The sequence below is a fragment of the Alnus glutinosa genome, chromosome 11, assembly GCF_958979055.1.
Source record: "Alnus glutinosa chromosome 11, dhAlnGlut1.1, whole genome shotgun sequence".
In the NCBI taxonomy this organism is placed as follows: Eukaryota; Viridiplantae; Streptophyta; class Magnoliopsida; order Fagales; family Betulaceae; genus Alnus; species Alnus glutinosa.
In genome coordinates, this window is record NC_084896.1 from 8,955,502 (window position 1) to 9,099,680 (window position 144,179).

The following is a 144,179-nucleotide window of genomic DNA, read 5'->3' on the forward strand; positions in this document are numbered from 1 at the left end:
TATAGATAGACTACTATTGAATTTTGATCTAATAGTGATTTTAAGAGCCACATCAATTTAGAGGAATGAAGAACAAAAGGAAGATACAAAGATGATATGTAGCATCACTTGCCGCTTATATACATATTTAGCTTTAGATGACATAAGAAAAAGGTGTCGGCTGTTGGTACTCCCTTATCGGAATAGATTAGTTTATCATAAAAATTAAGTAGATCGAATGTATGGATTATATGTTAATGATGTTTATACATCTCGCATAAATGTAATAATTTTAGAAAGTGTTATAAAGTGTATGTCACATCTAAAAGGCAAGGAAAGAATTAAGCTCATATTCTACGGATTGTAATGCTCCTACAAATTGTGCAGCATACATAGAATCAGAATTATTATCACAATTGTTCAAAAAAAAAAGAAAATAGAATTCATATCAAAATTGACCATATCTACAAGGAAAGTATAAAGCCCATATTTTGACAGTAATAGGATCTTAGTATCCATTTCAAATAAAAAGTTAGAATTTAAAGTTGATGCATCTAATAGTGCATATGAAGTCAATATTAACACGTCTTTTAAAAAATTTGAATAATGTGAAATCATGTGCACCATTAAATTAGATGCATCAACTTTATATCATAACCATAAAATAGATAATATCCATTTCATTTATATGTGTATATATGTTTGCCTAATTAAGTATTGTTAAAAAAAAATTTTAAAAAAAAATAAAAAATTCTTCCTTTCATTACAAACTTTTTCTATATACTCGTGTTGCATTTGTTAACTCTTTGATTTCCGAAATTTGTTGGTCTTCAAAAAAGCTAGACAATTGCCGATTTTATGTAGATATAAATAGTCTACCAAGTAGGGGTGTGCATACGGGTGTATATTAATCGGCCGTATCTACTATTCGTTATTTGCACATGTGGATGCGGTTAGCAAAAACTATTACCCGTATATACTAATAGCGGTTTTAAGATATACGGATGCAGTTATTAATCGCATCTTATATACCCTTTACATATAATATATATTAAATTTAATAAATTTACCAAAACAATGTCATTTTGGATTAGGTATAGGTTATGTTTAGATTAGTTTGGTTGAATATGTTGCTTTTTCGAGTAACATTTGTGCAAAAAAGAAAAGTAGTGTGAAATCAAGATATTTTCAAAAGATTATAACTTAAAAAAATAATACAAGAAGTCAAAAATACTAAATATCGGCCTAAAATATTTTTTAAAATCATTTAAAATATGTCCTAATAAAGACCTAAAAGACTAAAATAGACCTAAAAGACCCATTACCTAATATGTGAATAGTAGATAATAACTACATTTAATAACTGCAATAACCACGTGGATGCAGTAAGTAAAAATATGATACGACTGTAGATATTACAAATAATCGCATCCACATGTACACCACACCCCTACTACCAAGTATCAACAAGCTTAATTAAAAAGAAACAAAAAATAAAAATAAAAATCCTCCAATTTAAGGAATAAAAGGGAATTAAAATATTCAAAAAAACACTATCCCTTTTTGTCAATCTCTTTTAGGTACATCATAGCATGACATAGAATATTGTAACAATAAAATCCCATGTTGATTCCATGGGATTGACAAAAGGGGATTGTACATCATAGTTGAAAGGATTTTTAGCAAGATCGACAAAAAGGAAGCATATTTCTTTCTCACAAGCTTAAAAGATATAAAAGGCGGTTGCTTAGCTCAAATTATTGTTAAACAGTTCATAAAGCATGTATGGAAAGCTTAAAAAATATAAAAGGCGGTTGCTTAACTCAAACTATCGTTAAACAGTTCATAAATCAGGTTTAGATGGAAAAAATTTCTGAATTTATCTGTGATATTATTTTATCAAAGCAATCTATTATGTTTCTCTAATTGAGTTATAATAGTGTTACTATATATATATATATATATATATAACACTTTAGAGACTGAATTAAAATAATAATAATAATAAATAAATAAAAACCCAAAAAAAAAAGGTGTGAAAATAAATAAAGTCAAACCACGTTCCTACCACCTACCACGGCGCACCAATATCCCTTTCAATACTCCTCAAAAGTCCGGCACCTCTGAGTTCGTGCACCACTTTCCCGACCGCTGATTGCTCGGTCCTCATATATTTCTTGCGTTCATACAAGTGTATGAAATGTTGCCGTTTGGACCACTTTCGGTATGTATGAAGTATTGCTTGTACGAATAACATTTATGATCATTCTTTAAACTAAGGCCACTAGTTTTGAGTAAATTTTACGAAAAAGCCATTTAGATGAGTTTATGATTGGTGTACGAGTGATTCCCACCATAAAAATGTCAATGGTTTGCCGTGTAAGATCACACAACGGTTACAAAATGGTGCATTAACAACCATGGAACGACAAAGGTTGAAGTAATTATGTAATTTATATGTGCTTTTTAACTATTGAGATTAACAACCACATTAGTAATCATTGCAAAGACATGGAGGTGAGAGAATCGATGTGTTACGAGTCTCCATTGCTTGGCAATTTGAGTTGGCGAATCGGGTTCGTGTCAACCTGACTAACCCGCCAACATGGTTCTGCCAAACTTGAACCCGAACCGATTAGTATTCGGGTTGGAGCTTGTGACCCGAACGCGATCCGATTGTGAACTGAGTAACCCGAACACGACCCGATGAACATGATTACTTAATGGGTCGTGTCAACCCAACACAATCCGATCTTTTTGAAAAGATTTTTGAATGCTGTTTTATGATTTTTTTTGAATTAGACCACTAGCAAATTGAAAACCACTAATCAGACCACTAATCAAATTGAAAACCAATAGCAAGTTAGCAACTTTCATCAATTAGCATTTTCCTAAAACATAATTATAAATCTGATAATCATATAATCATTAATCAGACCACAAAAGCACAAATTAATCAAATTGAAAACCAACACTGCAATACATCTATTTGCAAACTCTCATGATATCATCAATTGGCAATTTGACATTTCCTAAAATCAAAAACCAAATCACATCTCCATTCTCCAAAGCCTACTGCCTAGTCTGCCTCCACACAATCCAAAAAACATTTGAATTAAAATAAAATTTGAATATACAAACATGTATTGAAAATTTGAGAGGAATACAAAAAAGCAAATCCTAAGCTATTCCTCTCAAATTAAACTTAAGTTAACTAAACATAACTAAAAAATTTCAAAATTTAACAAAAGCTAGCAAACAGAATTCAGTTTCAGTCAACTTGTAAGGGTAAAACAAAACCCATAATCAACAACCAAGAGTCTAGTAAAAAGTTCTAAATCCCCTTACTCCTCCCCTCCCCTTTGGAATTTTTTTTAATGATTAAAAAATAGGATTGATGTGATATAAAGTTGAAATAATTTATATGGAAAAGTGAAAAAAAAAAAAATTGTATTGTAGTGAGTTTTTTATTTAAAAAATAATTAAAAAGTGTTGATGTGATATAAAAAGTGAAAAAAATTAAAATTTTTTGAAATTGATGTTTTTTAGGAAAAGTGAAAAGAAGTGGAGGGGAGGGGAAAGGGGATTTCAACCATGGCCAAAAAGAACGCATCCACATATAAGCCAATATCAAGGAATATTAATAGAATTTGCTCTTGATGAACTTGGAATATCATTGGAATTGAAATTCAAAGTCAAAATATCTTATTCAGGCTCATCCAACTTCATTTGTGTCAATTCTACATCAAAAGATAAGAGGAATTAGTGTAATTAAAAAATAATATAAGTTAATGAAAAAAATAAATATACAAATAACAAATATTATCTTTCTCTTCATATAACCAATCATAAGTGCATACTAGTGCCTCAACAATATCAGGTTTGAGCGAACTCTTATAATGATCAATCACACGTCCACTAACACTAAAAGTGGATTCCGAAGCAACAGTAGAAATAAGAATACTCAAAATATCACAAGCCATAGCAGCTACTGCAGGATAATGAAATTCATTTCCTTTCCAATATGAAAGAAGGTCAAAATTTCCTTCCGTATCATTCATCAACCTAGGTTCATCCAAATAAAGTTCTAATTGATTCTTATTTGATTGAACATCCTCCCCGCCACAACTAAAATATTCCTACAATTAAAAAAAGATAATATAAACATAATTTAATAAGTAGTTAGGAGTATATATACTAAGTTACTAACAATAGCTCATAAATCATAAAATAAACATATAACTTTACCTTCATCGTTGAGAAAGTCCGCTTAACTTGTGGTTGGTGTACTTGGGGATCAACACGTCTTGGTTACCAAGAAGTGTGGTGCTTGAAGATGTAGTTGAGGAATCACCATACTCCATGAAAAGAGAGACCAATTTATCACAAATGTGTCTATACTCTCAAGAACTATTAACTTCATAAAGCTTCAAATAACAAAAATTTATAAGTTGAAGCTTGTAATGAGGATCCAACCTACACTAAATTCTGACCAATATTTCTCAAATTTAGAGAGCATTTGTGTTGCCATTAATCTCTTATATTCATCTTCGCTCTCAACTTCTTCCTTCAAGGTTACATAAATGTCAAAAATCACAAGAAATTATAGGTTGACTGTAGGATATTTGGTTCCAAAAAACTCACATGTAGCATGATAAAAGGAAGCCAAAAACAACATATATTAGTCATTTTTTCCCACTCAAGTGCAGTAGGGCAATGCTTATAGTTTGAATCAATCATCTCTAAATAACTAAAAGCACGCCGATAATGAATAACAATCTCAAGCATAAGATATGTAGAATTCCATCTGGTTGGCACATCTTGTCTTAACCCCTTTTTACTATCCAATGACATTTGATTTATAGCCTGAAGAAAATTTTGTTTTCTCAATTATGATCCTCTGACATACTTCACACTATTACGAATCTTTTGGAGAGCAAAATCAATTTCTTTCAAACCATCTTAAACTATCAAATTAAGAATGCGTGCACAACAACGAATGTAAAAGAACTCACCTTCACAAAGAAGGGCTTGTAAGCATAATATATATATATATATATAAATAAAATGCTATTAAATTAAATAAGCAGCAGAATTATAAATACCTTCAGCCATATCTTTGTTCAAGCGAGACGAAGAAAATTTTCTACAACACCAAGAATTCTGAAAAAAAAAAAAAAAAAAAAAAAAAAAAAAAAAAAAACAAAATTTAGAGAGTTCTTCTGGCCTATGCATATGAGTGTGCCAATAGATGGATACACAAGGCTCTTAATATATAGGTAGGCCATGGACCCTCGTCATCAATTGGTTAGCTGATTATTCTCCTTCCATCAAGGAGACTAAATCAGAAATATTAATATAAAAAACCGTTTTGATTTCATGTAACTTAATGTGGAATAAATCATATTAAATCTTTATATTAAATAATTACCGTTATGATAATTATTTAAATTCCAACCGTTACAACAAATTAAATGTGTCTAAGGGACACATATGTAATTTCTTACATTCTCCCACTTGGCCTTTATGACACATATAATTCCTTATGATGTCCAGTTCTTCAATATGATTATCACTTTATTTATTCTAACCATTCATGAAATCCTCCCACTCACATAAAGAATACTACACATGAATCATGACAGTAAAACTTTATATAATAAGTCGTTACTTCCATGTATTACATATAAAATATTCCCTAAATGAGTACTATATGGGCAATCAAACTTTATGAATAAACTTCTCATAAGTTATTCGAGTCCAATTTTAGTTTTATCCCCATGGATAATATAACAAATGTGCACAAAACTTTATTAACAATAACTTGATGTCTATAGACTTAATTAGAAAGAACTAGGTACAAAAAGAATCAATGAGTCTCATATGCTCCACATGACTTTTAAACAGCTTTACCGGTAAACCATTAGTCATAGGATCCGCAATCATTAATTCAGTACTAATATGCTCAATGAGCACGTCATTCCTCTTGATGTGCTCTCTCACACGAAGATACTTGATGTCGATATGTTTACTTCTGCTTCCACTTTTATTATTCTTAGAAAAGAATATGGTAGCACGATTATCGCAGAAGATCTTGATTGGTCTCGCTATAGAATCGACAATTTTGAGACCACCAACAAAATTTCTCAACAATAATGCCTGCGTAGTGGCTTCATAGCACGCAATAAATTCTACTTTCATTATAGATGTAGTAACTATAGTTTGCTTGTTACTCCTCTAGGATATAGCTCCTCAAGCCAAGAGAAAGATATACCCTGAAGTAGATTTTCTACTATCTACACATCCAGCAAAATCTGAATCTGAATACCCAACCACCTCCAAATGGTCAGTATGTCTGAATGTCAAACCGTAGTCCTTGGTTCCTTGCAAATACCGCATGACTTTCTTTGCAGCTTTCCAATGTTCCATTCCTAGGTTGCTTTGATATCGACCCAGCATTCTAATTGCCATTGCAATGTTAGGTCTAGTGCAAACTTGTGCATACAATAGACTGCCAATTGCAGATGCATATGGAATGTTCTTAATCTGCTCCTATTCCAATGCATTTCGGGAACATTGATCATTACTGAATTTGTCTCCTTTAATGATAGGTGCTATAGAAGCCGAACAGTTCTTCATTCTGAATCCTTCCAAAACCTTTTCAATGTAGGCCTTTTGAGACAATTTTAATATTCTTTGTTTTCTGTCTCTGTGAATCTCTATGCCAATGACATAAGAGGCTTCACCCAAATCTTTCATTTCAAAATTTTGAGAAAGGAACTATTTGGCTTAATGCAGCAAACCTAAATCATTACTTGCAAGTAAAATATCATCTACATATAGGACTAAAAATATGACTTTACTCTCACTGACCTTAAGGTATATACATTGATCAACAAAGTTCTCAATAAAACCAAATGAGGTAATAACTTCATGAAATTTAATATACCAATGACGGGAAGCTTGTTTTAGTCCATAAATGAATTTATTTAGTTTGCAAGCTTTCTAAGTGTTATCATCAAAACCTTCAGGTTGTTTCATGTAAACCTCTTCTTCAAGATCCCCATTCAGAAAGACTGCTTTCACATCCATTTGATATAACTCTAGATCAAAATGAGCTACTAATGCCATGATTATCCTAAATGAATCCTTCTTGGATATTTGAGAGAAAGTTTCATGATAATCAATGCCTTCCTTTTGTGTGAAACCCTTGGCCACAAGTCTAGCTTTATATCATTCTACATTACCAGAAACATCCCTTTTGGTTTTGTAAACCCATTTGCATCCTATGGCTACAACTTTCTCTGGTAAGTCAACAAGATCCCAAACTTGATTTTTATCCATGGATTCCATTTCTTCCTTCATGGCATTTAACTATAATGTGGAGTATTCTCCACTCATGGCTTGTAAAAATGAATTTGGATCATCCTTAGGCCCAATATCAAAATCAGACTCTTTGAGGTATACAATATAATCACTAGAGATTGTTGGTCTAATTATTCTAGAAGATCTTCTTAATCCTACTTCCTCCTCATTTTGAGGGGATTGAGTAGGTTCAATATGAACTTGTTCCTCATGAGTTGACCGTTCTGAAATTGATTATGGTTCAAGGGAATCTGTTTGGATTTCCTTAAGCATAATCAAACGTCATTTAGATAAAAGAGCATTAGTCAACTCTTGTGCTTCCTCTAATTCAATCGTTTGAGGATAAGCACTCCCACTATGTTCAAGATCCTCTAAGAATTTTGCATTTATAGACTCAACAATTCTAGTATTATTAGAAGGACAATAAAAGCTAAATCCTTTGGAGTTGACTGCATAGCCGATAAAATGACCGATGGTTTTCCTTAGGTCTAACTTCTTTATATTTGGATTGTAAATCCTCACTTTAGCAGGACAACCCCATATGTGTAAGTGATTTAAACTTGGTTTCCATCCATTCCATAATTCAAAAGGTGTCTTAGGGACAGCCTTGGATGGAACCCGGTTTAATACATACATAGCAGTTTTTAAGGCTTCACTTCATAGAAATAAAGGTAACTCAAAATTACTAAAATAAAGGTAACTCAGAATTACTAAGCATGCTCCTTACCATGTCTATAAGTGTGTGACTTCTTCTTTCTGCTACACCATTTTGTTGTGGTGTGCCAGGCATTGTGTATTGAGCAACAACGCCTTCTTCTTCAAGAAATTGCGCAAATGTACCTATCATTTGTCCATTTTCTATGTACCTTCCATAGTACTCTCCACCTTTATCAGATCTTACGATCTTGATTTTCTTTTCGTTTTGTTTCTCTACTTCTACCTTATAGGTCTTGAAAGCATTGAGTGCTTCAGCCTTATCATTTAGGAAGTAGATATATATATATATATATATATATATATATATATACCGTGTATGGTCTTCAATAAAAGATATAAAATATCTTTGACCATTTAGGCATGGAGTAGGAAAAGGTCCACAGATAACTGTATGTATGATTTCAAGAATCTCAGAACTCCTTTTGGCACCTTTAGTGGTCTTGTTGGTTTGCTTTCCCTTTATGTAATCTACACAAGTACCAAAATCAGTAAAGTCAAGAATTTTTAAGACTCTATCATTTACTAATCTTTTTTTTCTCTATATGGAGATATGTCCCAATCTCCTGTGCCATAACAAAGCGGAGTTCTCATTCACAAAGCTCTTCTTTGTGTGAACACTAGAATGCAATGACAAATGATTGTTTTCAAAGTTTGGATCTAGATCAATTTTGAAAAAACCATCAATTTTGGCTCCACTACCAATAAAATTTCCACCTTTAAAAATACTAAAGGTAAAGTTTATAAACCAAAAACTAAAACCAATAATATCAAATTTAGAAACCGAAATTAAGTTTCTAGAGAAGCATGGAATAAAAAATACATTTTCCAAATCTAAAATATGACCAGTTTTCAAAATCAATCTAATGGTCCCAACTGCTTCCGCATGAGAAAACAACTTATTTCCGGAATAGACCCGTTGCTCATTGCTTGTTCCTTGCATTGTATTAACAATATGGATTGTAGAACCAGAATCAATCCACCATGTATTACAAGGAGCCTGAACAAAAAAAGATTCATGACATACTAGAAATATGATATTACCTTTCTTTTCAAGCCATCTTTCGTACTTTTGGCAATCATTCTTCATATGCCCCACTTTCTTGCAGAAGAAACAAGTATCCTTATTGTCATTTTTCTTGTTTAACAACTTGTTATCTTTCTTGAAATGCGGGGCACTTTTGCCTCTTTTACTCTTTCCCTTATCATGAGTAGCCACAAAGTGAACACTTTGTGGTTTCTCATGCTTTAGCCTTTCCTCCTCCTGAACACACATGATCAGAAGTTCATTCACTGACCATTTATCTTTATGTGTGTTATATGATATCTTAAAAGGAGTGTACTCAGTCGGGAGTGAGTTCAAGATGAAATGAACTAAGGACTCGGAAATATCAACCTCTAAGGGCTTCAGTTGAGCTGTCATGTCCCTCATTTCCATAATGTACTCTCGCACACTTCTGGATCTGTCAAAGGTTTTACTCGAGAGTTTCTTTATTAGGGTGTTTGCCAATGCCTTATCGGAACTTACAATTGTTCCTCAACGGCCCGCATGAACTCTGTTGCCTTATTGCATTCAGGGATAGAACCCCTAATGCCCTTAGTTACGTGAGACTTCATAAACATGAGACTTAGGCAATTAGATCGCTCCCACCTCTCATGCTTTGTAACTTCTAATGGCGTACTTGTATCCGTGAGGGCGGGTGGTCCGTCCATATAGAGCGTCAAATCAAGTTCTAAACACCCCAAATAGAAAAGTAAATTTTCTTTCCACTCAGAAAATTTTTTCCCATTAAGCATTGGAACAGTACTTTCTAGAATAGCAGTAGTAGAAATAGCTGCAATAATCAAAGAAAAAATTTTAATGCTATGAAATTAACTTTATTTTAAATTAACCAATGCCAATTTAATAGTAAATAGTAAATTTCAACCTACCTGTGAGCAAAGGTTGCATCACACATGAAATTTACCCTTTATTAATAAGACTAATAAATTTAAACATTAATTAATAAAATTCTCCGTACCTGTGGGCCTAAGAGAAATTTTATTTTTAATATTAAATTTGTTATCTTATTCTAATTAAGTCATAAAAATAAAAACTTCCCATGTGGGGATAAACAATTAAATTTATGAATTAATTACATAATCGATGTTAATTTTTCTTTATGAAGTTCATGTGTATAACCCTGATGTAATTATTATTATAAAATTAGGATATTGTGGCTCTCCCAAAATTATTATAATAATTACGACTTCATTAACATCTATTAACTGTATAGATGCCTGTAAATAGTCCCAGAAATAAAACAAACCAATTTGAAAATGTAGTAAACAGAATTCTCCAAGGTACAACATTAGTGAGTTCCCATGAAAGTAAGGGGGGTCACAATGAACACTCTTAAATCCCAAGACTTTTCTTGCCAGAACTTTCCTAGATATTGTATTCTTGGATAGTACTGTAAACATACACCAACATAAATAGTATTGTTAATTATTCTTAAGTCTAGGCATCAAACAAATAATATTTAAACAATATAATTAAAAATTTAATTATATTCCTAAGTTCAAGTATTAAAGAAACAATAATTTTAATACGGAATAATGTAAAACATAATAGAAATGAAATTGTAATATCAAGACATAATAAATCTTAAACAATTTAGAAAGCCCGAGTTCTAAACCCCACACCACATAAGCAATTTCTTTTATTTTTAATTCTGGATGGGCTGCTAGAAATGGGTTGGGCTTTTGGGTCAACCCACTTAATGACCCAGTTTTTTTTAAAAAAATTGGATCAGGTATCTTGGGTTTCTCAATTGGGCTGTGTTGGATTTACCTCATTGGGCTGGCTTATTCGGGTCAGCCCGCTTATAGACCCAAAATTTGCATGAGTCGGGCTGGGTCAAGTTCCATTATTGGGCTGGCCCATTCGGGTCAACCCCTTTAGTGACCCAAAATTGCATGGGTTTTAAAAAAAACCCTACTCGAATTTCCAACCCATTAACCCAGAAAAATACCCCTTTGACCCAATTTACTAGAGCTCTTGCGCCGTCTCCTACTTCCTTAGTTTTCTTTTTACCGGACCCCGGGCGTCGGCTTGCTGCCGCCTTATGCAACAGCCTTGATGGGCCACTGCTTAGCAGCAACAGCGACCCAAATGGGTCGCCGTTGGTTTAGGAACCAGGTGGCCCGTAAGAGCCGCCAGTCCCAGTGATGGGGAAAGCCGCTAGAAGCGGCCTCTCCTTCTTCGATCGACGCCGGTCACGACGGGCTGGCGCCTACCGTATGCCGGTTGATTGAAGGAGACTATTCTACCATCGGCGCCTACTATATGCCGGTGGTAGTGAAGAGATCGGGCAGTGGAGGTTTCACGGCAGTGGATCCAAACAATAATTCTACAGTGTTTCCAGAATATGTGTGTGAACATTATTTCTTTAGTGCTATTTAACTAAATAGGCTTTACAGCGTGCAATTATCTAGATAATTTCAAGACAAAACAAGCTCGGTTTCTGTGCACAAAATGGTGTAGTTTTCATGCTTTACAGTGTTCATGCTTTTCTTAAACAATTTAGACACATGTAAAACAACAAAACAATACGTGAGATGAACAAAACAAAGGTAAATTTATGCACAGAAAATTTACACAATTCAACCAAGAAGAATTGCCAAAAACTAAAAGTTGAACAAATTGGCATAGAGGCTGGCTCTAATACCACATGTAAGCATAATATATATAAATAAAATGCTATTAAATTAAATAAGCAGCGAAATTATAAATACCTATAGTCATATCTTTGTTCAAGTGAGACGAAGAACGAATAAAATTTTCTACAACACCAAGAATTTTGAAAAATAAAATAAAATTTAAAGAGTTCTTCTGGCCTATGCCTATGAGTGTGCTAATAGATGGATACACATGGCTCTTTATATATAGGTAGGCCAGGGACCCTCGTCATCAATTGGTTAGCTGATTATTCTCCTCCCATCAAGGAGAATAAATCAGAAATATTAATATAAAAAGTCGTTTTGATTCATGTAATTTAATGTGGAATAAATCATATTAACTCTTTATATTAAATAATTACCGTTATGATAATTATTTAAATTCCAACCGTTACAACAAATTTTTTGGAACAAAATTTAGAGTTACTTACAGACATAGATTCCTAATTTCTAGATATGAGCATCTGCCCAACATCATGAGTGTTTCTCCTCGGGCAAGTGTTTAGGTGACACTTCAAATTTCCAATTCCATACGTACTTGGAGCCAGGTATATAGTACTACACAACTTGCATTTTGCCTTTAACTTCTCACCCTCCATATCACGAATGACATCAAAATGTTGCAAAACGGCTGAAGTCCTCATACGCTTGTGGCACTTTTTATCTTTCCTTGCACAAATAGATTCATCTTCTATTGTAGTCAATTCAACCACATCATTGTCAAAGTCTCTAACAATATTATCAATAAGCACTTCGTTACTCATCTACACACATCATTATTAGTAAATCAGTTCGCCAATCCAAATTAGATAGTACATAAAATCTAACTCACAAAAACAACTTGGAACTTAAAAGACTAATAATTTTACCTAAACTTGATCTTAATCCTAATTCATGATTGGACACAATCACACAAGTCACACAATAGATGAGCTACTCAAAATACATGGTAAGCTTTGTTGGAATCCAAGTGATCTAGACAATAGAAGATGTACCGAAATTAATGAGAGACTAACTACATCATGTAATGTAAGCAATCATAATATTGGGTTATAAGTAAGAAGTAAATTTATGATTTGATAAAAAATCTTTTACAACTTAACCACACGGTCCACACTCATCATGCATGTATGCCATTTATACTTTCTCTATACTTCTATTAACGTTTTGAGAATATGCAGATGAAAAGTCTGTAGAAGTTGGATTCATGTCCTATTTTTGCCTTAGAAAATTAAAGCTCTACAGCCTTCAATAGTAAATAGAAATCACCCAACCAATTTCAGCTTCAAACAATCCTACTACAACATCAACATCAACAAAACAAACCAACATTAAACCACTTCTCAAAGCTTAGACATAAATTCCTCAACAAATACCGTCTCAAGAAATCAAATAATTTCTACTAACCGTCTTCCTTGAGGTAAAAGATTAATAATTCCCAACATAATAACATCTTCAAATCACACGGTTTCACGAATTGGTAAAAATTATCCTTTTATTAACAACAAAAAATCAATTCAGAGCTTAAAAAGTCAAATTTTTTACTTTCTATTTGATTTTCCTTAGGTTTCACAGGAACCCAATAGAGGAACAAAGATTAACGCACCTGTAATCTGTCGATCGATGATCAGTGAATGAGGCGTCGTGGTTGTGTGTGAGCTTAAAAAATCACACGGTTTGGACCGAAGTCACCGAACTGTGAAGGGCCTGACTGAAGCTAGGTGAGACCGTGAGGCGTCGTGGGGCCTGGGCTCGTGGTTGCTTGAACGGTGGTCGACGGGTGAACGTTTGAACGAGTGAAATAAGAAAGGTTGAAAACTGAGTTTGAAAGTTGAAAGTTTGGAACTAGGCAGAGGCAAGCAATGCATGGCTAGGGTTCCGTGATCTTTCTTGAAGTTTCTTTTTCTTCTTCTTATTTTATTTTTTATTTTTATATATATAACCGTGTTATAATTGTGTTAGCGGGTCAACCCATGGGTTGACCCGCCATACACGATTATAATCGGGTTGACCCGAACCCGATAATATCAAACCCAAACCTTGTATTTTCGTGCCGGATTCGCGAGTCGTATCAAAAATTACCAAGCTTACCATCCTACGACTGAAGGAGTCTTGCATAGCATTACTGGTAGACCATGGCTCCAACCAGGGTGTTTCATGACTTGGCTAATAAGAAACAATCTTAAGTAGGGAAAGACGTTCCTTCTCCGGATTGCATTAAAATCACCAACAACTTGCCTTGTCTTCATTAGGACTTTAAGTTTAGAATAACTTAAAAGATAATAAGTTATCTTTATTGATAACATTAGAGTTAAGATTATGATTATAATTTAAATGTTAGAGATAATATGTTATCATTATTATTATTATTATTTGAAAACAATATGTTATCCTTATTGATAGAACTAGAAGTTGTTTATTCTAATTAGTTTTTTTACTTCTACTATGCATGTAAGTGTCTATTTAAAAACACCATAAGTTCATTAATAAAATTAAGCAAAAAACTAATATTATTAAGCTATTGAGTTAATTTTGGAGGTGTTAGGGTTTCTCGAACTCCCTTTATTTATCCGTTACGTGCTTAAGAAATTAGGCCCATAGCATAACATTTTCCAATTTTCATCTTAGAGGTAGACTCCATTTCAATTGAAATTGAGGTTTAAACCTCAATTTAATCTTTGCAATCTTTTGTTTCAAAGAAAATCACCACAATACCTTCATTGATTTTCTTTTCGCTTTTTGAGATGACTCATCAACCCCACCCATGTTTTGCTTCCACTCAACTCTCTGCATGCTGTACAGATTTCTAACTTTTCTTTCTCCTTCCAAAAAGACAAACAACCATTAAGTACAACAGGCCGAGATCTTCTCATATGCAAGCCTTAACTCTCTCATGTACTTCTTCACCTTATATGTGTGCTTAGGCAACGACACTTCCGGTCGAAGCAAGTCATTGACGAATCCAAACAACCATGTAAATGATGTTTTAGTCCATCTACTTATACACTTCAAATGATATAAACCTACAATAGCACGCTATGTTTTGTGCACCCTTCATATAGTGGCTCATCAACATCTTTTAACAAATTATTGATTTTAGTGTACAACTTTAGTTTACACACCCATTTGAGACATACCTTCATATGCTCAATGATCATGCATGGGAAAACATCATGCAACATGGCATCCTATTAGAGCCTTCATGTTTTGGCTCCATATTAATAGGGGCATTAGTAGCCAAACTAGAAGCAGTTACAATTTGTTCCCTACGAGCATACCAATATGAGTATTCCTCACAAACCCTAGTTGTCATCAAATGGTTGTACACATTATTGTTCATTTGTTGCGAACATATATGTGAACTAATCACATGAAAAGCAGCAAAAAATTCACAATGTCATGCTTCATGATAAACATATATAGCACCAGTTTTTTCAAAACATGGAAACATTCATGTGTATTCTTGAAGAAATCACATACCTTGGTGAGTGGAACTTCAAGAACGGTTTTGGGATGGAGTTTGGAGACTAGGGTTCGCTCTCAAGACCTCTAGGATATTCTTTTCAATTATGATTTCGTAACCAAAGAGTATAGGCTTTCATACACAATGCTATTTTAAAATACATGTGAATCTTAACTAAGGAAGGACTTGGAAACCAAGTCTTACTTGAACGCCCATTAACATGCCTATTATGAGTATTACTTCTTGTACAATTAGGTCAAACTTTAAAGATAATTATTAGCTTGAGGAGGGAGCTAAACAAAAAAAAAAATAGTACTAGCTTCAATGGACTTAGGACACTTGTCATGTCATGACTTATTCTAGGTTACCATTAATGACAACTTATTTCACTAAAAAGTTGTAATTGCACTCTAGTATTTATTTTGATTAATTAAGAGCCCCATTAACTTCTTATAAATACATTTGACCCCTCCATGAAATATCATAGTGAAATTAAAGTCAAAATAAATTTACTATTATTTTATTTCACTATCTCTTAATCATTGAGTCCCCGATTTAATTTCTTCATTATTCTCATACTCTTGAAATCATAATTCATTGAGTGAATTTAATTTTAGAAACTCCTCACTAAAATACCCAGGCCCGAGATTTAGAATATTCAATTTTCATTAAATGTAGGGTTAATTGATATTTTAGTACTTGCAGTAAGGCGCATTATCAAATGACTGCATCGGTTTTAAAAAGTCTTATAAGTGGTACCAGTCTTGAGTCTAAATACTGAGATGGTAATTCCGTCCATATATTTAATGGAAAAACACGTCAATACCTTTCAGAACATGACACATATCCCATACGGCTTATTAATACTATTTAAAAATTAAAAATATATTAAGTGGCTGGCAACCCTATTTAACCATTTGGGGGTGGCTGAACTACCTCTCAGTGGCTATGGGGCTGGTTCAATCACCCTTAGACTGTCCGACCACCCCCACAACAAATGGGCGTGGCTCAGCCACCCCTCAAAGGCCTTGAGGGGTGGTTGAAACCACCCCTGACTAGACGATGGTCCACATGACAATTTATAATTGGTTTGAGGTGTATACGTTGAAATTATGGACGAAAGTAACATATCATATTTAGACTCTATATAAGATTCACTTGTGATACTTTTTTAAATCGAGGCAGTCATTTGATAATGGGCCTTACCACATGTATTCAAAGCCATTTAATATTACACATCTCTTTGGTTTCAATTAAAATGATTATGAATTCCATTTTGAAAACTAGTATTTCCACAATAGTACATGTGACCACGTAACACATAGAAATTTTGACCGTACAAGATCTCCCTCCTAAATGTATCAAGTGAGCTACACCTCACTCACATTTGAGTTCACAATCCTCTAACGGTTGAGAGTCGATGTTATAAATAGTCATGAATTTAAGTTATTCAATCGGTAATAGTTTATAAAAATAACAACTCACGTTGTACAAATTAATGTATTCCAACCACACCAACATATCAACCAGAAGTCTCTACTTCCATTATTGATATGTTATAGTCTTACAAATGGGATGTCCAATCCCATTGATGACAATGAACTAGGATTTTTAAGTCACAAGATATTATGGTTTAGATCTTCTGTGTGATAATTTCATTAACACACTTGAACCATATTCAATGTGACTTAAGACAATAATTACATAAATGTTAAACAAACATATATGGATATGTCAAATGTTCTAATTTATCTCAGAAAATAAATAATTTTATTGTTAAATAAAAATGTCACACAAAATAAAGGGTCGCAAGGAGGAAGGTGAAAAGAAACTCTTAACTCGAAATCCCCCTTTTTTTCATAAGTAATTAACCCAAATAAGACGGGAAGCCTAACTGACATAACTACAAGTCTACAAGTGATAAAGACATAATCTGTAGTCCAATCAAGAGCAAAGGAACAAAAGAAAAGAAAAGAAAAGTAGAAAGAGCAAAATATGATTACGAAATAACAATCACGCCAAGCAAGAAGCAAATTTACCCATATACCAAAACTCAATTAAGTTAAATGACAATGTATTTGAGCTTATATATATATATATATATATATACACATACTAGAATAAGATGTCCTCCAATTAACATTGATGAAACTTAAACCTAATTTCGTGTATACATTGATGAGATTATTTCTAGATCAAAACCATTTAAAGAAATCCGTAAACAGTATAGATAGACATCTTCTAAATTTTAATTTAAATTAGTAAACTCAAAATTGTTTATTTCTTTATTTGACTTTAAATTGTGAATAAAAATGAATATCTAGACAAATCTAAATTATTACATTGTTCTTTCTTATATAAGCACCCCTAACATATTCATTATCTTATAAGATTATTACAAATTGTCACGAATATAGATAAAAATAAATGAGAACCAGTTAATATTGCTACGATGCTGCCCTGCTCTTGTTAATTTCGAGAAACATTAAGTCAGATCACTTTGTGTACCCACTCTCGTCAATTAAACTCTAGACCCATGCAAACACCCTCCACACAGATCAAGTAAGATTCCGACTTCTCCGGTGGTCATGACCCCAAATAATTGTCTTTCTAGATAAAGATGCTGATAACCATATGTACTTAGATAATAACCTACTAAAGTTTACAGAAACTATCTAATCCATTAGCAGCCTAGAAATATAGGGAATTGTTTCATTTTGAATTATCAGGTTCACAAAATAGTGAAAGATTCAGAAATAATAATCATAATGGAAGGGATACAATTGTTTCTCTTCCTGAGCATCGAAGGTAATGTTATTCATGATGAATTGGAAAAGAAACAAAAGATCATATTCAACATCTGCATTACTCTAAACCAAGAGTTTTAAAAATAGATGAAAAAACTGGGAGTTTGAGAAATTGAGACCAACTCAAGACATATCTAACCAGGTTTGCACCTTTCAGAGCAAGTCATAATCCATTTAAAACAAACCCGCAACAAAAGATGCAAGTTAAAAAAGCTATAAACCACTGACTTGTATTATAATAATAATAATAAAAAAAAAAAAAAAAAAAAAAAAAAAACAACAACAACAACAACAACAAAAACAGAAATACCTAGATGGCAAGATCTTATCTAGTTAATTTGAAAATAACAGGAGAGATTTCAAAACCGTAGAAATTCTAGATGACCTTAATTCCCAAAAACACAATGGTGAATCAATACGTACAACAGCTATATTCTGAGATGGACACAATTTTTCTACAAGTTGGGTTGTAGGAAAATTTCTCCAACCTAGTCTCTAAAAGTGTCATGTGTCCCTTGTCCATTAGGCTTCACAAACCAAAAGATTAGAAAAGATCCCATAAACCACAATCATATTGTAATCAACCTAGAGACTTTGGTAGAAGCAGAAATCAAAGTTCAAGCTTCATAAAGGAAGTTACCAATTCCAACTTCAAAAGTCAAATAAAGTCGCATAAAAAAGGAAAAATTGGCAGACTATTTATGGTGACGAACTCAGAAGGCCTTGTATTTTCTGCCCTTGCGGATGAGAATGAAGGAGAGAACAACTTCTTTACAGATCCCTTCCCATCATGCTCTCAAGTAACCATTTGAGATATTATCAATATCTCCCCTGCAAAAACCAACAACCAAACGTCATTAACATTGCCAGAGGACATCACAATTTCACTTTTTTCTGATTAAAAAAGAGACACTCAAGTACACAGAAATGTACAGGACAAATTAGTAAACACGACATTGGAGACAACATGAAACGGTTGACTTCAACTAGACTTGCCCTAAAAGTACCTTTTTTTTTTTTTTTTTTAAGTAAATGAAATTTTATATAAAGAAAAAAAGCGTAAGGCGCCCCTCTAAGTACACTGGAAGTATACATAAGGAAACGCCTAAGAAGGCAAAGAAAAACGAACAAGAAAATCAGAAAAGCTAATAGACACGGGTGGCAAAAAAGCCTCCGTCCAAAGATACAATAAATGTAAAAACGATGCAACAATATTCTCCATGGAATTCTCAAAGTCTTCAAAACACCTAAGATTTCTCTCCTTCCAAACACACCGAAGAATGCATATAGGCACCATCTTCCAAACTGCAGCACTCCTTGACCTACCCGCCTTCCACCAACAAGAAAATAAATCGACAACTCTCCTAGGCATAACCCAAGACATACCAAACCGAGAAAAGACATGATTCCACAAAGTAGAAACCACATCACAATGAAGATGAAGGTGGTCCACAGTTTCCTCGTCTCTTTTGCACAAGTAGCATCTATCCACAATGATGATCTTTTGCTTCCTGAGATTATCCGCTGTAAGAATCTTACCAAGAGCTGCCGACTACGCAAAGAACGCCGCCCTCGAAGGAGCCTGAGTCCTCCACACACTCTTCCAAGGGAAACGACTACCCTCACCGCCGGCCAAGGAGCTGAAATAGGATTTAACCTTGAACATCCCTTTCTTGGAAGGGACCTACCTAAGCCTGTCAGCACGATCTCTACTCACCATGGCTAAATGTAACACATGAAAAAAGTACCTTTGTTTAAGTTGAAATTTTTTGGTTCAAGGTCAGCTGACTCAGCTCCAGATATAATTCACAATTCCCCAACATAGCAATGATTGCAGATCAACATCAACTTCTAATTCTGAGAATTTACTAAGATACTCCAGAGATTTCCCAAATGAGATAGTATGTTATCTTTCAAATGTATATTCGATGCTATTCTTTTCTATTCCAGCTTTCTGATGAAGATGGTGGACAAGTTACCCTTAAATGTTGATATAACATTCTTAAAGGAGAATTGCTAAATTGATCCATGTGGTTTCACCTTGAGACAAGTAAATCTCTGATGTTTCAAAATGAACAAATAACTCCCTGTGGTATGCCTACGTAACAAATAAGTCCCTCTACAAATTCCGGTCCTTTTTTTTCTTTTCTTTTTTCGGCATGGTCATTAAGAAAAGTACAAATTTACCCTTAAGTGAAAATTTATAAAATAAAATAAAATGAAAATGGAAGAGAAAAAAAAAAGGTTTGGAGACCACCCCAAAGGCCGACCAACCCATGGCTATGGTGCTCATCCACGTGCATGCGCTATGGCATCGACATGGGCTCCAACCGCATTCCATTCCCCAACGCCCACAATCCCAACTCTGCCCCTCCCTCCATGGAGGCCTCCCAGTGAAAGCTGGAGGATGATTCCGACAATTTCAAGGCCACCAATGCCACGACCCTGGCCCAACCCCCCTTCAAAATCCACATTGTGAAGGATCACAATGCTGAGCAACTGTGCCTAGAGGTGGAGTGCCTAGGGCTCAGCGCCATGGTCATGGGGAGCTGAGGGTTCGGGGCCTCCAAGAGGGCGGCCAAAGGGGGAGGGCATGGGTAGTGCCAGCACTATTGTGTGCACCACTGTGTGTCACCCACCATGGTCGTGCACTATCCGAATGAGGAAAGGAGTTGTGCTCACGTCTTGAAGATCACCGACCAGGTGGAGTTGCGCCCCGTGCCCCAACAGTCAAATCTGGCCCTTTGAACCACCCCCATAGCCATGGGATAGTTGGCCACCAATAAGTTAATCTTGATTTGCTTTCAATGCAATCAAATGGCCAGAATTTGAATGGAGAGACTTATTTGTTAAGTAGGCATACCACATGGAGTTATTTGTTCATTTTGAAACCCCAAAGATTTATTTGTACAAAGTCAAACCACAAGGGCCTGAGTCTTCTAACTAGAATTAGCATTATAACATTTTTTTCTCTTTGTTTTTTTTTTCCTAGTTAGCATAATACAAATTTCTGTGGAGTTGTTTGGGAGGCAAATCACTTTCAATTGAACATTGAATTGGGAAAACTAAAGCAACCAACAACATGCACCAGACCGAGGAGTCCCAAAGTTCGGGTAGGCATAAGAGAAAGTTAAACAAATACCATACTTTTAGACTCCTAAATTGATAGTTTTGAGAGATTCCACCAAAAGAATGAACTAAGGCTCCATAAAAAGGTATAGTCTGAATTCAGAGAATGGAAACACCTTTCTTTCTATCCTTTTATGTTCTAAATGTTTGCATGGAACAATTCATGAGTTATGTAGCTTTCTTCTCTAGAAGCTATTATTAATATTCCTACCGAGATACTTTCTTGTGCATGAACATAATCCAATCAAGAGGTTTTTACTCTACACCCATATTAGCAGAGGGAAAGAAGTACTATGGCCCTGTTTGGTAACTCTTGTGCAGAGATTTTTTTTTTCCTACTTTATATAACATCAATCACATTTTATTCCTATTTTTTTTTTAAAAAAAAAAAAAGAGAGAAAAGAATCCTTTTAAGCAGTAAATTAAAACAGTCTCAGAATTTCTCTCCTGCTCTCTCCCTCTTTCGACGAGTGAGAGCGCGTCAACCGGGAGTTCGCTCTTTCCTTTCCATCGACTAGCCTCTCATTTGTTCTTTGGGGCTAGAACTTTGTTCTGTCCGATTTTTTGGGTCGCGTTTTGCCATAGGGGCGTAAGCCAGTTACCATTTTGGTTGGGTGGGTTTTTTCTTCCGGCGACGATGTGAAGCCTTGACGTGGCCGTTGTGTTTTGGGTGTGTCGCGAGATGGACAAGCGATTTATAGTAGAAGCCAAGACTTTTGTCTTTTCGATTTTGGATGGGGCATCGGTGTTGAGGGTGGAGGAGAAAAGAAAAAATTCTCCTACGAGGTCGTCTTGAGCTTCCAGTGTTTCGAGTGGCTTGTGTCGATGATGGAAGGGCTTTTGGGTTCCCTGGAAGAGCAAGATTTTGTCAAGTCATTCAGGGAAGGGCTGAAAGTCTTGTTTGTTCAGATAGGTGGCAACAAAGCTGGCCGTTTCTTAGAGGCGACAGTTTTCAGGATGGGTGGCAGGAAACGGTTCTTTCTGATCCCTGAGGGTAGTGGAGGATGGGAATGGCACAAGTTCTTAGGCGAACTGAGAAAGACGGTAGATTACCTCTCAGCCATGGTGGGTTGCAGACTCAGGTCATCGTCTGCGTTGGAACAGAAGGTTGGGAAGGTAGAAGGGACAAGTTTGGGTTTGGTTACGAAGTGGACGGGGCTCTCTTTTGCGAAGGTGTTGAGGTCGAACCCGATCACTGCCGTGAAGAAGGTGTCTAGCGTGGGGGATCTTCCTTCCAGATTGAGGGATTCGCCGGTGGAGCCGTGTGATTTTCTTCTGGTGGTGAGGTTTGCAGAGGAAGACCAGAGAACGGCGGTAGATTGCTATTCCTTGGAATCTCCCTTGCTGGATCCTCTGGACAAAGACCAAAATCACCGACCGCTAGGCAAGAAGTCTCTCCCAAGTTCGAATTTGAATTTCAAATACTCAAACTTGCGTACGTGGAAACAGTTGGTAATCAGTTTCAAATTGGCCATGGGCCGAGCTGCTGGGAAGTTTCTGGGCCGGTTTTTCTGGTCTGGCTTGGGTTGGAAACACACAACTATTGGCTTGGGCCGGTTTCTGCCGAGACCTAGAGCCTCCCGTTCGGAGTCAGCCTCTGGGAAGATGTTGGGTCTGCATTTTATTGGGGGTGGGCCAACGAGGCGTTTGAGGATTGGCCAAAGCTTGGATCGGAAACGCACAGGTTGTCGTTTGGATCAGTTTCTACCGAACTCCAAAACCACCCGTCCGACAAGAATCATTTCAGAGATGTCGCTGGAATCAGCTTCTGGGGAGTTGTTGGGGTTGCATTTTACTGGGGGTGGGTCGACAAGGCATTCGAGGACTGACCCAGTGGGAGTGGGTCCGGACTCGCCGGTCCCTTTGGGGTGTTCTCTTCGGTAGATGACCTCGTCGTCGACAGCTATTGGGATGGCTCCTTTTTTGTCTTCTTCTGGGGGTGGGTCTAGTGGATTGCAGGTGATTCCGGTTGCTTCAAGTCGTTTTCCAGCCTCTATAGTCTCCGAGTTTCCTCCATCGCTGGCTCTGGATCCTGATTTTCCGGCGGCTCCGACCCATTCTCCAGCTGTTGTCTTTAAGTTCATTCCGTTGAGGCCACTTCAGATTCCTCAACCCGGTTTTGCCCCTTCGTCTCTTGCTAGAGCGGTTGGGTTGGGAGAGAAGTTGCGTTCATCCCTCCTCGTGGTGGTTTCTAAGCCTTTTCAGTGTTACTACTGGAGAGCGAAGGAACTAAGGAAAGGGCATTCTGTGAAATGGAATGATAAACTATTTTCGAATTCCTTGGAAGCCATGAAGATGTTTGCTGGCTGTGCTGTTAAAATGGTTACGATTGCAGAGCCTCTAGTGATCTAAGAAGGGGATTTCTCAATCCTCGCTCGATGGTGCCAGTTATTTTCACATCGCTGCAGAAGGTCGTCGAGCTCAGGATGGTTGGACCTTCCTCCCCCCTGAGAGATTGCCTATCTCCTTTTTCTCCTTATTCTGCTGAAAGAAACGGATTTTTCCAATCTCGAAATTGGCCTGTCGATTTTGATCATAATGGGGAGATTGTGGTTTGGGAGGAGGACGAAGATTATTGGGATGGTTTACCCTCGGATTGGGCTTTGGATGGTTCTTTTGAGGAGGAGGCCTTGGCTATTCAGGACGCCATGGAGGAAGATTTTTTGCGAGAGAAGATGATAGCACGCTAGAAGTCAGAAGGCAAGAGGGACCTACTAAATCTGCAAAGCTCCATAAATTATGGCAACGCTTCAGTTTCCTCTTGGCGTAGTAAAGGAAAGGCCCGCATGTTGTAGGGTTGTGTGCTTTGGTGGGCTGTGGGTTATCTCTCAGGTCTGGGTTTTTTCTCGTGTCTGGTTGGGCTCTTTTGTGGGTTATTTTGGGCGTTATTTCTTGTTTTCTCTCAGTTGTTGCGGGTTAGCTTTTGGTGTTTCTTGTGTATACTTCATGTGTACCAAGGGGCGCCTTTACACTTTTTTAATAAATCTTTTCTTACCTATCAAAAAAAAAAAAAGTAGAAAGAAGTTTGATTTTATTTTATTTTTTTTGACTTTTTTTGGGAGAAGTGAAAAAAAAAATGGGGGAAGCAGAGGGGGTTTATCAAACAGGGCCTATATCTCATAAACAAGTTGAAACAAGGAAAAAAAGTGCAAGCATCTATGAAGAACATTCACCACCAAGTGTTCCATAAATAAGCCTTTGGGTCTTTTAGGTCTCTCTCTCTCCCGTCTCCCTCTCAACAAAAAACCCTTAGGTCTCTTCTCTGATAACGTCAAGTGAGGAGGGAGGAGAGGCTCTCGTCTCCTCCCTCCTCATCCCTATCCAGTCTAGGCTAGTGTTTTTTCTTCTTCTTTTTGGTCTTTTAGCTTTGGGTTTCTCTACATCTTGGGAGTAGATCAAGGGTGGTTGGGTTGTCTTCCGCATGCACGCGCCCTGCCCAAGGCCTCACCAGATTGTTCTGGTCTTAATGGTCGATGTCAGTTCTGTGGATGGCCGCCACACTAGTGTGTGTGGCTGATTGGTTCTTTTGCATCTTGGCATGTAGATCTACGATGTTTGGGACCTCCTCCCCGTGCACATGCCTCACCGGGGACTCCGCTGTGTTCTAGCTCTACCCCGCCGTCGGCGCTGCTGCGGGTGGCCGCCATGCGACGTTCCGGTGTACATAAAAGAGAGTTTCTGAAGCTTAGGAATTAGATCTAGAGTGTTTGAGACCTTTTCACCGCGTACTCGCCACCACCATTGCAGTTTTTTTTCCCTGTAGCTCTGGCATTTCCTTTGTATTTTGAGTTTGCTTTATATTTTGGCTTCCGTCGGCTCGGGTTTTGGGTGTCTTATGTGGGTTTTGGGCTTGTGGGTGTTTTTTGGGAGGGTTGTTGAGTTGGGGTGCTTTCGTGACAGGTTTGGGTGTTTTCGAGGAGGGTTTTGACTAGGGCTTCAACTATTTTTTGGGATTTGGGTTTCACATGGGTTTTAGGTGTTGTGGGTGCTTTCTGGCCGGGAGGGTTTGACGGGTTGTTTTGCTGTTTTTGGGTTTTGGGTTTGTAAGAGCTGTATTGTATATTGACTGTGTAAGTAGGGGCACCCTTACTCTTTTTCAATAAAGTTGCAACATTACTTTAATAAAAAAAAGGTTGAAACAACAAGGCATATGAGATGCTCCAATAAAAGTAGGAACTTCAATTACACTTGATACTCACCACTGCCCTTCATAATTGTGTAATAACTCTTCCCTTCAAACCATGTGTTAGGATCTAAGTGTCCCACATGGTTAAATTGCAATCTTAACCATGTTTATATAAGCTCTTGTACAACCTCTCTTTGCAAGCCGGGTTTCAAATGTGAATTCTACCTGAATTTTATATCATTTGGTATTAGAGTCAACCACGATGTTGAGTATGGGATCGGACGCAGGTCGTCGAGTATGGATCGAATGGGTTGGGGCTTTGTGGTCAAGTCGCCGAGGGGGCATCCTATAAACTAGATTAAAATGTCTTAATACTATGTAAGACATAGTATTAAGACATTAAATATTGATAGATGTGTGAAGCTGCCAGAAGAGAGAACTATCATCGAGTCAGTGTCAATAGAGTGGGCTGCCGTGGACGTCGGTTGCAAAACGTGGTAGTATATTACAATCTTAAGTGTCCTACATATCTTAAGTGAAATCTTAACCATGTATATATAAACTCTTAAGCACCCGCCCCTAACAAACCGGTTCTTAAGAGTGAGTTTTACTTGAAGTTTGTATCAATTTGAAAGGCTTTGGGAAAGGTTATTCCCATCAGTAGCCTATAATTACCATTTCATTCCAAAAGAAATCTTTTTGAAACTTAAAAAGTATGTGGTGAAGGCATTACATGGCAATTTTATCACGCCCTCCAGCTCAATATTAGATTGTAAAGATAATACTCTGTAGGTCAAACTTCCAAATTAGTTACTAAAATAGGAATGTCTTACCTGGTCACTTCCCGTTGGTCCTCTAGGTGCATAGGTCCTTTGCTCTCCTTGCCAGTTCCTCTGCTCATCTTGTGAGACCCTTTGACCTTCTCCATGCCCTTGGTAACTGTGCTCATAGCCAGAACTTGCTCCCTGCCCAGAAGCTCCAAATGTTTCCTGGCCTTGATATCCAGCTGCTCCATGACCATAAGTGCCATCCTGTGAAGGACCATAATTCCTATTGGCTCCCACAAAATTCCCTTGTGCAGGAGGTACATAACGACTCTGATCTCCTTGGGGGAAGTTCCTTTGTTGTTGGGGAGAATAATCTCCCTGCCTCCCTGGATTGTAGTTGCCCTGATATGGAGGTATTGGATCTCCCCTCCCTGACTGGTAAGTACCCATTCCTCCCGGGGCAGAATTCCTGCTCATGGGCATAGGATCTCTTCTTTCTGCTGGTCCTGGTGGAGCATAATTCTGTTGTGATGGATAATTTTGTGGAGCCCCATGGTTCCTGGTCATGGGCATAGGATCTCTTCTTTCTCCTGGTCCTGGTGCGGCATAATTCTGTTGTGATTGATAATTTTGTTGAGCACCGTGGTTCCTTCCATCTCCTGACACCTGGTAGTCATTTGAGGGTCTATATTGCTGAGTTTGACCTTCGCGGCCATATCTGCGATCACGGTTTCTTCCCTGCTTCCAATACTGAACAGGGGGAGGCCTGGGTATAATTGTTCCATTTATGTATTTATCTCCTGGTAAGTACAGTGCATTAGTCTAAGTAAATAATTGAATGCCCAATATGAAGGTAGCAGCTCATTATTTTTACAAGAGTCAAAATATACACCATAACATTACAGGATTAATCCGTTTACAAACTGCAAGTATTCTCTAAATAAAGAAAACATTGATGTCAAAAAAATCCTACCTCCATACTCCTTGTTTACCGGATCTATGTAAGAATCAGGCAACACAAAAGTAACTCCAGGTAAACCTGTTTAAAACAAAATGGAAAGTCAGCACCAGTACCAAATACCATTTTTAATTGTGATATCAACAAAAACAGTTACCCTGAAATTTGTTTGATTCTTCTTCTGTCATCACAACCTGAAAGCCCTCATATGTTGTTGTACTACAAGCATAAATTCTCTTTTTCGCCTCCTCCACACTGAATCATAATATAAGAATAAGAATAACAACAACAACAACTAATGCAATCAGCATGGGCACTCCAAACCATCAAGCTCCAAACATCATAGGTACTTTGATGTACAAATCAGAGAAATGCCCAGCAAGAAACTTGAAGCTTTGACATAAAGCCATTCACCAAAATATGAATAACAAGAACATTATAGCTTATTACACCGTGTGTTATGAGAACAATCTAATAATATGTACTTTACAAGTGATGTAGAAAAGAGCAGAAACTATCCTACCAAAAAATTCTTAAGTTCAGATCCTTTTTGTTTTTTTAAAAAAAGTTGGACTCCCAATTATTCAGAACTTACTTGAATCATATTTAGGGGCCATCGTAATCTCATACATCCTGCTATTCTCTATGTACTACTCATGATAGATAGTCAGTGGTACACCTCAAATTATGGAAATGATAGTGATTATCTTTTAGCCAATCATCTCTAGCCACAAAACAAGGAGGTCCAACGGGTGAGGGACATTTGTGCAAAATTTCAAATCGCCTACAGGCCAAGTGATTAGCACATCTCAGTGCTATTTCAGATACATATTTTTTTTGGATGGCTCACACAAAGAAATGTGGGCTAGTTACGCGTGTCATGACAAAACAACATACATTGAGGTGTTCAGACTCCAATGGAGAAGCAACACCAAAAAAGGTATATATATAGGCCTTACAAGTATATACATTTTTTTTGATAAATATATACATAGATATATGAATAACATATATTTATGTCACAAACAACAAAAATGATCATCTTAGAACTCAGGAAGACTAAAGTCAACCTTCTGAGCAGTCCCCAATTCAGCTATTGGGTTAATTGGGGTAATTCTCTAGAACATTTCAAAGAAAACAGAATAGAACATGAGAACAAAGATTATCTTCTATACGCTCACCATTCTCATAAACCACATTACAACAAAACGTTAAGGAAAGAATATCCCAAAAGAAGAAAGGAACCACATATTCATCCCTTTTAAGTTTCACACTGTTTGGGATTCAAGAAAACAGATTTCCACTCATCTGACCAAAAACCACGGTTAGGCTTCATTGGAGTAAGTCTTCGATTTTAGATGACACACAATATCGAGAACAAGTTAAATAACTTTATACAAACTGAGCATGGGATAAGAAAATCACTCAGCACCTTATATTCAAAACCCTTCGTTCACAAAACGCAACAAACTCAAACACCATTAACATCTCATTCATCACATTCTTTACCTTTTCCCCAATTTCTTCAGACATCAAACAGAGGGTAAGAGTGAGTGAATGTGTGTGTGTGTGTGTGTGTGAGAGAGAGAGAGAGAGAGACCTGATGTTGAGGCCCGTAGCACAGGTCTCCTCGTAGGCCTGGACCATTTCCTGGGGGGTGGGCCTGTCGTCTTTAGGGAAAGACATAACGATGAGCCAGTGGTTGTAATCACAACCTTCGAACAGTATGGTGTCCGGGCCTATATCTTCAGTATTGTTGCTGTTGTAAGTTGAGCGGGCCGAGAAGAGCGCGACGGTCGTCGATCTGAAAGGCCGAGATTGGACAAGAAGAGCCCAGGGGTGCGATGGCGTGGACGTTGACGTCGGGCCCTGTAGACGCGAAGATTGTAAAGCGGCAGTGGAGATTGCAGGAACTGCAGACAGAGAGCGGTGGAGTGTGGAGAGCGAGGTTAGGGTTCGGCGGAGACGGAGAGAGTACAGCGCCATTGCTGGTGGTGCTGGTGACACCTTGGGGCTTCAGACAGAGACAGCGCGCAACCGGGGGTTAGGGTTCTGAGGGTTTTGGGGAGGTTTCTAGAGAAAAGGGAAATGAGGAGGGTAGCTGATGTGTGCATGATTCGGTTGTACGTTTCTGGATGAGAATAATAAGATTAACAATTATTTTAAAAAAAAAATAATAATTTTGTTGTTTTTAATTTTTATTTTATTTTATTATTATTCAAAAGAGGAAAAATGTGCTACAGCCTACAGCGGGATCATTTTCACTCCTAGACCTTACAACAAGCTGGTTATTACAAAATTTCCTTGGCAATTTGGAAAATATCTTAAAAAAATAAGGTTCAACAAGCTCTCTATTATTTCTTTATTTTATCTCTCGTCAATATCTCGCTCTAAATCTAGCGCACAAGTTGAATACGCTATTGAATTTGTTTTTAACATTTTCACTTTCTATTCGCGTCTTCCACTTTTCTCTTTCGCGCTTTAGTTTTTCTCTCCTCTTTAATGCTTCATCACTCTTCCTCTTCCTCACTCTCTCTCTCTCTCTAGAGGTAAAGGCACGCAACACACTCTAGCTCCATTCGAATATACGAATCTTCTCCTTTCGATTTCTCCTCTTCCAAAAGCTCTTCTTAGATTTTCATTTTTAAATTTTCTGTAAATTGATGATTAGCAAACCAGCTTGTGATTTGTAGCGGAACCCATGAACCCATACATTGCAAGCTCCTCTCTCTCTCTCTCTCCATTTACATACCCTATTTCTCTTAAATTGTTTGATGTGGGCTTCTTGGGTATGCCATATTGATTTGAGTGTTTTGGAAGGGTGCAGCCGATGGATCCAAATACTCTCCAATTCATTAGAACTAGTTGATGGCTTGGGCCAAAAGAAAGCCACATTGCCACCAAAAAAAAAAAAACCACCAGAAATCCTCTACGTACAGCTTGCTGATACCCAAACTACGTCACCAATCACATTCTTAACAAATATATTTACAATTTATGTGTCGATCTTTTCTGGATTTTGTTTTCTGTATAAATAGAGGAAAAGAAAAAGGAAAGTAATTAAGGAAACTCAAATTCATTAGCAAACTCACACACACATCCATTCACGTACTCTCGATCTCCAAGGTCTCTAAGATGGTTTTGATATTTGTATGAGCAATTACTTGAAAGGTCAGTTGGGATTTTTCCAGTTTTCCCAAATTTGTAATTATGTGATCGATTTTGCATTAATTGGTAATATTTGTTTATCACATGTTTTGCTTTTGCTATGAAATGTTTGTTGGGCCCAAAAGAGAGGTATTGTTGCTGTGGGTCTGAAATCATGATCAACTACCTACAGATTCAATGCATTGATTTCTTTTCTCTTCATGTATTTTCTCAACTAGTAAATTAAAGAGAGGATAATGAAACAGTTTAATTTTCAATTTTATGATATGCATGTTCATGTCTAGATTTTGTTTGCTTGCATATATAAATTGCGATAAAGAAAAGGAAAGTAAAGAGAATTTGATTGTGCTTATATTGTTGTTTAGAGATCAAATTAAGTTATATTCGTGTATAGTGGTTCAATATCAACCTCTGTAATGGACTTCAAATATGAAATGAAATCTTTTGAATGAAACTTTTACCTTTTAAATCTCTCTTTTCTGATCATAGCATTTGTAGGAGCCTTTTACTTTGATATTCTTTTCTGCAATCTTTTCAAGTCATCTGAGGAATAGACTATTTTGAATGCTCTTTTCCTTTGGATCTTCTAACTTTGTCGTGGTATCCTTTCCATAACCCTTTCGGGTCATTCGAGGAAAGGATTTGAACCAATTCATCATCTTATCCTTCGGAAACCTCCAATCGGGAGGTTTCAACCCTTTGTATCCTTTCCCTAGCCCTTTCGGGCTGTTCGAGGAAAGGATTCGGACGGATTCTATCTTGGATGTTCTTGTCCTTCCGAAAACCTGCAATCCTGCCGTCGTATCCTTTGTTGGACTAACCAATAGGCTTTTCTTGCTCTCGGTGTTGGATAGACCGGGAGACTTTTCTTTTTCTGCTCTCGGTTTTGGACTAACCGAGAGGCTTTTCCTGCTCTCGGTGTTGGACCAACCGAGAGGCTTTTCCTGCTCTCGGTGTTGGATAGACCGAGAGACTTTTCTTTTTCTGCTCTCGGTTTTGGACTAACCGAGAGGCTTTTCCTGCTCTCGGTGTTGGACCAACCGAGAGGCTTTTCCTGCTCTCGGTGTTGGATAGACCGAGAGACTTTTCTTTTTCTGCTCTCGGTTTTGGACTAACCGAGAGGCTTTTCCTGCTCTCGGTGTTGGACTAACCGAGAGGCTTTTCCTGCTCTCGGTATTGGATAGACCGAGAGACTTTTCTTTTTCTGCTCTCGGTGTTGGACTAACCGAGAGGCTTTTCCTGCTCTCGGTGTTGGACTAACCGAGAGGCTTTTCCTGCTCTCGAGAGACTTTTCCTGCTCTCGGTGTTGGACTAACCGAGAGGCTTTTCTTGCTCTCGGTGTTGGATAGACCGAGAGACTTTTCTTTTTCTACTCTCGGTGTTGGACTAACCGAGAGACTTTTCCTGCTCTCGGTGTTGGATAGACCGAGAGACTTTTCTTTTTCTGCTCTCGGTGTTTGGACTAACCGAGAGGCTTTTCCTGCTCTCGGTGTTGGACTAACCGAGAGGCTTTTCTTTTAACCCCTAATCGAGAGATTTCTTTCTATTGCAACCTTTCCATGACCCTCTCGGGTTGTTCGAGGAAAGGATGCAAGTGAGTTCTTTTCTAAGTAAAGCATAATTCAGATTGATTCTCGGATTTCTGCAATTGTCAATATATACTGGAAGTAGAAATTCTTTATTGAATATGAAATTGTTTGAAAAAAGCTGGAAAAAGCAATAAATTACATAAAATATTTCTTTAGGTGCTCGGCATTCCATGATCTCGGGAGTATCTTCCCTGTCTCGGTCATTAAGCGATAAGCTCCCTTCTGATGGCATCCTATTACCTTATAGGGACCTTCCCATCCGGGTCCCATTTTGCCTTCCGCTGGATCTTTCGTCATTAAGCTCACCTTCCTGAGTACCCAATCTCCGAGCTGGAACTTTCTGGGCACCACCTGTTTGTTAAAATACCGAGCCGTTCGATTCTGATATGCCGCCCATGTGACATGAGCGTCGTCTCTTTTCTCCTGCAAAAGATCCAGGTGTACCTTAGCATTTTCGTCGTTGAGTCCTGGATTGTAGTGAGCTACACGGAAGCTTGGAGATCCTACTTCCACAGGTATCACCGCCTCGGTTCCATACGTAAGTGAGAATGGTGTCTCGCCCGTTGGAGTTCTTCTGGTGGTTTGGTACGACCACAGCACCTCTGGAACATATTCAACCCATGCTCCTTTCTTCTTATCAAGCTTTTTCTTCAGAGTCTTTACCAGGGTCTTGTTCGTCGCCTCTACCTGACCGTTCGCCTTTGGGTATAGTACCGAAGCATAATGGTTTCGGATACGGAGCTCCGAACACCACTTCCGAAATGGTTCACAGTCAAACTGCTTCCCATTATTTGTGACGAAAGCATGAGGAATCCCAAACTGGCACACCACCGACTTCCAGAGGAAAGTTATAACATTCGCTGTAGTTATAGCTGCTAATGCTTCTGCTTCCGCCCATTTGGTTAAATAATCTACAGCTACAACCAAGAACTTCCGTCCACCTTTCCCTACCGGCATTGGGCCAACTATATCCACCCCCCATTTCGCAAATGGCCATGGAGAAGTGAGGGGGGTGAGCTTCTCGGGACTTGCTTTCATGATTCTTGCGAACCTCTGGCACTTGTCACAGGTTCTGAAGAGAAGAGCTGAATCTTTCTTGATCGTAGGCCAATAGTAGCCCGCTCGGATGATTTTTTGTGCCAGCATCCTTCCTCCTGAGTGGTCTCCGCACACACCTTCATGGATTTCCCTGAGAACATAATTCGACTCGGCCTTGGAGAGGCATTTGAGCAGGGGTTCGGAATATCCTCTTTTGTACAGTATCTCCCCGAGAAGGCAGAACCGTTCTGCTTGTATCTTCACCCTCCGAGCCGCGACCTTATCTTCGGGCAACAACCCATTTCTGAGGAACTGGATGATGTCCCTTGCCCATTCTGGCTCATCTGGTGCTGAGTCTACTTCCATAACCTTGGTCCTCGGGGCTATCGAAGTCTCAGTCAGAATAATAATTTGCCTTCTTGATGCAATCGGCTCGGATGTTTTCCTCCCGAGGTATCTTTGTGATGACGAACCTTTCGAAATAGGATTGGAATCGCTGTACCTCTTCCAAATACCTGGCCATTCTATCTTCTTGTGCTTCGAATTGCCCTTGGACTTGGCCTACGACCACCTGAGAGTCACTCCGGATTTCGACATTAGTTGCCCCCATCTCTCGGGATAATGCCAACCCACTATCACCGCTTCGTACTCAGCTTCATTGTTCGTCGTAACGAAGTCCAGTTTTACAGCAAAACCGAACTCTTGTCCTTCGGGATTCCTGAGGAGGACTCCTACTCCGCTTCTGCCCTGTGTGGAAGAGCCATCTACAAACACAACCCAGGTTGACTCCTTAGGAAGTTCTTCTGCTTCAGGAATGTTGCAGAATTCTACCAGGAAATCTGCCAGAACCTGTCCTTTGATAGCCGTCCGAGGATGAAACTCGATATCAAATTGTCCGAATTCCACCGCCCAGTTGACTAATCTTCCCGAGAGGTCAGGTTTTTGCAACACCTTCTTCATCGGATACTCGGTTAGAACTCTGATAGCGTGAGCCTGAAAGTATGGCCTCAATCTTCTGGCTGAAATAATCAAGGCGAACGCCAACTTCTCGATCTGAGGATACCTTTCTTCTGCGCCATGCAGTGCTTTACTTGTAAAGTAAACTGGTTTTCTGAACTCCTGAATCTTCTCGGACTAGCACCGAGCTTACTGCTGAGGGAGATACTGCCAGATAGAGATAAAGAATCTCCCCTTCGGTTGGGCGGCTTAACAATGGTGGGTTGGCTAGGTATTCCTTCAACTTCCTGAACGCCTCCTCACACTCCACACTCCACATAAATGCTTTTTGTAAAATTTTAAAGAAGGGAAGGCACTTATCTGTCGACCGTGATATGAAACGGTTCAGGGCCGCAATCCTTCCTGTCAGTCGTTGGAGTTGTTTCGTTGTTCTCGGGGCCTCCATCTCGAGGACAGCTCTGACCTTCTCTGGATTTGCTTCAATGCCCCTGTGCGACACCATAAACCCCAGAAACTTGCCTGAAGAAACTCCGAAGGCACACTTCGCGGGGTTGAGTTTCATGTTGTATTTTCTTAGAGTCCGAAAAGTTTCTCGGAGGTCTTCTATGTGTTTGTTTGCCCGAACACTTTTAACCAGCAGGTCATCTACGTATACTTCAACGTTTTGGCCAATTTGACTTTGAAACATCCGGTTCACAAGTCGCTGATACGTGGCTCCTGCATTCTTCAGTCCGAAGGGCATCATCTTATAGCAGTAAAGTCCTCGGTCTGTGATGAAAGCAGTTTTTTCCTGGTCTGCTTCTTCCATGTAGATCTGATTGTATCCCGAGAAGGCATCCATGAAGCTTAAGAGCTCGTGTCCGGCCGTCGAATCAACCAATAAATCTATCCGAGGCAGAGGAAAGCTATCCTTCGGACAGGCTTTATTCAGGTCAGTGAAATCTACGCACATCCTCCACTTGTCGTTAGACTTCTTTATCGGCACCACATTGGCCAGCCACTCGGGATAATCCACCTCTCGGATGAATCCAGCTTTCAGCAACTTCTCTACTTCTTCCGCAACTGCCGTGTTTCGTTTGGTGGCAAAGGCCCTCATTCTCTGTTTCACAGGGCGATAATTTGGGTCTACATTTAGCTTATGGACAATAACCGAGGGATCAATCCCCGGAATATCTTCATGGCTCCAGGCAAATACATCTTTGTTGCGCCTAAAAAATGCCACCAGTTCTTCCTTCATAGGTTGAGGGAGTTGTGAGCCTATGTGAACTTTCTTTCCCGAGTCACCTATCTCGAACTCCTCCAAGGCTTCCACAGGCTCCCCCAACGGTGATTGCTATTTTTCATCTTCCTTAGTTTTCTCCCCCCGACTGTGCTGCCTCGGGGTTTCTTTTAAGGACAGATTGTAGCATCGCCTGGCTTCCCTCTAGTCTCCCTTCACCTCTCCAACTCCTTCTTCTGTCGGTAACTTCATGCTGAGATGCGGTGTTGAAGTCACAGCCTTGAAGTCGTTGAGAGCTGTCCGTCCGATAATAGCATTGTAGGCCGAGACTTTGTCAACTATCAGGAACTTCACCATAATGACTTTCTGCCTCGGATAGGTCCCTGCCGTCACAGGTAGATCAATAGAACCGAGAGGCAACACCTTTTCTCCAGCAAAACCCTGTAACTGGCAAGAGACCGGGACCAGCTTTTCTCGTGGAACGCCCATGTAATCGAAAGCTGATTTAAACAGAATATCAGTCGAGCTCCCTGTGTCAACGAAGATCCCCCGAGTCTGATAATTTGCTATGGTCAAGGTGACCACGAGGGCGTCTGTGTGCGGAAGCGAGACCCCAGCATAATCATCATCAGAAAACTCTATAACCAGAGGGTTATATTTCCGAGACTTTGGGGGTTTCTGGACCGAGTATACTTCAAAATCGTCCAGCTGCCTGGCATACGCCTTCCGAGCAGAGTTGGACTCACCTCCTCCTCCAAATCCACCCGAGATAGTGTGGATGATTGGGAGATTACCTTGCTGCGCCACCCGAGGTTTGCTCCTACTTCTCTCCCTTCCTTCATCCCTCCGAGGTCGAGGTGCTGGCTCTCGGCTTCTTTCTCTTCTGTCTTCTTGTCTCGGTTGACAATTCTTCCTTTCATTCCGATCCTCTTCCCTCCGAGGCCGCGGATAATGGTCTCGCTCCTGATGATTCCTCTCATTGGCAAGAAATCGGACTAATTTCCCATTCTCGATGAACTTCTCGATCAATTGCCTCAATGATACACACTGCTCGGTCAGATGACCGTGTGAATCATGGAAGGCACAGTATTTGTGAGCTAAACGCGAGGGCGGATCTCCTGGGATGGGTCTCGGTCTCTGGTAATTCGGATCTCTTTTGAGTTCCATGAGCACCTCGGTGAGGGAGGCGTTCAATGGTGTCCACTTGTAATATCCGAAATTCTTTTTCACCTTCTTGTATTCTCCGGGACCGGTGTCCTGTACAGGCTCAGGATTCTTCTTCTTCTTAGGCTTCTCGGTGGATGGCTGTTGTTGTTGCTGGGAGTTATCGAGAAGGGCTCGGAGCGATTCTTCCTTATTGATGTACCTGTCCATCTTTACCATAAAGGTATGAAGATCTTTCGGTGGTTTCAACGCCAGTTCTGCCATCAGAGGCCCATCCTTCTTCAAGCCTTGGAAGATTGCTCCATAGATGAAATCATCTGGCGCACTCTCTGTGTCCAGCTTCTCCTGGTTGAATCTCCATAGATAGTCTTTTAGAGACTCGTTTGGCCCCTGCTGCACAGAGAGTAGGTATCCTCGGGGTTTTCTTCTAGCTCTTCCGGATACGAACTGGGCCAGGAATTTCCTTCCAAGGGCGTCGAAACAATCAATCGACCTTGGTGTGAGATTCCTGAGCCAGTCTCGGGCTTTTCCTGACAAGGTGAGAGGAAAAGCTCGGCATGCCACAGCATCTGGTGTCTTGTGCAAGGAGACATGGGATCGGAAATTGTCCAAGTGCTCTACCGGATCTTCACTGCCTGAAAAAACAGGGATATCAGGTACCTTGAATCTTCTGGGTAGATCGAAGTTGGATACTTCTTCGGTGAATATCGACTCCTTGTGCTGAAAGAGGTTGTCCACGAGAGACTCCTTCCCATCACGCTTCTGATCAATTGTTTTTTACAGCGCGTCATATTTTGCGCCCAGGTCCTGGACCATCTTCTGCAACCTCCTTTCCGATTCTGTTGGTGAAACCGGATTGATGGGCTCTCCATGATCTTCGTTCCGCGGCCCTGCTTTCTCTCCTGACCCTTCTGGGTTGCCACCAAGGTTTGTCCCTTCTGCTGCATCATGATTGAATGGCGGCGGCGTCTGAGCAGCTTGGAGCAGAGCATTTTGAGCCAGCAAATCCTCCACATTCTTCTGCGCCTGGGCCAACTGTTGACTCAGTTGGTTTATTCTGGCCTCCGGTCCAGCAGATTCTGCTTCTCCACGAACATCGTCTCGGCTAGTAGGCGGTGCATCGTTTTGAATCGACTTGGAGCGTCTCGTAGTCACCATCGCGGATTTGTTTTTCGTAAGAATAACTTATCGTTCCCACAGACGGCGCCAAACTGTTGGTACAGTTTCCGGTATGGTGACGTGTCGCCTGGTGATTTGCTGCTGGGTTCTGATCTACTACCTCAATCCTGCAAAAACAACAAACAACTCGTCCGGGGTGCCGACTACGCCCACTCCGATGCCTAAGTCAGTTTAAATCAATTTTCTACAGAGTATTCTTAATCTTAATCTCAAGAGCTTAGAGAATTCGTAATTCCATACCTGGTGCGGCTGTCGTATTTATAGGCTGGACTTGCGGTCTTATCAGACTTGCAATCTTACCAGAATTTTTGACACTTAGTTGGATTAGGAGTTTGAGTCCTAGCTTAGTTGAACTTTAACCATATCTTCAGGGAATTCGAATGGGATTGTAGAGTCCGAAGTTGATTGCGTTTGAACCTCTTTAAACTTGATTTCGTATCAATAACTATCTTATCCCATTAATTATGGAATTGTGGTTTATCCCTGATCTTCTGGGATTCTATCCTCATCGCATTCTAAGACAACTGCGGCACACTTCAGCCAACCTCCGAGGTGATGATACCCGAGATATGTTCGCTCCGACTTGGAGATCTCGGGGTATCGCCGCACCATAACAAGGTTGTGTAAGGCCGAGATGTTGTCCCGCTGAATCGATATTACACCGAGGCGTTATTACCCCGAGGCGCTAATACTCCGAGACACAAATACCCGAGATATGTTTGCTCCGTTCAGACTAGGAGATCCCGGGATATTTTATATACCGTAACCTGGAATGTGAAGACCGAGACGTCGTTATACCTCCGAGATGTCTTTATATGTCCGAGACGTCTTTATATGTCCGAGACGTCTTTATACCTAGACGATCTTTCTTTGTTGGGAGGAATAAATGTTCGAGACATAACTCCGAGATGTCTTTGAATCCACGTGTCTCTAGGGTTGATTTTATCCCTAACACCTGTCGTGCCAAAGGCACCGACAGATCGGGAAGCAGTGATGAAAGCATTGTAGGTGTAGAACCCACTGCTGGGGCAGCGGGCATTGTTGTGACGTTTAAGCAATTGGTTGAAAAGAGAAAAGCCAAGGAGGCTTCCGACACCGACACCACTGCCGGCCTGTAGGCGTTGGGGTTGGTTTGGAAGGTTGGCTCTGGTAATCAGCACCACATGCAGTAAGCGGGTTTGGTGCCACACCACCCTTGTTGGCTACAACATAGTCCGTTTGGACAAAGACCATTCCTAGCTTGTCTTCCACATTGTTCTGCCGAGGTTCCTAGCAAGAAAGCTAAGGACAAGACAATGAAGTACTGCATGTATGAGTTCATTTATGAGTTAGAATATGCATGTGATGGATGGGGTTTTTTGGGTCAGTGGATGAGACTCAAGGGTACATATAGGGTGGAGTAATGCTATGCATTACCCTCTGTCGTCCAATCTTATATGGTGTGATTTTTTCTTTTGGAACCAGATTCTTTTCGGTTCAAATGGACGGAAAGGAGTTTGTTCCATTTTTTTAAAGGGCAAAATTATCGGTTACTCTTTTTTTGATAATTTTGCCCCTTTAAAAAGAGAATCGACTCTGGCTTCTCCAGTTCAAATGAACGAGAGATTAGAATCCGAATTCCTTCTTTTTGAGTGTTAGAGATCACGTTTCATAAAATTGGAGATAGAAACAGATGGAGATTGATGTATACAATTATTCTATAAGGTGTTACGGTCTTTTTCGATTTTCCTCGAATGAGTTTGATTCACGAGAAATGCTATATACGTACCGTTTATTTATCAAATTGAATGTGACGTGGTCTCCCAATCAAATAATCTTATTCCTATCCATTAAATATTATGGAGAACGACGACACATCACATGGCCTGCATGTAACATTCATCTTTATTCAATTCACATGGGCTGCTCTCCAGGACTGCAATGACTTTCTTGTCCGATTTGAGAAAGACAAATATTACAAAAGATATGCAGATGGCATTTACCATATGATATTGACTAATTAAGTCATGATTTTTCCACACTGAAATTGCCAGGTTTGAATACGTCCTATAATAGTACATCCTGTCTCTTTTTGTTTCTTCATAAAGCCCCTCAAAATGCTTGTATTTATTTTTTATTTTTTTATATTTATATCTTATAGTTTATATTTTTTATTATTTGTTTATATTTTTTTTTTGTACTTTTTATTGTAAGTACGTAACACATATCATTGATGGCCAGCCTTCAAAATTCCTTTTTGTTTTTATTTTTTATTTTTTATAGTTATATCTTATAGCTAATAGTTTATATTTTATAATTTTTTTATTGTAATGTGATTGATGGTAACTCGGCAGTCTGTCGATTTTTGCTTACCATATAAAATTTGGGTGCAGAATCTATGTATTTTTGGTTGCCACACATAATTGCAAACCATTTTTTATTCTCGGAAAAGCTAATTACAAAAGGATAAAACTGCAATGATTGATGTTACATTTTTTCCTAATGTTAAGATGAAAGCCTAGAGCTAGATGCATTAGATCTAGAATGGGCCCAAACAAACTTCAAAGTTTATCTAATAGGGGAATGATAGATGCATTCATAGGGCACAACAAGTGCACTACCACAAAGCATAATATGACACACCCCATTGTGCGTGTGGTAGTGTACTTATTGTGCACTATTAGTATTTTGAGCATTTTCCTATCTAATAATGGCCTTCAGCTAAAGACCCGATTACGATGGTGGCAATAGGGCAGCGCTTCATTACTACTATTGAAAAGGAATAAAAAGGAGTCATGTTTAGGGCGGATCAAATACCCACATCCCCCACCCCAACCTGCCCCTAAAATTTCGGGTTTTAGGTATTTTTTGCGGGTGCGGGTCAAAAATTAATATACCCGTGCAGGGCGGGTTGCGGGTTGGGGTTTTAAAAAACCCCGGGGACCCGCCCCGCCCCGCACAGTTAAAAAAAAAAAAAACCCTACTAACCCTAGCAATGCCGCCCCCCCCCCTTCCTATTTTTTCCTTTTTTTTTTCTTCCTAATCCCTAGCGCCGCACCCCTCCCCCTCTTCTTCTTCTTCTTCACGATTTCCGTCATGCTGCGTCTGCTCCAATGGAATTATGGAAGTCGATAGGCCTCACCGAGTCACCGGTTCTGTGGGAACGTCATGAACGGTGGGAACGTCAGGGTTGGCGAGGAGACCGGGAACGGTGGGAAGATCGTCGACGCTCGCTTCAAGAGGCCTCGCCGAGTCGCCCATCCTGAGGTCAGTGACCTCTCATCCCTTTTTTGTGATTTGTTTGAGTCTGGTTGTTGTGATTTGTTTGTGATTTTCTTGTTTGAATATGATTTTGTTTGAATCCGGTATTGTTTGAATATGATTTTCTTGTTTGGTTCCTGAGAAAATCTAGCTTTGGTTTGATTTCTCATTTTTCTAGATCTAGGTATTAAACCCGCATAACCCGCACCCCCCGCCCCGTATCACCCCGCACCGCACGGGTTCTACCCATTTTTGTACGGTTTGCGGGTGCAATTTTCGCAACCCGCAGAGCTGCGGGGCGGTGCCAAAAAAGGGGCATCCCCGCCCCCCTGCCCCATGTTCAGCCCTAGTCATGTTATATGCCATCTTTTTTTATCTTATAAAGGATGTGCCTTTTAAAATTACTATTGAAGTCATTGAAGAATAAAATAAATAAATAATGTATAGCATTACTCAATAAAAAAAAAAAAAAATTTACATCTCTTGTATATCTCCCATATATCTCTTTTCTAAATCAATCAGTACATTTGTAAGTTCTACAAATTTAATGGTTAATTTAGAAAAGAAATGTAAAAAAAATGTATATATAACATGTCTCTAAAAAAAGGTGACCACGTTGCGCCATGTTTTGAAGCAGTTGTATGTTCATAGTTGTTTGACATCTTTTGTTATGTTTGTTTCACTATATGTGGTTTCGACAACAACGTAAAACATTCACCCTAGCTTATTCTTTACTCGATCCCGTGGTCTCGACAAAGTAGGGCAGATAATTCAGTGACACAATTTATGAGTTAAGGTTGAGGGGTTTGACTTGTTTAATTAGATAGGTCTTTTACTCTACTACTACTGCTACTACATACTATCCATATAAGGTTTAATTTAGTATATATAATCATAGGATTTATGATCGATTATATCAGTATAATACTATATACGTCAATCCTAATTAAGCCGGCCTCTTTAATTAAACAAGTCAGATTCATCAACCCTAATCTACTAATTTTATGTTGGATTTGTGTGGGTTTTCGTGGATCGTATAAAAAATTGACAATCATTATATATGTCGTGTGTCGAGTTTGAATCATATCATAACATATGTATAAGATTATTAAAGTCGTCGTTAAAGACTAAAATTCTTGTAGTGCGTTATTCGGCCTTGTCCATGCGATCGTCAGCTTAAAGTAAATGCACCATAGTAAGAGATAAGTGGGAACTCTTTTTACTTCTTTATTCAGCTGTAATCTGGAAAATTTCTCAATGGACAAGAAAATCTCCAATTACGTAGGGTTATATTATTGACTCCTTATTATACTTGTTTGAACCTTTATTTGCCTTGGAACATAGCAGTGCAGCTTAGGCAAAGGGCTTCTGATTGTTGCAGTCCAAGTTGTCCCCGTAGCTTACTCCCAAGATGTCACAGTACCTTTTGTAGAACCCGATCCTATCAGCCACTCTACTGTCAGCACCCTTCCCACATTCCAGCCCACCATTGATTATGTTGGTAATGACACCGTAGCCCGAAACCCGACCAGCTGACCTGTCCGCAGCGGACGGTGTCCATTTTCCGATGATGACATCGTGGCTGGACGGCTTGTTTCCCTGCGGGGTCATCCAAAACCATATGGCTGTCTTGAATGATATGGTTGCGTCTGTGGCTACCAGATCCGGATTGTTTAGCAGATCAGCTCCAATGGCTTTCCCCGCTTGCCCGTAGTTGTAGTTGCTATCAAGGTCAACCAAACAATCAAAGTCGTTAGAAGTCTCTGATATTATATGTAAGGATAAGGCTGGCAATATTTTATACAACTCGCGAATCGGAAATGAATTAAAAACGAAATTAATAGGCTAGATTTAATAGGTTTGACTCATTTAATTAAATGGTTCAAATTAAAATTTATATATATAATCTTATACCCATATCTTGAGTACTCGATGTGAACCCGACACTAGACATTAGGGTGGACATTTTTTTATGCGACCTGCAAACTCAATATGAACCCAATACAAAATTATTGGGTTAGAATTGAGGAGTCTAACACGCTTTAATTAAATAGGTCAAGTTAAGATTAACGTATATAGTTTTATACTCATGCCTACGCACAACTCTAACCCAACACATGAACACGAATAATTGTTACCCCTAATTATATGTTTAATTGTGTGCGTGCGCGGAAGTAATGTTTAATTCAAAGACTTGAAGCACTATCAACAGACTTCCTAAACTTCATTTCCTTTTCTAAATGTAGAAAAAATCAAAAAAGCCATCTGCTGCTGTTTCATTTTCTCTTACCTATTCTAAGGGAAAGCTACCGTGATACCCAATTAAGATTCTGGGAATCAATTTATTTTTTCTTATCTTTATTAATTTATTTAATTAAGAAAAGTCTTTTTCTTTGTCTCTGATCTTTCTTTTAACATTAATTTGAAAGAATATTTAAATGAAAAGAGAAGCTATGTGGACTGTATTTTAATAAAAAAGTAAAAAGTACGTAGTTTAATTTCTTTGATTTTTTTTTGAAAAAAGATCTAAAAAAAGCTGCCGGAAGTTCTTAATTACTTACTGAGTGAGTTGAAGGGGTCCCCGGCCATAATATTGTTTGCCTGCAGCGCACGGCCATTCTTTGGACGACGTACAATAGGCTGCCTTGTTGGTTTCCGTAATGAAGCAATAACCCCATGCATATGGGCCATCTGGTGCACTTGACCATCCTCCTACACAAAATATATACAATTAATCATCTTTTTTGCATTTAAATCCAACAAAAACAAAACTTTCTCACCTGTGGTCTCGTGAGAGGTTTGAGCCAAGAAAGCAGCAATCTCCCTTTTACGTGTATTAACATCACCATTTGTGCCAAAGCCACCAAAAGATCGTGTAGCAGCGATGAAAGCATTGTATGTGTAGAATCCGTTGCTCTTACATCGCGCATCGTTCCGATATTTAAGCAGTTGGTCGAAAAGAGCGGCGCTGATGATGCTGCCGACATCGCCGCTGCTAGGGGTGGCGGATGGGGTTCCGCTAGCTGATTTGCATTGGCTTTGGCAGCCAGTCTCACAGTAGTCAGCTGTGCTGCCACACCACCCAAATTTGCTACAACATAGCCCATTTGGACATGCAGCTCCACCGGCCTGACTTCCACATTGTTCTGCTGAAGTTCCAAGCAAGAAAGCTAAGGAGAGAATTAAGGTATAGACCTTCATTTTTATCTATAGAGGTTGTATATGGTTTATAGAAGAGAATGGTCATGGGTATATATAGCTGCATGTGTAATGGGTTTTCCTTGACTATTCTATTCTAAATGGGTCGGCTAAGCCTCATGATTCTAAATCTATTTGAGGGGATGCTTTTTTGGTGTGGTTTGAAAAAGTGTTATGATTTGATATAAAAATGAAAATTGTTTTTTTTTTATTTCTAAGAGTGTTTTGTGTTTTAATTAATTTTATATATAGCTTCAAGAGACTGGTTTTAACTCAATGAGAACTCTAACTTAAGAACTGATAGCCCTAAGTGATATCTTTAACCATTGTGCCAACCACTCTAGGCTAATTTTATTAATATTTTTGTTTTGACCAGAAAAAACAAAAGGCAAATTCTCTATCAATTGGCCACCGTCAAGACTCGCAAGTGATATTTTAATTTTGAGGATAAGAAGAATTTTGGACATTTTCGACAGCCACTAGCTAGTACTTTCCAGAGTCATTGATATTTCATTGACTTCCACAATAGATACTAGTCTTGGTCTCTTACACTGCAGCGGCAATTTCATGCGTCTTTCGCCGAAGGAAGATCAGATCTCGCTTGCATAAAGAGACAAAAGATAGAAGAATAGGACGAAGTTCAGCAGTAAGAGATGGCTCATCAACATTAGTCTCTTACGCTCCGGTAATAGTAAATCAACAGAGGTTGAATAAATACAATTATCTAGTTTGACTTGTGTTCGGAAAAAGATTAAACAACCCTATGGCATCAAAAACAAGAACACAAATATTGACACATCAAACTAATACCTGATTTTAGAATAGCTCATTGAAATTTCAAGTGCACTAATGTGATCCATCAAACTATTAAAATGTGCTAAAAATGCCAAATTTGTAGAAATATTCCTATAATACCCTTATTTCTTAAAAACTAAAATAAAAAAATTAATAAAAACTATTTGTTTAAGCGGAATATGGGGGGAAGATATTTCTCACTCAAGATACCTATTAATGCTCTGTTTGTTTGAGCGTAAAATATTTTCTGGAAAACATTTTCTATATTTTTCGGTATTTGGTGCAACCGAAAATGATGGTCAGCAGAAACCATTTTCAGTTTGACCGAAAAAGCCTTTTTAATTTTGGAAAACGATTTACGGTTTTAAAAACCGTAATTTTTTTTTTTCTGAATTTAAATTCTTCATTCTTAAACGCACGTTTGTAGGAATCCGCCACTGCCAGGCATTGGAGTTTGTTGGCAACCCGAATCTGCCACCAAAGTCCTCGAATTTTGGGATTCGGTTGTCGGATTCCGATAAAACTGGTTGGAATACGGCCAGCTGGTGCCGGAATATGGCAATTTGAACCGGATTCTGACGACTCAAATTCTGGCGAAACTAGCCGGAATCTGGCAATTTCCGCCGGATGCTGACCAACGTCCCAGGAATTCGGCAATAGTAGCTAGATTCTAGTGACCTAGATTATGGTCAAAAGCCGAAATCCGACCGGCTAGTGAAAGAATTTGGCCATGCAGTGCTGCCGAAATTCGGCCACTATTGCCGGAATCTCGTCACCTGTGTTTTTTGAAAATGAATATAAAGGAGTCATGTTATATGTCATCTTTTTTATATTTTAAAGTTGATGTGACTTTAAAATTACTATTGAATTTATTGAAGAATAAAATAAATAAATAATGTATATATAGCATTACTCAATAAAAAAAAAAAAGGAAAAATGGTTTTTTTAACATCTCTTGTATATCTCCCATACATCTCTTTTCTAAATCAACCATTGAATTTGTAAGACCTACATGGGTTTTTATAAGTCCTACAAATTTAATTGTTGATTTAGAAAAGAGACGTATAAAAAATATATAAAAGATGTAGATGTTACATGTCTCTAAAAAAAAAGTGACTACCTGGTGCCATGTTTTGAAGCACTTGGATGTTCATAGTTGTTTGACACCTAAAATGTGCGTTATTTTATTAGATGGCAACATATATATATGTCACGTTGATTTTAAGAGAAGAAAACAAGAAGTAATAGCCGTTTACGAGAGTGTATGCCGTAGTCCGGTCAAGAACGAAATAAATTTCTAGATTTAAGATGTTTTAGGTTATTTTTCAAAGTAAAGCTCTTTTGTCATCTTTGTTTCACCATATGAAGTTTCGACAACAACGTAAAACATCGATCCACCCGTATACTCTACTCCCATGGTTTCGACAAAGTAGGGTGGATAATTCAGTAACACAATTTATGAATTAGGGCAGAGGGATTTGACCTGTTTAATTAAATAGATTAAATCGATTATCAATAACATATTATCTTATACCCATATTATGACATGACCCGAACTCGATACACGATATATATATATATAATATTGACTGACAATTTTTTATACGATTTACGAAAACCCATAAACCCAACATAAAATTAGTGAATTAAGGTTGAGAGGTCTGATCGACCCGTTTAATTAAATGGGTCTGGTTATGATTAACGTATATAGTATAATCGATCATAAATCCTAGGGTTTTTAAACCTTGAGTTAAAAAAAAAAAAAAAAAACAAAACAAAAAAAAAAACAAAAAAAATTGCTTGACACACTTTATGTACAACAAGTATTACTGATTAAATATTATATCGATAGTAGTAGCTGTAGTAATAGAGTAAAAGACCTCTCAATTTGAGAGGACAAGTAAAGGTTTTTTTATTCTTTTTTAAAAGATAGAGTTTTCCCATGTTGAGAGTAGTCAGTAGTAGTTATACGTGTCAGAAATGTCATTTTATATAATTTAAATGATGGTTACTGATAAAATGAAAGAGGGTTGATTATATATTATTCTTTACAATACAATTTATTTTGTTTTGTAAGTTGTGGCTTTTTCGAAAAAGCTATTAAAGATTACGATTCTTCGAAATTGTCTTATATAGTCTTGTCTCGACACTATGTAAACCCATGTGAATGCGACCCGAACCTGAATTCACCATAAATGAGTGCTTTCACAGAATGAGTATGATATATGCCCACATCAGTTTACTTTGTAACAGTTGATCTCTTTCTCTTTTCCACTGTTTTCAAAAGTAAATAGGCTCAAGCTAGCTTCCAAAGAATAGACTCAACTGCCGTGACGGAGACAAAGGGGGGCGGGACCACCCTAAATGGCTGAGAATTTTTTTTTTTTTTTTTTTTTAACAGATATTTTAAAAAAAAATTCATTAAAAAGAAGAAAAAAAAATGTTGATGCTAGCCCGCCCCTCATGCTGATAACAAAAGGAAAAAAAAAAAATTACATTTACATGGAAAAACCAACCGTCAAAGAAAATTTTATCAAAAAAAAAAAAAACCAACAACAATCATTAAATTCTCACTTGCTTAGGAAGAGAAACGGTCGAACGAACAATTTTGTGGAAAAAAAAAAAAATACAAATCTGCAAAAGCCAACCATAAGAAGCCATTAAGCTAAGAATACAAATATTCTTCTTTGACCTCCGGCATCTGCACCACCTCCTCGCTCCTCGGCAGTCGGCAATATCTCGTATGGTAAGCACTAAGCAAGCCATCTACCTTTTTTTCTTTTCTTTTCTAGTACTAGGCAATGGGTATAGTGGATGAGACGAATAATAGACGGCAGATTTTCTTTCATTTGCTTTTTTCTTTCAAGATAACTAGATAAGGGATGAAATATGTGGTTTACGACTTTTTAACGTTGCTAGATTTTTGTTTTGTTTTTTCTTTCTGTTTTGTCGATTTTCTTTCTTTCCTTTTTTTTTTCTCCAACTTATCTTGACTTTTCAACGTTGCCTTTTCAGATTTTTATTTTTTTGTTTTGTTTTGTTAATTTATCTGACTTTTCAGATTTTTTTTTTTTCCTTTCTGTTTTGTTGACTTCTTTTCAGAATTTTTTTTTTAATAGTTGCAATGTGAGTCATGTGACTTGTCAGGCCCACAACCGCATTTTTTTTTTTTTATTAAGTTAATTTTCTTTGTTTTGCTTTTCTTTATTACTTACAATCATTGCAAATTGCAATTTGCAATTTGAAGCATATATAGTTGTATTTGTTTGGATTAAGATAGGATAATCTATAGTTGTTGATAGTGTTTTTCTGCAATGTTTAGCAGTCTTGTTCTGTTGGTGTGGTCTGCTATTTAGCTGCCTTTGTTCTTATTTGGATATATGTGTTCCAGTGTTTTCTTTTACTTGAGGATAATAACTCTGTTTTGGTGGTTTATAGAGAATTAATTCATCCAAAAAAAAAAAAAAAGATCTTTCATCTTTATTACTTAATAAATTGTAACTTTTATTTTTGTTCAAACTTCCATACTCGAATTCAGTTTATTTATTTATTCTTTTGACATCAATGTGATTATAAATAATTTTATTGACTCTTCTTTTTTATTATAGTTTTTTATTTATTATTCTGATGAGAACAACATTGTCATTTTTTATTTTTATTTTTATAAGGTTTTCTTTATACTTTGTGATTGGTTTAATTGGCCAAGTGACAAGTTTCAGTAGAATTTTTGCCACTCTCAGGTATGTTATTTGCTATTGTTTGTTAATTTGTTAGATTAATAGCTATCGAAATATACTAATAATTTTATGTATTATAATAAAAATCTAGTATAAAAAAAAAACAAAACTTTTTTTTTATTATTTTAATTCCGCCCCTACTAAGATAGATTTCTGGCTCCGCCACTGCTCAACTGGAGCCTCAGAATAGCCTGAACGAGACTTATATACCGGAATCAGTTGTCCAAATAATTAGCACTGGGATTATGACGGAGGGAAGAGGGCGGGCATGCATTCCCTATTCAAGTGCCTTTTGACGGAGGAAAGGGGGCATTTACCATCACCTTGGTTTACTGTCACTACAATAAATTTGGTTTTTAGCGGCAAAAAGTCGTTAAAAGTCTAAAAATCGTAGCAAATTACTTTTAGCGACAAAAATATGTCGTTAAAAGTAGTTATACATAGTCGATATAAACTTCCCGGGATTCCCCGATAATCTAGCTAAAAATTGCAAATAGAAACGATGACAATTAAGTCGTTGTGGATAACTTATATATTATCATCGACAACATTAAAATGTCGTTGCTAATAATTAACCAATTATCAACGTCGTGGCTATTAAAGTGGTCGTTAAAGACCAAAATTGTTGTAGTGATGCATTATTCGGCCTTGTCAATGCAAGTCAGCTTAAAGTAAATGCACCATAGTAAGGAGATAAATATGGGAACTCTTTTTACTTCTTTATTCAGCTGTAATCTAGAGAGTTTCTCAATGGACAAGAAAATCTCCAATTACATAGGGTTATATTATTGACTCCTTATTATACTTGTTTGAACCTTTATTTGCCTTGGAACATAGCAGTGCAGCTTAGGCAAAAGGCTTCTGATTGTTGCAGTCCAAGTTGTCCCCGTAGCTTACTCCCAAGATGTCACAGTACCTTTTGTAGAACCCGATCCTATCAGCTACTCTACTGTCAGCACCCTTCCCACATTCCAGCCCACCGTTGATTATGTTGGTGATGACACCGTAGCCCGAAACCCGACCAGCTGACCTGTCCGCAGCGGACGGTGTCCATTTTCCGATGATGACATCGTGGCTGGACGGCTTGTTTCCCTGCGGGGTCATCCAAAACCATATGGCTGTTTTGAATGATATGGTTGCGTCTGTGGCTACCAGGTCCGGATTGTTTAGCAGATTAGCTCCAATGGCTTTCCCCGCTTGCCCGTAGTTATAGTTGCTGTCAAGGTCAACCAAACAATCAAAGTTGTCAGAAGTTAGGGTCAAAGTCTCTGATATTATATGTAAGGCTAAGGCCGGCAATATTTTAAACCACCCGCGAATCGGATATGAATTAAATATGAAATTAGTTAGTTAGAGTTAATGGGTCTGACTCGTTTAATTAAATGGATCAAGTTAAAATTTACATATATAGTCTTATACCCAATCTTGGCTCGATGTGAACCCCGAGACATTAGGGTAGACATTTTTTGACACGACCTACAAATTCGATATAAACCCAACACAAAATTATTGGGTTAGGATTGAAGAGCCTAACCCACTTTAATTAAACAGGTCGAGTTAAAATTGACGTATGTAATTTTATACTCATGCCTACGCATGACTCTAACCTAATACATGAACACGAATAGTTGCTATCCCTAATTATATGTTTAATTGTGTGCTTGTGTGGAAGTAATGTTTAATTCAAAGACTTGAAACACTATCAACATATTCCCTAAACTTTATTTCCTTTTCTAAATGCAGGAAAAAGATCAAAAAGTCATCTGCAGCTGATTCATTTTCTCTTTCCTAAACTAAGGAAAAGCTACCCTGATACTCAGTTAAGAATCAGGGAGTCACTTTCTTTTCTCTTATCTTAATTAATTAATTTTATTAAGAAGAAGTCTTTTTTCTTTGTCTCTGATCTTTCTCTTAACATTAAGTTGAAAGAATATTTAAATGAAAAGAGAAGCTATGTGGACTGGATTTTAATAAAAAAGTAAAAAATAGTTTAATCCCCTAGATTTTTTTGAAAATAAGATCTAAAAAAAGCTGCCGGAAGTTCTTAATTACTTACTGAGTGAGTTGAAGGGGTCCCCGGCCATAATATTGTTTGCCGGCAGCGCACGGCCATTCTTTGGATGGCGTACAATAGGCTGCCTTGTTGGTTTCCGTAATGAAGCAATAACCCCATGCATATGGGCCATCTGGTGCACTTGACCATCCTCCTACACAAAATATATACAATTAATCATCTTTTGCATTTAAATCCAACAAATCCAACAATAATTTAACAAAACTTTCTCACCTGTGGTCTCGTGAGAGGTTTGAGCCAAGAAAGCAGCAATCTCCCTTTTACGTGTATTAACATCACCACTAGTGCCAAAGCCACCAAAAGATCGTGTAGCAGCAATGAAAGCATTGTATGTGTAGAATCCGTTGCTCTTACATCGTGCATCGTTCCGATATTTAAGCAGTCGGTCGAAAAGAGCGGCGCTGATGATGCTGCCAACATCGCCAGCGCTAGGAGTGGTGGATGGGGTTCCGCTAGCTGATTTGCATTGGCTTTGGCAGCCAGTCTCACAGTAGTCAGCTGTGCTGCCACACCACCCAAATTTGCTACAACATAGCCCATTTGGACATGCAGCTCCACCGGCCTGACTTCCACATTGTTCTGCTGAGATTCCAAGCAAGAAAGCTAAGGAGAGAATTAAGGTATAGACCTTCATTTTTATCTATAGAGGTTGTATATGGTTTATAGAAGAGAATGGTCATGGGTATATATAGCCGCATGTGTAATGGGTTTTCCTTGACTATTCTATTCTAAATGGGTTGGCTAAGCCTCATGATTCTAAATCTATTTGAGGGTATACTTTTTTGGTGTGGTTTGAAAAAGTGATATGATTTGATATAAAAATGAAAATTGTTTTTATATTCTTAAGAGTGTTTTGTGTTTGAATTTTGTTAATATGTATATATATAATTTGTTTTTATATTTTGGGCCTACACTTCACGCCTGAATAGATTACGTTGAGTCGCGGGATTGCCCGTGGGGCTGGTCTCATGAGACTGGTTTTAACTCAACGAGGGCTTGAACTTAGGAACTGATAGCCCTAAGTGATATCTTTATCCATTGAGCCAACCACTCTAGGCTAATTTTATTAATATTTTTGTTTTGACCAGAAAAAACAAAAGGCAAATTCGCTATCAATTGGCCAACGTCAAGACTCGCAAGTGATATTTTAATTTTGAGGATAAGAAGAATTTTGGACATTTTCCACAGCCACAGCTAGCTAGTACTTCCCCCTATGTGCTATATGTCATGATTTTCAGTAACTTCCACAATATATACTAGTCCTAGTCTCTTACAGTACTGCAGCGGCAATTTCATGCATCTTTCGGCCAAGGAAGATCAGATCTCGCTTGCATGAAGAGACAAAAGACAGAAGAATAGGACGAAGTTCAGCAGTAAGAGATGACTCATCAATAATAGTCTCTTACGCACCGGTGATAGTTTGTCAATGAGCTCCATTACGTTTGAAAAGTAAAACAACAGGGGTTGAATAAATTATCTAGTTTGACTTGTATTTGGAAAAAAATTAAATGAATTACATTTTAAGTGTACTAATGCGACCCATCAAATTATCAAAGTATGCCCAAAATGGCACTTTTGTCGAAATATTCCTATAATATCCTTATTCTCTAAAAAACTAAAATATAAATAAAAACTATTTGTTTAAGTGGAATATGGGGGGAAGATATTCCTCACTCAAGATACTACTTAATACTCTGTTTGTTTGAGCGTAAAATATTTTTTAGAAAATAGTTTCTATATTTTTCGGTGTTTGGTGCAACAAAAAATAATGGTCAACAGAAATTATTTTTAGTTTGACCGAAATAGCCTTTTTAATTTTTGGAAAACGATCAATGATTTTAAAAACCGTAAATTATTTTTTGAATTTAAACTTTCTATTCTTACACGCACGTTTGTGGGAATCCTCCACCGCCAGGCATTGGAGTTTGTTGGCAACCCGAATCTGCCACCCAAGTCCTCGGATTTTGGGATTCGGTTGTCAGATTTTGATGACCCAGATTCCGGTAAAATTGGTCGGAATATGGCCAGTCGGTGCCAGAATCTGGCAATTTGCGCCGGATTCCGACGACTTAGAATTTGGCAAAACTAGCTGGAATTTGGCCAGTACAGCCCGAATTTGGTTTTATTGTGCTGGACTTCGGCAAAATTGGCCAGAATCTAGCCATTTCTGCCGGATGCCGACCATTGTCCTAGGAATTCGACACTAGTAGCCGGATTCTGGCGACCCAAATTTTGGCAAAAGGCCGGAATCCGGCCCGCTAGTGACAAAATCTGGCCAGTGCTGCCGCAACTCGGCCACCGTGCGGGAATCTCATTACCTGTGGTTTTTTTGTCGTTGGTGATTTTTTCGTACGAGCCAAACGTCGAAAAATATTTTCAGAGAAATTATTATTATTATTATTATTATTTTTGAAAAATGATTTTGTTAAAAATATTTTACAACGAAAGACATTTTACGTCAAAACAAACGAATCATAATTTGCTTACATTTATGTAAAATAGCTCAAGGGAGTGCTTGTTAAAATGTTGATAATTTGTCGTTCCATTTAAATTTGCTTACATTTAAATGCCATCCTGGACAAATTTTGTTAGAACAATTTCAAAATTCAACTTTTGGTCTATTATGAAAAATATCTTTCAATGAGACTGCTTTCGCTTTCTTTAACCAATGAATTTTTTTTTTATTTTTTTTTGTAGAATGACTTATATATACATCTTAGAGCATTAACAACAATTTCTCAAAATCTCATTCTCTTTCCTAAATATAAAGAAAATTTCTAAAAAACTCATTGAATCAAATTTCTTTATTGTTCCCCAAACTAAAGAAACTAAAAGTTGCATCCCTAAGGAAGCAAAAATAGTTCCCTTAACATTATTTTATATAAAAAACTTTATCTTTCATCTCCTATTGCTCTAACATTTATTTGAAACAATATTTAAATAATTTATCTTTTCTCTCTCTTTTTCCCAACATTTAATTTAAAGAATATTTAAATGTTATAGAGAAATAATAAGAGAAGCTATGGCATAGTGCATTTAAATAGGGAATCAAAAAGTGGTTTAGTTCCTTAAATTGAGGAAAAGTTTAAGGGAAGCTGCTACTAGTATTCTTAATTGTGCTAGGAAATGGCTCAAGATGAAGCCCTTGCCTTTAGGAACACATTTTAGTTGCTGCATGACTTAGAGCTACACATTTGACATAATAGTTGGTGGAAATATTATTGAATAAATAGGGAAAATATGAAGGCAAAATGAAATTAAGAAACATAGATTTCAAATGCTCAATCACAATGATGATATCTTTATAATGTATTTTGTTTCATTTCTAAGTGTTACAAAATTTGATAAAATAGTTTTCACGATACAATGAAGCCCAAATGTTACTCTAGAATAGCACTTTCTATAGAGTAACAAGAAATCACTCTTATGGAGACTTGCACAAAAATAATTTGTAGACGAAAAGACAGAAGCTATGAGATTGTGTCTTTGAAAATAACTCTTTAGTATTATTTATAGTGATTTTGGACACATCTAACGGTCCAAAATCATTTGATCCAATGGTCACAGATTGTAACTACCAAATCCACTCTAATAAACACAATAAATCACATATTAAACCCTTCCAACGACTAGAAAATGTTCAAATTTTCTTTATTTCAAATCAAACGGCTTGTTCGCAATCTCAGTTGAATGAGATTTGCAAATGAGTGACTCTGTTTGCTTGTTTGCAAGCTCATTCGAATAACTTTTGCAAACAAGTGGTTCTGCTTGCAAGCCCAATCCAAACATGATTGCTTGTTTGCAACCTTGTTCAAATGAATTTTGCAAACAAGTGGTTCTGGATTTAGTCACTTTTATTTTTCCAAAAAAAATTAGAGTTCCTTGCTCCAATGCACACGTGCAAAGTGCAAAGTGCGCCTCATAGCGCCCAAAGCCCATTGCCTCTTCATAACAATGTGGTGAGTAATAAATGGGGGTTCAGGATCAAATAAAAACGAGATTGCCGTGTAGACAAATTCAAAGCTCGCCTGATTACCAAAGGGTTTGATCAATTAAGTGGTGTGGATTATCATTAAACCTTTAGTCATGTAATCAAGTTTGTAAAATTTAGACTGAATTTGGCTTTGACAATGCAATTTGATTGGCATATCAAACAATTTGATTTTTTACTGCATTCCTATATGGTGTTTTGGATGAGGAAGTATACATGAAATAAACTCAGGGATTTGTAGACTCCTCACACTCTGAGTTTGTTTGTAGACTGCGTAAGTTCTAGCCTTTATGGAGTGAAACAGGCTCCACGGGCCTGGTTTACTAAACTGGGTCATGATGTGCTGGATATTGGCTTATGTGGCTCTCAAGTAGATCATTCCCCTTTTATTTATCACGTTGACGAAACTTTACATTTTCCTCTTGGTGTATGTTGATGACAATACTCACCGGCAATCATGTGGAAACCATGAACTAGCTTATTTGAAAGCTTAAACTGGATTTCGTTATAAAAGATCTCGAGTCACTTGGATATTTCCTTGGAATTCAAGCCATTCAAGATTCTGCTTGGCTTCATCTTTGCTAGTCCAAATATGTTCTTGATCTAGCTACTTGATCATGCTTGGATGACATAATCAAAACCTTAAGATCTTCTAGCATTGCTGGATTCAAAATATCCAAGTTTGATGGTGAGGTTCTGTCTCATCCCACTGAATTCAGACACGTGGGTGGAGCTCTCCAATATGTTACTCACACGAGGTCACACATTACCTACTTTGTAAATCAGCTACATTAGCACATGCACGCCCCTACCTCATTGCATTGGACAGCAGCCAAGCATGTACTGTGTTATCTAAAAGGATATGTTGATTCTGGTCTTCAATACAACCAAGGTTTTGTTGATCTCACTACCTTCTTTGACACAGATTGGACAAGGAAGTTGATGACAGAAGATCCACGATTGGTTTTGAAATTTTCTTCGCCTCCAACTGATCTCCTAGTTAGCCAAGAAACAACATATTGAGTCTTGCTTGATCCAGTACAGGGGTAGAGTACCGATCATTGTCTCTTGCCACGGCTAAGATGTTATGGCTTCAAATGCTTCTCAAGGAATTATGTCTCTCTTCCTCTCTTATTGTGAAGACCGAGAAATTAAATAGAGAGTTTAGCAACTAATAAGGTTGTATTTATTAAATTGATGTGATCGATATTTATATTATGGAAATAAAATACAATTGGGTTAAGATGGGGATAATTATTATAGTAGGTCCTAATTAAATAAATAATTAAATACATTGATTAAAGTTTAGTTTAAAAATATACGGGGGTCAAATGTTAATTAATAAACGATGTGATTTTAATAAAATGGGGTCCTCCTTTAATTTATATAATTTGGGGGCTTTAAAAATAAAGTAATCTCCCTTTTGCCATGTGTCATTGCCCGATTGGCTGAGGAAGATTTCATCATCCCTTTCCAGCCACTAGCAGCTCGCCACGTGTCCCCTATCTTCTTCCTCTTTCTTTTCTTTCTCTCCTCTCTTCTCTCACGCACGTCACTGCCTCTCTCCTTCTCCCTTTTCTTTTCCTTTTCTTCCTCTTTCTCTCCTTCTCCTCTCTGTTCTCCCGCACATCATAGCAGCCCCTTCCCATTTCTCTCTTCCCTTTCTTCACACATGTTGAGAGAGGGTAGACCGAGACTGAGAGACCAAGAGATCGAGCGAGAGACGGGAGCCGAAACCCGCGACCCATCGTGTAGTGCACCGAGCCGACGAACGGCGGTTCCAGTGGCAATTTCCGGCGGTTCCAGTGGATTTCTGGCGAAGACCCATGAGACCCGTAACCCAGAACCCCTCAGACCCATGACCCGTTGAACCACGAGGACCCACGACCTGCTGAACCCGTGAAGGAAACCCGGTCCTTCAGTTGCAATTTTTCGGCGACTGCCAGTGGCGTTTTTCGGTGGATTTGTTGAGGGAAATCTCCAAGGTATAAATTCTATAATCTTTGTGGATTGGTTTGATTATTATGGAATTAGGGTTTGATAATTTTGGGGGGTTTTCTATGATAGTATCGGCAGTGGCTATGGGTATTGAATTGAGTGTTGTGGATTTGAATTTTGGTTAATATTAATGATAATCGATGTTCTTGATTTGGAGGACTGTGATGTGGTGATTTTCGGTTGCTGCTGTTAAGCTTTGAAATTGGATGTTGGGTTGTTTTGGACTGCAACTATGGAATGGAAATATGTGTGACTGTTTTGGGTCTTTGCTGGCCGGTGATTTTCTGTTTTAGTTGTGCGGATTGCATATATGTTTGGTTAGAAATTATTGGGGATTGGTTCTTGGTGGTGGATGCTTATGTTGGTTGAAATTTCGACTTGGAGAAGGATGGGTTGATTTGGAGTAATTTATGATGAAAATAGTGGAAAATGTAAAGCTTAAAGTTGGTGTATTTTGATCCTCTTGGTTTAAATGACAAATGTGGTTTGAGTATTGGCTTGTTGTAAAGAGTTGAAGTTAATAAAGTTAGATCATTTTGTGTAAATGGCAAATACGGTTAAAATAACGAATATGTTGTTGTGGTGTCTAATGGAATAAAAAATGCAAACTAGGTGGTTAAAGAAAGAATAAATAGGTGGAGTGTAATAAGTGAATAACTAGATATGACGAAAATACAAGAACCAGTAAATGAGTAAATCATTAACATAAATAACAATTTAGATATTGTAATGGACATAATTGACATCGGAGTAAAATTCATAAGAGTTACAAGCTAATAGCAAGTTGATTTAAGTATAATGCTCGAGGTCTATGTATATGCCTCAAGCTTTAGTAATGGATATATTGCAAATGTGATTATGATCTAGTTTAACAGGAGTTATTAAATTAGTATGTTGAATAAGGATAAAATCCTAAGTCTAATCTATCTAAGTGGTTAGTGATTAATAAGAATGTTAAAGAACTATAGATTACTCAAATAACCCTAGGTTTGCAAATATAAGTTAGAGGACTTATAGAACCTGTAGGTGTATTATAAATTCGTTGTGCAACAACCTAGTAACTAATTCACCTAATCATATCCACATAATATTTATGTGTACTAATGGATTAGGTTTAAGCTTGTTAATCATTGTTTGTATCTGTGTGTGTGTATATATATATATATATATATATATATATATATATATATATATATATATATATATATGAGTTAGTAAATAAATGATAAGCTATAAAAGGGTTTGTAATATTAATGTAATACAACAATAATGAATGAGTTATAAAAAATAGTAAACACACCGTAGTGGTAATAAACAAGATGTATTATGAACCTAACCTAAGTGTTAATTTAATAATAGTTTAGGATACCTAGTTAGCCTTAGAAGCGGGTTACGCAACATGTGAGCAAGCAGGTAGTTTCTGTGCCATAGAGTTTAGGTTCAATAGCATAGTTTAACGTTATAAGTATTTGTAGGATCGTGTCATAATTGGAGACTTCAATGGGTTCTCCAATGTAGAGTTCGAGTTGGAGTCCAATGCAGCTAAGGTGGGTATTCCACTCACTGAGAAAATATATATTTTTATATGTATTGGATTGATGAAATGTATATGCTTTGAGATGATTTGTTTAGTTTTGATTATGTTTAAACTATATTAATGATGTTAAAAAGATAGTGTATGAGTGAAAAGTATTGAATAGATTTAAAGGGTTAAGTTCTGCGGTTGAGATTTAAATTATGCAAATTGTTTGAGAACATATCATGTTGAAACTGCGTAGATTTGATAAAGAAATTAAGTTTTGAATGATTTCAAAGTGTTGGATAAAATGCTGGATTTGTTTAGTTTTAAAAGGACGTGATTTAACAACTGCATGATTTCAGCGTGATACAGTAGTGAAACATATACTGGTCAAGCACAAAGCATAGAGCATATAGTATAGAGCATACATCAACAGTAGTACAGCAGTAAAGGAACAGGATACACAGTAAAACAGCAGTTATCAGCATCGTGGGGGACCGAAGCCCCAGTAGACCCAGTCATGCATATCATGTATAGCATTGTTTAATGAGTGATGTCTTTATGTTATGAGTAGCTTTTACTAGACGTGTTGGTATGCATAAGTGTCTTAAATGAAAAGCGCTTATGTATATTTCTATCGGATAGTCATGTGTTAATACCATACATTGAACTTGAAAGTACATGGATACATGATTGCCCAGGTGCGAGTAATGGCATGTCTATGAGTAAGAAGGTTGACTGTTCTTGTTCTTCAGGAAAGACGTGTTAGCATGATTGAGTTTAACTCTAGTGCTCTCATGATCTACTAACGTCAAGGCACGAAGCTGAAATACGATTAGAGATGGTGTTGCGAGTGTTTTGTTGACGGATGTTATCGTAGTATGGAAGAGTAAGATGCCATGTTCCTTGCTTAAGACTTATGTGTATACGTGATATCTGTGATGGAGTGATCGTGTGCACATATGTCCAAGCGACCGGTGAAAAGTATTATTATAGAGGGGTCTATATTTAGAGTCTTCCAAGCGGTAGATTGGAACTTCTACATATGTTTACAGCTATATAGTATGTTTTAAAAGTTTTCTGAATAGTCGGTGTTTGCTGCATTAGCTGTTGGTAAATTGTGGCTAATATAGTGCTCGCACGACTAAAAATATAATAAAGGTTGGTTCTTTGTGAAAACTCAGTTAGTCTTATACCACTGAGGTCTTAGTATGTTCTATACTAAGGCGGTGAACTCATAATTTCACCTATGCGGATGTGGATACCACCACAACCGTGTAGATGATGCTTCTTTGGCTGCAAGTACTTCGGTATAGTCGATGGGTTGGTAGCAGTGTGCTTGGGACATTATGACTGAAGCTCGCCGCGACAGTTGTAATTGTCAGACCACGGGTTGTCCACTATTTTATAGGTTTGGTATGGCTTGTGACATTTGTGTCACTTATTCTTTGTTAAGCCATTATTGTTATAGTGTTAATAAGACTTAAACAGATAGATGTTAAAGGGCTCTTTGTTGTAATTAATTTGTGATAGATGTATAAGTTGTAATTTCCGCTATTCAGATTTATGTTTTCCGCTGCATAGATAGATGTATGTTATACTCTGATTATCGGGTACATGTTATGAGGCATGTGCCATATGTTGGCTGAGCGACAAGTAGTTGTGCCACTGCAATGACTCGTTTTACGTTTTGTATAAAAAAAAAAAAAAAAAAAGGGGTCGTCACACTTGTCCTCTGGTGTGACAATTCAGGAGCTCTTCCACTTGCATCAAACCTAATATTTCACTCTCGTACCAAGCACATAGAGGTGGATATTCACTTTGTTCGTGAAAAAGTTGTCAATCGTGATCTTAAGCTTCGTTATTTGTCCGCTCTTGAACAAGTGGCTGGCATTTTTACAAACGGCACACTCTCAATTGTTTTTGCTTCTTGTGTGACAAATTGAAGGTAGTTCCTCCCATTAGTTTGCAAAGGGGTGTTAAGGATCAATCAGAGTCATGTCAATCTTCATACATAAAAAATGACAATCAGCAAGGGATATCAACAACAGAATTCAAAGAATAAAGATCTCTACCTGAGCACATCAAGTCCATCTACAAGTCCCACTATGCACACTTCAAGTCCAAGTATAATTTGCATTAAATTAATTACATATTTAACAAAAAAAAAAAAAACCGATTAGCCATGTTGCAAGCCAACGACTATAGCTTAGGGGCAAGCATAAGAATTATTATTATTTTTTCCTTTATAGATTGCTTCCCATATGTTGTAGTCCCAATTCCCATCAGTTTGGGGCTACTATTGCTAGTAGCTAGTTCCTGTTAAAGTATTGATAAAATTACTAAATTTACCTTTTCTTATAAGCTTAATCTTTTAGGAAAAGGTGATTTATTATGGTATTAGAGCAAATGTTCTAGGTTTGAACCATGTCTCATTCATTTATTTTTCATTTCAGTTAAATATTTCACATGTTAGGTCTCACCTATTAAAATGGAGTTTGATCCCACACATGAAAGACAGTGTTAAACTATTGATTAAATAATTAAATTTATCTCTTCATATAAACTTATGTTTTTAAGAAAAGTGGTGATTTAATATGGTATTAGAGCAGAAGTCTTGAGTTTGAACTATATCTCTTCATTTACCTTTCATTTCAGTTAAATATTTCACACGTTAAATCTCACATATTAAAATGGTGTTTGGGCCCACATGTGAAGGAAAATGTTAAATTATTGATTAAATAATTAAATTTTACCTATTCCTTTAAGTTTAAGCTTTTAAGAAAAGTGGTGATTTAACAACTCTGGCTGTGGATGAAATAGATATACCTAGGGTTTCCATGAGCATGGTAAGCACATTGAGGATGAGTCTTTGGGGCAAATGTTTGAAATGCTACCGACGGTGAGAACTGATTGAAGCACATGTCGACCATCGGCGCGCACCGAAAACGTTGGCGTGGAAAAATGGTGGGACTGTCAGACGCTGAAGGCGATGACGACAACAATTTGGATGACGATGAAGCTGAAGTTGACAGAAGGAGAAGGAATGATCTTTAGAGATGACAACGGCCGTGCCGCTTGCTCGTACTCCTCGTTGAGATTAGTGAGGTCCTCATTGGAGGTGATCAAATGAGATTAGCAATGTGTGCCATATTAATATTCATTCTCTTCGGTTTCCGCGTGATAATTCGTATTTGAAAACAGACTCGGCTTAACTGAATTGGGTTGGGTTGAGATCCGGCTAAATTGAATTGGATTAGATTTTTAGGCCTTCCAATTCAAAACAAGCCCGGCTAGCAATGGGTTTGTAACGGAGGGAAGGGGGCATGCATTCCTTGTTCAAGTGCCATGTGACCGAGGAAAAATGGGGCCTTTACCACCACCATGGTTCACCGTTATTGGACAGTGTTTGGCCTTGTCTTCACTAGGCAGCTTAAAATATATGCAACACTTCGAAGATAAACGAGAACTCTCTTTAGATGCAGAAAGTGTGTGGCTCCCTCTCAGAACCAAAGAAAGTGTCTGGAAGCATACGCCTAGTTTTATATATATATATATTTGTTGACATGCACTAATCTGTTTGAATGCTGGACATCACATCAATACCAGTGATTGGGGGGCTGCACCACCAATATTCAAATGTATTAACTAGATCTTTACTTCTTTATTCAGCTGTAATCTAGAAAGTTTCTCACTGGACAAGAAAATCTCCAATTACATAGGTTTATATTATTGTCTCCTTATTATACTTATTTGAACCTTTATTTGCCTTGGACCATAGCGGCGTAGCTTAGGCAAAAGACTTCTGATTGTTGCAATCTAAGTTGTCCCCGTAGCTTACTCCCAAGATGTCACAGTACCTTTTGTAGAACCCGATCCTATCGGCCACTCTATCATCGGGACCCTTCCCACATTCCAGCCCACCGTTGATTATGTTGGTGATGACACCATAGCCTGGAACCCGACCAGCTGCCGTGTCGGCAGCAGACGGTGTCCATTTTCCGATGATGACATCGTGGCTGGACGGCTTGTTTCCCTGCGGGGTCATCCAAAACCATATGGCTGTCTTGAATGATATGGTTGCGTCTGTGGCTACCAGATCTGGATTGTTTAGAAGATCAGCTCCAATGGCTTTCCCCGCTTGCCCGTAGTTGTAGTTGCTGTTAAGGTCAATTAGACAAGCAAAGTCGTCATATGTTAGGGTCAAAGTCTCTGGTATTATGGGCATTTTTGACAAACTCCTTTTCTCACCCTGATTTTCTCTTAAAAAGTCAACATAAAAACATTTAAACTTTACGATGCCTTGGCGGATGGTACCGAATTATAATTTTTTTTTTGGAACAGGAGTATTAAATTATCAAAAACTTTCAAATAAGGGTATTCCGTTAGTTTTGGACATTAAATCTTAACAGAATACCTAAAATAACCCTATTATTTTTCTAGAAAAAAAGAAAAAGAAAAAAATGCTAGAATTTAGGTGTTGGTCAGAATTTAATAAAATTTCCAAAAATACCTATATCTGAATCATTGAAAATTTTTATAAAATTTTTTTAAAAAATAAACACAGGGGTATTTTAAAAATTTTGACATGTTTTAATGCCCAAAGCTGACGGAATACCCTTATTTGAAAGTTTTTGATAGTTTAATACCTCAATTCAAGAGAAATGATAGTTTGGTATCCTTCCAGCAAAACGTCAAATAGTTTGGTACCTTTTTGTATAGTTAACTTTTAATTTCGTATTGAGTCTGTGGATCGTTTTAAAACTTCCGGACATTGAAACTTATGTTGAACTAATGATGAAAATTATGAGACTTACTGAGTGAGTTGAAGGGGTCCCCGGCCATAATATTGTTTGCCGGCAGCGCACGGCCATTCGGTGGAAGGCGTACAATAGTCTGCCTTGTTGTTTTCCGTAATAAAGCAATAGCCCCATGCATATGGGCCATCTGGTGCACTTGCCCATCCTCCTACACAAAATATATACTATTAATCATCTTTTGCATTTAAATCCAACAAATCCAACAAAAACAAAACTTTCTCACCTGTGGTCTCGTGAGAGGTTTGAGCCAAGAAAGCAGCAATCTCCCTTTTACGTGTATTATCGTCACCGCTTGTGCCAAAGCCACCGAAAGATTGTGCAGCAGCGATGAAAGCATTGTATGTGTAGAATCCGTTACTTTTACACCGCCCATCGTTCCGATATTTAAGAAGTTGGTCGAAAAGAGCGGCGCTGATGACGCTGCCGACATCGCCCCCACTCGGAGTGGGGGATGGGGTCGGGTTGGGGGGTGCAGGACTTCCGCCAGGGTTACATTGGCTCTGGCAATCAGTCCCACAGTAGTCAGTTGTGCTGCCACACCACCCAAATTTGCTACAACATAGCCCATTCGCACATAAAGCTCCGCCGGCCTGACTTCCACATTGTTCTGCTGAGGCTCCAAGCAAGAAAGCAAAGAAGAGAACCAAAGTATAGACCTTCATTTCTGTGTTTGAGGATATGTATATGTGGCGATATGGTTCGTGGAATTAAGAGATTGGTGGGTAAGTATATATAGTGGACTCTAAGGACGTAAGAGAGTAATTTTCCTTGACGTACTATTCTAGCTATTCAAAATGGGTGGGCTGAGCCTCATTATCAAGGACTAGGGACCATATTTAATTCTGAGTCGTCGGTGACACAATTCTTCATCAAACATGTCATGTGCCGTGTGTCTTGCCTTATATTGCGGACGAATTAACCTACAATCGTACGTAGAATTCCACTTGATTTTTGCTTCCAGGCGGCCTACACGTATAGCAAATAATTAAAGCCACCAGAAAACATAATAAATTTTTTGCTTCCCGGAGGTACAGTTGTGTCAATAATTGTGTCGTAAGATGACCAAACAAATGTCTCATAGATAGAGCCTTGGAGTCAAATCAAATATCAATAAAAGATATAGTTTATAAAACTTTAGCGTGTCGATGTAGGCTAGATATAACTAAGCCGAATCATCTTAATCTATATCTCTTTCAACTTTTTCATTTATCTCTTTATTTTATTATCAGTTTCCATAAGATAATAAAAGCAAATGTTGTAATAGAAGATTTTCATTTTTATATATCTTCTCTTGGCGAGCGAGTCTCTTGAAACTTCAAAGTCTTGTAATGACTTGGTTAATTTACATTAATAATTCATTTTGGTTTTAATAAGAGAATGAGAGGTAGCTATTTGCTAAAACAATGTTTTTAGTTTTGATTGTTGTTTGAATCCTACTAGAAATACTACTGGAAGCTTCTCTACTAATATTGTTCAATGTATTTGACATGTAGCCAATTTGTAGGAAATTAAGAATATCGTGGAGGCTTAATCCATAAGCGAGCTGGGCAGTTGAAATGATCAACATCATATCCACCAAATAGGAGGTCAAAGATTGAGGTTGCTGCTCGGTAATATAATTGAAATACGAGGAAGCCGATAGAAAGAGCATGCAATAAATTAAGAAGAAAGTTTGTCCATAGTGATCGATGCAAGTAATTTGCAATCAATTAAAAAATGAAAAGGGTCAACAGTCAAAGCCTAAAACTAGGCACTTGATGGGCCGGGGACTCATTCAAGGGTTGAGATTCTTTCTAGCTGGCCACCACTATCAGAGCACTAATTAACGTTGACGTCAGTCTCTATATATACTTAAACAACAAGGAAAAGATAGAACAGACTGGAAAATTTAACATCATCTATTGTTTTCAAATTTCAAGTGTCCCACACCGAGAAGAGCAAAGAGACACTCCCTCATGCACGGATCCGGCCCGCTTACATTATGTAAACAAAAGTCTCCTGTTAAAAGAATTGACGGTCCAGATTCATTTAATATTAACTAAATTTAGATAATATTATTTAGAGCATCTTCAGTTAATATTAACTAAATTTAGATAATATTGCTCATTTTTTACCTCCAGCATATTAACTAGAGGCCAGGTGAGCTAAACTACCGAAGACTATTCACCGTAGCACATTAATTGTCTGAATAAAAAACTTGTTTCCCACCATCCTCTCTCCATTTCCCTTTCAAATGAAAATATGAGAAATAGCACTATTGTATGCGATGATCACTTTTGTGACACCCTGAGTCGTTAATTCAAGAATTTTTGGTGGGTTTCTATTTGTATGCCTAATGCCTTGCTCTCAAGGAGGATTTGGTATTCGTTATATGAAATCAACCAATCTGGCGCTTACTGCTTAGCTTATTGCAAAATTGGGATGGAAGATTCTCAACAACTCCAATAGTACTTGGGTGCAACACGTTCAGAAAAAATACATCAGTTACGGAAATTTTTTGTCATCGATCCCCAACTCCTAACTCAGCAGCTTGGTTATGGAAAGGGATACAGAAAAGTCGCTCTTTAGTTTACTCTCCATGGGTTCTTGTCTCCAAGTTTCCATCAATTCTCCATTTCCTATTTGGACAACAGCATGGATCCCTACTTTGCTTGGATACACGCCTAATTAAGCCACGATTTCCTCATAATCGAGAATTTACCTTCTAGTCTTATCTCAGACTTTATACTCCCTGAAACAAACAAATGGAATCTGCAAGCTCTCTCCTATGTTTTTGACGCTCCATCAATATGTGAGATTACAAAAATCCATATTTCTTTGGCATCTCAGCATAAGTTTTTATGGACCTTTTCTACATCCGGAAAGTTCACTACAAATTCAGCTTATCTTGCTATCCATTAGAATCGGTCAACCATAACTACTTTGCTTGGTACTTCCCCAACCTTTTGGAAAAGTTTGTGGAAATTAAATTAAATCTTAATGATAGATTAAGGTTATTATTTGGAAAATTGCTTGGATTATTCTTTCTACGCGGGAACGTATTCGCTCCATCTTTTCACCTCTTGTTCATGAATCTCGATGCCCTCTTTGTACAGTTGGTGAAGACTTGGTCCACCACTTGTTCTTTGCTTGTTTCTATGCCCGAGTCATATGGAGACTTTCACCTTGGCCTCTTGATTCAACAGCGCTATACTTCCCAAATATATTGAACTGGATTAAACTCATTATTTCTCTTGGGTCGGTTCTGAACATTCTGCAGACTGATCACCATTATTTTCAAATTTTTGTTACTATGGCCTGTGATCTTCTCTGGTATTCCCATAATAAAGCTTACCATGATGGTATCTCTTTTGATGTTCTTCAACTATCCAGGAATGTAAATAAGGTCTCTATGGTACGGTATATTTAATGGCTTGGAAAAATGTTCAAAATAACTCAGTTGTAGAAAAGTGGATTCCTACACCACATTCTATTTTCAAGATTATCTTTGATATAGCTATCAAAGACACTTTCTCAGCAAAAGCAGCTGTTTCTTAGAATCACAAAGGGCAAATCATTAGGCTGGCCACCCAAGTCAATCAATTTTGCCAGCCATATATGGGAGAGGCATTAGCAGCTCAACTGGCAGTTTCCTTGACCTCTTCACTTAGACTCAATCACTTTATCTTAGAAGGTAATTCACAAATCGTTATCTTGGCTCTTTAAGATCCAAACATTGCCCAAGATTGGTGGATCTCTTCTACTATTCGTACGACACTTGACTCTATTCCTCCTGATAGCACTTGGTCAGAAAGGAAAATTTATAGAAGTGCAAACTTCTGTGCTCATTATGTAGCACATTGGGTTACAACCAGGGTAACATTTGGTAGCATTCCCACCAACCCGTCTCCTATCCCTTTGATCTGAATATTTAGTGCCAAGGATCCACCATAATTACTTAGTAAATAAGTACTTGTAGTAGTTTTTCCCTATTTTCTTGTTGTTGTTAAGCCATTAGTTAGTCTTGGCTTTAAGCTTTGTAAGTCTTTCAAAGAGAAATAGCATATAATTAAAAAAGAATGAGAAATAATATTTACAACAAGTAGATAATAGAATAAAAAATCTATTGGAGTGTATAGAAAGAGAAATGTTACTTTGTATTCTTTTGTCATTCTCTCATCATTCTCCACTGATATTGTTGGTACGGTTTCCGGTATGGTGACGTGTTGCCTAGTGATTCGCTGCTGGGTTCTGATCTACAACCTTGATCCTGCAAAAGAACAAACAACTCTTCGGGGGTGCCGACTACGCCCACTCCGATGCCTAAGTTAGTTCAAATCAATTTTCTGAAGAGTGTTTTTAATCTCAAGAGCTCTGAGAATTCGTGTTTTCATACCTGGTGCGACGGTCTTATTTATAGGCCGGACTTGCAGTCTTACCAGAATTCTTGACGCCTAGTTGGATTAGGAGTTTGAGTCCTAGCTTGGTTGAACTTTAACCTTATCTTCAGGGAATTCGAATGAAATTGCAGAGTCCGAAGTTGATTGTGTTCGTACCTCTTTATTCTTAATTCCGTGTCAATAACTACCTTATCCCATTAATTATGGAATTGAGACTTATCCCTGATCTTCTGAGATACTTATCGCATTCTAAGACAACTGCGACATACTTCAGCCAACCTTCGAGGTGATAATATCCGAGATATGTTCGCTCCGATCAGACTAGGAGATCTCGGGATATTTCATACCGTCACCGGGTTTGATAAGACCGAGACGTCATTATACCTAGACGATCTTCCTTTGCTGGGTCGTAACGAATGTCCGAGACGTAACTCCGAGATGTTTCAGAATCCACGTGTCTTTGGGGTTGATTTTATCCCCAACAGTTACCCCCCCTAATTCTCTAATTTCAGAAATAAATAGAAATAAGAGAATTATTTCCCGCCTGCCAACCTGTACCTGCTACTGTGAAGGGCGCGTCTTTTCAAAAGTTCAAACATTTAAACCTTGCCGCTTCTTTTTCCAATGACAACGTCAGCTCTGAACCGCCGTCCTTTACCATCATGACACAATATTATCGAGGTAGCGCTTTTAATTCTTGAATACGGAACGCGCGCCTTTTCAGTTTTCGGAGATATTGAAATGATGGCGCCCTTTGATATTTTGGACACGTAGGGGAGGGGGTATTTAAAGTTTTGGAATATTTCACTGTTCATTCCTTGACATTTTCTCGTTCTCTCTCTTTACCCTCCATTGTCGCCTTCTTCCTAAGCTCTTTTCTTTCTCTGAGCCCTCTATTCCTCCTCTTCTTCTTTTTAAATGGCTCCTAAGGAGGCTGCTTCAAACATTCCTGCTACGTCTCTGGCACGGGCCAAAAGGTCCGATGGCTTCGTGGATCTCTCTCCCCTGGAGAGTAGGGTGGAAACCGCCCTATTTGCGAAGCATGAGGGTGTTCTTCGTCTGAACTACGACATTCCTCCAACAGTGAGGATGTTTTATCAAGCACCTGAAGCTCGGCTTATTGAAGGCGGCGACATCACCTTGTTCGAAAGGATGTTTCTTGCTGGACTCCGATTACCATTTCCGGAGATTGCTCAGGATTTTCTCCTTTTTTTGATGGTTGCGCCCAGTCAGATCATGCCTAACACTTGGAGGTACTTATTCACTTCATACATCCTTTGGAGGCTCGTACTGAAGAAGGAGATGAAAATCCTTCAATTTTTCAACATCTACAGACCGAGGCAGACTTCAGAGGGAATGATTGAACTATGTGTTCGTCACCCGCCTGTGTTCATCAAGCTCAAGAGTGGGCTAACAAACAACAAGTTCTGGGAAATGCAATTTTTCCGAGTCTTTGGGAAATGCTCCTTCCTTTGTCTTAAGGGATGAGTCCGGCTCCGAGGCATCGTATCAGGGTGACCAGGGTGCAGAAACTTCTTTTGAGGAACCTCTTCTCGGAGCTTTTACAGTGACTACTCCGGAACCAGAGAGATCTGGAGAGGGGGATGAAACGATTCCTGAGGTCCGAGACATACAAGTCGCGCGCAGGGTGAAACATCCGGCAAGAAAGCGGAAGTTTACAGCTCAGGACTGTATTGTCGAAATGATCTCGGAGGCTGAGCGGATGTGGGGCAAGGCGGTCATAAGACCTTCTGACGCCGAGGAGGTACGTCAAGAGTCTGCTCCTTCGGGTGATGAATCTTTTGAAGAGAGGGATGAAGATGCTGGCACCCCCCGAGATGAGCCTTTTCTCGGAGAATTTGCGGCTGAAGGCATTCCTCGGACTCCTTCCTCAGAACGTCCAAAAACTCCACCACTTCCCGAAAGCGACTGTGAAATGGGGCATGCCACCCCCCAAGCACCATGTACTACAACTGAACAAACCGAAACTCACACTGGAACACCTGAAATGGAAAATATCGAAAAGCCAAGAACTTCTCGGGAAGCGGTTGTTCAGGATATACCAGGCGTCGTTCTTGAAGTACAGGGTGCAAATCAATCCGAAACGACTCCTCATCTCGGATTGCCTGAAGGGTCTCGGGTCGACTCCGAGAACACCACTCCTGAGGCAGAAGTGCTTCTCGAGTCTTCTATTAGGAGCGGATCTCGCGTTGAGGCCAGCACTTCCAGATCAAGACCTGATGAGTCCGAGGCGGCCCCAAATACTGGGGTTGTTCCTCCTGTGGGTCCCAGCTCTTCCTCTAGGGTCTCAGCCGGCTTTGAAGTTTTGGGCAGAGGCCTTCTGGGTCATCCAATGGAGGCCATAAAGAACTTAATCCCCGAAGGGTTTCTGGGAAATACAGGGGCTTCTTCCCCCGAGAAGATTGCTCAAGGCATTCTTATCTCTCATTATCAGGTAAGTTTCTGAAACCAGGCCTTCACTTTAACTAATTTTCGGTTCTCGATTCTGAATTTGCCTACTTTTCTGTTTATAGCTTCTTGTGAAGATGACGGCTCTATGGCAGAAGTATGAAAACCGTCCGGTGCTACCTCCTACTCCTGCCCCCGAAGTGCAAGCTCGCATCTCGAGTTTGGAGAAAGAAGTTGCGGCACTGAAGGCCCTTCTTCAATCTAAGGATGAGGAACTTGCTTCTCGGGATTTGACTATATCCGAGGAACGTTCTGCCAATGCTCGTTTGAAGAAAGAAGTACTGGAGGCAAATGAGCGGTATACACGTTCTCTTGCAAGTCTTTCTACCGAGCTTGATCGTGCAGATCAGTTGTCCCTTCGTTTGTTAGCCGTGCAGAACGAATGCTCCGAAGCGTGCAAGAATGCCCTAAATGCCGAGGCCGAAAAGGACAAGCTGAAGGCTGAGGTTGAAAGACTTGAGGCTGAGAGAGACAAGGCTATCAGGGCGTAGGATCATTCGGAGAGCCTCTTAATTAGGCTCAGGCCTAGAACGGATCGGGCAAAACTCAAGCGCTATCTGAAACAACTAAGCTTTGTGCCGTTCCTTCAAGACCAGAGTTGGGCTCGGGGATGCAATTGGGGATTCGAAAACTTTCGAACTTTGGTAACGAATCCCCAATATAAATTCGACCCCGAGACGGTTGGGCCGTAGCTTGTTGGTTTTCCTGAGGTAGCGATCTTAGAGATGGAAGAGTTCGGTAAGGACTTCATGCCCGATGTTCCGAGTTGGGGTGACGACGCGCCAGATCCCCGAGAGGATCCTCTTGACGGTGCCGCAAGCTAAGAGCTTCTCGGGCTTGAATTTTTCTTTTTTTTTTTTTTTTTTTTTTTTTTTTGAATCCTCACAACTTTTAAAGGACTTCAAATATACTGATGGAATGAAATCTTTTGAATGAAATTCTTACCTTTTGGTATTCTTTCTATAATCTCTTCAAGTCATCTAAGGAATAGACTATCTTGAATGCTCTTGCCCTTCAGATCTTTCAACCTTGTCGTGGTATCCTTTCCATAACCCTTTCGGGTCGTCCGAGGAAAGGATTTGAACCAATTCTTAATCTTATCCCTTCGAAAACCTCCAACCGAGAGGTTTCTTCCCATTGAATCCTTTCCATGACCCTTTCGGGTTGTTCAAGGAAAGGATTTGGGCGGATTCTAATCGGGATATCTATCATCCTATCCTTTGGAAACCTCAAACCGGGAGGTTTCAACCCTTTGTATCCTTTCCATGACCCTTGCGGGTTGTTCGAGGAAAGGAATCGGGCGGATTTTAGTCCTTATCCTTCGGAAACCCCCAACCGAAGGGTTTTAATCCTTTGTATCCTTCCCATGACCCTTTCGGGTTGTTCGAGGAAAGGACTCGGGCGGATTTCTTTCCTGAACATCCCCACCATAACTCTTTCGAGTTGTTCGAGGTGAGGAGTCAGATGGACGCTGATGTAGCTTGATCATCTTTGGGGAGGTTTGATGAAGAAGTGTTTCCATGCTATCTCGGACTGCTGCTCATAGATCAATCGAATCCTAGGATACTATCTGTTCTTTCTTGCTCTCAGTGTTGGACTAACTGAGAAGCTTCGGACATTCTCAGCCTTCCCATAACCCCTAACCAAGGGGTTTCTTTCTACCGCATCCTTTCCATGGCCTTTCGGGTTGTCCGAGGAAAGGATGCAGGTGGATTCTTTTTCAAGTGTCACCCATAACTCTTTTGAGTCGTTCGAGGGGGAGAGCTCATATTGATTCTTGGATTTCTACAATTGTTGATATGTACTGGAAAAGAACATTCTTTATTGAAGATAAAATTGATTGGAAAAAACAAAAAATTACATGAAATATTTCTTCAGGTGCTCAGCATTCCATGATCTCTGGAGTATCTTCCCTGTCTCTGTCATTAAGCGGTAAGCCCCTTTCTGATGGCATCCTACTACCTTATAGGGGCCTTCCCATTCGGGTCCCATTTTGCCTTCTGTTGGATCTTTCGTCATTAAACTCACCTTCCTGAGTACCCAATCTCCGAGCTGGAACTTTCTGGGTACCACCTGTTTGTTAAAGTACCGAGCCGTTCGATGCTGATATGCTGCCCATGTAACTTGAGCATCGTCTCTTTTCTCCTGTAAAAGATCCAAATGTACCTTAGCTTTTTCGTCGTTGAGTCCTGGGTTGTAATGAGCTACACGGAAGCTTGGAGATCCTACTTCGACTGGTTTCACCGCCTCGGTTCCATATGTAAGTGAGAATGGTGTCTCGCCTGTTGGAGTTCTTCTTATGGTTTGGTACGACCACAGCACCTCTGGAACATATTCAACCCATGCTTCTTTCTTCTTATCAAGCTTTTTCTTCAGAGTCTTTACCAGGGTCTTATTCGTCGCCTCTACCTGACCATTTGCCTTTGGGTAAAGTACCGAAGCATAATGGTTTCGGATACGGAGTTTCGAACACCACTTCTGAAATGGTTCACAGCAAACTGCTTCCCATTATCCGTGACGAAAGCATGAGGAATCCCGAACCGGCACACCACCGACTTCCAGAGGAAAGTTATAATATTTGCTGTGGTTATAGCTGCTAATGCTTCTGCTTCTGCCCATTTAGTAAAATAGTCTACAGCTACAACCAAGAACTTCTGTCCCCCTTTCCCTACCGGCATTGGGCCAACTATATCCACCCCCCACTTCGCAAATGGCCATGGAGAAGTGAGGGGGGTAAGTTTCTCGGGACTTGTTTTCATAATTCTTGAGAACCTCTGGCATTTGTCACAGGTTTTGACGAAAAGAGCCGAATCTTTTTTGATGGTAGGCCAATAGTAGCCTGCTCGGATGGTTTTTTGCGCCAGCATCCTTCCTCCTGAGTGGTCTCCGCACACACCTTCATGGATTTCCCTAAGAACATAATTCGACTCGACCTTGGAGAGGCATTTGAGCAGGGGTTCGGAATATCCTCTTTTGTACAGTATTTCTCCGAGAAGGCAAAACCATGCCGTTTGTATCTTCACCCTCCGAGCCGCGAACTTGTCTTCTGGCAGCAACCCATGTCTGAGGAATTGAATAATCTCCCTTGCCCACTCTGGTTCATCCGGTGTTGAATCGGCTTCCATAACATTGGCCCTCAGGGCTATTGAAGGCTCGGTCAGAACAATAATTTGCCTTCTGGATGCTTCAATCTCCTCATCTGTTCCCGACGCAATATTCGAGAACTCATCGCCTCGGATGTTTTCCTCCCGAGGTATTTTTGTGATGACGAACCTTTCGAAATAAGATTGGAATCTGTGCACCTCTTCCAAATACCTGGCCATTTGGTCTTCTTGTGCTTCGAATTGTCCTTGGACTTGGCCTACGACTACTTGAGAATCACTCCGAATTTCGACATTAGTTGCTCCCATCTCTCGGGATAATGCCAAACCTGCTATCACCGCTTCGTATTCAGCTTCATTGTTCGTTGTGACGAAGTCCAGTTTTACAGCAAAACCGAACTCTTGACCTTCAGGATTCCTGAGGAGGACACCTACTCCGCTTCTGCCCTGTGTTGAAGAGCCATCTACAAAAACAACCCAGGTTGACTCCTTAGGGTTCTTCTGCTTCAGGAATGTTGCAGAATTCTACCAGAAAATCTGCCAGAACCTGTCCTTTGATAGCCGTCCGAGGATGAAACTCGATATCGAATTGTTCGAGTTCCATCGCCCAGTTGACTAATCTTCCCGAGAGGTCAGATTTTTGAAAAACCTTCTTCATCGGATACTCAGTTAAGACTCTGATAGCATGAGCCTGAAAGTATGGCCTCAATCTTCTGGCTGAGATAATCAAAGCAAATGCCAACTTCTCGATCCGAGGGTACCTTTCTTCCGCGCCATGTAATGCTTTACTTGTAAAGTAAACAGGTTTCTGAACTCCTGAATCTTCTCGGACTAGCGCTGAGCTTACCGTTGAGGGGGATACTGCCAAATAGAGATAAAGTATCTCTCCTTCGGTTGGGCGGCTCAGCAATGGTGGGTTGGCTAAGTATTCCTTCAACTTCCCGAAAGCTTCCTCACACTCCTCACTCCACATAAATGCTTTCCTTGAAATCTTAAAGAAAGGAAGGCACTTATCTGTGGACCTTAATATGAACCGATTCAGGGCCGCAACCCTTCCTGTCAGCCGTTGGAGTTGCTTTGTTGTTTTCGGGGCTTCCATTTCAAGGACAGCCCTGACCTTCTCTGGATTTGCTTCAATGCCCCTCTGTGACACCATGAACCCCAGAAACTTACCTGAAGAAACTCCGAAGGCACACTTCATGGGGTTGAGCTTCATGTTGTATTCTCTTAGAGTCTGAAGAGTCTCTCGGAGGTCTTCTATGTGTCTGGTTGCCCGAGTACTTTTAACCAGCAGGTCATCTACGTATACTTCAACGTTTCGGCCAAGTTGATTTTGAAACATTCGGTTCACAAGTCGCTGATATGTGGCTCCCGCATTCTTCAAACCGAAGGGCTTCATCTTATAGCAGTAAAGTCCTCGGTCTGTGATGAAAGCAGTTTTTTCTTGGTCTGCTTCTTCCATGTAGATCTGATTGTATCCCGAGAAGGCATCCATAAAGCTTAAGAGCTCGTGTCCGGCCGTCAAATCGACCAATAAATCTATCCGAGGCAGAGGAAAGCTATCCTTCGGACATGCCTTATTCAAGTTAGTGAAATCTACGCACATCCTCCACTTGCCATTAGACTTCTTTACCAGCACCACATTGGCCAGCCACGAGGGATATTCTACCTCTCGGATAAATCCAGCTTTCAGCAACTTCTCTACCTCTTCCGCCACAGCTATGTTTCGTTCGGCGGCAAAAGCCCTTCTTCTCTGTTTCACAGGGCGATGATTTGGGTCCACATTTAGCTTATGGACAATGACCGAAGGATCAATCCCCGGCAGATCTTCATGGCTCCAGGCAAATACATCATTGTTGCGCCTCAAGAACGCCACCAGATCTTCTTTCATGGGTTGAGGGAGTTGTGAGCCTATATGAATTTTCTTTCCCGAGTCACCTATTTCGAACTCCTCCAAGGCTTCCACAGGCTCCCCCAACGGTGATTGCTATTTTCCATCCTCCTTCGTTTTCTCACCCAGATTGTGCTGCCTCGGAGTGTCTTTTAAGGATAGGTTGTAGCAACGCCTAGCCTCCTTCTGGTTTCCTTTAACCTCTCCAACTCCCTCTTCTGTTGGAAACTTCATGCTGAGATGCGGTGTTGAAGTCACAGCTTTGAAGTCGTTGAGAGCTGTCCGTCCTATGATGGCATTATAGGCCGAGACTCTGTCAACTATCAGGAACTTTACCATAATGACCTTTTGCCTCGGATAAGTCCCTGCCGTTACGAGTAGATCAATAGAACCGAGAGGCAGCACATTTTCTCCAGCGAAACCCTGTAACTGGCATGAGACCGGGACCACCTTTTCTCATGGAACTCCCATGTAATCAAAAGCTGATTTGAACAGAATATCAGCCGAGCTTCCTGTGTCAATGAGAATCCGCCAAGTCTGATAATTGGCTATCGTTAAGGTAACCACAAGGGCGTCTATGTGCGGAAGCGAGACCCCAGCATAATCATCATCCGAGAACCCTATAACCAGAGGGTTATATTTTCGAGATTTTGGGGGCTTTTGGACCGAATATATTTCGAAATCATCCAGCTGCCTGGCATACGCCTTCCGAGCTGAGTTGGACTCGCCTCCTCCTCCAAATCCTCCCGAGATAGTGTGGATGATAGGGAGATTGCCTTGCTGCGCCACTCGATCTCTGCTCCTACTTCTCTCCCTTCTTTCATCCCTCCGAGGTTGAGGTGCTGGCTCTCGGCTTCTTTCTTCTTGTCTCGGTTGATAATTTCTCCTTTCATTCCGATCTTCCTCCCTCCTTGGCCTTGGATATTGGTCTCGCTCCTGATGATTCCTCTCATTGATGAGAAATTAGACTAGTTTCCCATTCTCGATGAATTTCTCGATCAATTGCCTCAATGATACACACTGCTCGGTCAGGTGACCATATGAATCGTGGAAGGCACAGTATTTGTGAGCCAAGTGCGGGGGTGGATCTCCTGGAATGGGTCTCGGTCTCTGGTAATTCGGATCTTTTTTGAGTTCCATAAGCACCTCGGTGAGAGAGGCATTTAGTGGTGTCCACTTATAATCTCCGAAATTCTTCCTCCCCTTTTTGTATTCTCCGGGACTGGCGTCCTATATGGGCTCAGGATTCTTTTTTTTCTTGGGCTTCTCGATGGAAGGCAGTTGTTGCTGTTGGGAATTATCGAGAAGGGCTCGGAGCGTTTCTTCCTGATTAATGTACCTGTCCATCTTTACCATAAAGGTATGAAGATTTTTTGGTGGTTTCAACACCTAGTCCACCATCAGAGGTCCGTCTTTCTTTGACCCTTGGAAAATTGTACCGTAAATGAAATCATCTGGTGCACTTTCTGTCTCTAGCTTTTCCTGGTTGAATCTCCATAGATAGTCTTTTAAAGACTCGTTTGGCCCCTGCCGTACAGAGAGTAGGTACCCTCGGGGTTTTCTTCTGGCTCTTCCGGACACGAACTGGGCCAGGAATTTCCTTCCAAGGGCATCGAAACAATCAATTGACCTTGGGGGAAGATTCTTGAGCCAGTCTCGGGCCTTTCCTGACAAGGTGAGAGGAAAAGCTCGGCATGACACAGCATCTGGTGTCTTGTGCAGGGAGACATGAGATCGAAAATTGTCTACATGCTCCACTGGATCTTCACTGCCTGAAAAAACAGGGATGTCAGGTACCTTGAGCCTTCCAGGTAGATCGAAGTTGGATACTTCTTCAGTGAATATTGACTCCTTATGCTGAAAGAGGTTGTCAACGAGAGACTCCTTCCCTTCACGTTTCTGATCAATAGTTTTCGACAGTGCGTCATATTTTGCGCCCAGGTCTTGGACCATCTTCTGCAGCCTCCTTTCAGATTCTGTTGGTGGTACCGGATTAATGGGCTCTCCATGGTCCTCGTTCCGTTGCCCAGCTCTCTCTCCTGACCCTTCGGGGTTTCCATCATGATTTGTCCCTTCAACTGCATCGTGATTGAATGGTGGCGGAGTCTGAGCAGCTAGGAGCACAGCATTCTGAGCCAGCAAATCCTCCACATTCTGCTGTGCCTGGGCCAACTGTTGACTTAGTTGGGTTATTCTGTCCTCTGGTCCAGCAGATTCTGCTTCTCCACGAACATCATCTCGATTGGTAGGTCGCACCTCTTCGTGGGTTATGTTTTGAACCGGGTTGGAACGTCTCGTAGTCACCATCACGGATTTGTTTTTCGTAAGAACAACTTATCGTTCCCATAGACGGTGATGAGTGCCAAATATTGTGTATTTGGACCCCTTGATTTGCACTAGTTAGACCTTTAGCCTTTTTATTTTCTAATGTTTTGGTTAGTTTTTTTGTGTTTTCTGTTTCTGTAGGACAATAAGAGAGGAATGACAAATTTCATAAGGAAATAGCTGGAAATTCGGAGATCCTGAAAAGTCGATCGATCGAACTTAAAATTCGATCGATCGAAACTTTGCCCGAAGTCGATCGATCGAAATAAAAGTCGATCGATCGAAATTTCCCAGAAACTGCTTTTGCAGAGCGCGCCAGAACGCCCAATCAGAAGCCAAAAAGCAGCCCTCCCTCTGATTTTCGCTGCAGAACACGCTGGTTTTGTGTTTGTGGTTGTCTCTAGCTGCAGAGGAACCCTAGAGGAGGGTAGAGGAGTCATTTCTTGCCCTAGCTTTCTTCTATAAAAGCCATAGCCATCCCCTTGTTGAAAGAGTGTGGAGAGAGTAGGAGAGGAAAGAATAGAGCAGAAACTCTGTAGATAGGTTTAATTTCGTGCTTCTTGTAGTGTAATTCAGTAGTTTATTTTCAGATACTTTCTCTTTGTAGAGCTTTTCTTTCATTTCCATGGTTGTTCATCATTTTCTTGTGGTGTTCTTAGTCATGGAAGGCTAGTAACCTCAACTAGGGTTGAGGATGAAACCTTTTCATTGATGACACTCACAATCTTGCTGTACCACTTGCACATTTAATGATATATCATGTTAGTTGTTCAAGTTCCATTTATTTAAAGCTTTATCTTTTGCAATGAATGTGGTTAGTGGTGGATAGAGGACATTTTATGTGTTTCAACCGACTAATACATTGTTTTATCGGTTTGAATGATGATATCCATTGTGATTGAATGATACATTGGATGTTTTGATTTCAATCGGTACTCTTTGTGATTTGTCAATGAGTTGGATTCATTTAATGGTTCTTGGGTTTATGGTTAAGAAACTTGAATAACACCCTAAGCTTAATGTTCTTTGGGTGTTCAAGTGGAAACCAAGAGTGTGAGTTGTAGGATTTGGTTTGGTGGATTCCTTATCCTTAGTTCCTTTTAATTTGCATATTTCATTACATCTCTTTCCATTAGTCTTTTGTTCTTCAATCATTTCTCAAACCTTTGGAACTAGGTTAAAATGAGGTTGATTAAGCAAGACACTAATATTTGACCATTTCCCTGTGGGATCGACCTCGCACTTGCATAACACTATATTGCAAAACTCGTGCACTTGCGAGTACTATTTAAAACACACATCAGACGGCGCCAAACTGTTGGTACAGTTTCCGGTATGGTGACGTGTCGCCTAGTGATTCGCAGTTGGGTTCTGATCTACAACCTTGATCCTGCAAAAGAACAAACAACTCGTCGGGGGTGCCGACTATGCCCACTCTGATGCCTAAGTCAGTTCAAATCAATTTTCTGAAGAGTGTTTTTAATCTCAAGAGCTCTGAGAATTCGTGTTTTCATACCTGGTGCGACGGTCTTATTTATAGGCCGGACTTGCAGTCTTACCAGAATTCTTGACGCCTAGTTGGATTAGGAGTTTGAGTCCTAGCTTGGTTGAACTTTAACCTTATCTTCATGGAATTCGAATGAAATTGCAAAGTCCGAAGTTGATTGTGATCGTACCTCTTTATTCTTAATTCCGTGTCAATAACTACCTTATCCCATTAATTATGGAATTGAGACTTATCCCTGATCTTCTGGGATACTTATCGCATTCTAAGACAACTGCGGCATACTTCAGCCAACCTCTGAGGTGATAATATCCGAGATGTATTCGCTCCGACTTGGAGATCTCGGGATATTGCCGCACCATAACAGGGTTGTGGAAGGTCCGAGATGTTGTTACACCGAGATGTTTATTACTCCGAGGTGTCGTCACACCAGTTGATATCACCCCGAGGCGCCATCACACCGACTTGATATCACCCCGAGGCGTTATCACTCCAAGGCACAAATATCCGAGATATGTTCGCTCCGATCAGACTAGGAGATCTCGGGATATTTCATACCGTCACCGGGTTTGATAAGACCGAGACGTCATTATACCTAGACGATCTTCCTTTGCTGGGTCCTAACGAATGTCCGAGATGTAACTCCGAGATGTTTCAGAATCCACGTGTCTTTGGGGTTGATTTTATCCCCAACAGATATGATATTGTCAATCCAACATTATATATATATATATATTTTTAAATTAAGATTAATCTGAAGATGGATTGACAATATCACGTCAGCGGAGAATTATAGGAGAAGGAGAAGGGAATACTAGATAGCATATCTCATATAGTAAAAGCATTAGCTAAAGAGTAATACTAAATGTATTCCTTGTGTCCTTCAAAAAATGATGTGGTTTTTAAAATCACTATTGGATTAAAATCTAATAGTGATCTATCACAAATCTAATTGTGATTTTAAAAGCCATATTAATTTTGTGGGACACAAGAAAGACATGTAACATTATTAGTAGCTAAAATAGAAAGTTGTACATTTTCATTAAGTAGTTTAGCTACTATTATTGAGATGCTCTAAAATTCTTCAGTGGTGTCATCATATCACAACATTGAATAAATACAAGGACTCTTAAAATCGGGCTTAACGAGTTGAGATACAAAGTTATCTTAAGCGAAATGATATACTTATATCTCATATACATCTCTTGTACATCTCATGTACAAGAGATGAATAGAAAATGTAAAAACATCATTTCTCTTATCTTTAAAGGTGAAGTTAATGAGTTTGAATTGAATATCGTTGTATTTTTACCATTATGAATTTGAGAAGTAACTCAACCATTTAACCGATAACAAGATTATAGGTATATATATATTTTTGAATGAGGCATGTTACATGTACATTTTTTGTACATTATATATATATATATATATATAGATTAAGATTGATCTAAAGATGGATTGACAATGTCACGCCAGCGGAGAATGATAGGAGAGGAAGGGAATACTAGATAGCATATCTAATATTGTAAAAGCAATAGCTAAAGAGTAATACTAAATGTCTTTCTTGTGTCCCTCAAAAAATGATGTGGTTTTTAAAATTACCATTAGATTAAAATCTAATAGTCATCTATCACAAATCCAATTGTAATTTTAAAACCAATATTAATTTTGAAGGACACAAGAAAGACATGTAACATTATTCGTAGCTAAAATAGAAAGTTCTACATTTGCATTAAGTATTTTAGCTACTATTATTGAGATGCTCTAAAATCCTTTAGTGGTGTCATCATATCACAACATTGAATAAATACAAGGACTCTTGAAACCGGACTTAACGAGTTGAGATACAAAGTTATCTTAAGCGAAATGATATACTTATATCTCCTATACATCTTTTGTACATCTCATGTACAAGAGATGAATAAAAAATGTAAAAACATCATTTCTCTTATCTTAAAAGGTGAAGTTAATGAGTTTGAATTGAATATCGTTGTATTTTTGCCATTATGAATTTGCAAAGTAACTCAACCATTTAACTGATAACAAGATTATAGGTATATATATTTTTTGGAATGAGACATGTTACATGTACATTTTTTGTACATTTCTCATACATATATATATATATATATATATATATATTTTAAATTGACCATTAGATTTTTAGGACCCACATGTGGGTCATTGTGGGTCCTATAGATGCAATGGTCCTAAAAATCATTTCTATATTGGAATTCATATTATAACATTGACTCAATATTAATAATTAAGAGAAATGATTTTTGCACATCTCTTATTCATCTTTTGTACACCACTTTTTTAAATCAACTATTGGATTTGTATAAATCACAAGGACCCACATATGAGTTGTACAAATTCAATGGTTGATTTAAAAAAGTTATATACAAGAGATGTACATGTAACATGTCTTTAATATTAAAGCATCATTAAGGAAACTAAGTGACATTTTGTAGGAAATTTGGGATTCTTTTTAGTTTATCATTCATAAGTATGATAAATTATAAGAAGTCCCAATGTCTCTCAAGTATAAGATAAATACTTCACATATTTTATAAATTCCAATGAAAATAAGTATCCCAGTTCACTTCCATGGTATGATAGACCATCATTCCATGAATTTAGCCTCAACAAATCATTCCACAAACATGTTTACGACTTAAATTGCAAATTAATAATTGACATCATAGGGCCCTCATGGAAAGTGTTAAAATTTATATTTCATATTACGTTGGTTTATTTTTTTTATAACAATATTTAATGAGTAATGAGCAAGAAATCCTAAACCAAATAATGTAGGAAATAAATTTGCCAAGGAATTAGAATAAAGAAAATATATAATATTCTAACAAAGGAAAATTATGGATAAACCTAATTAAAAAATATACCATGCTAAATCCTTCAAGGAAGAAAAAATTTAGAGTAGATACCATGCCTAACTCGTTACTTAAGGAATTCAATAGCTTTTGGAGAAGATATAATTCCATTGTGGCTGGTAAACATTAAGCATGATATTATGATTGTAGTATTGTGCATATTGCGAATCTTATTTGAGTATGATTAGCGGTGGATATCAAAGCCATACCTTTTCTTCTTAATATTGTATCTCATCTCATTCAAGATCTTTATTTAGGAAAATCTCTTTAAATACAATTATACCAATCCTCGTGGGAATGATCTCGTATTTGCCTGCTGTACTATTGTTTTGATCTTGTGCACTTGCGAGTAAAACGTACAAGTATTTACCTGTTTATTGCGGTAGATATTTGCACAACAGTCTTCAATACAACAAAGGTTCCGTTGATCTCACTGCCTTATTTGACTCAAATTGGGCAGGGAACTTGATGACAGAAGATCTACAACTGGTTTTGAAATTTTCTTTGCCTCCAACTGATCTCCTAGTCAGCCAAGAAACAAAATATTTTGTCTTGCTCCAGTTCAAAAGTAGAGTACTGGTCATTGTCTCTTGCCACTGTTAAGATGTTCTAGCTTCGAATGCTTCTCAAGGAATTATGTGTCTCTCTTCCTTCCTCTTTTGTCTCTGGTGTGACAATTCAAGAGCTCTTGCACTTGCATCTAACCCAATATTTCACGCTCACACCAAGCACATAGAGGTGGTTGTTCACTTTGATCATGAAAAAGTTGCCAATCGTTATCTCCAGCTTCGTTATTTGTCAACTCTTGAATAGGTTGCTGGCATTTTTACAAATGGGCACACCCGCAATTGTTTTTTCTTCTTATGTGACAAATTGAAGGTAGTTCTTCCCATTAGTTTGCAATGGGGTGTTAAGGATAAATCGGAGTCATGTCAATCTTCATACATAAAAAAATGACAATTACTAAGGGAATAAGCCATGCATATCAACAACAAAATTCTAAGAATAAAGATACCTACTTGAGCACATCTAGTCCATCTACAAGTCCCACTATGCACACTTCAAGTCCAACTATGATTTGCATTAAACTAACTACATATTTATCCAAAAAAAAAAAAAAAAAAAAACAAAAAATGATTAATCATGTTGCAAGTCAACGACTATAGCTCAGGTGCAAACATAAGAACTTTTTTTTTTTTTTTTTTGCTTTATAGATTGCTTCGCATATGTTGTAGTCCCAATTCCCAACAATTTTGGGGGTTCTATTGCTAGTAGTTTCTGTTAAAGTATTGATAAAATGATTAAATTTACCTCTTCTTATAAGCTTAATCTTTTAGGAAAAGTGATGATTTAATATGGTATCAGAGTAGAGGTCTATGTCTCATTCATTTACTTTCCATTTCAGTTAAATATTTCACATGTTGGGTTTCATTTATTAAAAGGGAGTTGGAGCCCACACGTGAGGGCCAGTGTTAAAATATTGATTAAATGATTAAATTTACCTCTTCCTATAAGCTTAAGCTTTTAGAAAAAATGGTAATTTAACATGGTATTAGAGTAGAGGTCTTGAGTTCGAACCATATCTCTTTCATTTGCTTTTCATTTCAATTAAATATTTCTCACATTGGGTCTCAACCATTAAAAGTGAGTTTGAGCTCACACATGAGGGGGAATGTTAAACTATTGATTAAATGATTAAATTTACTTCTTCCATAAGCTTAAGCTTTTAAAAAAAGTAGTGATTTAACAGTTCTGGTTGTGGATGAGATAGATGTGCATAGAGTTTCCATGAGCTTGGTAAGCACATTAAGGATGAGTCTTTGGGGCAAATTTTTGAAACGCTATCGGCGGCAAAACCTAACCGAGGCACATGTCGACCATCAGCACTGAAAACCTTGGTGTGGAAATGGACGGACTGTGAGACATCGAAGGCGACGATGACAACGATTTGGATGAAGATGACAGGAGGAGAAGGAATGATCTTTATAAATGACAACGGTCATGCTGCTTGCTCGTACTCCTTTCTGAGATCAGCGAAGTCTTCATTGGAGGTGATCGGATGAGATTAGCATTGTCTGCCATATTCATTCTCTTCGGTTTCCGCGTGATAATTCGTATTTGAAAACAGGTTCGACTTAACTGAATTTGGTTGGGTTGAGATCCGGCTAAATTGAATTGGATTAGATTTGAAGGCCTTCCAATTCCAAACAAGCCCGACCAGCAATGGGTTTGTAACGGAGGGAAGGGGGCATGCATTCATTATTCAAGTGCCTTTTGACCGAGAACTTAAAGTATATGGAACACTTAGAAGATAAACGATAACTCTCTTTACATGCGGAAAGTGTGTGGCTCCCTCTTAGAACCAAAGAAAGTGTCCGAATTGCCTTGTATGGCTTCTTATTTAGTCACTCACAAAATAAAGTATTAACAACTTAAAACACGTTAAATCAGTCCTTCTTAAAGTGATATGCCTCACTTTTCAGGTCTCACTCCATAGAATAGTTATATATATATATATATGTTTACATGAACTAATCTGTTTGAATGCTGGACATCACATCAATACCAGTGATCTGGGGGCTGCACCACCCATATTCAAATGTATTAACTAGATCTTTACTTCTTTATTCAGCTGTAATCTAGAAAGTTTCTAACTCGACCAGAAAATCTCCAATTACATAGGGTTATATTATTGTCTCCTTATTATACTAGTTTGAACCTTTATTTGCCTTGGGACATAGCAGTGCAGCTTAGGCAAAAGGCTTCTGATTGTTGCAGTCCAAGTTGTCCCCGTAGCTCACTCCCAAGATGTCACAGTACCTTTTGTAGAACCCGATCCTATCGGCTGCTTTATCAACAGGACCCTTCCCACATTCCTCCCCACCGTTGATTATGTTGGTAATGACACCATAGCCTGGAACCCGACCAGCTGACGTGTCGGCAGCAGACGGTGTCCATTTTCCGATGATGACATCGTGGCTCGACGGCTTGTTTGCCTGCGGGGTCATCCAAAACCATATGGCTGTCTTGAATGATATGGTTGCGTCTGTGGCTACCAGATCCGGATTGTTTAGCAGATCAGCTTCAATGGCTTTCCCCGCTTGCCCGTAGTTGTAGTTCCTGTTCAGGTCAATTAAACAATCAAAGTCGTCATATGTTAGGGTCAAAGTCTCTGGTATTATGGGCATGCTTGACAAACTACTTTTCTCACTCCGATTTTCTCTTAAAAAGTCAAAAAAAAAAAAAAAAAACATTCAAACTTTCTTTTACCTTTTATATTATATCGATCACTTTTTATTATTATATTCAAACAAAAAAATTTTGAAAACTTCACTTATAATTCAAACTTTAAAAATTGTTAATTTATGGTATCCATCTTTCGATTTTTTTCAATTTCAACCATTCGTTAGAATTTTTCGTTAAATCCTATCAAAATTCTCAAAATACCTCTGTGGTAAAAAAAAAAAATTATGAAAACTTTCAAAGATTTAGGCATGGGTACGTATTCTTACAAATTCTGACCAATACCTAAATCCTTGATTTTTTTTTTTCCCAAAATAAAAGAAGGGTATTTTTGTAATTTTTATAACATTTAACGAAAAATTCTAACGGAGGGTTGATATTGAAAAAAAACGAAAAATTAATACCTTAAGTTGACACTTTTTAAAGTTTGAGTATTAATTGCAAAAGTGATGAAATATCAAAGATTATAAGTGAAGTTTTTTCAAAAAACTCACTACGAAACAAAATTTTTTATTTTTCCATACAAAAAATTCAAAATTTCTTTCTACTTTATTTACATCAATAATTTCTTATTACTATTAAAAATAAAAAAACCCCTAAAAAGCCATTACCAAACTTTATATCACATCAACAAATTTTTATATGTTTAATTGTGTGGGTGTGTTGGTTGCAAATAAAGTTCATGTGATATAAACAATATAAATAAATCATAATCTGACCTATTTAATTAAATCATTTTTACTCATAAATCTTAATTCGCTAATTTCGTGTTAAATTTGTGTTAGGTTCACAAGTCGTGTAAAAAATTGACAGTCCTTAATGTCGCGTGTCAGGTTTAATTAATTTGTGTTAAGATATGAGTATAAAACTATATATATATATATGTCAACTTTCATCCGATCCATTTAAACAAGTCATATCCCTCAACCCTAAGTTGCTAATTAATTATATGTTGAGTTTGTGAATCGTGTCAAAACTTCCCAACATAGAAACGTTGAACTAATGTTGAAAATAATGAGACTTACCAAGTTAGTTGAAGGGGTCCCCGGCCATAATATTGTTTGCCGGCAGCGCACGGCCATTCGTTGGAAGGCTTACATTTGTCTGCCTTTTCGTTTTCCGTAATAAAGCAATAGCCCCATGCATATGGGCCATCTTGTGCACTTGCCCATCCTCCTACACAAAATATATACAATTAATCATCTTTTGCATTTAAATCCAACAAATCCAACAAAAACAAAACTTTCTCACCTGTGGTCTCGTGAGAGGTTTGAGCCAAGAAAGCAGCAATCTCCCTTTTACGTGTATTATCGTCACCGCTTGTGCCAAAGCCACCGAAAGATTGTGCAGCAGCGATGAAAGCATTGTATGTGTAGAATCCGTTACTTTTACACCGCCCATCGTTCCGATATTTAAGAAGTTGGTCGAATAGAGCAGCGCTGATGACGCTGCCGACATCGCCCCCACTCGGAGTGGGGGATGGGGTCGGGTTGGGGGGTGCAGGACTTCCGCCAGAGTTACATTGGCTCTGGCAATCAGTCCCACAGTAGTCAGCTGTGCTGCCACACCACCCAAATTTGCTACAACATAGCCCATTCGCACATAAAGCTCCGCCGGCCTGACTTCCACATTGTTCTGCTGAGGCTCCAAGCAAGAAAGCAAAGAAGAGAACCAAAGTATAGACCTTCATTTCTGTGTTTGAGGATATGTATATGTGGCGATATGGTTCGTGGAATTAAGAGATTGGTGGGTAAGTATATATAGTGGAGTCTACGGACGTAAGAGGGTAATTTTCCTTATCAAGGACTAGGGACCATATTTAATTGTGAGTCGTCGGTGACACAATTCTTCATCAAACACGTCATGTGCCGTGTGTCTTGCGTTGTTTTGCGGAGGATCACATGCCATAGATATTTCACTTTTAAAGAAATTTCCCTACTACTTTAACTTCTACAATAGAATTAGGGACTTTGTCAGTGCAAACTGCTGACAAAGAAAATTGATTAGTGAGTAATGTTTACCGCGGATGAATTAATTTTTTGTTATTAGGTGTAGCTTAATAGAGAAGGTTGTGAGATTTACTTGTTCTAGACAGTTTAGGGTGTCAAGTACACCTTCAAGACAGATGGACGTTAGAATCTCCTTTTTTTACTTTTTTTTTTGGACTGTTGAATAATTCTACCGGCTTAATAACAAGAGATCTCAAATATAAAGGAAAATATAAATAGAGGTGGCAAAATAAATTTGATTTTTGTAATAATTTTCACAAAATGGATGCCATTTACATCTCTCAAATTAATGCTATTCGCTTTCACTTAGAAAGAATCACATGGGTTCGGTGAGAGTGGTTGATGCTTTACAACAACTTTGAATATATACATATACATATATATATATATATATATATATATATATGTGTGTGTGTGTGCGCGCGCGCGCCGTGCATGTTAGTTAAATGTAAACCTTGTTATTTTATACGAAATTTCACTTTTAGAGAAATTTCCCTACTACTTTAACTTCTACAATAGAATTAGGGACTTTGTCAGTGCAAACTGCTAACAAAGAAAATTGATTAGTGAGTAATGTTTACCGCGGATGAATTAATTTTGTTATTAGGTGTAGCTTAATAGAGAAGCTTAATAGGTGTAGCATAATTCCACTTGATTTTTGCTTTGCGGCTGCCTACATGTATAGCAAAAAATTAAAACCACCGAAAAACATAATAAATTGTTTGCTTCCCGAGGTACAGTTGTGTTAATAATTGTGTCATAGGGTGGTCAAACATAATTTCTCATAAATAGAGCCTTGTAGTCATATCAAATATTAATAAAAGATATAACCTATAAGACTTAAACGTGTGGATGTAGGCTATAGGTAGCTAAGCCAAACCACCTTAATCTCCGTCTCTTTTAACTCTTTCATTTATCTCGATCTTTATTTTATTATCAGTTTTCATAAGATGATAGAAGCAAATGTTGTAATAGAAGATTTTCATTGTTATATATCCCCTCTTGGCGAGCTAGTCTCTTGAAACTCCAAAGTCTTGTAATGACTTGGTTAATTTACATTAATAATTCATTTTGGTTTTAAGAAGAGAATGAGAGGTAGCTATTTGCTAAAAAAATGTATTTAGTTTTGATTGTTGTTTGAATCCTACTAGAAATACTCCTGGAAGCTTCTCTACTAATATTGTTCATGAATGTATTTGACATGTAGCTAGCCAATTTGTAGGAAATTAAGAATATCGTAGAGGCTTAATCCATAAGAGAGCTGAACTGATCAACATCATATCCCCACCAAATAGGAGGTCAAAGAGGTTGCTGCTCAGAAATATAATTGAAATAACACTAAGCCAAAAGAGCATGCAATAAATTATGAAGAATGTTTGTGCATAGTGATCGATGGAAGTAATTTGCAATAAACTAAAAAAAGAAAAGGGTCAACAGTCAAAGCCTAAAACTAGGCACTTGATGGGGACTACTTATTCAAGGGTTGAGATACTCTCCACCACTATCAGAGCACTAATTGACATTAACGTCGGTCTCTATCCTCAAGCAAGAAGGAAAAGATAATAACAGATCGGAAAAGATAATAATATATTATTGTTTACTAAAATATATCAATAATAAATAACTATTCGCAATAGGACAAATCCTTGTAAAATAAGGCTATATATAAAGAAGGTGTCGAGTCTCAAGGAATGCAGAAGTATTCTTATCAAGTTTGTTAAAATTAAAAATAACTAAGGAAAAGATTATTGAATTTGAAATTAACTAAAGTGCATAAACGTAAAAGAGAATTGAAATATAAGAGAGAGAAAAAGAGTAGAGTATTGACTTCACTGCTATCAACACATCAATGGTTAATCATATTTAATTAGAGAAATTCATTCTATGCATGTTATAAATAAATAATAAATTACCTTATTAAATTAAGCATAAGTATAATCCATCTTCGTTTGGCACGGATCGTCCACCTAACCATTAAGATGCGGTATGAACCGTCTTCCCTAGGCATGGATTACCTACGTCTTTAATAGGATACATACAATAAATGGAATAGTATAACCCATCTTTGGTTGGCACGGATCGTCTACCTAAATTACACTAAACTAGGGTGTACTACAATTCGTCTTTCTTAGGCATGCCCTATCTAATCCTCTTGATCATATGTCAATTAAATCCGTTGTATAATCATCATTCTCATAATCACAGAAAATATGAAGGATTGAGTTCAATCAATATAAAAGACTTTCTAAAACAAGATAAGAAATTCATAATGATTGAATATAAACATTAAGATCAATTCTCATAGTTATACAACCATCATGCATATAGAAAATACCAAATTAAAATATAATTAAACCATTAATATTGTTACTTGAAAAGGGTTACATCAACACTCTAGTACGAATTTAGCCGCTCATCGTAGTGCTGGGATGGCATCTTACCATGTTCTTCTCCTCTTTAACTTGTCAAGCTTCCAAGAAGAATTTTTTGTCTAAAGTTAAGCACAAGCACACATTCTTTTGAAGCTTAGGGCTCTGGCCTAAAAGCTCTAGAAATTCAAGAAAAATCAGAACTTAGTCTCTTACTCAAAATATGAGATTGAAACTTCAATCCAAGTAGGAAAATGATTCCAAATTCGTCCAAATTTGTGGTCTTTCATTGAGGGGCAATTTTAACATAGTACACGTCCGAATTAGCAAAAATTTATTTCTAACATATTTGTTGAATTTTTTATTAGCTTTGTAACCCCACCAATTTCATTGCAATCTGGTATCTGAGGCAAAAGTTATGATCAAAACATTGAAACATGTGCAGAATCCAAATTTGAATCCAATCTGATTTTGACTCTTATTGGAGAAATTCTGATTTAATTATTCCCTTAATTTAATTAAACTTAACCACTTCATATAGGTCTTCTCAAAGTGTGTTTCAAGCCCAAAATCAATAGAATTAATTGAATCTTTATTTAAAACCTGAAAACAATAAAACAACACAAAATTAAACAAATAACAATGCTAAGGAATTAACATATGCAAGTTAAAGGGCTTGAATGTATAACATTCAACGCTTATTAACCCTCATGGAAAGTGTTAAAATATATATTTCATATTACGTTGGTTTATTTATTTTTATAATAATATTTAATGAGTAATGAGCAATAAATCTTAAACCAAATGACGTAGGAAATAAATTTACAAAGGAATTAGAATAAAGAAAATATATAATATTCTAACAAAGAAAAAATACGGATAAACCTAATTAAAAAATATACTATGCTAAATCCTTCAAGGAAAAAAAAAGTTAAGAGTAGATACCATGCCTAATTCATTGCTTAGGGAAATCAATAGCTTTAGAAGAAGATATCATTCCCTTGTGGCTGGTGAATATTAAGCATCATATTATGATTGTAGTATTGTACATATTGCAAATCATATTTCAGTATAATTAGCGGTTGATATCGAAGCCCTACATTTTCTTCTTAATATTTCAATTTAATATTTTATCTCATCTCATTCAAGATCTTTATTTAGGAAAATCTCTTTAAATACAATTTATAGCAATCCTCATGGGAATAATCTCGTATTTGCCTGCTATACTACTGTTTTGATCTTGTGCACATTCGAGTAAAACGTACATGTATTTATCTATTTATTTAGGTAGATATTTGCACAACAGTCTTCAATACAACAAAGGTTCTGTTGATCTCACTGCCTTCTTTGACTTAGATTGGGCAGGGAACTTAATGACAAAAGATCCACAACTGGTTTTGAAATTTTCTCTGCCTCCAACTGATCCCCTAGTCAGCCAAAAAACAAAATATCATACGTGTCTTGCTCCAGTACAGAAGTAGAGTACCGGTCATTGTCTCTTACCACTATTGAGATGTTTTGGCTTCGAATGCTTCACAAGGAATTATGTGTCTCTCTTCCTTCCTCTCTTGTCCTCTAGTGTGACAGTTCAAGAGCTCTTGCACTTGCATCAAACCCAATATTTCGCACTCACACCAAGCAGATAGAGGTGGACATTCACTTTGTTCATGAAAAGGTTGCCAATCGTGATCTCCAGCTTCATTTTTTGTCCACTCTTGAACAGGTGGCTGGCATTTTTACAAATGGGCACACTCCCAATTGTTTTTGCTTCTTGTGTAACAAACTGAAGGTAGTTCCTCCTATTAGTTTGCAAGGGTGTGTTAAGGATAAATCAGAGTTATGTCAATCTTCATACATAAAAAATGACAATCCGCAAGGTAATAAGCCATATCAACAACAAAAAAATTCTAAGAATAAAGATCCCTACTTGAGTACATCAAGTCCATCTACAAGTCCCACAATGTACACTTCAAGTCCAAGTATGATTTGCATTAAATTAACTGCGTATTTAACAAAAAAAAAAAAAAACGATTAGTCATATTGCAAGCCAACGACTGTAGCTCAAGTGCAAGCATAAGAACTATATATATATTCCCTTTATGGATTGCTTTGCATATGTTATAGTCCCAATTCCCATCAGTTTGGGGGCGCTATTGCTAGTAATTCCTGTTAAAGTATTGATAAAATGATTAAATTTACCATTTTCTATAAGCTTAATCTTTTAGGAAAAGTTGCGATTTAATATGGTATCAGAGTAGAGGTCCTGGGTTTGAACTATGTCTACTTCACTTACTTTCCATTTCAGTTAAATATTTGATATATTGGGTTTCACTTATTAAAAGAGAGTTTGAACCCACAAGTGTGGGGCAATGTGAAAATATTGATTAAATGATTAAATTTCCTTATTCCTATAAGCTTAAGCTTTTAGGAAAAATGGTGATTTAACATGGTATTAGAGCAGAGGTCTTGAGTTTGAACTATATCTCTTTCATTTACCTTTCACTTCAATTAAATATTTCACACGTTGGGTCTCACCTATTAAAGTGGAGTTTAATCGAGGCACATGTCAAACATTGGCACAGAAAACCTTGGTGTGGAAATGATGGGACTGTGAGACGCTGAAGGCAATGATGACAATGATTTGGATGAAGATGAAGCTGATAGAAGCAGAAGGAATGACCTTTATAGATGACAACGGCTATGCCGCTTGCTCGTACTCCTTGATGAGATTAGTGAAGTCCCTCATTGGAGGTGATCGGATGAGATTAGCGATGCGCACCATATTCGTTCTCTTCGGTTTTGCATGACAATTCATATTTGAAAACAAATTCCACTTAACTAAATTGGATTGGGTTGAGATCCGACTAAATTGAATTGGGTTGGATTTGTAGGCCTTCCAATTCCAAACAAGCCTAGCAATGGTTTTATAGTAGGGGTGTAATTCTGGGTTGGTTATAACCGGATGGAAAACCGTAACTAGGCACTAACAGGCTCTGGGTAACCGAAGAACCGGAAAGCCGGTTTGGTACCCGATTTTTTATAACCCAGGTAATCGGGCACTAGAGCTGGAGCCGGTTATTCAGTTTTTAAACACCCCGTTATAACCGAGTTACCGGCTCTGGTTATATATATATATAGATATATAGAAATTAAAAAATAGAATATTAACAGTTTTGCCCTTTACCCTAAACACGATAGCCCCTCTTTTCTCTAGACTCTTCCTCCTTTTCTTTCTTTTTTCACTTTTGAGTGATTCTGACTTCTCACTCTCACGACTCACGCGGCACCTCTTCTTCTTCTTCTTCTTCTTCAATTTGGCGGTTCCAATCTTCTAGAGTTCCTATTCTTTTTCTTCTTCGGTTCATCTAGGGTTCTTCACTCTACAGTTCCTAGAATCCTGTTCTTCTTCTTCGGCAGTTTGGCCCTACACGGCTACACAATATATATACATAGTTCACCACTTTAGTTCTTCTTCTACTTCGTCTTTGATCTTTCTCACCCTTCGTCTTTCTCTACAGATCCGGAGCAAAAGATTACACTTTCTCTTTGTGAAAGCTGATTTCTGATTTCTAAAGTAATCTTGGTTTTTTTTTTTTTTTGGTAGATATGTGATTCTCTTCTATTATATATGTTTAATTTATACTTTGGCCAATAACCGACAACTAGCTCTGAAGTTACACCCCTAATTTGTAACAGAGGGAAGGGGGCATGCATTCCTTATTCAAGTGCCTTGTGGCCGAGGAAATGGGGCATTTACCACCTCCATGGTTCACCGTTATTGGACAATGTTTGACCATGTCTTCACTAGTCAACTTAAAGTATATGCAATACTTACAAGATAAACGAGAACTCTCTTTAGATGCAGAAAGTGTGTAGCTCCCTCTCCGAATCAAAGAAAGTGTCCGAGTTGCTTATATGGCTTCCTATTTAGTCACTCAAAAAACAACAGTATTAACCACTTAAAACAAATCACATCAGACCTTGTTAAAGTAGTATTCCTAACTTTCCAGGTCTCGCTCCATAGAATAGTTTTATATATATATATAAAATCTCCAATTACATAGGGTTATATTTTTGTCTCCATATTATACTTGTTTGAACCTTTATTTGCCTTGGAAGATAGCAGCGCAGCTTAATCAAAAGGATTCTGATTGTTGCAATCTAAGTTGTCCCCGTAGCTTACTTTCAAGATGTCACAGTACCTTTTGTAGAACCCGATCCTATCGGCCACTTTAGGATCAGGAGTACCCTTCCCACATTCCAGCCTACCGTTGATTATGTTGGTGATGACACCATAGCCTGGAACCCGACCAGCTGCCGTGTCGGCAGCCGATGGTGTCCATTCTCCGATGTTTACATCGTGGCAAGACGGCTTGTTTCCCTGCGGGGTCATCCAAAACCATATGGCTGTCTTGAATGATATGGTTGCGTCTGTGGCTACCAGATCTGGATTGATTAGCAGATCAGCTCCAATGGCTTTCCCTGCTTGCCCGTAGTTGTAGTTGCTGTCAAGGTCAACCAAACAACCAAAGTTGTGAGTTAGGGTAAAAGTCTCTGATATTACGGCCACGTTCGACAAACTCCTTTTCTCACCCCAATTTTTTCTGTTGCTCTGTTTTGTGCTTCAGAGTGTTTTGTGTTGGTCTTCTGTTGCTATGTAGTGTTACGGTTCTTTCTGGCTGTTGTAGGTGGTTTTGCAGTGTAATTTTGTACTGTTTGTTGTTTGCAGTAGTGCTTTAGCAGGTTTTCCGCTAGTGGTGTTTCTAGCTAGGGGTTTGTCCTATGCAGGATTTGTTTCCAGTTTTAACTGGAGTGTAAGGATGTTGAGTTTGAGCTTTATAAAGGATTTTATTCAAAAGAACAAAAAAGAAAAAAAAATTTGGAAAACTTCACTTATAATTCAAACTTTAAAAATTATCAATTTAGAGTATCTATCTTTCGATTTGTTTTCAATTTCAACCCTCCGTTAGAATTTTCCGTTAAATCCTATCAAAATTCTCAAAATACCTATGTGCTTATTTCTTTTTTTTTTTTTTAAAGAAATATTATAAAAATTTTCAAAGATTCATGCATGGGTACGTATTTTTACAAATTCTGTTAAATTCTGACCAACACCTAAATCCTTGATTATTTTTTTTCCCTAAAAAAAAAAGAAGGGTAGTTTTGAAATTTTTATAGGATTTACTGAAAAATTCTAACGGATGGCCTTAATTAAAAAAAATGGATACTCTAAATTGACACTTTTTAAAGTTTGAGTATTAATAGCAAAAGTGATGAAAGATCATGGGCTATACATTAAGTTTTCCCAAAAAACTCAGTACTGAACAAAACTTTTCACTTTTCCATACAAAAAATTCAAAATTTCTTTTTACTTTATATTACATCAATAATTTCTTATTACTATTAAAAATAAAAAAACTCCCTAAAAAACCTTTTAACTTTATATCATGTCAATAAATTTTTATATGTTTAATTCTGTGGGTATATCACATCAATAAAACCCCCAAAAAAGGCCTAAATCCTAACTCATTAAGCTTGTGTCAGATTCACACGTCGTCTAAAAAATTATTAGCTCTAAATGTCACGTGTTGAGTTTAATTAAGTCATGTTAAGACATGAATCTATATATGTCAACCTAACCCGATTAATTTAATTAAGGAGGTCACACCCGGCCCACAACCTTAATTTGTTAATTAATTTTGTATTGAGTTCGTGAATCGTAACAATACTTCCAGACATAGAGTCCTATGTCGAACAAATGTTGAAAATTATGAGACTTACTGAGTGAGTTGAAGGGGTCCCGGCCATAATATTGTTTGCCGGCAAAGCATGGCCATTCGGTGGACTGCGTACAATAGTCTGCCTTGTTGTTTTCCGTAATAAAGCAATAGCCCCATGCATATGGGCCATCTGGTGCACTTGGCCATCCTCCTACACAAAATATATACAATTAATCATCTTTTGCATTTAAATCCAACAAATCCAACAAAAACAAAACTTTCTCACCTGTGGTCTCGTGAGAGGTTTGAGCCAAGAAAGCAGCAATCTCCCTTTTACGTGTATTATCGTCACCGGTTGTGCCAAAGCCCCCAAAAGATTGTGCAGCAGCGATGAAAGCATTGTATGCGTAGAATCCGCTACTGTTACTCTTACATTGCTCATCGTTTCGATATTTAAGCAGCTGGTCGAAAAGAGCGGCACTAATGACGTTGCCGATATCGCCGCCGCCGCTCGGAGTTGGGGACGGGGTCGGGTTAGGGGGTGCAGGGGTTCTGCCAGAGTTACATTGGCTATGGCAGTCAGTCCCACAGTAGTCCGCTGTGCTGCCACACCACCCAAATTTGCTACAACATAGCCCATTTGCGCATACAGCTCCGCCGGCCTGACTTCCACACTGTTCTGCTGAGGCTCCAAGCAAGAAAGCTAAAAAGAGAATCAAAGTATAGACCTTCATTTTAGACTTCGAGGATATGTATATGTGGAGATATGGTTCGGGGAAGAGAATGGTGGTGGGTATAGATATATATATAGCCGAGTGTAGTGGGTAATTTTCCTCGACTATTCTATTCAAAATGGGTGGCGGGCTGAGACTCATCACACTACAAAAAAAATTACTTTTCGCCACTTGCAGTTCGCCGCGTGTACGGTCACTGTACACGTGGCGAACTGTTAGCCGCGTGTAAGTAGCCGCGTACATACACGCGGTGGACTTGGTAGCGCTAAATGCACAATTGGCCGCGTGTATTTTAATACACGCGGCCAATTTGCCGCGTGTACACTAATAAGCGCGGCCAGTTGGCCGCGCGTATTATTGTACACGCGGCCAACATCTGGCCGCGTGTACATTAATACACGCGGCCATCTGGCCGCGTGTATAATAATACACGCGGCCAGTTGGCCGCGCGTATTAATATACACGCGGCCAACAGTTGGCCGCGTGTATTATTGAACACGCGGCCAACTGGCCGCAGTATTAAAATATATATATATATATATATATATATATATATATATTCTTTTTATATATATTTTTTTTACTAAAATTCTCCAAATTTATTTCATCCAAAAATATCACAAAATCAAATTGCACTAATTAATCAAAACAACAATATTTAAAATTTCGAATACCATGTACTAATAAACATATTCATTACTAACAATAACTACTTACACAACAATATGAACAAATTTTTAAATCTTGTAAAAATAAAGTTATTCGTGACTAACAAAAAAAAAATATATACAAAATATCTACAAATCTGGAGGACGTCGCTGCGGATCACGAGGTGCAGTCCCGGGCGTGACCTCGCCAACTGTCGATTGTCCCGCAAGAGATGGTGTAACGGGCGATGGAGTCCCGAGAGGGGATTGTTGGCTCAACAATTGTCCAGAAGGCGACAACGAACCAACCGTTGTCGCATTACCTGCAAGTAATAAAAAAAATTAACCTACATAATATTATATGCAAATTTAAACAAATAATGAGAGCAAATTAAAAATAAACCTAAATGTATACATAATATGAACCATACCTGCAGGCGCACTACTAGTAGATGACGTACTACCTACGTGTGCGGGTGAAGACTGCTGAGCACCAGGGCATACGAACGATAATCCTGTAGAGGACATGAAGGCCTCAAAATGTCGCATGCGCTGCTCCATAGCATCAAAATGTCGCATGCGCTGCTCCATAGCATCAAACTGTCGTATGCGCTGCTCCATGCTGTCAGCCCGCTCTCTCTCGGCCTGCACTATGCCCTCCAACTCTGCAATTTTATGAGCAGCCCAATCCTGAGACGTGCCCTCGGCCGGTCCCCCCCGTGTGCGGTCCCTATACGAGAAACAAGTCCCGCGAACAGGAGTAACGTTCGGCCCAACCTGCCGAACCCTACCCGCATACTCGGGTCGCCCAACCGCTTGCTCGTACGCGTCGCCAGGTGCCCAACGCACCGTATCTGATGAGACGGGGTCCGAGGCAGCAGGATTAGTGGACAAACTCTGTGTCATCCGCTCCTGTACGTCGTCAACATACAAAACACTGGTAATTAATAAATACTTTATCACACGCATAACTAATAATAATCGATAACATTTAACAGTAGCATACGCATAGGTCCCGTGTCCACTCGTTCAGGAAAGTGCCGTCTTTCCTTGTGTGCGTCTTCACAAACGACTCGGCGCGAGTGGGGGGCGTGCCAGATATAGATGCCTGTCGCCATACAGTATAAATATATAACAAACATTGGATATTCATTTAATGTTAAGAAAGAACAATTATGTCCAAATAAGAATTAGGGTTTTTACATATTGTTCCATACCTCATCGTGATTAAATCTGGCATAACTTTTGGACCCCAGACTATGGGGGATGTCATTCTGCTCCCGCAGCCGCTTCATTCGTTCAGACCTCTCCTTTACATTGAACATTTGCAAAAAAATTAAAGAATTGATACACTTAATTACTTATGTGCTATGATTGAATGAACTGTTTATTAAAAAAACACAACATTAGATTAGTAGTACATTGAAAGACCTACATACCACATTTATTTTTGTGCACCACTCGTGCAGTACGTCCTTCACATCCGTTCGGTCATACTTATCAAAAAACGTATCTGGCATTCTCGCACGTATTGTCAATGGCGTGTCACCGTCTCGAATATTTAGCTGGGTCCTCAACTTCGACTTCCACGAAGGGTGCTTATGGCCCATATCACCCCAGAATTCATTCTGTGCCAGGCGCTGGTCGACGGATACGGGTACATAAAATTCTTGCTGCACATTCAATCTAATAATTAATTTTAGCAGTTCAATAAAAAAATCATCTTAACTTTAATTTCACAAAATACATATATTAGTTTCATACACATACCATTATGGCATCCCACATCGCCTGCTTAATCTGTTTATCTACCTTCGCCCATTTGTCCCGCAAGTAAATGTGGGACCCGCTCCGTAACATCTTGCCCGCAGCCCGTCTATAACGATTGCATGCTCGTCCCACGGGTTGTGTTGCAGCATTGTACTGCAACACAACTTTCTTACCCCTCGGGAGCACCCAATTTCTCTCCGGGTCCTTAATTACCTCAAAATAGATGCTCCCGTCTGGGTTATACCCTAGTCAATAAATATAAAACGTTAATATAGTAACACTAAATAACTTAATTATATTAATAAATTAAGAATTCAATTTAAATATTATACGAACTTACTAAATTAAGATATAATGATGTATAAAAATGTACTTACCCATCAGCCGAATATGGTCGAATGCTATGTGCTCGGTCGCTGGGTCACCAGCATGCTCCTCGCCTAACTCATCCTCTGGGTGATGCTCATCATCATGATCGTCATCCGAAGGCATATCCTGGGGGACATCATGGGCTAACTGATCAAGACCCAACATCACATCGTCCCCCTCGCGGGGCAGCTGGCTCTCCCCCGCATCTGGGTCCTGACTCTCCCCAGGAAGCGGCAACTGGCTCTGTCCATAAACAGGCATCTGGCTCTCCCCAGGTGCCGGGCCCTGGCCCCCCGCCGGTGCCGACAGCTGTCCCGACCGCATACCCGGCATAGGCATCCCCCCCCGCTGTGGCAGCGGGAATCTGTCATCCTGATTCTCACTATCAGGGTTGACTGGCATAGGTGGTGTAAGGGGGTGTGGATAGTACAACGGAAATCTGCACAGATCATGAAACTCTGGCGCCCACCATCGATCAATATGACCCGGTGAGGTCAGCCCCAACTGCGAGAACGTCGTGTATGGAGAAGGAGAATATCCAGCTGAGCTCGTCTGGCCGGGATCTGACCTGCTCATCCCCGCCGTACCCGGGGGCAATGGTCTGTAAAAGGCATCCGAGCCGTGTGGCCACGGTGTGGTATGTAGTGCCGCTGACATCGCCGGTGTGGACGTAGGCGGGTATAGAGAAGGAGAATATCCAGCTGTGCTCGTCTGCCCGGGATCTGACCTGCTCATCCCCGCCGTACCCGGGGGCAATGGTCTGTAAAAGGCATCAGGGCCGTGTGGCCACGGTGTGGTATGTAGTGCCGCTGACATCGCCGGCGTGGATGTAGTCGTGCAAGGCGCGGGTAGGCGTGGTGCACGATGTGCGCAAGTAGGGGGTCTCTGGTCCATCGAAACCTGCGAACAAATGTGAGACAAAATATTTGAAATTCGTTTTAATTTTAATATTACAAAAGAATATGCATAATATACAATGAGCTCTATGCAAACTAAGAAAGTACTTTGAGTTTAAGGAAATTGTACCAATAATAAATATAGCAATCATTGTATAACAGGAGCTTCAATCGGATCAATGTCGGGCCTGTCGTGATCGAATTCATCATTCATATCATGCAGGTCATCAGTGGGTAATATGATCGGTACAAACTCGTGATATGCATTATCTGCATCACTACTCCCTTCCCCCTGACCAACGTCGTACACGTTGCGCGGTTTAGTCCTCACGGCACAAACCCAGTTTGGGTTCCTTTCATCCTCGACATAAAACACTTGGTCTACCTGAGATGTAAGCACGTAAGGCTCGTCAGTTAGCAGTTCTCCCCTGTGGACGAGGTGAGTGAAGTTGACAAACGCTAGACCATACTGGTCGACTCTAAATCCTCTGTCCATCGTGGGGTCTGCCCAATTGCACTTAAATAGGACGTACGTAGTCCTATCGTAGTACTCGACCTCAACCACATCGGTTAATTGCCCGTAGTAGGTTTCGCCTTCAACGGTTGGCACACATACGCCGCTGTTCTGAGTCCTCCTTCCCACATCATGGGCTAGCGTGCGGAACAGTTTCCCGTTTACCATGTACCTGTTATACTTCACTGCTGTCTCCTTCAACCCTCTACTGCGCATAACCAATTGCAGCCCCAATTCCTCCCTACCTTGATCGTCAAGGCCATCAACCTATGTTATCATTTCATATATTACAAGAATACATCGGTTAATTCCGGCATATTGTCGAACCCTATCTTAAATTGACACTGAAAATAGGTAAATAGTATATACGAAAATACCACTATTTCCTTACATATGCGCGGTACCACTCGCAGAACTGCTCGTGATGTTGGGCTTCAATCAGAGCGTCTATGATGCGACCCCTAACGCATGATCGCCTAATAGCGTCTTTGTGCATCCTACATTCAGCGGATATAATTAAAAAACTAGTTATTATCAATTATATCATTTGAATCCGGTTCAATATGTAAACACTACTTACATCCGTAAATTGAGAAACTCTTCAGAGTTGAACACAATATAACGATGAATCTGATGCATCGTCAACCGGTTCAAACTAACTCGTGTTCCCGCCCCCTTGGAACCATCAGGGTTTCTCAAAGGTCTGTTGTGGAAGGTTGGTGCATTTTCTAGATATCTCGAACAGAATGTTACTAGTTCGGTCGCTATGTAACCTTCCGCAATGCACCCCTCAGGAGCCGCTTTGTTGCGCACATTCGACTTGAAACTTCCAAGACTCCTGGTGCACACACAAACATTAATGGCTTGTCCCCGTTTAATGCCACGAGTGACATGAAAATATATATATATATATATATATATATATATATATATATATATATATATATATATATATATATATATATATATATATATATTCTGCTGTATGTTACCTCTCTGCCGGGTACATCCACCTATATTACACGGGTCCGCCGAGTCTACACTCGCGCACAAGATGCACGACCAAGTGGACCATGCTAGTAAAAAACCCAGGAGGAAATACCTGTTCCAGCTTGCACAGTGTGATATAGACGTCACCCTGTAGTCGGTCCATCTCAGCTTGGGTTAGCTTGGTTGAGCATATGCCTCTGAAAAATGCTGACATCTCAACTATAGGTCTGACCACTTTGTCTGGCAATGACTGACGCAATGCAATTGGTAGAAGCTGCTGCATCAGTATGTGGCTGTCATGACTTTTTAACCCTGAAATTGTACGGTCCTTCATCCGAACACACCGTGAAATGTTAGACGCATATCCGTCTGGAACTCTCACATTTCGAAGCACCTTTAAAAAGCTTTCTTTATCCTCCCTGGACATCGTGTGACAAGCCGCGGGTATAAATGTTTTTCCATTTGCGGCATTGAACGGATGCAATTTAGGTCTCAACCCCATCTCTTGCAAATCCAGCCGAGCTGCCAAGTTGTCCTTCGTTTTCCCTTTGATGTCCAAAATAGTGCCAAGTATATTGTCCATGACATTTTTCTCTATGTGCATGACATCAAGATTGTGTCTAAGCAAATTGTCCTTCCAGTACGGCAATCTGAAGAAAATACTTTTCTTCTTCCACACAATATCATCAGCACCCCGTGCACCCGTCTTCCGCTTCTTCCGTCTCGTCTTACCCGCGGTCTCATCCCCAAACGCAACTCCGTCCAACTGTTGGAGGATCTCGACCCCGCAAGGCACATCAGGAGCACATTCTAACTCCTCAGTCCTATCAAACGTTCTTCTGTTCAGCCGCCACAGATGTTCGGTTGGCAAGTACCTCCTGTGTCCCATGTAACAAAATTTACAACCGTTCTTCAGATGTTTAGAACGTGTCGAATGCATGCAACAAGGACATGCCTTCACACCTTTGTTAGGCCAACCGGATAAATCTGCATACGCCGGGAAGTCGTTTATTGTCCACATCAACTGAGCACGCATATTGAAATTCTCCATCTTCGCAGCATCAAGTGTTCGTACCCCTACATCCCACAGCTCCAACAGCTCATCAATCAGTGGCTGAAGGTAGACGTCGATATCCATACCAGGTGAGCTCGGTCCGGGGATAACCAGTGACAGGATGAACGACGTCTGTTTCATGCACATCCAAGGAGGCAAATTGTACGGTACAAGCAATACGGGCCATGTGCTGTGGGATGTACTCATGTTCCCAAATGGATTGAATCCATCTGCTGTCAGTCCAAGCCGCACGTTCCTACTGTCAGCCATAAAATCCGGATGTAGAGAGTCGAACGATCTCCATGCCTCACCGTCCGCGGGGTGCCTCAATACGCCGTCCGTAGTGCGGCCATCTGCATGCCATCTCATATTGTGCGCCGTGTGCTCCGACATGAATAATCTCTGTAACCGTGGGATGAGTGGAAACCATCTCAACACCTTCACTGGACGTTTTTTCCTCGACGATATTACCTCACCATCCTGATCGAAATGTATATCAGCCATCCACTTAGATTCTCCACATACTGTGCAGGTATCTAGATCTTTATTGTCTTTCCAGAATAGCATACAGTCATTACGGCACGCCGGAATCTTCTCATACCCGAGACCCATGGAACTGAGGAATTTCTTCGCCTCGTACGTATTCACCGGCAATGCCTCATCGCAATTAGGCAATAACTGACTGACAAGCTCAAGAATATCAGAAAAAATCTTGTTACTAATTCCTCCAATGCACTTCAAGTTGTAGAAATGTACAGTAGCACTCAATTTACTGTGCTTTGTCCCGGGGTGAAGTGGCTTGTCGGCAGTCTTCAACAACTCAAGGTACTTCAATGTGTCCCTTGCAGAGGTTCCTTCATTTACTTCTCCGGGCTGCCCAACATGATCGGTATCTGATGCATCGTGCACGCCGAAGGCGTCATGCAACATGGCGTGCATGTCACCACCTTGTTCCAGGTCTCCGCCTTGTTCTATGACTTCTACATGTTCAATGCCACATGCAGCCATATCTGTGACACTGGGATGGTCGTGACCCCGAACAGGAACAGCAGGGTTTAGGGTTGTCTCACCGTGCATATACCAGAAACCGTATCCCGTGCACATTCCCCTCCCCCCTGTCAGGTGGGCAAGAACGTAATCTGGGGGGTGCCGCTGGTTATTCCGGCAGTACTTACATGGGCAGTAAATTTTGCCATCAACAGACCTACAGTTACGAACGGCGAATGCCACGAACGCTCTACACCCGTCGTTATACTGTGTCGTACCTCTAGGTGCTGACATCCACGACTTGTCCATATTCCTCTGTACGAGAGTTAACAGTCTGAAACGAAATATGTTATTTGATTACAGCAAATAAAGTGCTTGTTTGTTTAATGTTTGTTTTAAACAGTTAACTCAAAGTATCAGTTTTTCATACTTTTTTTAGGGGTTAGGGTTTTTTCTTTTTAGGTTTTAAGGTTAGGGTTTAGGTTTTTAAGGGTTTAGTTTTTAGGGTTAGGGTTTAGGGTTTAGGTAAAAATATTTGTAGGGTTTTGAGTTTTTTAGGGTGTAGGGTTTTAGGGTTTAGGGTTTAACTAAAATAAAATAGTAAAAAGAAAAAAAAAATAGAGAGATCTCGAACCTTTTTCTTTTATATTTTTTAATATTCTTCTTTCTTTTTTTAGGGTTTATGGTTTTGTTATTTTTATTTTTAGGGTTTATGGTTTTAGGTTTTTAGGGTTTAGTTTTTAGGGTTTGGGTTTAAAGGTTAGGGCTTAGGTTGTTAGGGTTTAGTTTTTAGGGTTAGGGTTAAAAAGGTTAGAGTTTAGGTTTTAAGGGTTTAGTTTTTAAGGTTAGGGTTTAGGTTTAGGGTTTAGGGTTTGGGGTTTAGGGTTTAGTTTTTAAGGTTAGGGTTTAGGTTTAGGGTTTAGGGTTTATGGTTTAGTTTTTAAGGTTAGGGTTTAGGTTTTAAGGGTTTAGTTTTTAGGGTTAGGGTTTAGGGTTTAGGTAAATATATTTGTAGGGTTTAGGGTTTTTTAGGGTGTAGGGTTTTAGGGTTTAGGGTTTAACTAAAATAAAATAGTAAAAAGAAAAAAAAAAATTAGAGAGCTCTCGAACCTTTTTCTTTTATATTTTTTAATATTCTTCTTTCTTTTTTTAGGGTTTATGGTTTTGTTATTTTTATTTTTAGGGTTTATGGTTTTAGGTTTTTAGGGTTTAGTTTTTAGGGTTTGGGTTTAAAGGTTAGGGCTTAGGTTGTTAGGGTTTAGTTTTTAGGGTTAGGGTTAAAAAGGTTAGAGTTTAGGTTTTAAGGGTTTAGTTTTTAAGGTTAGGGTTTAGGTTTAGGGTTTAGGGTTTAGGGTTTAGGGTTTAGTTTTTAATGTTAGGGTTTAGGTTTAGGGTTTAGGGTTTATGGTTTAGTTTTTAAGGTTAGGGTTTAGGTTTTAAGGGTTTAGTTTTTAGGGTTAGGGTTTAGGGTTTAGGTAAATATATTTGTAGGGTTTAGGGTTTTTTAGGGTGTAGGGTTTAGGGTTTTGTTATTTTTATTTTTAGGGTTTATGGTTTTAGGTTTTTAGGGTTTAGTTTTTAGGGTTTGGGTTTAAAGGTTAGGGCTTAGGTTGTTAGGGTTTAGTTTTTAGGGTTAGGGTTAAAAAGGTTAGAGTTTAGGTTTTAAGGGTTTAGTTTTTAGGGTTAGGGTTTTAAGGGTTTAGTTTTTAAGGTTAGGGTTTAGGTTTTTAGGGTTCTAGTTTTTAGGGTATGGGTTTAAAGGTTAGGGCTTAGGTTGTTAGGGTTTAGTTTTTAGGGTTAGGGTTAAAAAGGTTAGGGTTTAGGTTTTAAGGGTTTAGTTTTTAGGGTTTCGGTTTTAAGGGTTTAGTTTTAAAGGTTAGGGTTTAGGTTTAGGGTTTAGGGTTTAGGGTTTAGTTTTTAAGGTTAGGGTTTAGGTTTTTAGGGTTTAGTTTTTAGGGTTAGGGTTTAGGGTTTAGGTAAATATATTTGTAGGGTTTAGGATTTTAGGTGTTTAGGGTTTAGTTTGTAGGGTTAGGGTTTGGGTTTACCTCACCATAAAAAGTAATTAAAAAAAAAGAGATCTCTCCCTTTATTAATTTTTTTTTTTTTTAATATTCGTCTTTCTTTATTTATGGTTTAGAGTTTTAAGGTTTCTTTTTTTAGGGTTAGGGTTAAAAAGGTTAGGGTTTAGTTTTTAGGGTTAGGGTTTAAAAAGTTAGGGTTTAGGTTTTGAAGGTTTAGTTTGTAGGGTTAGGGTTTTAAGGTTAGGGTTTAGGTTTTAGGGTTTAGGGTTTAGGGTTTAGGTTGTTAGGGTTTAGTTTTTAGGATTAGGGTTTAGGCATCGTGGGTTTAGTTTTTAGGGTTAGGGTTAAAAAGGTTAGGGTTTAGGTTTTTAGGGTTAGGGTTTTAAGGTTAGGGTTTAGGGTTTAGGTTTTAGGGTTTTAAGGTTAGGGTTTAGGTTTTTAGGGTTTACGTTTTTACGGTTTAGTTTTTAGGGTTAGGGTTTTAAGGTTAGAGTTTAGGGTTTAGGGTTTAGGGTTTAGGGTTTAGGTTTTAGGGTTTTAAGGTTACGATTTAGGTTTTTAGGGTTTATTTTTAGGGTTAGGGTTTTAAGGTTAGGGTTTAGGGTTTAACTAAAATAAAAAAGTAACAAAAAAATTTCACTCTTTTGTAGGGTTTAGGGTTTTTAGGGTGAACGGTATTTTGGGCTAGGGTTTAGGGTTTATGGTTTTTGCTTGTTTTTTAGAGTATAAAGCTTAGAGGTTTGGTTTTGAGATTTGATCATAGGGATTTTTATATTGGTTTTGATTTAGGGGTTAGGGTTTATTGTTTACACGTTTCTTATAAATTGAATAATAAAAAGAATTATTATAAATGGTAGACGGTGGCCAAATTTAATTTTCTGTATCTATCCAATAATCGTTGGATACGATCATTTTCTTATAAAATGATAGCGAGTTTACTTTGAAAGGTTTTTTTTTTTTTTTTAAAAAAAAAAAAAATTACCTGAGAATGAACTCCGTCCAACTTTTTTTCTTTGTTCTTAAAAAACCCAAAAATTGTTGAAATAGTATCGCATAGTTATTTATATTTTATTGGTTTGGATCATTGATTTTATGATGAAGTTAATAAAATAATTACCACAAATAATAATCCACACACCAATTCGTAGTACAGTAAAACATATTACAAAAAAAAAAAAAAAAAATATACCACAACTGTACGAATATTTTTCATGCATAACGACCAACCACATCAAAATACATAAAATTACACAACAATAGATATTCAAACCCAACAAAATTAACAGCATTGCATAAACCATTATTAATTGCTAAATCCACAATTATTATATGAAACTATTAAAAAAATTAGAAACAGATTTGAAACAAATTAATTTAAATGCACCAAGTTTATTATAGCCAAAATTAAAGAAAAAAAATTAATGGTAAAATTACTCACAAATATTTTTTTTTGAGTGATTTGTATGCTCCTTAGCCAAAATGTACCTGCATTAAAACATATTAGTCCCAAAATAATATTCACGTACAAGGCAGAGAGAGAGAGAGAGAGAGAGAGGTTTCAGAGAGAGAGAGAGAGTCAGTGAGATGGGTGTAGAGAGAGAGAGGTCCGGACCTACTGTGGTTCGGTTAGAGAGAGAGAGAGAGAGAGCAAGAGAGAGATAGAGAGATAGAGAGAGACAGAGAGAGAGAGGGAGATGTAGAGAGAGAGAGAGAGCTAGAGAGAGAGAGAGCTAGAGAGAGACAGAGAGAGAGCTAGAGAGAGACAGAGAGAGAGAGAGAGGGAGATGTAGAGAGAGATAGGACCTGGTTCGGTTAGAGAGAGAGAGAGACCTAGAGAGAGAGAGAGCTAGAGAGAGACAGAGAGATAGAGAGAGAGAGACAGAGAGAAAGAGAGAGAGAGAGCTAGAAAGAGAGAGAGCTAGAGAGAGATAGGACCTGGTTCGGTTAGAGAGAGAGAGAGAGAGAGAGAGCTAGAGAGAGAGAGCTAGAGAGAGAGAGAGAGAGAGAGAGAGAGGGAGAGAGAGAGAGAGAGAGAGAGAGAGAGAGAGAGAGCATGCACCGGAGAGGGAGCTGGCCGGAGAAGACACTGGAGGGCGGTGGTCGGTGGTCGGTGGACGGTGGACGGAGAAGGAGAGAGAGAGAGAGAGAGCCGAGTGAGAGAGAGAGAGGTGAGGGAGAGAAACGTGTTTGTGGATCGCATGGGGTAGCTTCCTCTGGAAGCTACCCTGTTTTTATTTTATTTTTTTTTTTAATTAATTGAAACCGAAGCCAGGTGGCGCGCGGGAATTGTCCCGCGCAGGTCACCTGGCCAAAAATTGGCCGCGTGGCTTAATGCCACGCGGCCAATTAGAGACGTGTATAATAATACACGTCTCTATAGGTTTTTTAATTTTTTTTTTTTTTTTTTTTTTTAAAAAAAAAACGAAAATTTTATATATAATATATATATATAATTTTCATAAATATATATTTGTATATATATATATATATAATATATATATATAAATATATATTTGTATTTGTAAACACAAACCCTAATCCGACCCTAAGTGTATGTAATATATATAGTGTTAACGTTTACGTAGACTCTAACCCATAAAACTAAACCCTAAACGATAACCCTAAAACTAATTCTTAAACCCTAAGTCTCTGTTAAGTTTCATATATATATATAGGTCCTATATATATATAGGGTTAGGGTTTTATTAGATTAGTAGTCCATTAACGTAAATCCTAATTAGAGTTAGGGTTTACTTATAAGTATACCATATATATGTAAAGTACTCAACACGTAAAACGTAAATATACTATAAACATATTGCACGTAGCCCATAACCCCTAACCCTATGTTTATATACTATATATAGTCATAAACCCTAACCCTAAGTATATGTACTTTGTTATGTTGCATATTATTTTTTTGTTCCTCGCCGTATAATTATGCATATATATATAGCACAAATTTGGGTTATTTATGCATTTAGTACTCTATATAAACATAAACCTTAACACTGAGTGTATATACAACGTTATTATATATATCTATAAACCCTAACCCTAAGTGTATATATATACTGTATATAGCTATACTGTATATAGCTATATAAGTATACTCTATATATATATATATAGCCATAAACACCAATGTTATGGTATATACAAGTAACTATAAAGGTATATAGTTTCGGCACGCCGTTTACATGCATGCATGCATATATTATATATATGTATATACATAATATGACAAGATAGATTTGAAATACAAATACAAATACAAATACAAATACAAACACAAACACATGCAACCCTAAGTGTATGAACTGTAGAAATTGCTAAACCCTAAGCCATAAAACTAAACCGTAAACTATAAATTAAAACTAAATCCTAACCCTAAGTATATATATATATATACTATACTAAACCCTGACCATAAAATTGAACCCTAAAACCCATAATCTTAACCCTAATCTTAAGTGTATGTACCATATATATGTAAGCCATAAACCCTAACCTTAACCCTAATATTAAGTGTATGTACCATATATATGTAAGCCATAAACCCTAACCTTAACCCTAATATTAAGTGTATGTACTATATGTAAGCCATAAACCCTAATCTTAACCCTAATATTAAGTGTATGTACTATATGTATAAGCCATAAACCCTAACCCTAAATATATATACTATATATATAGTGATAAACCCTAACTCTAGGATCAAATGATAGTTCGACCAAGTTTTGAACATTGAACTAGATCAAATGATAGAGGCATGCAATTTTATACTTGTGTAAGGTATGCTATAATGATCGGGACCACAAGGCGAACACATTCAAATGGATGTTCTACGAACCCTAACCCTGAGAGTATGTACTACACATACAATAAATTAAGTCCTAACGCATAAACCATATTCAAGAAACTCAACCTGCATGTAAACCCTAAAACATAACTATAAGTACAATACATACTAAATATAGCACAAATTTATTGTTGGGGTATATAATAAGAATTTTTTATATAAATAAATTCAAAAATATTTAACTACAAGTACTGTACAAAACTAATTAGTTTATAAACTCTAATTTGGTATAGGGTACATAGTAACATACTATTTGATTGTTTTTTTTTTTTAAAAAAAAAAAGGAATTCTAAAAATAATTTTCTGGAATACACCAGTTAGCCACGTGTATTTTTATACACGTGGCATTCTGTTTGACACGTGTAATTTATACACGCGGCCATCTAGCCGCGTGTATAAATTACACGCGGCCAATTGTTTCTACGCCCCATCTTGCCACGTGGCCTTCCACACACGCTGCCAAATGGCCGCGTGTCTACAGTAACGGTTACTGTAGACACGCGGCGAGTTACACTGTTTTTTGTAGTGTCATCCGAAAAACATAAGAAACTGTTTGCTTCCCGCTATACGTTTCCTGGGGAACCAATCTCTGACCCATATTTTAGGCATGCAATGTGGAAATAAGGCTATTCGATCGCCAAGAGGCCCCGACGACTTGGTTTGTTAACCTCAATTATTATTAAATTGGTTGTTCATGGATACAAAAATAAGCTTTATTATTAACCGATAGAAGTTCGTATAAAGCTCAACTCGAGTTGATTGTATATATTAATCTATATACATATTATATATATGTATATATCGTGCAGATAATAAGAGTAAAGGATAAAAATACTTTTTGATAAATGTTGATTTTGAAAGAAAACATAAACCTAAAAGAAATTAAAAACAAAATGCGGAATAATAAATAATAGAGACACCACGTCCACGGGATAAAGTACAAAGGGCTACATAATACTCTTATTCACTTCATATTTTCACAATACATGGGATTCCTATTTATAGAAGAATCTGGGTAGATAAGTATGGTAATCAAATCACATTGATTTGATCACTATCAAATCTTATTACAATCAAATCAATTAGATTTGATTACCATCAAATCTGAGTTATAAGAGATAATAATAATTACAATAAATTTATGAAATCAAATCCCCTAATGTACTCTAACATCCTCCTCAAACTTAAGGTGGAACAATCTTCCTCTTTTTATTATTATTATTATTATTATTATTATTTTATTTTTTATTTTGGCTCGATATGATAACGATCAACGACGATGATTGGAGGAAGTTGGCAACAGTGCATGGAGATGCGCCTTAAATTTCAATCGGCCAACTATGGGCCAAATCCAAAACCAATTATGGGCTAAAATTGACATGGGTTTTAAACAATACCACAAATGCCAAAAAAAAGATAGGCCAACTATGGGCCAAAATAAAATCACCAATTATGGGCCTGGGTTTGAACAATACCACCTAGGTCAAAGATAGGTCTCGATCAACAATTGGACCAATAAGACCAAACAACTGGGATAACAAAGGTGGGAACTTGGCCTCTTTTGATTTTTTTTTTTGCTCGACTTTTCTTTTCTTCTTCTTTTTTTCTTCGGTTTTTTTTTTTTTTTTTTTTTAAACGAAACAAAAAGGATCTTTTAACTTTGGTTTTTGAACCATCGCACCCATCACGAAGAACTACAGAGATATCTTTTACATCTTTCTACAATATATGACTTACAACGACAAGAGCTTGTGGAACAAAATACAGTTGGAGAGATAGAAGGTCAGACTAAGACTGCCAACGAAGACTAGAAGACGGCTTGCAACAGCCCATTGCTGATCGGAGGAAAGGGTGCTAGCGCTGGGGATGGACAACAGAAGAAGGAGGCACCGAATCTGAGACGTGGACGGCTAGATCGGTGCATTTTGGGCTGTGGCTAGCGGTGCAGCATTGTATGGCAACGGACTGATGGAGAAGAAAACGCATGGAAGTGGTGAAGAAATCGTGGTTGATCTAAAGATGACCGGCACTATGTGGCTGTCATGACTGATCTAGTGCTTGCTGTGTATAACCAACGTTTACAGGATAAAGCCCAAAGGGCTACATTATACTCTTTTTTCACTTCATGTTTATACAATACATGAGACTCCTATTTCATAGGAGAATTTGGGTATATAAGTATTGTATTCCCTACTATACTCTAACAAATTTGTATTCCCTAAATCAAGGGATTTAAATTAAGGGATTTGTTAACTCTAATATAATAGATAAGTTTGTATTTAAAATTATTCAAATCATATGTAAAGCTCTATTAATACACTAGAAAAAATTCAAGAATTCTGGACAGTTTCAAACCATCCAGAAATTGTAAAAAACCATATGGAACAAAGTCCAGACGGATTATTCTGGACGGTTTTAACTATGGGTTCTCGAAGGTTTAAAACCGTCCAGAAATATGGGTTCTGGACGGTTTGGGAAATCTATCCATAATATCAATATAATTTTATTTTATTTTATATTAATATCATTAATATCAATATAATTATTTTTTTGATATTAAAACTAATTAATATGGTCTGATAACTTTAAAATATATATATATATATATGGTCTGATCGATATTCCATCCTGGCCAACGACACAGAAAGAGAAGAAGAGAGATCCGACCGGCGACAGAGAAAGAGAGAGAGAGAGGAAGAGAGATTTGTCACCCATGTTTTTTGGCCGGATCTCTTTCTGTATTCGGCCAAAGAGAGAGGCCGAGCGTGGGTTTCAGTTGGATCCGGCCGGAAACTCCGACAACCTCACCAGATCTAGCCAGAAACCCATGCACACCGGCGTGGGTTTGACAGATCCGGCACTCCATCTCCCGTCGTCCCATTCCTGTTGTCTCAATCCCGCCGTTCCGTCCAAATCCCGTCACCAGTCTTCAGTCGCTGGCCGGAGAGAGAAGAAGAAGAACGAGAGAGAGAGAGAGAGAGAGAGAGTCGAGAGCTAGAGATCTAGAGCCTTGATCTTTTTTTCTTTCCTTTTATTTTTATTTTTTGAAGCGAAGAGCCTTCTATTTTAAACTGAAGAAAACTGAAGAAAAAAAAAAAAAAACTCCAAATTGCAGACGGTTTTATTTAAACCGTCTGGAAATTATTTTCCAGACAGTTTCATTAAAATCGTTTATAAATTTCCATAGATTTTTAATGAAACCGTCTGTAAATTTACATCGTAATTTTTTTTTTTTACGGACGGTTTTCAAAAAATCATCTGTAAAAATTTAATTCTAGACGGTTTTTAATACCGTATAGAAAAAAAAAATCAATAATTGGGGGTTTTTTGTAGTGATAGAGGATAAATGATATTTGGTCACCCCGTGACACAAGTATTAACTGTTTTAATTAAAATAAAAAATAAAAAATCACAAAACCATGTAAATGGGTTGGGGTATGGCTTTGTGTTTTTATTTTTTCTAAAAAAAAAATAAAAAAATGTCAATAGTTGTGTCATGGGGTGGCCAAATATCATTTATCATAAATAAAGCTTTGTACTCAGATCAAATATCAAGAAAAAATGTAGCTTATATGGCTTAAGTATGGATGTAGGCTATAGGCCGACCTACCTTAATTTCTATCTCTTTCCACTCTTCTTTTTATCTCTTTATTTTATTATCAGTTTCCATAAGATGATAGAAGCAAATGTTGTAATAGAAGCTAGATTTTCATTTTGATCCTCTCTTTGGGAGTCTTGAAACTTCAAAGTCTTTTAATGACGTGGTTAATTTACATTAATAATTCATTTTGGTTTTAAGAAGAGATCAATGAGAGGTATCTATATGCTAAAAAATGTTCAGTTTTGATTGTGTTTGAATCCTACTGGAAATACTTCTGGAAGCTTCTCTAAAATATTGTTCAATGCATTAATTTGATCACATATAGCCAATTTGTAGGAACTTAAGGGCATGTTTGGATGACAAGAGTTTTTCAAATACTTTTCAAATACTGGTTTTTAGAATTCAAATTCTACTTAGATTTTATCCAATTTTTTCTAATTTTGTCTAAGGTTTTCTAAATCATCCAAACATAATTTTAAAAAACAAATTCTATCAGTATTCACAATTTTAAGTATTTTTCAAAAAAATCGCACAGCCAAACAAGCCCAAAAAATATTGCTGAAGACTTCCATGAGAGAGCCGGCCGGGCAGTTGAAATGATCCACATCCACCAAATAGGAGGTCAAAGAGGTTGCTGTCAGTAATATAATTGAAATAAGACGAAGCCAATAGAAAGAATATGCAAGAAATTAAGAAGAAAGTTCGTGCATGGTGATCGATGCAAGTAATTTGTAATCAATTTACAAAATGAAAAGGGTCAACAGTCAAAATATAAACCTAAAACTAGGCACTTAATGTTGGGGACTCATTCCAGGGTTGTGATTCTCTCCGGTCGGCCACCACTATCAGAGCACTAATTAACGTTAACGTCTCTATCCTTAAACAACAAGGAAAAGATAGAACAGATTGGAAAATTGAACATCATCTATAGTTTTCAAATTTCAAGTGTCCCACAGTTCCGATCGAGAAGAGCAAAGAGACACTCCAGCCCTCACGGATCCTGCCGGCTTACATTATGTAAACAAAAGTCTCCTGTTAAAAGACTCCAGCCGTGGTTCTTTTCGATCATTAACACAAATTTCTAACCCAATGTGTACGGAACATCTTCTTTATTTCTTTTTTTGGATTTATTCTCATTTAGTCAAGCTTTTAAGGGATATTTAGAGCATCTTCAGGGAATTAGGTAAAACGTTAATACTAAGTACTAAATTTAGATAATATTGCTCTTTTTTTTTTTTTTTTTTTTTTTTTTTTTTTTTTTTTTTTTTTTTTATCTCCAGCAGATTAGATTAGCTAGAGGTGAGCTAAATTAAATACATAAGACTATTCACCGTAGCACATTGTCTAAAGAAAAAATGGTTCACCCCATCCCTCTTTCCATTTCTTTTCCAAATGAAAATATAAGAAATAGCATATAATTAAAAAAAAATGAGAAATAATATTTTAAAGCAAGTAGAGAACAAAACGGAGAATCTGTTGGAGTGTGTATAGAAAGAGAAATGCTACTTCGTATTCTCTTGTCACTCTCTAATCCTTTTCCGCTGATGTGGCATTGTCAATCCACCATTAGGTTTTTTTTTTTTTTTTTTTTTTTTTTTTTTTTTTTTTTTTTTTTTTTTTTTATCTTTTTGAATTGAGATTGATCCGAAGGTGGATTGACAATGCCACATCCACCGAGAATGATAGGAGAAGGAGTAGGAGAATGGAATACTAGATAACATATCTCGTATAGAAAAAGCAATAGCTAAAGAGTAATACTAAATGTCTTCCTTGTGTCCCTCCAAAAATGATGTGGTTTTTAAAATCAATAATGGATCAAAATCTAATAGTGATCTATCATAAATCCAATTGTAATTTTAAAAGCCATATTAATTTTGAGGAACACAAGAAAGACATGTAACATTACTCGTATCTAAAATAAAAAGTTGTACTTTTTCATTAAGTAGCTACTATTATTGAGATGTTCTAAAATTCTTCAATGGTATCATCACAACATTAATTGAATAAATACAAGGATGTACTCTTAAAACCAGACGTAACGAGTTGAGATACAAATTTATCTTAAAAGAAATGATACACTTACATCTGGTAGAATCTGGTACTTGCTTTTAGAATATGGTAGTTTTTTCTCGTCCTGTTCTTGGATTGAGAAGTAGATTTTTGTCTTTGTTGTAACTTTTTTCCGTCTTGTTCTGGTATTGAGAAGTAGATTTCTGTCTTTGTTATGGTTTTTCTCATCTTGTTGTGGGATTGAGAAGTAAATTTCTGTCTTTGTTGTAGTTTTTCTCATTTGGAGTTTATATTTACATTTGCAATTCGTATTGTGGGTAAGATTGCCATAAAGCCTACCCTGATCCGAGAATGGAAATCAATCTGGGATGAATGTTTCACGATCCTGGGTGAAATTGGTTTTGTTTCATTGTGGTGTAATCCCAAGGTTTGTCCAAAGGATATTCCTACTATGGCGGCATGGAGCGACGACAGCCGGCTGGTCAAGCCCTTGACGGCAGGCAGAGGAGGCCAGGTAGCAAAGGTTATGTGGCAAAGGAAATTGCTCTAACTTCCTCGAGAAGATTGGGCGTAATTGCAGAAGACGTGGTCATACATGAGCAGTTTCTTCCCGAGCTTGGGGACAAAACGGTTATTGTAAACTTCAAACATGGAGAATGTTATGGAGAATTTTTAGGTGTATGGCTAGTTTGTTTCCTGGCGTGTTTCTGAGAAATTGTATCTTCAGAGTCTATAGGACTCTGTTTTCAGTAGAGCATGTTTGCTCTATTGGTTTTATGAATGAAATTAGATCTATTATTTCAAAAAAAAAAAAAAAAATCGGTTAACAAGTTGAGATATAATTTAATCGTGAAAGCTGAAGTTAATGACTTTGAATTTAATAATGTTATATTTATTATTTATTTAATGCCACATAACATGACAGCCGATTACAAACAAGAATAATTATAAGTATTACAATAATTATTTATTTAATCTCCACTTGATTTTTTTCTTGTCAGTACTTGGAACAACATCCTACCTACATGTTAATAAACCCGTTTCATGCACTAAAAAATAAGTAATTCTAGAAGTCACTCTTTTGTAACTCTCATGTCTCTCCAAGAATGATGTGGCTTTTAAAATCACCACTTGATCAAAATTCAATAGTGATCAATCACAAGCTCAATGGTTATTTTAAAACTACATTTTTGGAAGGACACGAGAGTGACTAAATAGTGACTTCTAGCATTACTACTAAAAGCCCTATTTTCAGATGCTCAAAGATAGAGAGAAAAACACTTCTTAGCTTCAAAGACAGTCTTACAGATCCATCGGGGTGTCGCTCTTCTTGGGTTGGTCACGATTGCTGCAATTGGATAGGCATTAGCTGTGACAACACTATAGGACATCTCGTCAAGCTTGACCTCAAAGTGAAGATTATTCAAAAAGTGAATATAAGTCTCATTGTGATGAAATATCAAAAGCTTACAACAAGTCGTGCCTAAGGCAAGATAAGTTTTTCTTTATTCAGCCTAAAGAATTTAAGTTACCAGGACCTAATCTTGAATAACTTGAATAGGTACAAATTCTGAGGTTTGTAGGATTTCTTGAAAGTTTAAGGTATCTCAATTTGGATTTTCTTATAAATATGTTATGATGTAACCCTAAATGATATACTGAAATATAACCGCACTCTTGTGGACGTAGACACATTGTTAAACCACGTAAATTTGTGTCATGATTTTTTCTCGCTTTCTCTTTTTGATTCCACATTATTTATCATTATTGTTCACGGTAACAACACAAGCTCATTCACCAGCCTTTGTAACTTGTAAACATTAGATCTGCAATACATCAGTATAAGTGGGGAGGTAACTAAGTTTTTGGAAGCCTTGTCTCAATATTCCAACTATAGCCTTTAGTATCTAGATTTGAGTAAAAATTTGTTGCTTGGGCGGAACTTGCCTTATTCATTGGGAGGAATCAAGAAGTTGAAAACTATTTACCTCTCTCAAAGCTCTATTTCGGGTTCAATTCCAGATTCTATTGGAAACTTGTTGTCATTGCAAATACTTGACCTATCAAGTAGTCAAATGAAAGGAATCATTCCAAAAAGAATTGAGAAACTGTCAATCCTTGTTTTGTTGAAACTTCATTAGAATTCATGGGAAGGCGTCCTAACTTAGACTCATTTTCAAAATCTCACTAGATAAAATATCTAAGCTTTTCTGCAAAATTTTCTTTGAAGTGGACATTGATTTTAGATGTCAAATTTAAATATGAATGGATTCCTCCTTTTAAGTTGACATATATTCAATTAGATAACATACGAATCGGCCCAAACTTTCTAGTGTGGCTAAAAACACAAAATGAACTTGATTATATTGGGCTCACCAATGCTGGCATTTCTGACACCATTCTGCATGCCCTTTGGAAGTCTTGCCAAATGACACCTATTGGAGTCTGTATGAAAGCAAACTACAAGAACAAGTACCTTAGTTTTGTTAGAAAATTTATCATATTTTCTAAGACCCGTGATATGCGAAAAATACGAAGACAACTAAATTAAATCAATCACACACGACACCAAAATTTAACTGGTTCTCTCAATAGAAGGTATGTCCACTGGTAGAGGCAATCACAAAAAAATTCATTATGTAAGATGGAGTACAAAAGTAGTAGAGAGAAAATCGATCAGAACCCAAAGCCCAACACACCAAAATCTCACTATCACACAACATAGATTATTCCCCAAAAAAGAATACAAAAGTCAAAAATACAAACTCTTCTTTTGCTGGAATAGATGGTGGTTGGTCTCTCCCTTTTCTCTCACATTGCCGCAAGACCTTTGCTATTTTTTTTTCTCTTGTTTCTTGGTGCATGATAGGTGTTGAATATTGCATATTCAAGCCCTTTAACTCGCATATGTTAGGTAATTAGTTTCATTGTAATATAATGTTTTGTATTGTTTTTGTGTTTTAAGCATTCTCAGTTATTTAAGAAAAAATACAAGCAAATCTATCATTTTTTAAGCTTTAAAGCAAAATCATGAAAATCTGCAAGGACATGCTAAGCTCGAGCTCAGGGTGTCAAGCGCACACAATCAGGCCACCCATGACAAGGTGAGCTTGAGCGCACAACAGGCTGGGCTCGAGCGCACTCAGGCTCTTAGAACACGATAGCAATCATTTTTCACATTGGATTGGGTTTTCAGTGTCCCACTTGGACTGGGAGATTGACCTCCGATTTTCCTAAGATTTCTAGAGCTTCTAGGGCTCTCATAATCCCTATAAATAGACATTTAATTCATCCTTTAAGGACAAGCCACAATACATAGAATAAATCAATAGGATTAATGGCTAGTTTTAGGGAGAAAAGTGCTTCAAGGTTCAAGCAGCTACTTGGGATGGATTTCTCTCTGACAAAGACAATCTCCAGCAACTCCATGAGCGGCTAATTCATCCATAGGCTATTGGTATAGCCCTTTCTAAGTAATTATGGTGTAATAGTGTTTTTCTTTGGGAATTATATAAATATGAATGATTGTTGTTTAATCTTCAGAATTGTGCTTTAATGTTTATATTCAATTTTGATAAACTTCTTTTCTTGTCTTAGAAAGTTGTTTATTTCTATTGAACTCAACCTATATATTTTCTGTGATTATGTGAAGGATGGTTTTACAACCGTATTTATTAACATACATGATCAAGAGGGTTAAATAGACCATACCTAGGGAAGACGGATCGTACTACACCCTAATTTAGTGTAATTTAGGTAGACGGTTCGTGCCAACCGAAGATGGGTTATACTATTCCATTGATTACGTGTATACTAATTAAGAAGGTTGATAGTTCATACCTATGAAAAACGGGTCGTACCTCATCTTAGTGGTTATGTGGATGATCCGTGCCAACCAAAGATGGGCTATTCTTATTTATTAATAAAATAAATTTCTTGATGACATTGTTGGGTGCTTAACAAACACACACGAGTCTTATCATTCATGTAAGTGAAATTTTCATGTTAAATGCAATTTACCGTTATTATGAGGCTAGTGGTGAAATCAATTCTTTACATCTTCTCCATATTATCTTATCTTTACTTTTATGTTTTTATTGATTTTTAATTATAAAACCAAAAATCAAATATCTTTTCTGAATTAGATTAGAGTTAATTTCAATAACTTAACAACAACCCACAATATTTGAGGTTCGACACCCTCACGTAGACTCTATCCTACAAAGATTCGTTCTATTGCGAGTGGTAATTTATTATTGATATATTTTTACTTTAAAAAGACCACATCAGTGCGTCACCTTAAAACCCAGAAGAAAAAAGCCTACGTCTCACTGCACTGTGCAGTGCTTTTTTCTCTTCTGATGCACACAACAAAGAGGACCGAGAAACATGTATGTGTAAGCACAAAAGTTGCTTGCTCTACGAGAGGAATCCAATTCAGTCAAGTACTCCTAATACACTTCAAAATCCAATTCCATGTAGGACAAAAAAAAAATCAAAGCCTTTCATTCTTAGAGAAGGAATAACACTTGACCCCACCGACTTGACCAATTCAAGTCACACAAAAGTCCAACAATCTCCACCTTGACTTGAATCTCATCAAGTCTAACAACCACCTCTTCATAATCCACAAGTGCCACTCAAGTCCAAGCATCTCTTGAACTTGAGTATAGGACTTGGTTTAGACATACCACCATGCTTCCCTATGAGTCCTCTTGGCCACATAGCTTTTTCAGATGACTCTTTCTTCCTATAGACCCATCTACACCATTTAGCCTTCTTTCCCTTGGGCAATCCAACTAACTCAAAAACTTTACCTACTACCAGCTGTCAGAGCAAAAGAAATCATATACACAAAGTCATACCTCTTCGATGATTTTCGATCACGTTTTTCTCTACCTCTTGCTAAAGAAAAAGGCTCTTCATAGTGCTGTAAGTCTCTTGAAATATCTTCGTCATCACATTCATCCGTCAGTAAACATTGTTCATCAAGCTCTACCTCCACGATTTGTTTTCCATTTTGGCGGCCATTCAATGCTTCATCCTCTTGAACCCTGTTCCGCACTGCACTCTCCAGAAGCTCATCTAAGTTGACAAACTTAGACTTCTTAGATTCTGGCTCTATACCACAGGTGCTGCACTTGACCTATCCTTGTATACAACCTATTCATTAAAAGTAATTTTCTTACTTCTAATAATATTCCGATTTTGATCATCCCAAAACCTACGGCCAAAGACCTTATTAATTGTATCTCTAATATTTGTAGTTATATAGAGAGTACCTATCTTGTATCCACGAGCCAAAATCCTGGTTCCCATGCTAACTTTCCACTTACCACTATGAAAACTAATAGCATGCGCTTCTTCATCCAGTTGTCTCACTGAAATCAAATTCTCCTTCAATTCTAGAACTTGCATGACTTTTTGCAGTTTCCATACCGAGTTACTATGGACTCCAATGCACACATCACCCATGCCCACAATATCCAACGCCGATCCGTCAGCCATGTACACCTTCCCAAAATCTGCAGCAACATAGTTTTCGAGAACTTCACAGATTGCAGAGGTATGGAAAGAAGGTCTTGAGTCCAACACCCAAGAATTGAAAGGACTGTCGACAGAGAGAATTAGGGCATCATACACTTCTTCTGTCACCACGTTTGCAGATTCGTTTCCAGTATACTTCCTTAGTTCCAACATTTTGGTTGGTTACCAGATCCGGATTCACTTTTACCTTTTCTGGATCTTGATTTGCCTCGACCATAGTTTCAACTATATCCTCTACCCCTTGGCTCGAGGTTTAAGGCAGCACCAGAACAGAAGGCTTCGCAAGAATCCCTTATGCGCACCTCCTCAGTTAGAATCAAATCCCGATTATCATCATACTTGAGTTTACTCTTCCTTGTAGAAATGCTCACAGCCATTCTCATGCCTTCCCAACTGATTGTCGGCATATTGTTGGCAGCTGTGATTGTTTTCTTTATTATGGTGTGGCGTCATATTGGCAATGTGGGGCAGGCCCGATTCTTTCCATGCAAGAGAACAACACACATTTGTTTCCTTGAGAAGGAGCACCACCGAAGACCCGTGTGATTTTCTTTCCTTAACTGAAGACCAAAAATACAAGGCATGTTGTGGCGCTGTGAAGAATATTTCCTTTTGATTGAGAGAAGACACGCACGTCTTCAAGGCCTAGCAGCACCGAACCAACATAGTCACGATTCTTTCCAAAAGTAGTAGCACCTGGCGTGAGTTAAAAAAAGGACAGATACATGTTTTCTTTAGCAACCGCTCGTGCGTCAATAGCATACACGTTTAATAGGAAAAAGTGGAGCACCGAAATCTCTGAAGCATTGTTATTTGTTTCCTTTCTTGTACATGTGATTTTCCATAACTGGAAGATTGAAGTAGACACTCGTACGTGTGCCTGAGTTTTGCTTGACATTTATTCTTCCATAATTAATGGGCATCACGCCAGCACCGAACCCATGCAGATTTTGGTAATACCGAATCACATACTTTCTCAAAGCCTGGCAGCACACGACTCTCTCTATACTTGGTGTTTGTACAGTTTCCGGTATGGTGTGAATTTGCACGCTCTTCTAATGTTCTTTGCACTTCTCAATAATTCTGCAAAACAACAAAAACTAGGGACCCTTCCGGGGATCCCGCTCCGATGCCTAAGTTAACTTCTGTGAGAAAATAATGTTCTATGCATGAAATTGAGTCTTTGTTTATACCTGGGGTATGAGCCTATTTATAGGCAAAGAGGTGGAGTCAAACCTGGATTAGGACTCCTGCTCCTTGTTGATCTAGAATTGCTGTCAGAGTTCTAATTGGACTTTAATCCTTTATTAGACTTCTAATTAGATATCTTCTTAGACTTCTGATCTAATAATTCTTCTTATTTGATTGGACCATAAGTCTTATCCCAATTCTCTGATTTATCTGAAGTAGTTGTTAAATGTCTATCTTCTCCTTAGATCGAGTTGAGTGGAATTTATCCCCAACAGTTACTCCCCAATTCCCTTATCCGAAGCTTGCTTGAATAATGGGAATTCCATGTCTAAGGAAACCCGAGCTTTGTCTCCTTCTGAAAACCTGCTAACCTGTAAAACCTGAGGGTTAAATCTTACCCCCCATTACCTTCTTGTTTTTCCTTAGGGTTTTCTCCCTGTCTCTTGAAAAACCTGCAAAACCCGAGGGTTAAATTCGAACCCCCTGGCTCTCTTTATTTATCTCTCTTGACAAGGATTGATCCGAGAATGCTTTCTTCTTGCTCTCGGCTAGGCTGATCCGAGACTCTCGGCTAGGACTGATTCGTGAGTTTTCTTCTCGGCTAGGATTGATCCGAGACTCTCAGCTAGGATTGATCCGAGCCTTTCGGCTAGGACTGATCCAAGAGTTTTCTTCTTGTACTCGGCTAGGACTGATCCGAGAGTTTTCTTCTTGTACTCGGCTAGGACTGATCCGAGACTCTCGGCTAGGACTGATCCGAGAGTTTTCTTCTTGCTCCCCGGCTAGGACTGATCCGAGAGGCTTTTGCCTACAAAAGAAGCGACATCAACGGGTTCCCGGTCCCTAGACCGGGAACACTCCGATGCTTAAGTCAGCTCTATTCTTTTATTCTGAAAAATACTTATTCCCAAAATCTGGGGAATTTTCTGTCTTTTATTATAACTAGTCTGAATTAAAAATAAAAGTCTAGTTCTTTGCAAACATAAATGCTAAAAATAAAAGTCTAGCCTGAAATTCCCGAGGGTCCTTTCTATGGGATCACAGGCAGATTCTGCTGTTGCCTCAGCTCTCTATGCTGTGGGCTTTTGCTTCCTCGGTCTTCTCTTCTTTCTATGTCATCTCGGGGATCATTCTCTTGATGCCTCTCGCCTAGCTAAGGACGGTTTCGGGGATAGTAATCCCGTGGCGGCTGATCTCGGGGCTGATAGTCCTGATGATTCCGAGGCCTGTTATTTCCTTCCTGGTTCCATTTTTCTCCCAAGAACCGAACCAACTTGCCATTCTTTATGAATTCTTCTATTAACAACCTTAGGGTTACGCACCCCTCGGTGTAATGACCTGCTTGTTTATGAAAATCACAATACTTGCCTGCATTCCTGTAAGGAGGATTACCCGGTATCTTTTGTGGTTCTCGAAACGCCGGATCTCTTTTGATTTCCTTAAGGACTTCTGATATCTCGGCACTGAGAGGTGTAAAGTTGTAATCTTTGAACTTCTTTACCTGCCTCTGCTCTTCCCCATTAGCTTTCCTGAATTCTTTCCTTTTCTTTTCTGGGGCTATCTCTCGGGGTAGCCTAGAACTGGCTATAGACTTCAGCGTCTCTTCCTGATTGATGGATTCTTCTACCTTATCCATGAGGCCTTGCAAGGTACTCGGTTGCTTCCGGACCAACTTCTTCATCAAAGGCTCCTCGGGTGAAATTCCTTGATAAATGGCAGCAAAGACCATATCCTCGGTCGGATCTTCGACCATTACCTTCTCTCGGTTAAACCGAGCAACGAACTCCTTAAGACTTTCGTTGCTTTGCTGGTGCAATGATAACAAATATCCCGAAGGCTTCTTCCTTGTTCAGAAAGCTAGAAATTCCGTTAGGAATATTTTGGACAACTCCTTGAACTGATCAACGGAATTCGGGGGCAGCTTCATGAACCAGTCTCGGGCATTCCCCGAAAGAGTAAGAGGGAAGGCCCGACATGCTACTTCATCGGGTGTCCCGTGAAGGTCTAGATGAGCTCGGAAATTCTCTAGGTGATCCAAGGGATCTCCGTCTCCTGCACAACTTAGAATTTGGGGTACCTTAAACTTCTCAGGAAGCCGATAGTCTGCCACCCGTCTGGTGAAGCGTGAGTCTGTACCAATTAGGAGCTTGTCCACCACTACGGATCTGCTTTTGTCCTTTCTTTCCATCTCCATGTACGTGCACCTTCTCTCCAGCTCGGCAATAACTCTGCTCAGATCTCCTTGGCGATCATCCTCCCTCCGAGGATTAGTGTTGCTGTTGTGATCTTCTTCCTCACGCTCATCCCTGTTCATCTCGAGATTGGGCTATTCCGACCTCCTGCGTAGCAACTCAGCATTCCGCTGTGTTAAGGATTTAATTTGGGCTTCCACCGCTGCTATGCGATCTTGATCTCCACCCCCTGGGGGAGGGTTCGGTGGAGGCTGCGAATTATTCTAAATAACTGGCTCCATTCGGACTATGGGCTCTCGGTTGGTCTGGCTTCCGAAACGTGTGTTCATCACCATGCTGGATCTTCTTTTTCTTTTATGAGGAACGAATAATCGTTCCCACAGACGGCGCCAAACTGTTTGTATAGTTTCCGGTATGGTGTTAATCTGCACGCTCTTCTAATGTTCTTCGCGCTTCTCAATAATTCTGCAAAACAACAAAAACTAGGGACCCTTCTAGGGATCCCGCTCCGATGCCTAAGTTAGCTTTTGTGAGAAAATAATGTTCTATGCATGAAATTGAGTCTTTGTTTATACTTGGGGTATGAGCCTATTTATAGGCAAAGAGGTGGAGTCAAACCTGGATTAGGACTCCTACTCCTTGTTGATCTAGAACTAATGTCAGAGTTCTAATTGGACTTTAATCCTTTATTAGACTTCTAATTAGATATCTTCTTAGACTTCTGATCTGATAATTCTTCTTATTTGATTGGACCATAAGTCTTATCCCAATTCTCTGATTTATTTGAAGTAGTTGTTAAATGTCTATCTCCTCCTTAGATCGGGTTGAGTGGAATTTATCCCCAACACTTGGCAGCACCGAAAATCATGCACAAGGAGAGAAAGCACCGATTCTTTCCATCAAAAAAAAAAAAAAAAAAAAAAAAGCAGCTGCAGTTCTTCACATATTTTCTTTCCTTGCAAAACAACAGACCGAGCGGAAGACTCATGTGGAATCGGACACGAACGTTTTCCTTAAAAAGCAGCAGTGCCGTAACCCTAGGACTGAGGCTATTTATGTTGTGTTTTGCTCTTGTAATAAAGATAAAACAGAACGTGTAAGAAGAGAGAACAAAACAAGATGTAAAAAGAGGAGGCGTGGAGGGGCGACAGAGGTTGTTTTATTTTTTTTTTCCACGCTGAGACCTGTACTGGAGTTTTGCACGTTTTTTTTCTTGTATGTTTTTCTTCTACTCTCTTGTATTGTTTTTCTTTTAATAAATCATTCATAGTTTCTATCTTTTCAATTCCATTTAGTATGTTGTCTTTAGTTATAAGAGGCTAAATCTTCAACTAAGGTTGAAGATGAAACCTCATCATTGATAACGCACTTTTTTGTTATTTTATTTATATAACTCCAATGTTTAATCAAATTATTGTTCAAGTTCAATATTCAATTAATTGATTTAAATCTCTTGATTGAATGATCGATTATTTATTTAAAGTTCGATTTTCGATGTGTTTCAACCGATTGATGAATTGAATCATTCAATTGAAAGAGGATAGTCATTGTGATTTGTTTGTCAAAACGGATACATTGGATAATTTAATTTCAATTGCGTATTCGTTGTAATTTATTTAATGGCTGGATTCATTGAATGATTTAATATGCATTTTTAAGGAACTTTGAACAATGAATATGACTTAATGGTTTATTGGGTGTATAAATAAAATACAAGAATGTGGTGTTTGATTTGGCAAGGTGAATTTTAAAACTTTTGTGCCTTTTTCTTTTTTATCTATTGTTTTTAATTCAGTTTGTTTTAGTTTATTATTTTGCATAAAAATTCCAAAAATTTTGAACTAGGTTAAAATAGAATTAGTTTAAATAGAGAATAATTTTTGCAACGCAATTCCTTGTGGATTCGACCTTGCACTTGCATACATTATATTGCAGATTCGTGCGCTTGCGAGTTAATTAAAATTTGCACAACACAATGCTTAGTGAGGTAAGAGGTCCAGTTTTCAAGCTGATGATATTTTTTCTTTTTTTCTTCTTTTTTTAATCTAAGCCAATGTTTCATCAACAAATTATCTTACCAATCTCAAGACACACATTCCTCAATTCAAATCTCATACCTCACAGACCCTATGCTAATGTGCTTGTGATAAACAACTCAACAAGTGAAGTCTCTCTAATTCAACAAATGAGTCAAAAGATTCAGATTTCTAATGATATGCAATGTTTAGGATGTTAAATAACCCAATGATATGCAAACCACAGTTACGATGTAATCATGCTCAATCAACCACATAGTTCAATTTTTTTTTTACACAAAAACAATAAAAATAACAAGAAAAGCAACAATAAAAATAACAAGAACAACAAACAAAAATGTTTACCCCACCCCCAAAGTAAAATGACACATTGTCCACAATGTGTCCAGAAATACAATATTGAATGGGCGATGCAAGTCGAATGTACAGTAGAAGAACGCTCCCCCAAACTTCAATGGCAGACTTCCCATAAGCGCTAAGTAAAGTAAAGGAATGAGAGTTGCCTCCCATAAGCGCTAAGTTTTCAATCTTCAGCCAGACTTCCCACAATAGACGACAATCACTTCGAGTAACTAGAATCCTCCAACAGGGTCATCTCAAATACTCATAACACGCCAAGTACTCTGCCATCAAATCAATGAATGGGCATGAAAAATAATCCTTCCTCGTGGCAGCATGAAACTTGCAGTAGTCTATCCATGCTCTCCATCTTGACTGAATACGAGTTGGCACACACTCGTCATGATTGTTCTTCACTCCCGTCAATCTAGCCCATTTAGGCATGATCGACATAAATTGGGCTCACCCACTTACCAACCAAATCTGGAGCTATAATTACAGGCAAAGAATCTACAGGGCTTAGGAACTTATATGTAAGTCTGTCCGGTAGAGGCTCAAGTTCCTTCTTGGGGGCTCAGGTACTATCGTCTCCTCCTTCTCACTGCTCACTAGAAGAGCAGACTCCAAAATGGCATTAGCTTGCTCAAATAACTTATCTAAATCCAAATCCTCTCCAAATTGAGCAAGACATGCCTCCAGGGGGTCCTCAATGCTTGATTCATCTACAATGTCTTCCTTGATCTCCTCAATCAAACATACACTTTCGACCTCATCATACTTTAATGGCTGATTCCTGATATCAAAGATATTCAGCTCCACTGTTATGTTGCCAAAAGAGATCTTCATTACCCTTGTCCTACAATTAGTCAGGGCATTAGCCGTAGCTAAGAATGGTCGCCCTAGAATTCTGGTATCTGAATCCCAGCATTTTGAACCGGCCTTGTGTCAAGCACAACAAAATCCACGGGGAAATAAAACTTGTCCACTTTTACTAAAACATCCTCAATGATTCCCCGTGGTCTCTTCACTGACCTGTCAGCCAATTGAATTGTCATGGATGTAAGCTTCAATTCTCCTAACTCCAATTGCAGATAAATTGAATAGGGTAAGAGATTTACACTTGCTCCAAGATCTAATAAAGCCCTCTCAATTCGGCTGATTCCTATCATGCAATAGATAGTAGGACACCCAAGATCCTTGTACATTAATGGCATCTTGCATTGAAGGATTGAACTAACCTGCTCGGTCAGACAAACTCTCTTCGGGACATTGATTTTCCTCTTAACCTTAATCAAGTACTTCAAGAACTTGGCATAAGATGGCACTTGCTAGATGGCATCCAAAAATGGGATATTAATCTAAACTTGCTTGAACACCTTCAGAATGTCCTTAAACTTCCCTCCCTTCTTAGGCGCTAGTAATCTGTCTGGGTATGGCGCCTTAGGCACAAAAGATCTAAGAGGATCAGGTTCTCTTCAAGAAGAACAACTTGATTGTCCACCCGTCTTCCAAATCTAAGAGTGACAATAGCTTGCACATGCTCCTGCCCATGTGTAGGATTTGAAGAACTTCTACCACCAAACTACAGCTTTGGATTGGGAACGGGTTGACTAGGGAGCTTACCTTTCTCTCTCTCACTCAAGTGATTTGCCATTTGACCCATCTGAACCTCCATCTTGGCAATTGCTTGGCCAATGATCTGCATGAAGGCCTTGAGAGTGTCTTCCAAAGTTGACTATGAAGATGAGGCTGGCACTTGATTGGGTGCTTGGTGCACCGGAGCTGTTTGAGCCAAATGACCATGAAATCCAGGGGGTATTGGCTTTGGGCATTATGAGGGGCTCCTCCCTGGCCCATGGGTTGGTTCTGCTTCCACAAAAAATTTGGTTGGTTCCGGCACCCAAGGTTGTAGGACTCGGAGAATGGTCCATTTGCTTGCTTCTGTAGTCATTGAAAGTGTTCACTTGTTCTATCGGGCACTCGACAAAAGTCGGTGAAGATGGACAATTCTGTGCTAAGTGCATAGAACTAGCACAAATGGAACAACTATCACTACTGAACATGCTGGTAGCATTGATGGACTGACCTACTGTGAGAGCATTTAGCTTCCTTGTGAGGGCATCTAACTTCCTCTTCAAATCAGTGTCCTCCCTAACCTCATAAATGCCTCATTTCTTGGGGATTCGGGCAGATTTATCCCGACAACTCGAAAAATCCCACAGCTACGAGTTGTCGGATAACTTATCCAAAGTCTTGTAAGCTTCATTCCCTGTCAAACTCAAGAATGCTCCCCCATTCATTGACTCGATCATACTAGGGTTGGATTGGGTCAATCCTTGGTAGAAGAACTGAACGAGTCTCCACTTCTCATATCCATGTGGATGGCATCTTATGAACAATTCTTGAAAATCTCTCCCAACTCTCTGAAAACTTCTCATCCTCCTTCTGAGTAAAAGAACTGCTCCTTTCTATACTCATTCACTTTAGACATTGGGAAAAACTTATTATAGAACTTGTTCAGCAAATTTTCCCAAGATGTAACAGACTCGGGCATGTTTGAGTCCAACCACGCCTTGGCTCTATCGTGAAGAGAGAAAGGGAAAAGTCTAAGGTGAACTAACTCCTCAGAGAAATTCTGGAATTTGAATGTGGCACATATATCTTTGAATTTCTTAACATGGCTTTAAGGATTTTCATGATCTAAGCCATAAAATGAGGGTAAGAGTTGGATGATATGAGATTTTAGATCGAAGTGGGTGGCATTGGTATGTGCCAATACTATACACGAAGCAGAGTTTGTCGTAACTGGTGCGAACAAATCCCTAATTGATCTAGTATAATCAACGTTCTCATGTCTATCATTCTCACACCTACGTTGCCTCTCATTCTCAGGCAGGTAAGGATTTCCTGCCATGTTATCTCCCATCTTAGCAATCGCTCTCTGTTCTTTCCTAAAAGCGCTTTCTATGTTGGGATCTAAGGGTAACAACTCTAAATTTAAAGATCTCCGACCAAGCATAAACAAGATGCCAAAAACAAAAATAAACTAAAATTTAGCTAAAAAGAAAATGCAAGTGGGGTAAACAGAATTATCTAAGGTGCAACCAAGTTAGTTCCCAGGAAAGTGAGGGGAGTTACAAAGACACTCTTAAATCCCAAGACTTTCCTAACCAGAACTTGCCTAGACATTGCATTTTAGGATAGCCCCGTAAGCGCACACTAGCAAATTTTATTTTTTTTTACAAGACAAAATAAACAAAAATAAATAATATAAAAAAAAAGAAAAAAAAAAGAAAAAGAAAACTAACACAGAAGCATAAGAGGAAACAAATATACCAAAAAGTAAAAACTAAAACTTAAAAACTTACAAAACTGGACCAAAAATAAATTTTTGGCAAAATTTTCAGCTACTAAACTTCCGCAAGTGGTGCCCCCCATGTTGGTGCGCTCAAGCGACTTAGATGGTCACTCGATCGACTTCTGAAATTCTGTAGAACCTAAAATAGAGACAAAAATCTGAAACAGAATTGATTTTTTTGTTTTTTTTTTTTTTTGTTTTTGTTTTTGTTTTTTTTTTTTTTTTTAAGAACATAAACAAATCTAAACAGTCAGAATTAGACAAATGCAAAAATCTTGTAGAACAATAAAATTAATTTAAACAAAAGTTGATTTTTTTTTTTTTTTTTTTTTTTTCACAAATCAACACTTCCCCGGCAACTTAAGCTGAAATAGAACTTGAATATAATCTTATAAATATCAAATTTACAAATATCATGACAAGAATGTAGGTGTTATCAATGATGAGGTTTCATCATCAACCTTAGCTGAGAATTTTAGCCTCTCATGACTAAAAAAAACCAAATACACTTGTAATAAAAATATAAAAATAAAAGTAACTAAAGTAGATAGAGAAGATAGAAATAAGGAATTAATCTAAATTACAAAAGAAAGAAAAGAGCTAAAAACATGCTCTGAAAAAAGAAAAAAAATGTGAATACCTTAAGTGATGCCTATCATGGGGTTTTTATAACAAAACATTAGGTTAAACCCCATATTTTCAAAATGGCACATTTACCCCTTAAAACCCTAAGAAGAGAAAAGAATGATATTTATAGAGCTAGCTAGGATTTCTGCCAATCCAGGTTAGCATAGGTGCGCTCGAGCGCACTCGGGCGTTCATAAGGGCTTCTGTGGCATAGCGCACGAGCGCTGCTTGCGCTGTGTGTGGAGGATGCGCTCGAGTGCATTATACTGTGCTCTATCACATATTTCATGGGAAAGATAATCTGCCCATTTCTCTGCATTTCCACATGAAAGATCGCCATTTTTCTCTCAATGACCTGCAAAACACTAAAATACCAAAACTAACTAAAAACATTAGAAAATAACAAAGATAAAGGTTTAACTAAAGCAAATTAAGGGTTCCAAATATACAATATTTGGCACTCACCAGTTTCACCAAAGCAATTAACACAAGATATATCATAACTTAGTCACAATAGAATCATGCCACCTCATTACCTCCTTGAGAGACTCCCTAAGAGACATCTTCTCACTTGAGATAACTTTTGCGTCTCTTGGAGTCGTAAAACATCATTGGTCCAGTCTGGAGTTAACAACCCTTTTGTTGCTATACCTCTCCAACTAACTGTCTTACCTACAAAAGTAATCACCTTTACTTTTTAGGTAAAACTCTATGAGACTTGTCAATAATCCATTCATCATATGTCTGGATTTTGCCTCTTAATAGTACTCTTACATCATCATCAATGATTATGGTCTTATCAATTCTATGTATGACCATTTTACTTAATATCTCTTGTACTCATGGCTATATCCAAGTCTTTGATCTAACATTCGACTTCTTAGATCAAAGTACTTGATATTCCAATACTTGGATACATGCATAAGTTCATCAAAGCACTTTTGAATCTAGCATATTACGTGCCACTAGATCCTTGCTCAAACATTTGTCTGATTATATCATTCAGATACACCTGTCATGGTGATTATCATAAAATAATCAACATTAGACATTTAATCTTACATAGAGGTCAAGGATGGTTATAGGTGAAAAATTTTCTCATAGTAGATCCCTTTCTTCTTTAGAAACATTCTTTACCACCATTGCTTCAAAGGTTTTATCATTCATTTCTATTCAACCTTTACTTGTATACTCAATTACAACATCTGAGTTTTAATGCTGTTAGGCGCCTCACAAGCAGTCAGACTTGGTTGGAATACCAACCAGATTTTACATAACCTTGATCTATTTATCCATATCCAATAACCATTTCATTGTATTATTTTGGATATGATTCATCTAATGAATCTCAACTCCCACTACAATATGGTCAGTACTTCAAATATGTAAATAGTAAAACACATAGAGTATTCAAAACATCCATAATGTCTTCAAATAACTATTAATTTCTTTTCTAATAAGAGATACTTTGATTAAATCAAAAGTTCTTTATGTATCAGGAAACTCAAAGAATTTCATACATAAACATCTCTTCTTATAACAAATCAAAATATCCTAACCAAAACATATTCATATTCCAAACTTTCTTTTCAAAGAAAATAACCTTTTGTTCATATTATCCTCCAAGAAGGATTCTTAAACTAGGATTTTTTTTCAAGATCCAATGGGCCTATAGAGCCCATCCCGAGCTAGTCTTTGGATCCTTGATGGATGAACAAGTATAATACAACTTTGGCAATATTTATGTTTTGTTAGCTCAAGAATAAAATCAAAGTAATAATTGATTCTAAAATTAAATGTTATTCTTATAAATCATAAATGATCTAAATATGAAAACTTTGGAATTTTCTTTCCAACTCCAAACTTTCAAGTTTTGTCTTTTTGTCTTTTCTTTTTGGTTTTCTAGTTTTCTTGGAACCCATGCAATCCAATTGCAAACATGTATTAGTACCAAATCCAGACACCTAGAATTCTAGTGGATTCCTACTAAACATGTATCTCAAAACCAAAAGAAAACTTTTACCTGAATGTTTGCGTGCCAAATACTTAGGACAATTTCTCATCCATTGTTCATCCTCCTTACAATAAAAGCATATTCCTTTGGCCTTGCTTTTGGACTTGCTCCTAACTTTATTTGACACATATGACAACTTTGTCATTTTCCCTGGTCTCATTCTTTTCTCCTTTCGGTTCTGAGAAAGAAGTTTCATCAACCATCATACCAGACTTTGGTTCCATCATGCTATCCGCTGTTACACTCACCAATAAAGACGAAGAGCAAACCTCTTTGCCTTTAAGCTCACATCTAAGTTCCTTAAAAGAGTGTATTATGGATGTGAGGAGGATTTCAGCAATCCTGGATTGATCATTAACCTCAACATCTAATAAACCAAGTTTTTTCTTTTTCTTTTTTTCTTTTTTTTGAACAGAATGTCGCAGCATCTCATTGATTAAATAGTGAAACAAAAAACTTGATTCAAAAAACAAAGGAATCTAGGGACATAAACTTTCCCTAAGAATTAGACTAGAAACACAATCTGGTACCTCCTGGCGCCAACACTTTGAGAGTCTTCGATTCGCAGCTTCCTTAGCAAGCACATGTGCAACAGTGTTGCATTCTCTATTGACATGGACAAACTTGGCACCCCTGAAACCTTTAACTTCTTCTATAATACTCTCAATCATGTGACCATTTGTTGAGAGATAGGGGGGAGGTGAGTGTATCTCAGCCACCACTTGAGCTGCATCCCCTTCGAAAACAACTTCAGAAAAATCGGCCTCCCTTCCAAATAAAACTGCCCAAAGAGCCGCCATTGCTTCAGCTAGTTTTCCTTCGACCACTATGGGCTTCGTGACACACCAAGCTCCCTTAAATTCGCTCATGCAACCTCTAGCTATGATTCCCAAGCCAGTGCACCCCTCTTTTTCGTTTATTGCATTATCCCAATTTATTTTAATAAATCCATTTGGAGGAGGCCTCCACCTTAGTTGTCTACTAGCCGGCAGCACCCCTTCATCCCTATCCCTTGGAGACAAGTCTGGATTATTACATATTTGGAACTCCCCGAGTGAAACTACGGCCCCTTCAAGAATCTCAGACAGATGGCAGAAAACCCCTTCAAATACTAGGGTGTTTCTTTGAAGCCATATGCGCCGAGCAGTAATTATCATAAGCTCCATATTGTCCTTTGAGAATCTGCCAATGAAATCCTCAAACAACTCCACAAAAGATGCATACTCACTTCTACATTTCTGAAAGCAAGACCCAGTTCCCCCCCAGACATCTTGGGCTACCGAGCAATACCAGAGAGTGTGAATTACAGTTTCAACCTCACTCTTACAGCAATGACATAAATTATTTTCCACCACTTTCCTATTCAAAAGATTTGCACGAGTAGGAAGAATCTCATGACATGCTCGCCATGTAAAAATTTTAACTTGGTTAGGAACCCGCAGTGCCCATAGAAATTTCCACTTTCCTTTTTCCTTGGTCACAAGGGAGCTCTGCCCTCCTAAGAGATTGCCAAATTCTTCCCCAAATTGTAGGCGCTACGGACAGAAAATTTTCCATCCTTTGTCTCTTTCCAAATCAATCTATCTGGGAGAAGGCAGGGGCTCAAAGGGATATTTTCAATGACTTTTGCTTCCTCGGACCTGAAAACTTCATGGAGAAGATCACTCTTCCAGCCCCCCAACCGTTGATCAATCAGGTCCCCCACCACCACATTCTGTCCTAGGATTCTCTGGGGCAATTGGACAGAAAAGGTAATAGGAGTCGGTATCCACCTATCAGTCCATATTTTGATGGACTGGCCATCTCCCACTCTCCACAGCAATCCATGTGTCAGCAACTCATGTGCAGTACAAATACTTCTCCAAAAAAATGAAGCCCGAGCTCCTACTTGAGCTTCCAAAAATGAGGTTGTTGGGTGATATTTGGCTTTAAGGATCTTGGCAGTGAGGGATTCTGGATTTTGAATTATGCGCCAACCTTGCTTGGCTAGAAGAGCTTGGTTGAAGAGAACCAAATCCCTAAAACCCAACCCACCTTCAGCTTTTGACCTACCCATTCTTTCCCAACTCATCCAGTGAATTCTAGATGTTTTTGACTTATGGCTCCACCAGAAACTCTGCATCAATGCATTAAGGTCCTTACATAAGGTCGTAGGCAGTTGGAAAACCCCCATGCAATATGTAGGAATAGCCTGTACCACAGCTTTCAACAAAACTTCTTTTCCTGCTTGTGAGAGGAAATTCACCTTCCAATTAGTCAATCTGTTCAACACCTGCTCCTTGATATAACAAAACGCTTGATTCTTGGATCTGCCCACAAAAGTAGGCAAACCAAGATAGGCGTCAATTCGGTGTGTTTCTGATAAGCCCGATAATTGGAGGATTTCCTGTCTTCGTTCCTGGCTAGTGTTACGACTGAAATAAACAGAGGTCTTCTGTATGTTTACTTTCTGTCCAAAAGCCTGTTCATATCGGCCAAGAAGCTTCATTAGCCTTCGCCATTCTATCGAGTTGGGTTTACAAAAGAGAATGCTGTCATCGGCAAAGAGCAAGTGACTGATCTTTGGGCCCTTCGGGGATGTTGGAACACCAGAAATAATGCCATGCTGCTCAGCTCATGTGATCAGTGCACTAAGACCTTCTGCACATAACAAGAATAGGTATGGGGAAATTGGATCTCCTTGTCGGATGCCTCTGGAAAGTTTTATATTCCCCACCGGACTTCCATTCACCAGCACAGAGTATGACACTGAGGTAACACACTGCATCACCAATTTAATCCACCGGTCTGCAAATCCCATTTTTATCATGGCAGCCTCTAGAAATCGCCACTCAACCCTATCATAAGCTTTGCTCATGTCGAGCTTTACTCCCATATACCTCACTTTGCTCCACATTCTTGTTTTCATGGTATGCATGGTTTCAAACGCAGCAATAATGTTATCTGTAATCAACCTGCCAGGTATGAAAGCACTTTGCGTACAAGATATAATTGATGGCAGAACACATTTAAGCCGATTAGCCATTACTTTAGAGATTATTTTATAGATCACATTACACAAACTAATTGGTCTAAATTTAGACACACTGACCTGATTTTGCACCTTTGGGATGAGTGCAATATTGGTGGTGTTAATCAAGGCATCCATTTCTCCTGTGTTCAAAAAATGAAGAATTGTAGTACATACCTCTGGTTGATCGGTGGTCCAATTCGATTGATAGAAACACGCAGAAAATCCGTCAGGCCCCGGAGCCTTCAGAGGTGGCATTTGCTGCATGGCAGTAGCAGTTTCCTCTATATTGAATTCTGCAAGGAGCTTCTGGTTCATCTCTACAGACACCTTGTCAATTGCCTCCAATCAACCATATCCTCTTCAGTTCCTGCTGTGAAGAGCTCAGAATAATAATCTACAAAGGCTTTCTCAATGTCTTCTTGATGGTAACACCAATGCCCGGCTGAGTCTTTTATTTTCAGAATTTGAGACCATTTCTTCCGCTGGGTGGCACAGGCATGAAAATATTTGGTGTTTCTGTCCCCAAATTGCAGCCATGATTCTTTTGCCCGTTGCCTCCATTTCAAATCTTCCTGTTCAAGAAGGGAATGTAGCTCCTCCTTTTTTGGCTTTTCCGATTCCAAGGACTCCATATTCTTAGACATCTGAATGTTTTGAAGCTCCTTTAATTTCTCCTGGATCACCTTGTAACGACCCGCTTTTTAATAAAAAGCGTAAGTGAAAATTTTGATTTTTTTCACGTATCGTTACGACATCAACAAAGATGTCATCGAAATAAAAATTAACAGCGGAGTACATCTTTCTTTTACAATAATACATCAGAGCTTAATGAATAAACTCAATATATAAAATAATAACTATTTGATTTGATATAATAACATACATTTCAATAATAATAAGTGTACCACATGCGGTACGAACATTACGGAATCATTGTATATAAAATTTACAAACTAAAGGTCTCGTCCTTAATCAACCTAGCAGCTCCTATCTTCGTTCCTGCAAAACTCGCATGTGATTGTGGTTAACACCACAATCTCATGCTGTGGTCGAGTGAGTCAACGGTCCTCAACCACAGTGACACACTGATTTATATAACCATATACGATGCATTCAAATGATGACAAATATATTCACATACACATGATCATTTTCACCTACAATTATGCTTATCCCTTTTCATTAACTATTCACATACTCAAAACCATATCTCTTGTCAACACATCATTAGCGCTATCTTCTTCGCTAATACTGGGCTTTACTTCCATATCTGTTTTTCTCTGTTTACCCTTCATCCTTTGGTTCATCCATCGGTCTTATCATTAGAATGATGCCTTGGTACATAAACCTCAGTCTTTTTATTAACAGATTCACATCACACCATCATATAATCATGCCAACAACAACATATACATAATTCCAACCAAAGCATGTTACACATGTTAAATGTTAAACATCAAATAGCATACAATCAAATAAAGCAGAGATCACCAGTTATTAAAGACTAAACCACACGTATCATCCTCAGTGAGTAAGAAATACTCACATCCCTTTTTGTACAGTCTTTCAACTCTTAACTCATCATCTGCAACAAATATATGCACATACATAGGATATTAACATCATCATTCATAAATCCCAATTATATTCACATAAGTACAATTATCGTTTTTCTTTTAGAAGATCATTCATATTTATCATTATGAGTTTAAGAAACTCAATATGATAAACATGCTTTTAATTTCAAAGACACTCAACCTAGTAAATATGCTTTACATTTCTTATTTTAATTTCCAAAAACATAGCCCTTTAACCTTTCGGTCAATACCTAAAATTACAGCATTTCTTATCTAAGGATCTACATAACCGAGCTCACACAAAAATGAACCTTAACATTAAACCATAAAATCCTCCCCAAGCTTTCGACCAACATGAACACCTGGTCCAAAAATATGGCTACACTATCACATTACACACACACAGTTGGTATACCCGTACAATGAACATCACAGAGACAAATACTCAAATACCCAATCAAGGCCAACAACACCTCATGGCTAACATCATAAATTTGGTCTCAATACCCAACCCAAGGTCATTACACTTAACACATACCAATCTAAAATAATTCTAGCTTCCAAAATCATCACAAACCAACATCAACATAAAACACTGCTCAAAACTCTACCACTCCTAATCAAAACATCGCAATACAATTCAAACATCACCAAAGACCCACTGTCAACTTCCACCAAAAATAGGGAATTCCTTAAACCTCCAAATACACGGTTCTACCCAAAATTCATCAACAACCTACAAGAAACTAGATTATCAAAACAGGGGTATCAAAATCCAAGACTACAAAAATCACCAAATCAGTAAACAGCCCACACACCCTCACTGCCAACACTTAACCGACTACCTCAACCGTCCAAATCATCCACCAACAGGAAACACATCACACACATAATCAAAACCAAACCCAAATCAGTACACAAAATCAATTGGCTAACAAGGAGAACACCCGAACAGGGAGATCAACAACCAAAAATACCCTATAATTAATCAATGCAAAATCCTCTTACCAATCAATAGTGAATCCCCCAAAATTCTTTAAACCCTAATCTAACATTCAACAGATAAATCCCCAAACTAAATCATCATAGGTTATAAGAATTTACCCCAAGGATTTTCATAGCAAATCCACCGGAAAATGCCATTGATTCCGCCGGAAATCGCTTCCAAGAACCGGGTCTTCTTCTCGGGTCGCGGGTCGCACGGGTCACGGTTACGGGTTCTCGGGTTTTCTGGGCTCATGGGTAGCGGATTCAAGCCCTTGGGTTCCGCCGGAGCTCCTCCATCGCCAGATTTCAGTCCAAGCCGCCGATCATGGAGGATCGGACCTCCCCAAGCTTTTGGGTACTCCGGTTCTCCCCCTCCCGATCTCATCTCTCACCCTCCCGATCTCATCTTTCGGTCTCTCCCTTTGAAACTCTCTCTCTCTCCGATCTCTCTTCTCTCTTTCCCTCTCAGTCTCTCGACATCTCTCTCGTCACCTCTCAGTCTCAATGTCTCTGCCTCGTTCGAACAGAAGAACAAGGAAGAAGAAAGAATAGAAGAGAAATGAAGAAAGAAACGAAAGGGGGGGGGGAGGGGGGGGGCTGCTGATGTGTGGGGCTTGAAGGGAGAAAATACTCTCCAAAATAATCCACAGCCACACACGTGGCTGTGGATAAGACCAAACCTTGGTCTTTTCCAATCCTACCCTCTATATTTTCTAAATTGTAATTTTGCCCCCATCTAATTTTTGTTCTATCTTTTATCAATCAATATCCAATCCTATATTTAATTTAATTACTCCCTATCCATTCACTTATTTAATTATTCCATAGGATCCTTTATTATTCCATTTCTATTATTCATCCTAGACTTGTTTAATTTAAACAATATAAATATCCCTTAGAATCTAATTATTAATCCCATCTATTTATAAACACCATTTATAAATTGCTAAACCTCTTATTTATTTTCTTGGTCTTTACAACCTGGTCCCCTGATTGTTGTTGCTTTCGCACCCATTGCTTTAAGGCCCTCGTACACCCATTAAGATTACCGTGGAGGTTCTGCCAAGGAGTTTCAGCATTCTGCTTTGCTCTCCACACTTGTTTGATTATACTTCCTTGTTCCTTATGTTTGGCCCACCCTGCTTCAAAATGAAAAGTTCTTTTAGTCCATGTCTGTTCTTGTGAATGTGAGAATAACACCTGGATCGGATTGTGGTCGGAGCTACAATTCCCTAGGACTTCCACCTATACCACATTGAACAAAGAAGACCAACCCGGATTCACCACAGCCCTGTCCAGTCTTTCTCTACAAAAATCAAGGCTCTGCTTTTCATTGCACCACACAAATTTTGGACCCACATATATCCAAGATCCATCAAGCTACAATCTACTAGTGCACTCTGGAATGCTGTCATCTGAGATGGTGGTTTGATGGAGCTGCTTGTTTTTCAGACGCCGAGAGGATTTCGTTAAAATCACCGAGGCACAACCATGGGTCCGGGTGTAAATGGGATAAGTGACGAAGTTGAGCCCACGACTCCCCCCTCTTGGCCGTTTCCGGGTGCCCATAGAACCCTGTTAGCTTCCATGGGGGGGCATCAGTTTTGCATCAGACCACTGCATTTATATGACGTCGACTGTAATTTTGTATTTCCACCAGTATATCATCCTTCCATAACATCATCAATCCACCCCCTTTCCCATGGTAATCCACCACAAAACAATGGTCAAATCCGAGCTTGATAAGGACTGTTGCAGCCCGCTTCTGTAACATCTTGGTTTCCATCAGGAAAACCAAGTTGGGACGCTTAGCCCTCACCAATTGGTGGAGGGAGCGAACTGTCCGTGGGTTCCCAATCCCCCGGCAGTTCCAGCTTAGTACAATCATGGCAGACGGCGGGGCTGGCTACCACCCTCCGCCTGGACCCTCTGGTCATCCCCCCCTGACTTCTTGCCTTTCTTCGCATTGTCCTCCTCGTCTTCCTCTTCTTCATCTATTAGCTTTCTTTTTCCTGCTAAGCCACTTTGATTTTCCTGGGATTTATTCAAATCAGCTGATGGCCGTGATCGTTTCGAATATGGTTTTGAAACAGCCGGGGACTTCAGTGGGGTCTTCTTTACTTCTTGTCGCACTTTCTTACCTGATAAGCCCTTGTGTGGATGGGAAGACCCCTGCTGACCATAGCTGAAAGAAGTTCCCTTTCCAACACGTGGAAAGTATGTGTTTGTTACCGGGTCCTTTTCAAACTGGACCTCCTCACCCTCCTGCAGACTATGCCAAACCATTTTATTCTGACCCACATCCCAATGGCCCAATACTTTTGGGGCAAGTTTCCACAAACTGTTGGGCTGGTATTCTGAGATTGCCCAAATTGAAAAAAGTCTATCTTGACTTCCTTTCCTGGCTTCCATGTCCTCTCCTTTTCACTACCGTTATTGGAAAGTTTCGGATCACGTTCTTTTATCTCCCTGACTTCCAGCGTATCCTTTACGGAAAATGTTAGATTTACAACACCAATACAACAACTGTACAACAATCCCTCACATGAGGGTGGGTTCTACATACTGGGGCCCACTCTCATGTGAGGGGTTGTTGTACAATTGTTGTATTGGTGTTGTACAAGAATCAAATCCCATCCTTTACATGCATTCCTTCTGGAGAAAACGGCTCCCCTGATTCTTGCCTCCCTACACTTGATCCGTTTGCTAGTTTCACGGGCTCTATTAAGTAAGAATCTCCTACATTAATTCCCCCCCAAGATTTCAGCTCATGATCCTTTTTCGGTTCCTCCTCCGCACAGCTAGGGTTTGTGCCCCTGCTATCCGACGCGCCGCCGTATCCGGACCCACTTCCTGAGAATTCTCCACAGCTATGCTCCGGAATGTCATAACTGGCCGTGCCTGCTGGTGGTCACCAACATTGCCTTCTCCACGATATCTTCCGGGTCTAGCCTCCCCTCGTACCCCTCTCCGTACTGGGAACATGACTCGTAACCAAGGGCCATAAGGTTCCGCCTCCTGGACCAAGTTTCGATGGCTACCTTCTCTACGACATCCAATAATTCCATGCAGAATAACCCCACATCAACAGCAGAAATTAGGTAGATTTTCGTATTTAAACGCTATCCATAACGATCTTCCAGGAACATGCAGCATCCTTCCTCTCGCCAGCGGTTTCTTTAGGTCCACCCGGATTTTAAGCTTAAGGTATTCTCCCCATCCCGGCTCATCGTCGAGAACGTCAACGTCCTCTACTACGCCCACAGAGGACCCTATTTTCTTCCCTGTCTCCTTGCTCATACACGGCAGCGGCAGGTTGTACATACGGACCCAGAAGGACGCATGCTCAATTTGAATCGCTACCGGGTGCGTGAGCCCATCGAATTCCTCGAGTGCAACCAGGTTGCCATCAAAGATCCAAGGTCTGCCCTCCAATATTCGTTTCTTATCCCCTTCTTCCTCAAACTCGGCTATAAACTTATAACCGTCGATTAGCTGAAAAGAAACTGAACCCACTGGACGCCATATGCGAAGCAATGGGCCTGAACATAATCCTTCGAAACTATACGGTCTGCCAACAACTTGCCCACCAAACACGCCTTCCCCCTGTCCACCGGAGGTTCTAGTTCTGAAATATTCATAGACACCCCTTCATTCTCATCCTCAGTGAGCGAAAACTTCCCCCACCTCTCCGACAACTCCTCAGCCATCATTGCTTCAAGATAGAGAAAGAGACACTAGACGCCGAAAAAACTCCAAGCCCAGTAGAAAACCAGACTGGAGGCCACCAGCTTCACCGCTAGGTTTTCAGAGAGAAACGAAAACGCTACAGGAAGGTCTTCAAGCTCCCTCACCCCACTGTTACCTCATAAGAGTAATAAACCGAGTTGTTTCAATTTGACAATCTCATTGTGTATTGAAAAAACTTCATTTATTTTGGTATCTGTGTCCTGTTCGGGAATAAGATATTATTCCCTAAACCTTACTTCCAGATATTCCAACATATCTGAAGCAACCTTAAAGTTTTGCAATTTTACATAAATCTCAGGTGCTAATGATCGATGTCAAGATTAAATGTTTTGCTACATCATTAATATGCAACCACAAATTATAATTATTTACTTCAACATCGGTGGCTTTAATGCAGGATAGATAGGATGAGTTTGCACAAGATTGTGCCCTTCTAGTCTCATAGATTTATTATAATCATGTTTCCAAACTTTATAGGAAGATTCAGAAATTATAATAACATAACCAACAAGCATTACATAAGGATTAAATGTTATAAAATAAAGAACAAATTCAGGACATATATCAATTTTGCAAATAAATATAATATGAAAACCCAATGCAAATCATATAGTATTCAAAATGCAACGACAACCTAATCCTGTAATTAAAATAACATTCTCTGAATGGAGCAAGGCCCACGGCCAAGGTGAGATGTCTTTAAGTACCATGATTAGGCGAGATAACTTACTCATTATTAGCATCCATAGAAACTAATATCTTGTTGCTAACCTTTCGTCTCTAACTTTAAGATAACAGAGCTTCGAAGGAAAATTAATATGCTAAATTAGTCAAGTGTATACCATCAAGTAAATTTGATGTGATTGTCAAGTAACTCCACGAAAGCGTAGTCATTCTTAATACATAACCACATCTCCTCTATGTCTATAGGAAATCTAACCTTATAATCTGCAAAGTAAAGACACTCTTCGAAGGGAGAAGGGCCCATGGCTAACGCAAGGTGCCCTTACTTCATCATGACATATAGACCTATGATGGAGATTGCAAGAATCAACAGTATTGATCGATTCTCTCTCCCTCTTGATATTTTAAACTTATGGGCTTTGTTTAAAAATAATTTTAACCATATTACATTTGCAACTTGCTTTTCTAATTGGATTACATTCCCAATCTTATAAGCGATCGTAACTACGTTAGGTTTCTTATCTCATTAGGTGATAGGCGTTTTAAATTTAATAGAATCTTTAATCCAATTATTTTCCAAAATAGAAGCCCTAATTTATATGACATGGTGACCGAATCAAATTAGGAACCCTTAATCCTCATGTTTTAAGTCTTGTGAAAAGTCACATCCTTTTCTTTAGGAAATTATCATCACCAGAAATATTCTTAGGAATTAGATCAAAAAATATTAGGTTAAGGATTTTTGGATCCAAACTTTTAGGGTTTATGAATTAAGATTATGATTTTGGAAAACCCTAAATAATCCATAGGCTTGCCGCCCCTTAGGTTGTGGAACCTTTAGACAATGCACTCCAAGAGTTGCGGCCGACAATCACAACAAAGCGATGCCATTCTCACGGATAAGACCCATGGATCTCATCATTTTCTTGATCACGAGTAAAACTCGTGTCAATCCATACATGGTGATCAAATCACTATGCATCAAAAACATTTATGAATGCAAATCAAGTTTAAATAATATGAAAGTCTTTTCAAATTATTGACAACATGAATGCCATGCACTCATAAATCTAGGAAAAATTGATTTCATTCCATGTGTTTTTATCTCAAGAACTTGAAATCTGATTCCAAGAACTTCTAAAAAACACATCCAAGCAACTTGTTATATACTTTATATCACATATTCCATAATCAAATAAATTTCTTTCCTTGATTATGCATCAACAAGAAAATATACAAGTTCTTAACATGTACCAGGATTTCAAAATTCCAGACTTGGTACACATCAGAAAACATAACGAAACGTGTTGAGAAAAAATTCAAAACACCATTTCAGATGTTCCAATATGTTAACCAACCTTTCTACATGTGAAATCCATTGTCACTTCAATTTTTAAACAATCACAATTCATGCTCAAAAATTCAAAAAAAATCAAATTCATTGATGAACGAAGAACGGATCATATCTCTTTTGATTCTCATTGAACTTGAATTAGTTTGAACCATTGCATCAATCATGATTTTTCCATGTAGAAAACAATCCCAAAACAATTTTAGGACTTCTTCAAAACATCCTCTAAAAATTGAAATTACAGCAGTTGCTGCTACAATTCAAAAAGAGTAGAGAGGTTAAGGGTGAGTGGCGGTGTGGAGATTGAGAAAATGGAATGAGATGAGTCAAAGGGTTCTTTTTGTATTCTTTAGAAAACAACATTGTCTTTTATGTGTTCTTGAGGCCTTAGGGTTAGGTTGAAAACGGCGTCGTTTTCATATGTAAAAATGTAAAATATAATAATAATAATAATAAACCGCTAACCGCTTTTGTAAAAACCACAAACCACCTTAGTAGGGCGGTTAGCGATTTTAACGGTTTTGCAGTTATACGATTAATGGTTTTAGGTGGTTAGCGGTTAGCGGGCGGTTATTTCATCCTTACTTTTTGTAGATGGTGAGTTTTGCATCTCACCTTCCACAAAACAAAGTTTCAGTAAATACCACTAAAACACTCGGGCCCGAGCTTTAGAATAATCATTCTCATTAAGTCTGCATCAAGGAGAATATTCCTTATCTCTTTATTCCATGACAAATGATTTGGATTCCTTCTTGAAACATGTGTTCCCACAATGCTACATGCGATCACCCAACGCACAGAACTGTTGACCAATGATTTGATCTCATTCTTGTACATCAAAGTGACATACACTTTACATCCGATTTCGCAATCTTTTCAAGATTTAGAGTAACTATTATAAGTCGTCGTGCACGTACGTCATTCTTATTCACAGAGTCAAAAGAATGATGACTCACGTAGTCCGTTCGGTGCATGGCACTACCTTGTTTTTACACCAACATATCAACCCGAAACCCTTCCTAATCAAAATAGATTGTTAAGGTTGACATGTTATAGTCTAGATGGATTTTCCAATTCCATTTATGACTTCGACAATCTTTTATAAATTACAAGGACATATGACTATGATCTTCTGTGTGATAATCTCATTATTCACACTTTAGTCAAATACAATGTAACTGAGGAACTTTACATTATATCATATGAAATATTCAAACATATATGTACATGTAAAGGATAATATATATATATATCTGTGTGTGTGTGTGTGTGTGTGTGTATTTTGCACTTCTTACTTAAGAAAATTGTATGTTTTATCTGCCAAAGAAACCTATTTAGTTGTTTGGCGTGAAACATTGTTTGATATGATTGTATAAATGGAAATGTTTATAAGGGTAGGAAACAACGTCATGGTCAGCCCCAAATCATACCCAA

The 144,179-nt window shown here is 38.3% G+C and overlaps 6 protein-coding genes and 1 long non-coding RNA gene across 7 annotated transcripts; 1 reads left to right on the top strand and 6 right to left on the bottom strand.

The window, feature by feature from the left end:
* Positions 1 to 18,405: 18,405 nt before the first annotated feature.
* Positions 18,406 to 29,155, bottom strand: LOC133882123 (multiple organellar RNA editing factor 1, mitochondrial). The gene is made up of 5 exons (XM_062321229.1): positions 28,629 to 29,155; positions 27,186 to 27,283; positions 27,044 to 27,109; positions 26,137 to 26,870; positions 18,406 to 18,879 (listed from the first exon to the last, which is right to left on the bottom strand). The coding sequence occupies exons 1-5, from the start codon at positions 29,012 to 29,014 to the stop codon at positions 18,868 to 18,870; spliced, it is 1,296 nt and encodes a 431-aa protein (XP_062177213.1). The 5' UTR covers positions 29,015 to 29,155; the 3' UTR covers positions 18,406 to 18,867.
* Positions 29,156 to 41,778: 12,623 nt separating this feature from the next.
* Positions 41,779 to 43,791, bottom strand: LOC133882834 (endochitinase-like). Its single transcript, XM_062322056.1, has 3 exons — positions 43,363 to 43,791; positions 43,144 to 43,294; positions 41,779 to 42,305 (listed from the first exon to the last, which is right to left on the bottom strand). Exons 1-3 carry the CDS (start codon positions 43,781 to 43,783, stop codon positions 41,936 to 41,938), a joined length of 942 nt encoding a protein of 313 aa, XP_062178040.1. The 5' UTR covers positions 43,784 to 43,791; the 3' UTR covers positions 41,779 to 41,935.
* A 5,215-nt stretch (positions 43,792 to 49,006) lies between these two features.
* LOC133881081 (uncharacterized) lies at positions 49,007 to 63,496 on the bottom strand. Its single transcript, XM_062320044.1, has 6 exons — positions 62,938 to 63,496; positions 62,712 to 62,862; positions 61,691 to 62,054; positions 50,600 to 51,026; positions 50,369 to 50,519; positions 49,007 to 49,528 (listed from the first exon to the last, which is right to left on the bottom strand). Exons 1-6 carry the CDS (start codon positions 63,374 to 63,376, stop codon positions 49,159 to 49,161), a joined length of 1,902 nt encoding a protein of 633 aa, XP_062176028.1. The 5' UTR covers positions 63,377 to 63,496; the 3' UTR covers positions 49,007 to 49,158.
* Positions 55,923 to 59,451, top strand: LOC133882210 (uncharacterized). Its single transcript, XR_009902642.1, has 2 exons — positions 55,923 to 56,362; positions 59,176 to 59,451. It is a non-coding gene; the product is annotated as an uncharacterized LOC133882210 (long non-coding RNA).
* A 20,238-nt stretch (positions 63,497 to 83,734) lies between the features above and the next one.
* Positions 83,735 to 86,273, bottom strand: LOC133881876 (endochitinase-like). Its single transcript, XM_062320934.1, has 3 exons — positions 85,775 to 86,273; positions 85,549 to 85,699; positions 83,735 to 84,400 (listed from the first exon to the last, which is right to left on the bottom strand). Exons 1-3 carry the CDS (start codon positions 86,211 to 86,213, stop codon positions 84,031 to 84,033), a joined length of 960 nt encoding a protein of 319 aa, XP_062176918.1. The 5' UTR covers positions 86,214 to 86,273; the 3' UTR covers positions 83,735 to 84,030.
* A 6,760-nt stretch (positions 86,274 to 93,033) lies between these two features.
* Positions 93,034 to 95,355, bottom strand: LOC133881877 (endochitinase 4-like). The gene is made up of 3 exons (XM_062320935.1): positions 94,908 to 95,355; positions 94,679 to 94,832; positions 93,034 to 93,406 (listed from the first exon to the last, which is right to left on the bottom strand). The coding sequence occupies exons 1-3, from the start codon at positions 95,353 to 95,355 to the stop codon at positions 93,034 to 93,036; spliced, it is 975 nt and encodes a 324-aa protein (XP_062176919.1).
* Positions 95,356 to 135,229: 39,874 nt separating this feature from the next.
* LOC133882342 (uncharacterized) lies at positions 135,230 to 137,534 on the bottom strand. Its single transcript, XM_062321486.1, has 3 exons — positions 137,078 to 137,534; positions 135,943 to 135,981; positions 135,230 to 135,439 (listed from the first exon to the last, which is right to left on the bottom strand). Exons 1-3 carry the CDS (start codon positions 137,343 to 137,345, stop codon positions 135,435 to 135,437), a joined length of 312 nt encoding a protein of 103 aa, XP_062177470.1. The 5' UTR covers positions 137,346 to 137,534; the 3' UTR covers positions 135,230 to 135,434.
* Between the last annotated feature and the right edge of the window lie 6,645 nt (positions 137,535 to 144,179).

Bases quoted from the DNA above. Each gene is read 5' to 3' on its own strand.
- LOC133882342 (XM_062321486.1), bottom strand. From the start codon at position 137,345: ATGAGATCGGGAGGGGGAGAACCGGAGTACCCAAAAGCTTGGGGAGGT. The intron at 135,982-137,077 runs GTAAATTCTTAT...TATTTGTTGCAG, and splicing joins TTGCTATGAAAATCCTTGGG to ATGATGAGTTAAGAGTTGAA.
- LOC133882123 (XM_062321229.1), bottom strand. From the start codon at position 29,014: ATGGCGCTGTACTCTCTCCGTCTCCGCCGAACCCTAACCTCGCTCTCC. The intron at 27,284-28,628 runs GTCTCTCTCTCT...ATTATGATTCAG, and splicing joins GCTACGGGCCTCAACATCAG to TGTGGAGGAGGCGAAAAAGA. The intron at 27,110-27,185 runs GTAACTGTTTTT...TGTTTTAAACAG, and splicing joins AGAATCAAACAAATTTCAGG to GTTTACCTGGAGTTACTTTT.
- LOC133881876 (XM_062320934.1), bottom strand. From the start codon at position 86,213: ATGAAGGTCTATACTTTGGTTCTCTTCTTTGCTTTCTTGCTTGGAGCC. The intron at 85,700-85,774 runs GTGAGAAAGTTT...TATTTTGTGTAG, and splicing joins AACCTCTCACGAGACCACAG to GAGGATGGGCAAGTGCACAA. The intron at 84,401-85,548 runs GTAAGTCTCATT...TGACCTGAACAG, and splicing joins GGACCCCTTCAACTAACTTG to GAACTACAACTACGGGCAAG.
- LOC133881081 (XM_062320044.1), bottom strand. From the start codon at position 63,376: ATGAAGGTCTATACTTTGGTTCTCTTCTTTGCTTTCTTGCTTGGAGCC. The intron at 62,863-62,937 runs GTGAGAAAGTTT...TATTTTGTGTAG, and splicing joins AACCTCTCACGAGACCACAG to GAGGATGGGCAAGTGCACCA. The intron at 50,520-50,599 runs GTGAGAAAGTTT...TATTTTGTGTAG, and splicing joins AACCTCTCACGAGACCACAG to GAGGATGGTCAAGTGCACCA.
- LOC133882834 (XM_062322056.1), bottom strand. From the start codon at position 43,783: ATGAAGGTCTATACCTTAATTCTCTCCTTAGCTTTCTTGCTTGGAACT. The intron at 43,295-43,362 runs GTGAGAAAGTTT...TATTTTGTGTAG, and splicing joins AACCTCTCACGAGACCACAG to GAGGATGGTCAAGTGCACCA. The intron at 42,306-43,143 runs GTAAGTAATTAA...TGACCTTGATAG, and splicing joins GGACCCCTTCAACTCACTCA to CAACTACAACTACGGGCAAG.
- LOC133881877 (XM_062320935.1), bottom strand. From the start codon at position 95,355: ATGAAGGTCTATACTTTGATTCTCTTTTTAGCTTTCTTGCTTGGAGCC. The intron at 94,833-94,907 runs GTGAGAAAGTTT...TATTTTGTGTAG, and splicing joins AACCTCTCACGAGACCACAG to GAGGATGGCCAAGTGCACCA. The intron at 93,407-94,678 runs GTCTCATAATTT...TGACCTTGACAG, and splicing joins CCCTTCAACTCACTCAGTAA to CAACTACAACTACGGGCAAG.